This window comes from Anas platyrhynchos, chromosome 32 (genome assembly GCF_047663525.1).
Source record: "Anas platyrhynchos isolate ZD024472 breed Pekin duck chromosome 32, IASCAAS_PekinDuck_T2T, whole genome shotgun sequence".
In the NCBI taxonomy this organism is placed as follows: domain Eukaryota; kingdom Metazoa; phylum Chordata; class Aves; order Anseriformes; family Anatidae; genus Anas; species Anas platyrhynchos.
Window position 1 is genome coordinate 1,222,503 of NC_092619.1, and position 141,902 is coordinate 1,364,404.

At 50.7% G+C, this 141,902-nt stretch overlaps 5 protein-coding genes and 1 pseudogene across 5 annotated transcripts; 4 read left to right on the forward strand and 2 right to left on the reverse strand.

Moving 5' to 3' along the window:
* The first annotated feature begins 22,035 nt into the window (after nucleotides 1–22,035).
* LOC119715440 (scavenger receptor cysteine-rich domain-containing protein SCART1-like) lies at nucleotides 22,036–42,807 on the forward strand (annotated as a pseudogene).
* A 3,794-nt stretch (nucleotides 42,808–46,601) lies between these two features.
* LOC140000440 (olfactory receptor 6E1-like) lies at nucleotides 46,602–53,799 on the forward strand. The gene is made up of 2 exons (XM_072030324.1): nucleotides 46,602–47,164; nucleotides 53,742–53,799. Exons 1-2 carry the CDS (start codon nucleotides 46,602–46,604, stop codon nucleotides 53,797–53,799), a joined length of 621 nt encoding a protein of 206 aa, XP_071886425.1.
* Nucleotides 53,800–58,225: 4,426 nt separating this feature from the next.
* Nucleotides 58,226–76,318, forward strand: LOC113841327 (scavenger receptor cysteine-rich type 1 protein M130-like). The gene is made up of 12 exons (XM_072030325.1): nucleotides 58,226–58,604; nucleotides 58,834–59,148; nucleotides 59,257–59,583; nucleotides 59,664–59,978; nucleotides 60,102–60,442; nucleotides 60,914–60,947; nucleotides 61,035–61,343; nucleotides 61,691–61,726; nucleotides 61,995–62,135; nucleotides 62,785–62,880; nucleotides 63,588–63,740; nucleotides 76,152–76,318. Exons 1-12 carry the CDS (start codon nucleotides 58,226–58,228, stop codon nucleotides 76,316–76,318), a joined length of 2,613 nt encoding a protein of 870 aa, XP_071886426.1.
* Nucleotides 76,319–82,676: 6,358 nt separating this feature from the next.
* On the reverse strand, nucleotides 82,677–83,678 carry LOC140000494 (olfactory receptor 6E1-like). The gene has a single exon (XM_072030391.1). The coding sequence runs from the start codon at nucleotides 83,676–83,678 to the stop codon at nucleotides 82,677–82,679; it is 1,002 nt and encodes a 333-aa protein (XP_071886492.1).
* A 9,612-nt stretch (nucleotides 83,679–93,290) lies between these two features.
* Nucleotides 93,291–94,268, reverse strand: LOC140000441 (olfactory receptor 14J1-like). The gene has a single exon (XM_072030326.1). The coding sequence runs from the start codon at nucleotides 94,266–94,268 to the stop codon at nucleotides 93,291–93,293; it is 978 nt and encodes a 325-aa protein (XP_071886427.1).
* An 8,170-nt stretch (nucleotides 94,269–102,438) lies between these two features.
* LOC140000442 (olfactory receptor 14A16-like) lies at nucleotides 102,439–103,395 on the forward strand. The gene is made up of 2 exons (XM_072030327.1): nucleotides 102,439–102,666; nucleotides 102,811–103,395. Exons 1-2 carry the CDS (start codon nucleotides 102,439–102,441, stop codon nucleotides 103,393–103,395), a joined length of 813 nt encoding a protein of 270 aa, XP_071886428.1.
* Nucleotides 103,396–141,902: the final 38,507 nt, after the last annotated feature.

Consider the following 141,902-nt stretch of genomic DNA (forward strand, 5'->3'; position numbering starts at 1 on the left):
ATGGGATGAGTTTTCTTCTGATAAGTCAGTTGTACGTTATTACTGTTCTTTCTCTTCTTTGTGCAGGACCACCTCCCCAGAAAAGCAGATGTCCAATAGAAGCTCCATAACTGAGTTTCTCCTGCTGCCATTTGCAGACACACATGAGCTGCAGCTCCTGTATTTCGGGCTCTTTCTTGTCATCTACCTGGCTGCCCTCCTGGGCAACGGCTTCATCCTCACAGCTGTAGCCTGTGACCACCACCTCCACACCCCCATGTACTTCTTCCTCCTCAACCTTGCCCTCCTTGACCTTGGATCCATCTCCACCACTGTTCCCAAAGCCATGGTGAATTCCCTGTGGGACACCAGGGCCATCTCCTATCAAGCGTGTGCTGCACAGGTCTTCTTTTTTGTCTTCTTGGTTGGAGCAGAATATTGTTTTCTCACCATCATGGCCTATGACCGCTATGTTGCCATCTGCAAACCCCTACACTACGGGAGCCTCCTGGACAGCAGAGGTTGTGCCCAAATGGCAGCAGCTACCTGGGGCAGTGGCTGTCTTAATGCTGTCCAGCACACGGCCACTACATTTTTACTGTCCCTCTGCCAAGGCAATGCTGTGGACCAGTTCTTCTGTGAAATTTCCCAGATCCTTAAGCTCTCCTGCTCAAATGCCTACCTCACAGAAGTTGGGGCACTTGTATTTAGTTTTTCTTTAGCATTTGGCTGTTTTTTCTTCCTTGTGTTGTCCAACGTTGTCCTGGTTTCAGTTAGCACAGAATTAATTTTCTTCCTAGTAGCTGGTGGAATGCTGTGTTTTGGCTTAGGATGAGAAGAGTGTTGATAACACCCCGATGCTTTAATTGTTGCAGAGCAGTGCTTATACTAAGCCAAGGACATCTCAGCCTTTTGCTCTGTCCTGCCAACGGGCAGGCTGGGGGTGCAGTAAGAGCTGGGAGGGGACAGACCCAGGACAGGTGACCCAAACTAGCCAAAGGGGTATTCCATACCATCTGACGTCATGCTAAACAATATATAGGGGTGGCTAGCCGGGGGGAGGGGGCCGGACTGCTCAGGGTTTGGCTGGGCATCGGTCAGCGGGTGGTGAGCAATTGCATTGTGCATCACTTGTTTGTACATACTATTATTACTTTCGTATTATCACCATTGTATCATTATTGTTATTATTGTTATTATTATTTTGTTATTATTATTTTCCTGTCTTATTAAACTGTCTTTATCTCAACTCACGGGCTTCACTTTCCATTTCTCTCCCCCGTCCCAGAGAGGGAGGGGGGAGGGTGAGCGAACGGCTGCGTGGTGTTTAGCTGCCGGCCGGGTTAAACCACGACAAACGTGCAGATCTTCAAGGCCGTGCTGAAGATTCCCTCTGAGCAGGGTCAGCACAAAGTCTTTTCTACGTGCATCCCTCACCTGGCCGTGGTCTCCCTGTTTGTCAGCACCATCATGTTTGCCTACCTGAAGCCCCTCTCCATCTCTTCCCCATCCCTGGACCTGATGGTGGCAGTTCTCTACTCGGTGCTGCCTCCAGTAGGGAACCCTTTCATCTACAGCATGCGGAACAAGGAACTCAAGCAAGCTCTATGGAAACTGATGACTTGATGTGTTTCAGAAGAAATTAATTTTCAATCTACTTCTGCAAATGATTTAAAATGTCATTTACTAAAAGAACAGACTATATTCTCTTTCTTTTTTCTTTGTGTGTGTCTGTGTGTATACGAGCATGTGTTTTTAGTATTGGTATTTTTTAGTTTCAATTCATCTATGGATTTCCAATAAACTGTCATTATTTGTCCCACTTCCATTTCAGTATGTACGTGTTGAATGTATATACTGAAACTCTATACATGAGGAGCCTATCTCCCTGTGGGAGAAGAAAGGATCCTGTAGTGCCTTCTTTGTCTGACGTCCTTCCTCTGAGACCTGGTCTGGATCTGCAGGGGCAGTACCCGTGTGCAGGGGTGCAGAGGAAAAAAGTCCCATCCCAGCAGCATGGCCAGGGAGCACCAGCGCTTGGTGCATGCAGAGTTGCTCTCTTGCCACTGCCACTCTCTCCTAGTGAGCCCTCCTGGTGGAGTCAGGCCCGGCTGCTCCTGTAGCTTGGTGCCAGTGCTGCTGTGGGGTTGTGCTGGGACTGCAGGTAGGGACAGGAAGTGGGCACGGCAGTGGCACAGCTGGTCTCCAGAGAAGTGTTTCAGTACTCAGGAAAGATCTTCTCATGGCACTGCTTGAAGGCTGATGTCTTCTTAAAATCTGTGGTCAAGAACATTTTCAAGGAATAGACAGCAAAGATCGTTGCCTTTCGTGTTTCTCCATTAGCTCAGTGTGTTGAAGTCAGGATCACAGCATGGGGACTGTGGGCTCAGCAAGGACTCATCTGCTGTTGGTTGCACCTGGCAGACAGGGAAAAACCATAGAGCCGTTAGCTCACTGCCACCATATGAATCAAAAAACAGAAAAAGTGCAAGAACTCTTCACTTGAGGTAAAGTCAATCTAATAAGAAAACAAATAACAACAACAAAAGAATAAAAATAAAATATAAAAATATAAATATTAAAAAAATAAATAAAAAAAGAATAATAAAATAATAAAAAATAAAAAGAAATCCACCTGTAGCCCATGGAGAGGAGCCCACGCAGGAGAAGCTGACCTGGCAGGAGCTGCTGCCCATGGGGGCCCCAGGTTGGAGCAGTTTGCTCCTGATTGATGGACCCTGTGGTACAGAGCCATGTCTGGAGCAGTTCTTGAAGAGCTGCTGCCTGTGGGAAGCCCATGCAGGATCATTTTGGGAAGGACAGTATCCCATGGGAGGGACCTCACAGCACAGGGGAAGAGAGCAACCGAGAAGGAGTGGTGAAGACAAAGTGCTATAGACTGACCACAGCCCCCATTCCCCCATTCCCCTGTACCGCTTGGGGGGACGAGGTGGAAGAGGGTGGATCGGGGTAAGGCGTTTTTGGTTTCTTTCCTTTGTTTCTCACTTCTCTAGCTTGTTAGTAATAGGCAATAAATTTTACTGTCTCCCTACTCTGAATCTATTTTACCCATCATGATAATTGATGAGTCATCTCCCCATCCTCATCTAAACCCTTGAGCCTTTCGTGTCATATTTTCTCCTCCTTTCCCTTTGAGGAGGGGGAGTAAGAGCAAGGTCGTGGTGGAACTCGGCTGCCAACTGGAGTAAAACCACGACTGTGGCAAACTCATAAAGCTCAACAAGGCCAAGCAGAAGGTCCTGCACCTGGTCAGGGCACTCCAAGCACAAATACAGTCTGGGTGGAGAATGGATGAGGTGATTCTCCCCCTTTATTCTGCTCTCATGAGACCCTACCTAGAGTAGTGTGTTAAGTTCTGGGGTTCTCAGTATGAGAAGGATATGAAGCTATTAGAGTGAGTCCAGACAAGGATGCAAGGATGATCAAGAGGTTGTAACACCTCTCATGCATGGCATCGCTAGTCAATTGAGGGAATCACAGAATCACAGAATTTCTAGGTTGGAAGAGACCTCAAGATCATCGAGTCCAACCTCTAACCTAACACTAACAGTCCCCACTAAACCATATCCCTAAGCTCTACATCTAAACGTCTTTTGAAGACTTCCAGGGATGGTGACTCCACCACCTCCCTGGGCAGCCTGTTCCAATGCCTCACAACCCTTTCAGTAAAAAAGCTCTTCCTAACATCTAACCTAAAACTTCCCTGGCGCAACTTTAGCCCGTTCCCCCTCGTCCTGTCACCAGGCACGTGGGAGAACAGGCCAACCCCCACCTCGCTACAGCCTCCTTTAAGGTATCTGTAGAGAGCGATAAGGTCGCCCCTGAGCCTCCTCTTCTCCAGGCTGAACAAGCCCAGCTCTCTCAGCCGCTCCTCGTAGGACTTGTTCTCCAGACCCCTCACCAGCTTCGTCGCCCTTCTTTGGACCCGCTCAAGCACCTCGATGTCCTTCTTGTAGCGAGGGGCCCAAAACTGAACACAGTACTCGAAGTGCGGCCTGTGAAGTGATTGTCCTGCTCTACTATGCGCTGGTGCAGCCTCACCCTGAGTACTGTGTGCAGTTCTGGGCACCACAGTACAAAAAGGATGTAAAACTGTTGGAGGGTGTCCAGAGGAAGGTTATGAAAATGGTGAAGGGTCTAGAGGGGAAGATGTATGAGGAGTGGCAGAAGGCACTGGGCCTGTTAAGCCTGCAAAATAGGAGGCTGAGAGGAGACCTCATCACGGTCTACAGATTCCTTGCAAGGGGGAGTGGAGGGGCAGGCACCAATCTATTCTCCTTAATCACCAGTAATAGCACCTGAGGGAATGATGTCAAGCTGAGAAGGGGGGGTTTAGGCTAGACATCAGGAAGAGGTTCTTCTCTGAGAGGGTGGTCGCACACTGGAACAGGCTCCCAAGGGAAGTAGTCACTGCACCAAGCCTGGTGGATTTTAAGAAGTGTTTGGACTGTGCACTTAGTCACATGGTCTAAAATTTGGGGTAAATGTGTGTGGTGCCAGGAGTTGGACTTAATGATCCTTATGTGTCCCTTCCAACTTGAGATATTCTATGATTCTATGATTCCTATTAAAACTTGCTGAGGGAGCTGAGGTTGTTCAGCCTGGAGAAGAAAAGGTTCTGAGGAGGCCTTATTGCGTCCATCCAGTACTTAAATGGGGCTACAGAAAAGCTGGGGAGAGACTTTCTCTCAGGGTGTGCAGTGAAAGGACAAGGGGAATGGTTTTAAACTGAAAGAGGGTAGATTTAGAGTAGATACTCAGATGAAATTCTTGACTTGAAGGTGAGGCTCTGGCACTGGTACTGTGGGTCCAGAGTTCACCCAGAGAAAGTTTGGATCAGGTCATGCCCTTGTGTTTGAAGGAACAGCTGGCAAGAATGGAGAGGCATCAGTGAAATCATGGGAATAGCAGAGTGACAGCCAGGTGGGGAAGAGAAGTGGCTGTCTGCAGCCTTCAGAGAGAAGTGGGACAGCATAGGAAAGCCTGTGGAGGAGAAGGCAGAGGGCTCTGACAAGAACAGAAGGCTTCAGCAGCACTGACATCTTTGTCCCTTTGGCCATGGCTAATGAGGAGACATGTTATGGCATTGGGACCATGTATTCTCCCTTCAGCCATGTGAAAACACTGGAAGGAATCATAACATTGTCCTTTACATGATATTGTGGGCATTAAACCCTACCCCACAGACTCCAGGAAGAGTCCTGAGTGAGACATGGGGGTGCTGGGGGTACAGGATCTCCCCTCCCAGTGGCTCAGTGGGTCAGGCTTTGGCCTTCCGCTTCACCAAAACAAACCAAGACTTTTCTCAGCACAGTGCCTTTGGCTATCTGTAATCATAGCTTCCAATTATCTGCCTTAACAGTTCCCATGGGAGGCTTTCATAGTAACAGACTTGAATAGCCAACAGAGTATAGAGTATAGAGTACTCTAATACTATGGAATAGAGTAGTCAGCAGAGGTGAGACAGGTGCTCTGATGTTATGAAAGCCATCAGAAGGCTGATCACAGTTAGATGACTGATACGGGAAGGTCAGAAGTAGCCTGACCAGGACAAATTTGGGGGAGGGAAGAGGAAAGGAAAAGGAGTTTGGAAGCTTACCTTTGTAGAGGTAAGACAGTTCATGTAATGTTGATGCTGCTGTAACACTGACTTAAAACTTGTCACATATGGCCCTTACACTATTTTCAACAGTAACAATAATCCCTCAACCTACACATTAGTCCAACACCCTGACAGGAATCCACTACTATAAGGCAGACCTCAAAGTATCACTTGAAGCAAAACTCAGCCCATAGTCCCTTTCCCTTACCTTTACTCTCTTGCAGTGTCACTGCCCTTACCACTAACATTAAAATGTTCTATTTAACCCTAGACTTCTTGACAGACCTAAACAAAACCCTTAACCATAATGCATGCCCATACCCTAACCAGAGACCTGACACCACAAGCAGAACACCAAACACTCCATCTAAAACTTTGTTTAATCTCTAACCCAGAAAGGTAAAATCTAGTCCCTAGGAGACTAGAGAGAAGTCAGCTCTGCCTCAGGATATCCTGCCCCAGCAGGAGGAATGTGACTGTGGAAGGGACTGTGAGGCCACTTCTGTCTGTAGGTGACAGGTCACCCTTGACTTCTCCCTGGGATTGGTACGTTTTGGCTGACATCTGCCAGTGGTCCTGGTAGGCCAGCAGAAGGCACCTGCTTGGCATGCTTACTATGGGATACTCTCTGCCTACAAACCCAGGAGGACCCAGACAGAAAAAAGGCCCCCAGATGGGTTGTCCTGTCCCGTCTACTTGAGTCCATGACTGGACAGCAGGAGGCACAAGGCTTGGCTGTGTCTAGCCAAGAAGCTGCAAGGCCAGCAGCAGGCCCATGGCTTGGAAGATGCTGGTGAGGTGACTTGTGTCTGCTTGGCTGACAGGCTGCGAGGAGCCTGATGAGTTGGGATGCCTACTTTAGGAGTGGTTTCCGCTGAGATGGAGCTTTCTTGGGTGGTAGGAAAGAGCAGGAGAAAGAACTTCCACAGAGTGCACCTTAGAAGGTTGGCTCTGGCCATGAGGAGGAAGAAATGTCCCTCAAATGGTCATGTTGTGGTGCCAGAGGTCACCCAAAGAGTGTGTTTAATCAGACCCTAGCTTTGTGTTTCAAGGACCAAGTGGTGAGGGTTGATGAGACATCGGTGAAATGATGGAAATGCTGGGAGGAGAGTAGGGTGGTGAACAGAGATAGGTGTCTGAAGACTTCAAGGAAATAAGACAAAGTGTTGGACAGAATGGGAAAGCCTGCAGAGGAGAAGCAGAGGGTGCTTTTAAAAATGAAAGACCCCAGCAAGGGTCCCCTTTGCTAGAACTTATGAGGAGATATTTTATATTCACTGTGATGAGGCTTCATTGATTCCTTTCAACCCTATGAAGCACCTCAGAGCTGTCATACCACTGTTCTTGTGGCATCACACTGCCCACCACATGCCCCAGACCCCAGGAAGAGCCTTGAGCTGGATGTGGGAATGCAGGATCTCCCCTCCCAGTGGCTGGGGTCAGGCCTTGGCTCTTCTGCTTCACCAAAACCAACCAAGACTTTTCTCAGCACATTGCTTTGCCTGTCTGCAATCATGGCCTCCAATTGTCTGCCCTAACAAGTCCCTGAGGAGAATCTCTTGGTAAAGGCCCTCAGTGGGGCCCATTAACACTCCAAGTCACTTCAACTTTTCCTTCTGACTTTACTTGATCAAGCGGTTACATATTGGGTGCTGCCATGTTCCGCCTGATGCTGTGCCCGGGCCCACTGCCCTGCGGGCCTCTGCTCACCCACTGCCACCACTGCTTTCCTCCCCGCCAACCTCCACCCCTGGGCGGCCCCCCCTCAGCCCACCGGCCCCTCTGCTGGTGCTGCGGGCCACTGCCAGCAGCTCGGCCAAGGATGTGGGTGGATCCCCTGAAAAGGCAGACACAGATCTCAGCAGTGAAAACAAGAAACTCAATAAATCCCAGCAGCTGAAAAAAGTTTTCAAAGAGTGTGGTGTTGTAGGGGTCTCATTCCATGTAGGAATTTCATTAGTATTTCTAGGAATCTTTTACCTGACTGTATCAAGTGGTGTGACGTAATTATTTGCCATTATATCACAGAATAAAAACAGAATGGATGACATTCTGTTTTGTAGGCCAGAATGCTTCCAGGATTCAGATCTAAAGTTTATTCAGAATATGCTAGAAGCAAAAAGGTTGAAGTTAGCCCCAGAAAAGGTTCAACGGAAACAGCCATGGCTATACTTAGGATGGAAAATAGCAGACAATACCATTCGTCCACAGAAAGTTGATATATCTACAGTGTTACTTAATTTGACAGATGCACAAACGTTCCTGGATAACGTTCCTGGAAAATAAAAAGGTTTTTTTTAGATATGTGAATGGAAAAAGGAGAACTAAAGAATACATAGGGCCGCTCCTTGAGCTGCAGCTGAGCAAACCAAGGTACCAGGACGACTACGAGAAGTTGCCATAACGATATTCTTCTATCGCCTGATTGAGGAATTAAAAAAATTGTTGCAAGCAGCTGGCACTTCTTCAAGGACAAGATCTACGTGACTGCTAATCACAAAGGGGGTTGTTTTCATGCAGGTGGGGTTGTTTTCTTGTAGTTGTATGTCTGAGTGATTTAACCATATGATTTCACCACATTGGTGTATGTCATGTCTTCGGCCATCCTTCCTGCAACACTTCTGTTGGTGTCTGACAGCAGCAGCGGTGGGTATGCCTGTGGGAGGTGTGCACAGTCTGAAGAATTGCTCAGCCCAGTGGCAAAGCTTTGGGAGGAGGTGAACAGGCTGAGGAGCATCAGGGAGGCAGAGAGGGAAGTTGACTGGTGGAAGCATACTCTACCTTCCTCGAGACAGACTGATGAGCCAACCACAACACAAGTAACAAAGGTTCCTCTATCCCACCAGGCAGCCACCACACAAAAGACAAAAGTTCCCCCATCTTGCCAGGCAAGGAGGGGACCTAGGCCAAGGAGGGGGATGGAAGCAGGTTCCTGCTCGGGGTGGTAGGTGAGCCCTCTCCCTGCCCACCTTTCCTTCCTGACTACCCCTCTGTAACAGCTATGAGGCTCTAGAACATGGCAGTCAAAACAACGATGTAGACAAAAGCCCATCCCAGCTGGAAGGGGTGCCTAAGGGAAGGCAACCTACCCCTTGCAGGACTACATCTTCTGTCAAGAAAGAAAGAAGGGTTATCATCATGGGGACTCCCTTCTGAAAGGGACAGAGGGCCTGATATGCCATCTAGACCCAACCCACAGGGAAGTCTGCTGCCTCCCTGTGGTTTAGGTAAAAGGTATTGCCAGGAAAATCACTCACCTGGTACAGCTGTCTGACTACTACCCACTACTGCTTTTTTTTCAGGCTGGTAATGACAATGTAGCAAGGAGAAGTCTGAGATCAATCCAAAGGGACTTTAGGGCTTTAGAGAGACTGGTTAAAGGATATGGTGCACAGGTCATATTTGCCTCTTCCTTCCAATAGGAAGAAGACATGTTGACAGGCAGACTCGGCTCATCAATACATGGCTCCAAGACTGGTGCCACCAGCAGAACTTTGGGTTTGTTCATCATGGGAAGGTCTATGAGACACCAAGCCTCCTGGCATGAGACGGGATGCACCTTTCTCAGAGGGGGAAAAGGATTTTTGCCCAGGAATTATTAGGGCTGATAGACAGGGCTTTAAACTAGAGTTGTAAGGGGAAAGGGATAAAACCAGGCATGTCAGTGATAAAATAAGGGATGGAATGCCAGAATTAGAAGGACTGTGTGCTAGTGAGGTCTTTCAGGCTTCTCCACTAAGTGCTGCGTGCAATGAGGTGCATTTGAAGTGCTTCTAAACAAATGCACACAATATGCGGAATAAACTGGATGATCTAGAATTCTTGGCCCAATTCTGGAGCAATGATATCATCAGCATAAGCGAAACCTGGTGGGATGAGTCCTGTGAATGGTGTGTTGCAATAGATGGTTACAGGCTCCTCAGTAGGGACAGGCAGGGCAGGCAAGGTGGTGGGGTGGTGCTGTATGTAAAGGAAAGGCTGGACTGCATGGAGCTTGCAGTTGATGATGGCAATGTTGAGATCCTCTGGGTTAGGATTAAGGGAAAAACAAATAAAGCCGACGTCATTGTGGGAGTCTATTACAGATAACCCAGCCAGGATGACAACACTAATTATTCTTTGAGGAATTAATACATTGAGATTGACTGCCCTTGTCCTTATAAAGGACTTCAACTTGCTTTGTTTTCTCCCTTTCTTCATAGGGAAGGTGCTCCAGGCCCCATATTATCTTTGTGGCCCTCCGCTGGATTCTTTCCAGGAGATCCCTGTCTTTTTTTTTTGTACCGTGGAACCCAGAACTGGACACAGGATATCAGAAGTCAATAAGAAGCACAGAATCACAGAATTTCTAGGTTGGAAGAGACCTCAAGATCATCGAGTCCAACCTCTGACCTATCGCTAACAGTCCCCACTAAACCATATCCCTAAGCTCTACATCTAAACGTCTTTTAAAGACAGCCAGAGATGGTGACTCCACCACTTCCCTGGGCAGCCTGGCTCACCAGCTCGAGGTGCTCGCATAACCCTCACCTGGAGACATGAAGAGAAATCTGAGGTCACGGGTTCGAGACGCAGCATGGGGGTGCAACGTCCCTCCTTACTGAAAGGACTGTGGTGGTTTTACTCAGGTGGGCAGCCGAGCTCCACCACAACCGCTCTCTCACTCCCCCTCTCCTCAAAGAGGAAGGGGGAGAAAATACAACACAGAGAACTCGAGGTTTGAGATGAGACAGGTTTAATTAAAGGGAAAGGGAATGGGGAGGAAAAACAGAAACAAAAGAAACAATCAGTCCGTGCGGAAGCACAGAGAGAGAGAAAAAAATTATTCTCTACTTCCCATCAACGAGTGGTGTTCGGCCATGTCCTGGGAAGCAGAGCCTCAAAACACGTAGTGGTTGTTCAGGAGGAACAGCCCCCTCCCCCACGAGAGCCCCGCTTTTTATTGCTGAGTGTGACATCAGGTGTTATGGAATATCCCTTTGGTTGGTTTAGGTCAGCTGCCCCGGCAATGTCCCCTCCCCATCACTTGCCCACCCCCAGCCTGCTGGCTCTTGTGGGCTTGGAAGGAGTCGTGATGCTGTGCCAGCACTACGCAGCAATAGACACAACACTGGAGTGATATCAGTGCTGTTCCAGCTACGAGTGCAGAGTACAGCACTGTGCGGGCTGCTGCAGGGAAAAGGTGACTCCAGCTCAGACAGACCCAACACAAGTGTCTAACAACCCTTTCGGTAAAGAAGTTATTCCTAAGATTCAGCCTAAAACTCCCCTGGCGCAACTTAAGCCCATTCCCCCTCGTCCTGTCACCAGGCATGTGGGAGAACAGACCAACCCCCACCTCGCTACAGCCTCCTTTGAGGTACCTGTAGAGAGCAATAAGGTCCAAGCTCCTCTTTCCTCCCCCAAATCTCACATCTCTCCTGGCCAGGCTCCTCCTGCCTTCCCCGTAAAGAAGTTTTTGCCAATATCCAACCTAATCCTTCTCTGGTGCAACTTTAGCCTATTCCCCCTTGTCCTATAAAAGGGCACATGGGAGAATACACCAATGCCCACCTTGTCACAGCCTCCGTTAAAATACCTATAGAGGGAGATATGGTCGCCCCTGAGCCTCCTATTCTCCAGGCTGAACAAACCCAGCTCCTTCAGCCGCTCCTCATAGGACTTGTTCTCGAGACCCCTCACCAGCTTCGTCACCCTTCTGTGGACTCCTTCGAGCACCTCCATGTCCTTCTTGTAGTGAGGGGCCCAAAACTGAACACAGTACTCGAGGTGCAGCCTCACCAGAGCCGAGTACAGGGGGACGATCACCTCCCGAGCCCTGCTGGTCACACTGGTTCTGATACAAGCCAGGATGTTGATGGCTTTCTTGGCCACCTGAGCACACTGCTGGCTCATATTCAGCCGACTGTCCACCAATACTCTCAGGTCCTTCTCTGCCTGGCAGCTCTCCAACCACTCATCTCCCAGCCTGTAGCTCTGCTTGGGGTTATTGCGCCCGAGGTGCAGGGCCCGGCACTTGGCCTTGTTAAACTTCATGCAGTTGACCTCAGCACATCAGTGCAGCCTATCCAGATACTCCTGCAGAGCTTTCCTACCCTTAAGCAGATCGACACACGCGCATAGCTTGGTGTCATCTGCAAACTTACTGAGGGTGCACTCAATCCCCTCATCCAGATCATTGATGAAGATATTAAGGAGGACCGGCCCCAGCACTGAGCCCTGGGGAAAGCCACTAGTGACTGGCCTCCAACTGGATTTGACTCCATTTACCACTACTCTTTGGGCCTGTCTATCCAGCCAGTTTCTAACCCAACGAAGCGTGTGCCAGTCGAAGTCAAGAGCAGCCAGTTTCTTGAGGAGAATGCTGTGGGAAACAATGTCAAAAGCCTTGCTGAAGTCAAGGTAGACCACATCCACAGCCTTTCCCTCACCCACCCAGCGTGTCACTTTGTCATAGAAGGAGATCAGGTTCGTCAAGCAGGATCTGCCTTTCATAAACCCATGCTGACTGGGCCTGATCGCCTGCCTGCCCTGCAAGTGCTGCGTGATGACTCTCAAGAGAATCTGCTCCATGAGCTTCCCTGGCACTGAGGTCAAACTGACAGGCCTGTAGTTTCCCGGGTCTGCCCTCCGGTCCTTCTTGTAGATGGGCATCAGGTTTGCTAGCCGCCAGTCCACTGGAACCTCCCCTGTTAGCCAGGACTGCTGATAAATGATGGATAGTGGCTTGGCCAGCTCCTCTGCCAGTTCTCTCAGTACCCTTGGGTGGATCCCATCCGGCCCCATCGACTTGTGCACATCCAAGTGCTGTACCAGGTCTCCAACCAGTTCTTTGTGGATGGTGAGGGCCACATCCTGCTCCCCATCCCCTTCCACCAGCTCAGGGTACTGGGTATCCAGAGAACAACCGGTATTGCCGCTAAAGACTGAGGCAAAGAAGGCATTGAGTACCTCCGCCTTTTCCTCATCTCTTGTAACTAAGTTTCCCCCTGCATCCAGTAAAGGATGGAGATTCTCCTTAGTCCTCCTTTTTGTGTTGATGTATTTATAGAAACTTTTTTTGTTATCTTTAACGTCAGTAGCCAGATTGAGCTCCAGATGAGCTTTGGCCTTCCTAATTTTGTCCCTGCACAGCCTCACTACATCCTTATAGACCTCCATAGTGGTCTGCCCTCTTTTCCAAAGATTATAAACCCTCTTTTTTCTCCTAAGCTCAAGCCACAATTCTCTGTTGAGCCAGGCTGGTCTTCTTCCCCACCAGCTCGTCTTTGGGCACATGGGGATAGACCGCTCCTGCCCCATTAAGATTTCCCTCTTGAAGAGCGCCCAGCCTTCCTGGACCCCTCTGCCCTTCAGAACCGCCTCCCAAGGGACTCCACCAACTAGTGTCCTGAGCAGCCCAAAGTCAGCTCTCCGAAAGTCCAATACAGTGGTTTTACTGGTTCCCTTCCTGGCCCCGCCAAGAATAGTGAACTCCACCATTTCGTGGTCACTCTGCCCAAGACAGCTCCTGACAATCACATCCTCCACCAGTCCTTCTCTGTTTGTGAAGAGAAGGTCTAGCGGGGCACCACCCCTGGTAGGTTCACTAACCAGCTGTGTCAGGAAGCTATCTTCCACTCTCTCCAGAAACCTCCTAGACTGCTTCCTCTGGGCTGTGTTGTGCTTCCAGGATATGTCAGGGAAGTTGAAGTCCCCCACGAGTACAAGCGCTGACGATTTCGCAACTTCTGTCAGCTGCCTGTAGAACTCCTCATCCGTCTCCTCATCCTGGTTCGGCAGTCTATAGCAGACCCCGACCAGGACGCTAGCCTTGTTGTCCCTGCCGATCCTAACCCAAAGGGACTCAACCTTGTCATTCCTAGCCTCGAGTTCTACAACATCGAAAGACTCTCTAATATAGAGAGCCACACCGCCACCCCTTCTGTGCTGCCTGTCCCTTCTGAAGAGCCTATAGCCAGGCATAGCAGCACTCCAGTCATGAGACTGGTCCCACCACGTCTCCGTGATGGCAACCACATCGTAGCCTGCCCGCTGCACAATGGCTTCCAGCTCCTCCTGTTTGTTACCCATGCTGCATGCATTGGTGTAGATGCACTTCAGCTGGGCCTTTACCTTATCCTCCGGCCTTGCCATTGTTCCCCCTGGCACAGCCCCAACAGTCCTTGCTTCAGCCCCATCCCCCTTCTTACCTAGTTTAAAGCCCTATCAATGAGCCCCGCCAGCTCCTGGCCCAGGATCCTTTTTCCCCTAAAGGATAGGGACCCGTCTACGGCCATCAGGCCGGGTGCTTTGTAAAGTGCCCCATGGTCGAAAAACCCAAGATTTCTGCGTTGGAACCAGCCCCGGAGCCACGTGTTTAACAGGTGGGCTTTCCGTGTCCACTCTGTACCCCTCCCTGCCACCGTAGGGATGGATGAAAACACCACCATGAAGTCCCCATTAGGGACTTTCTTCTGAGGAGAAACTTATATCAGCCATTTGACAGATGCTGCACAGGCAAGGACACGACTCAGGATGGCATCACCCTTTAAGAAGGAATTACCTTTGGGATTCCCTCAAAGGATAGAATTCTATCCCACCTTGACCGAGGTCCCAAGATGACCGATGCAACCTCATGCTTCCCTGCAGCCACCCCTCCAGTATTCCTGAACTACCATTGACAATGCAGACTCAAGCAGAGACACAAGGGAATGCAAGAATGCCAGTGCTGTACAAACTCAACAACAATGATACATGCTAGCAAGTAACTGCAACATGAGCTGAGAACCAGCTCATCACTAGCACCAAATTCATGCTTACTTGGTTTGAAAGGACTGAGCACAGGGCATCCCAAAAAGCCTAATAGAAGGAGGTACATCTTCTCAGTGTGGACTCAGTAGCAGCAGCCCTGCAGAATGACAACCCATCCATCTGCTCATGGCTTGGACAGGTGTACAGTTTGCTGGCTGAAGAATTATCTGGATGGCCATGCTCAAAGATTCTGCATGAAGAGAGATCGATCCAGTTGGTGGATGGTCGTGGGTGGCATTCCCCAGGCCTCTGTACTGGGTCCAGCTTTGTTTACTATTTTGATGGATGATCTGACTGAGAGGATCAAGTACACCCTTAGTACATTTGCAGATGATAACAAGTTAGTTGGGACAGTTGGTCTTCTTGAGGAAGGAAAGCTTTTCAGAGGCATCTGGAAAGGCTAGATTGATGGACTGAGTCCAATCACATGACATTCAACAATGATTAAGTGCCGGCTCCTGCATTTGGACCATAACAATCCCATGCAGCATAGGCTTGGGGAAGAGTGGCTGGACAGATGCCAACAGAAAAGCACCTGGGGATGTTGGTCAACAGCCAGCTGAGCATGAGCACCCACCCCCTGTCATGGGCAGGGACTCTGACATCTTCCAATAGATCATCTGTGCTTATGAGGTCACTGTCAGCTGAAGATCTGATAGGCCACGAGCAGGCCCATGGCAGGTGAATATTCCTGCGATGCCAGTGGTGCCTGAGTAGCTGACAGGCCGAGAGCAAACATGGCCTGTGCTAGATGCTGGGAGGACCCTGGTGCCTGAGAAGCCAGGAGGCCAGGAATAAGCACATGGCTTGTGTGGGTCTGTGGGTAGGTCATCGGTGATCAAGTAACTGACAGGTCAGGGAGAGGCCCATGCATTGTACCTGTGAGGCAACCGGTGCCCGAGGAGATGGCAGACCAAGAATTGTGTAGGTGTTTGTGAGGTCATTGCTGTCTGAATGCAGGCCAGGAACAGGGCCATGGCAAGTGAAGATGCTATGGCATCACCTGGAGCTGGGTTGAACTGAATTTTGAAATATCCTGCTCTGGAAATAATTGAAGATCAGTGAGACCAACTTCAGCCATCAGAATAAAATTAAATTATATGTATCTAAAAAACTATAAAAGATTTATATCAAAAATGTAAAAAATATATGTATATATTTATAAATATACATATATTGAACACTATATGTATGATATTTATAAAAACTCATAACATAATATTTAATACAATATAATATATATTATTTAAATAAAAAAAAAATAAAACCAAAAAAAATTATATATATTATATATTATATAATAAAATAATATATAATTTATATAATTATTTTAATTATATATAATTATATAATATATAATTATATATAATATATATATATAATACAATTATATATAATATAATATAACATATTATATTATATATTATATATTGCATTATACATCATACTACATGTAATAATAGTATATATAATATTATATTATAATATATAATAATGTGTGTATATAATATATAATGTAATGTAATGTAATGTAATGTCATATAATATAATATATCATATTATATATTATATATTTTATTACATTATATATACTATATACTATATAGTATATAATATATACTATATATATATATACTATATAGTATATAGTATATATACTATATACTATACATATATAGTATATATTATATATTATATTCTATATAATATAAATTATATAGTATATAATATATAATAACATAGCAGAACATAACAATAAATATAATGTATTATAATACAATATGATATGATATGATATGATATGATATTGATATAATATATTAGTAAAATATATATTTTTACATGTATTTATTATATATTTTTATTTATTTAAAATTATATATATATACTTATATATACATATATATGAAACTGTACATCTGAAAGTATTGTTGGGGGATAGTATCAGTGGCATTCCCCATGCCTCTGTACTGGATCCAGTTTGTTTACTATTTTGATGGATGATCTGAACGAGAAGAACAAGTGCACCCTCAGTACATTTGCAGATGATAACAAGTTAGCTGGGACAGTTGATCTTCTGGAGAATAGGAAAGCTTTGCAGAGGGATCTGGAAAGACTAGATTGATGGACTGAGTCCAATCACATGACATTCAACAATGGTTATTGTTGGGTCCTTCCCTTGAGTCATAACAACCCCATGCAGCAGCATAGGCTTGGGGAAGAATGACTGGAAAGCTGTCCAGCAGAAAAGCACCTGGGAGTGCTGGTTTACAGTCAGCTGAACATGAGCCAGTGGTGTAACCAGGTGGCCAAGGAGGCCAATGGCATCCTGGCTTGCATCAGAACCAGGGTGGCCAACAGGACCAGGGAAGTGTCTGTTCCCTTTGTACGTGGCACAGAATTACAGAATGTTGGAAGGGACTTTATCAATCATGTAGTTCCACCACAGCCCCACACACAACCCCATCATAGGCAGGGACATGTTCCAATAGATCATATGTGCTTCCGAGTTCACTGTCAGCTGAAGATCTGATAGGCCATGAGCAGACCCATGGCAGGTGAATATTCCTGTGATAACAGTGGTGCCTGCATAGCTGACAGGCCGAGAGCAAGGATGGCCTGTGCTAGACGCTGTGAGGACCCTGGTGCCTGAGAAGCTTGCGGGCCAGGAATAAGCACATGGCTAGTGTGGGTCTTTGGGAGCTTATGACGTCATGTCAGATATGGCACCCCATGCTTGATTTCTCCTGAAATCCAACAGAAACCCCAGGCACCTGCCTACTGGTGCATCACACTACTTCATAGGGGAGTAGAAACCAAATAGGTGTCTATGTGGTGCTCAGGTCAGTGGTGCCTGTGGAGCTGACAGACCAGCAGCAGGCCCACAGCTCTTGTAAGAGCTTATGACTTCACTGGTGCCTGAGAAGATGACAGGCAGGAAGGAGACCCATGCCTGGGGAATGTACTTGTGATACCACTCTTGGCTGAGAAGCCGACAGGGCAGGAGCAAGTGCATGGCCAGATAAGTTCTTGGGAGGTCACTGGAGCCTGACTACTTCCATGGCGAGTATGAATCAGCTGCACGGATATCAGAGAATCACAGAGTCATAGAATGGTTTGGATTGTAGGAATTCTAGTGACCATGTAGTCCACATCCCTCTGCTACAGGCAGGGACACCTTCATTAGGCAACATGTGCTTATGAGGTCATGGTCAGCTGAGGAGTTGATAGGCCAGGAGCAGTCCCCTGGCCTATGGATGTCATTTGGATGCCAGTGGTGCCTGTGTAACTAACTGGCTGAGAGCAAACATGGCCTGTGCTAGATGCTGGGAGGACCCTGGTGCCTGAGAAGCCAGGAGGCCAGGAATAAGCACATGGCTTGTGTGGGTCTGTGGGGAGGTCACTGGTGATCAAGTAGCTGATAGGTCAGGGCAAGGCCCACGGATTGTACAGTACCTGTGAGGTCACTGGTGCCTGAGGAGGTGGCAGGGCTGGAACAGGCCAAGAACTTGTGTAGGTGTTGGTGAGGTCATTGCTGCCTGACTACAGGCCAGGAGCAGGCCCATGGCAGGTGAAGATGCTGTGGCATCACCTGGAGCTGTGTTGGGCAGAATCATGAAATAGCACGAGTTGGACAGAATCAAGGATCAGTGAGTCCAACTCCAGCCACCAGAAAATAAAATAAATTATATATGTATCTAAAAAACTATAAAAACTGTAAATATATATTAAAAATATTAAAATATATAATGTATATATTTATAAAAAATAAACCTTTTACATATGTATAATACATGTAAAATTAATGTAATGAAAAATAAAAAAAAAATAAATAAAATAAAATAAAATAAAATAAAATATATAATATAATTAATATAATATATTATACTGTATAATATAACATAATACTGTATAATATACTGGAATACTTTATGTAATATAAATACATATCAAATAAAAATATAATATAATCTATAATATAATATCGGTAATTTTGTATTACATAATATGAACTATATAATAAGACATTCAATAAATAATAATAATATTTAATCTAATAAAATATATAAAAATATAATATAATAATGTATAAGTAATATATATATATTGTATATATTCATAAAAAAGTGTGTTATATTAAAAATATAAACTATATATATATATGTGTGTATTTATATTTGTATATATATATATATATATATATATATATATAATAAACTATATGTCTAAGAGCATTGTCCAACACTTCTTGGACTCTGCCAGGCTTGGAGCTGTGAGGAAGCTGGGAGGCACCGCAGGGCCATGCCTGGGCACGGGGCCAGGAGGAAACCACCGTCTTCCTGCCCGGGCACCATGTCACGTGGGCTGCGGTTTGTGCACCTGCAGTGGCAGGCAGGCTCCAGCTCCCGACCCGCCGCGGGGAATAACGGCCCCTGGGTGACACGCTGAGAGCCAGGGAGACGCCTGAGGCTCTGGGCTGCAGCTCTGCTGCCAGGGCAGGCCCTGGACCAGCTCTGGCTGCTGCCGGGACCCCACAGGAGGCTCCCTGGGGAGGGACGGGACAGCCAGCACCCCCATCATGGGGCTCTGGCCCTGCCCAAGGGCCTTTCCCAGCTGCTGCTGCCAGCACAGCAGGGGCTGTAGCAGGGGCAGGGGCTGGTCCCTTCCCAGCCTGACACAGCCCTGCTGCAGGACCATTCCCATGGATCCCATGGCACAGGGACAGCCGGACAATCGCATCTTGGGCTCTTGGATGCTACAGCTCAGGAGATGCTCCGTGCTCCCACAGCAGGCTGCAAGGGGTGTCAGAGCCATCTGCCCCCACACCCAGCCCTACCCCACGATGATGTCCCACCGCAGTGACGTGAGAGCCGCAGCAGCACCGTCCCTCATATATGGTCATGAAGAGCGCTGGAGAAGTTCATTGGAGAGCTGGGCTGCGTCGGAGGGGAGATAAGTGCCGATAACGTCTAAAAAGGTGCCTGCTGCTTCGATTGGCTCCTCCTGCAGCTGGGACTGCATCTGCACAGATATATTTCCCTCCCATCATCTCCATTTCACTTTGGGTCCCCAGGAGCTCCAGCAGCAGGGCCGTGCTGTCAGGACAGGAGCCTCAGGATGGGGACAGAGGGACTCCTGACCCCTTGGGTGCTGTGGCTGTTCCTCTGGGTGCAGCCATGCAGAGGTAAGTGCCAGCTTCTCTGTTCCGTAGCCTGGGGCCAGTGGGCAGCAGTGGGTTCATTGGGATCCCTCTGCGAGTGGGGTTGCTTTGCAGGTACCACTGAAATGAGGGGTAGAATGTTCTCAGTCCCTCAGCCTGTGCCTGTCATGGATGGGAGAGTGTAATCCATTTCCACAGCTCCCATGTTTTTGGCAGCCCATGTCCAGTTGCATTTCTAGACACCTTGTCCTCAGGTACCCTTTTGGGACCCCTTGTTCCCCAGCACCAAACCTCTGGAGCTGGAGGAGGCCCAGGTGCTGACAGCCAATGCCTGGGGTGTCCTGGAGATGTTGCGTGCTGCTCCCTGGCCCTGGGTTCTGGGTAGACCCTGATCCTAGGAGGGGAGGTTGTACCCCCAGACAAAAGGTGACTGGGGCTTCTGCACCAAAGGTGGCAGAGAGGTATCCTTCCTGGGAGGCCTGGCCAAGGTTAGAAGCTGGGCAGACAGCAGGAATGAGGAGAGGACTCAGGCTGGGGGGTACCTTGAGATTGACTCGGTGCACCCTGTACAGACAGGGAGCCCTAGGTGTTTTGGTGCATTTTGGAGGAGCCTGGGGCAGTTGGGCCAGGGGAAAGTATTGGTCAAGGAACATGGGGTTGTTCAAGGGGTGCTGGACTGGGGAGGAACAGGAGCCTTGTGCAGGGCTGGGGGAGGTATGCAAGTGGGCATGGGCAGGGGCAGGGAGCCACTGGGGTGGGAGAAGGTGCTGAGGGCTGTGGGGCAGCAGATGGCTGAGGAGGACTGGAGCTGGGCACTCCCAGCCCAGCGCAGCACATGGGGACATCCCACTGCCCCAGGGACAGCCCATGGGAGCAGGGTTCCCACCTTGGGGTCTGTGACTGTGCCTGATCCAGGGACAATCTGAGACGCTCACTGTGGGGATCAAAGCTCTCCTGATCGTTCCCCTGTTGATGTTTGAAGGGGCTGCAGAGGTGAGGCTGGCGGATGGCGGCAGTCGCTGTGCTGGAAGAGTGGAGGTGAAACAACAGGGCCAGTGGGGGACCGTGTGTGATATCTTCTGGGACATGTCTGATGCTGCAGTTGTTTGTAGGCAGCTGGGCTGTGGGGTTGCTCTTGGAGCTCCTCAGTATGGACACTTTGGGCCAGGATCTGGGCCCATTTGGATGGTTGGTGTTGATTGTCGTGGCACCGAGTCTGCCCTGTCTGACTGCAGTCACATAGGACGCGGTGAATCCTACTGTTCTCACGATTTGGATGCTGGAGTGATATGTTCAGGTAACCGCTCAGCCCATTCCCCATGTTTTGGGGATGGGAAAGGGGAAAAGGGTAACACCTCATAGGTCAGGGCACTGATAAGCTTGGTCTGTCACTGTTGTTGTCCCACATCCCAAGGCAAAGCCCAGTGGAGCCCAGCCCAGATACCCAAACCCAGACCTGTCCTTGAGCTGGAGCAGTCAACCCTGGGGAGGTGCCTGGGGCTGGGAGAGGAAAGCCCCCACCCTTCCCCACTGTGCTGCCTGGTTCCCATCTTTCTCCTCCATTCCCCCAGGCCCTGTCTGGCAGGCTGGTCCCTATGCCAGGGGAATCTAGAGCAGCTCCCCCAGCCACCAGCAGCCTCAGGGAAGGGCGTGCAATGGCCCAGGACTTTTGGGTTGTACCCCCAGCAGACAAGAGAACCTCAGCCAAAGCAGAGGGGCTGCTCAGAGGGCAGGAGCACTGGGCTTGGGCAGAGGAGCAGGGTGGCAAGTGGCACCTTGTTCCTGTCCTGGGGTCACCCTATGAGAGCCAGCCCCCAGGGACACGGCCCCTCCAGGCCGTGCTGACCCACTGCTCAGCCTCTCCTGCCTGCCCTGTGCCCCAGGGGCTGTGCCAGCACCTCCTGGCTCTCCTCGGTGCCTGCCCTCATACCGGGAGCTTGTGTCAACCCACGGCTGCTCTCTGCCTGCTCTCCTGCCCTCTGTCTGGCTGGTGGCTGGGGACGTGCATGCCTGGCACCACACTATCCCTCCCTGAGGACATCCCCCCCTTTACCTGCTCCCCAGATGTGCCCCATGTAACAGCAGCTCCCCAAGAGCCCCAGCAGCCCCTGGGAAAAAGGGGCTTTTTGGCAGCTCCAAGGATTTCTTCTAACTGGCCTGAGACCAGAACCTGGCCTGGGGCAGAGCAGGCTACAGCAGCCCCCAGTGCCTGGGCCCATTTCCGTGGGTCCACGTGCTGCAGGTGTTGCAGTGCTGGGTCTGGGGCCGGGCAGCCCAGGTGCTCTGAGCAGCAGCAGTTTGTCTGAGTGCTGCCTGCTACTGGGGGCTGGGAGAGAAGGCAGCCCAGAGAGAAGGGTGCTGGGCTGGATTCTGAGGAGCAGCAGGGGGGGCCTGACCTCTTTGTGCCATCAGCATCCACTGAGAGCTGCTGGGCTGGCCATGGGGCTCTGCATGTGGCTGCCTTAGGGATGAGGTGGGCATGGAAGTGCCGGAGGGCACTGGGAACTCACAGGTCTCCTTGGTTGCTCCAGGATTTGTCCGGCTGGTTGGAGGGGACAGCCCCTGCTCAGGAAGTCTGGAGGTCCACGACAGGAACCAGTGGAAAGCTGTCTGTCACTCCAATTTTGATGACAAAGCTGCCAAGGTGGTCTGCAGGGAGCTGCAGTGTGGCACAGCCCTGTCTGTCCATGGGGCGGCTCAGCTGGGAGAAGGGGCCAGTCCTGTCTGGGACAGAGAGCTGCAGTGTGTGGGGAATGAATCCACCATCCACTTCTGTCCCTGGGGCGCCCCGAAGGACAAGGCCTGAACCCACAGCAATGGCACTCATGTCACCTGCACACGTAAGGAATAGGGGAGGGATGATGCCCACGGGGGCTGTGGTGGGGGCATGAGAGCAGGGTGGGCACTGGGCTGTGCTGGGTCGGGGACAGGTGGGGTGAGGTGGTGGTCTGCAACCCTAAAATGAGAGTGCTGCAGGAGGAGAAAGGCACGCTGTCCCTTTGGCCCCTCCTGCAGCTCCTGTGGGAGCAAGAGCACAAATGTGGCCTCTCTCACCCTCCTTTGTCCTTGAATACACAGGGTTCAGGCTGGTGAACGGCAGCACAGCGTGTGAGGGCAGGGTGGAGGTCAACGTGCTGGGGACGTGGGGGATCCTCTGTGCCTCCCGCTGGGACCTCTCGGATGCCCACGTTCTGTGTCGGCACCTCGGCTGTGGCTTTGCTGAGTCCATTCCTGGAGGAGGGCATTTTGGGAGAGGAACCGGCCCCGTCTGGAGAGACTCGTTCCACTGTGACGGGACTGAAGCCCACCTGGGGCAGTGCCCGGTGACTGCCCTGGGGGCCTCTCCATGTTCCCAGGAGAACGCTGCTGCTGTCATTTGCTCAGGTGAGTGCTGGGCAGTGCTGCAAAGTCCATTTGCCCCTGGTGTGTGACACGGCCACACAAATTTGGGGAGCTCATGGCAGAGCCTGGCTGAATGTCTCCTCTCACCAGGCCTAACTCACCCCATGCCCCTGCGGTTGGTGGGTGGAGGGAGCCAGTGCGACGGGCGCGTGGAGGTCTTCCAGCACGGGACGTGGGGCAGAGTCCTGGATGAGCAGTGGGACATGCAGGAGGCCAGCGTGGTGTGCCGGCAGCTGCAGTGCGGAGAGGCAGAGACAGCCTACACCCCCGTGAGGGCCGAGCGAGGACGAGGACCTGTGGGGCTGCGTGGGGTGCGGTGTGCAGGGCACGAGGCTGACCTGAGCCTCTGCAACACCTCCCTGCCCGAGAGCATGCCAACAGAAGGGATCGTGGAGGACGTGGGGGTCGTGTGCCAGGGTGAGTGGTGCTGCACGTCCCCCAGTTGAAGGTCCAGGAGGGCAGCCAGCCCCTGAGGGTCGGGGTTCTCCCCGCTGCAGGGAGCCGGCGGGTCCGGCTGGTGGATGGGGCCGGGCGCTGTGCCGGGAGAGTGGAGATCTACTACCAGGGGCGCTGGGGCACCGTCTGCGACGACGCCTGGGACCTGGCCGACGCCGCCGTCGTTTGCCACCAGCTGGGCTGCGGAGGGGCCCTGGAGGCAGCCGGCTCTGCTCGGTTTGGGGAGGGCTCTGGGCAGATCTGGCTGGATGGCGTCAACTGCTCCGGGGCCGAAGCTGCTCTCTGGGACTGCCCTGCCGAGGCCTGGGGGCAGCACAACTGCAGGCACAAGGAGGACGCGGGAGTCGTCTGTTCAGGTCTGTGCTGGGAGTGGGGCTGGGAGCTGGGGCCAGTGAAGCCGGGGTGAGGGCAGAGCCAGGTAGGGTTAAAGCTATCAGTGACTGACATCCAAGGACGTCCCTGGGGCCTTTCCTACTTCCAGAGTTCATGGCCTTGAGGCTGGAGAACAGCGACGGCTGCTCCGGACGCCTGCAGGTTTTCTACAACGGGACGTGGGGCAGCGTTTGCTCCAACTCCATGACCATTGAGACGGTGTCACTGGTGTGCAAGGAGCTGGGCTGCGGGAATGAAGGAGATCTGGAAACAGATTCTAACTATGCCGAGCTCTCTGGCATCACGTGGCTGGATCATGTGGAGTGTGGGAAGAGCAGCAGCTCCTTCTGGCAGTGTCCCTCTGCTTCCTGGGATCCGCAGTCGTGTACGGACCGCCGAGAAGAGACTAATATCACCTGCAAAGGTAAATCTGAACCATCACAACACCAGGTCCTGTTCCCCACTGGGTATGGTGAAATGTAGAGAAGGAACCCAGAGGGGCTTTGACTTCCTGCATTAGACCCTGTTGCTGCTGGTGGCACAAAGGTGACTTCAGCTATTGGAGCCACCCATGTCCACCAGCAGCAGTCAACAGCCGGGCTGCCAGCACCTCCCTGGGGGATGCAGAGGCAACTCCATGCAAGGTCTCAGAGGAGACCATGCAGGGCTTTCAGGAGTCCCCCCTCCTGGGACAGCCTCCTGCTGCTCTATGAACCAGGGACCTTGTGGGGCCAAGAACTCAGGTCCCCCCTGCAGTACCGTGTGTGTCCCCTGAGTGAACAGGGTTCTGCTGCTGCCCTGACCCAGGCAGCATGGGGACGTGTGAGCAGAGGTCAGCTCTGTGCTCTTCTGCACGACCCCCAGAACAACCCTTTTCAGCCCAACTTCTCTTTCCTTTGGGACATGGACAGAAAGGCCGCAGGTGGCTGCATGCCCCAACTCCACCAGCTGCACAGGTAGGGAGCTGCCCCTGCGCGTGCCCCCTCACCTGGCAGGGCTGTCCCAGCTGTCCGGATGCCACGGGAGATCTCTGCCTCCCCAGACAGGGAGAAGATCCGTGCTGTGGGAGGCAAGGACGGCTGCTCGGGCAGAGTGGAGATCTGGCACCGCGGCACCTGGGGGACGCTGTGTGACAATGCCTGGGACATGCGGGATGCCGAGGTGGCGTGCAGGCAGCTGGGCTGTGGCCCCGCGCTCTATGCCCTGGGCCAGGCTGCTGCTGGAGAGGGGATGGGCCCCATGTGGCTGATGGAGTGCAGGGGGACGGAGCTGTCTCTGCAGGACTGCTGGGCCCAGCCAGGGGACAGCGGTGCCTGCCAGCATAAGGCAGATGCGGCTGTGCATTGCTCAGGTGAGCAGTGGGGCTGGGAGACATGGCTGGGGGCTTGGCAAGGAGCTGGCTTGGGCGTCTGCCCTGCTGGATCCTGGCATGGCCCCAATGCGGGACGAAGCAAGGGTGTTCCTGCAGAGTGGGAGGCTGGTGGTGGGTGGGGAGCAGCCTCTGTGTGGCTGGATGTGCCAGCACATCCCCTGGGCTGCCTGCACTGTCCTGTGAGCAGCCCAGAGCAGTGGTGCTGGGTCCTGTCCATTCCACCCTGCCCAGCCCCACAGGAGGGACAATTCAGGTGGCACATGTTGGGGTCATCTGCTAGGGAGGCTGCCTGGTGCCACAGCCCCAGCCTCTTAGCCCAGCTCTCCTTCTGCTCCCCTGCAGCTGCACCCAGGACAGCAACACCCCCCCCACAAGCAGGTAAGCTGTCCTTCCCCTGGGCTGAGTCTGCCCACGGACAGGCTGTGACCCACATCCAGGGGAAGGGGCTCCCTGTTGGGCTGTGAGACTCCCAGGAAATTGAGAGAGCTGGCGGAAGTCTGTGATGTACCCAGCAGGGTGGGAGCTGCCCCATCACCCAGCCTTGTCCCCCCCAGCCCCTGCTGCCTTGTGTGGTCAGGAGTGGTATGTCCTGCCTCCAACCTCTCCCTTGCTGCCCCTGCCGTGTTCCTGCCCATGCAGATTCCCCACGGGGCCGTCCGACCACCAGCAGCGAGGGACTCTCAGTGCCTGTCATCATCTGCATCATCCTGGGGGCCCTCCTCTGCGTGCTCCTGGCCCTCCTGGCTGGGCAGGTGCGAAGCGCCAGGGCTCGGCGCAGAGGTGGGTTCTTCCCCAGTGGTCCTGGGGGGGAGATGCCTCCAGGCAGGGCTGGGGGTGCTGGGGGTGTTGGTGTCCTGGGACACAGAAACAGAGCCGTGTGCTGCCTCCTGCCCCATGTGCTGCCCCACTGACTGACAGACCATGGGGCACCAACATCAAGGGGTGGAGAGAGCCCAGAGCCTGAGGCATCCGTTCTGGGGTGAGAAGAGAAATGTGAGATCTGGGCTGGGTGAGACGGGGAGGATGCACTGCTGGCAGTGCTCTTGGCAGTACTGGCAGGAGGAGCATGGGGCAGCGGAGTCCATCACCGTGGTGTCAGCCACCTCCCAGCAGGGCACAGGCTGTGCTATTGCTGTGTGGGGCAGAGATGGAGCAGATCCATGGGGAGGGGAAATGATGGAATTGGTGCAGGGTCTGCACTGGGACATAACCCAGGGACGAAAGGGGCACAAGGGCTGTCTCCAAAGGGATGGTGTGAGGCTGACTGTGCCCCAGACCATCTCCATGGGGATGCTGCCGTCCCTGGGGATGTGGCTGCAGTGCCAACACAACACAGTGGGGCTGTGCTGTGGGGACAGCCCTGTGCTGGCCCCGATAATGGGGCTGCGGGAGCCCAGTGGGGTCCTCTCTGCCCATTCCCAGACCAGCCCTGCCTCTGTCCCCAGGCTCCGGGAGAGCTGGGGAGCCCTTCCCTGAGGCCGTGTACGAGGAGATCGCTTACAGCCTGGCGTGGGAGAAGCAGGCGAGGTTCAGTCTCTCAGGTGGGTGCAGGTAACCTGTGGGGGCACATCTGCTGTGTCCATTCTCCCTGTCTCAGACCAGGGCTGGGCCCTGCAGCTCCTGCCCATGGTTCCTGAAATGGTTGGACCATGGGGTCTGTGGGAGAGCATCCAGGTGTTGGCCCCAAAAAGGAGCTTCCTCCACACCAGCTCTGCCCATCCCAGACGGGACAGCCCCTCTCTGCTTGTCCCTGAACCAAGGACTACGTGAAGGGCTTTCCCAGGGCATCTGTTGGAGTCCCTCTGAGAATTGTCTCTTTCCAAGGAACTGGTCTCCTCCCCATGCACCCCCAGCTCTGTGGGTGCCCATCCCCAGCAGTGCTGACCACCAGTCAGGGCAGCAGGGCTCATCCCACAGCACCCACTGCAGCTCTCTGCAGCCTCCTTTTCAGAGGGGTCCCTGACGCAGCTGCAGCCCTACCCCAGGCACATGAGCAGGAGGATGGTCTGGGGCCACACCCAGGGATAAGATGTGGGGGGGGGGGGGTGGAAGGGCTCCATTTCTGCTCCCTGCAGACAGACCAGACAGACAGCAGTGCCACCGAGTGTTATCATCAGAGCTGGAAGCATGAAGGCTCTGCTGTGACCCTGACACCAGCAGCATGTCAGCCCTGTGTCCCCACACACCCTCCCATCCTCTGCTCTGCAGGACATCTCTTCTCATTGCCACCACCTTCCCTCTCCTTTCAGATGTCCCTGTCCTGCCCGGAGGTTACCCAGCAGATGGCTATGATGATGCTGGGGATGTTTCTGACCCTGGGGAGGATCCTGTCCCCGGACAGGGGGACTGGGAAGTGCCCAGGACACCAGAGGAAGGAGATGGGCGCAGGGATGCAGCCACAGGTGAGAGGGCAATGCAGCACTGCCACTTCCTAGGTGCCAACCCCAGGCCTAGGAGAATCCATGCCATATTGAAGACCTGACCATCCATGGAGAACCTGTCCTGGGATATTTTGTGGGGGCTGGGAGAATGGGCTGAGTGTCTCAGGCTGGTGAGGATGAGGAAGGTGATAAACAGCCCCGAGGGGCACCCCACAAGCCCAACCACAGCAGCCTGCCTTGATGCTTACAGGGGGAAGCCTGCACTCCTGGAGAAGTGCTGGGGTCCCTGGAGCTGAGGGACACACCTCGTCACCTTTCCTGGGGAGCACAGGCTATGACGATGTTGAAGAGGTGTCTCTGGCATGTCCCCATGAGGACACCGAGGCTGTGACACCAGAGCTCCATGCACAAGAGTTGCAGAGCCCCAGGCCAGCAGAGCCCAGCCCTGATGAGCAGCTGGGTGCAGCCGGGAGGGAGGAGAGCTCAGTGCCACTGGGAGAGCCGTGAGTGCCAGGGAACGGTCTCCCTTTTCCAGCAGTCAGCAGACACACATGGGTATTTCCCCTCTTGATATTCCCCTGTTTTTATGCTGTGTGTTGGTATTTCCTCATATTAAAACCCTCTGGGGGCTTTGTCCCAGATCCTGTACTTCCCTGAACATGTATCCGGGTGTCTTCCTGAGGCTGATGGAGGGGAGCAGAGCTGAGAAACACAGCAGTTGGGGAGCGTCCTGTCATAGGGTCAGCAGGATCAGTGTCTGGTTGTGGGGCTGACAGAGCCCCTGGTCCCTTGACACTATTCCTACTGACAGAGACATTTCCGTCCTGCCAGCCACAGGCAGTTTCCAGACAAAGTGGATCTCTGGGAAGCCCCGTGAGGCACTCACTAGCAGTGCCCACCCTCTGCTGCCTTGGGCCCCCATCACCCTGCCCAGCACCCACGGGCAGGGATACCTCTCTTGCAGGAGTTGAATAGGTAGAAAGGTGGGACCCTTGTGCAGGGCTTGGAACCCAGACTGCCCTCCCAGCTCCTGCTGGTGCGTCCCACAGCCTTCCAGCTCTTTCCCAGTGGGCTTCTCTGCTGCAGGCTGGGAGGTGCTTTTGGTAGTGGGATGGTGGGCTGGAACACCTATTGGAGCATCTATTTAATCCCTTTGGGTCAGCTGTCCTGGCTGTGTGCCATGGCATTGTCCTGCATACCCCCAACCTACATGTTGTGGGGACAGTATGAGAGATGGAGAACCCATTGGTATGGTTCAGCAGTAAGTGAAACACTGGTCTGTTAACAACACTGCTTTGATCTCAAATGCAAAACTCAGCTCCATATGAGCTTCTCTAAATAGAACCATAGAGATTGAAAGAGTTTCAAGGGGGAAATGAATCCTAGCACAGGAGCTAGCAGGACTCATCGAGAGAGCATTAACTATGACAGAGGAAGGGGATAAAACTCTTTTTCCGGCATCGAGCCGACTTCAGGGAGCCGCCAGGAGCCGGCAGCCCTCGTGAGGGAGGCTGACGAGGCGAAGGCGGAGCCAGCAGCGTCAGCGGCGGGCTATTTAAACCGGGCGCCACCGCCATTTCACTGCCATTTGCCAAGGCGATCGGCTCTGGGGCAGACGCGTTCTGCAGCAGAGCGGGGGATCGGGCCAGGCAGGGCTCTTTTTCCGGCATCGAGCCGACTTCAGGGAGCCGCCAGGAGCCGGCAGCCCTCGTGAGGGAGGCTGACGAGGCGAAGGCGGAGCCAGCAGCGTCAGCGGCGGGCTATTTAAACCGTGCGCCACCGCCATTTCACTGCCATTTGCCAAGGCGATCGGCTCCGGGTTCAGACGCGTTCTGCAGCGGAGCGGGGGATCGGGCCAGGCAGGGCTAACTTTCCGGCACCGAGCCGACTTCAGGGAGCCGCCAGGACCCGGCAGCCCTTGTGAGGGAGGCTGATGAGGCGAAGGCGGAGCCAGCAGCGCCCCCTGCCCGGCCTTTCAAAAGCAGCCCCTAGGGAGCGCGAGCGACCAGGAGCGCGGCGAACAGGACGGGCAAACAGGGAGTGGCGCATCAGAAGGGAGTGGCGCGGCAGTTAGCGCGGCAGTTCGTGCAGGCAGGGCGAGCAGGAAGGGCGGAGAGCTACCCCCTCCCATACGAACACCTGTTAACGACGGTCTTTAGCTAGGCGATAATGGTCTCCACAAGGCACGGAGCGCTCTGCAGGAGGTCGGTACACACCCAGACAAAAGACGCCCGTCAAAGAATGCAGCGGTTCAGGTCACTGGATGCAGGGAGTGTCAGAGCCTACTGCTGCCGTCCGTGGGAGGCAGAGACGCTGCGTGCGTGAGATGTGAGCAAGTGGATGACCTGATCCGCATGGTGGCGGAGCTCAAGGAGGAGGTGGAGAGGCTGAGGGCCATCAGGGAGTGTGAGCGGGAGATAGACTTCTGGAGCAACTCCCTGCAGGGCCTCAAGGAGACGTACCGGGGTGAGACACCCCAAACAGGGGTGGACCCCCTGCCCTGTCGCCGTCGGACAGAGGGAGGGGATCTGGGAGTTGAGGAGGAGTGGAGACAGGTCCCTGTGCAACATGGCAGGCGATGCCCTCCCATTCCGGCCCCACCTTCCCAGGTGCCCTTACAAAACAGGTTTGAGGCCCTGGAGATTGAGAGACCAGCAACTGAGGAAGAGATAGAAAGTGTTCCCAGGAGGATGCCTAGGGCGAGGAGGTCAACTCCACGCATCATGACTGCCTCCACCAAGAAAGAAAGAAGGGTGATTGTCGTGGGAGACTCTATCCTTAGGGGGACAGAGGGCCCTATTTGTCGGCCTGACCCTACCCGTAGGGAAGTCTGCTGCCTCCCTGGGGCCAGGGTCAGGGACGTTGCCAGGAAGCTCCCCAACCTGGTACGCCCCTCAGACTATTATCCTCTTGTGATAGTCCAGGCAGGTAGTGACGACATTGATGACAGAAGCCTGAAGGCTATCAAAAGAGACTTTAGGGGGCTGGGACGGTTAGTGGACGGAGCAGGAGTGCAGGTAGTATTTTCGTCCATCCCTACGTTGACAGGGAGGGGTACGGAGAGGACAAGGAAAGCCCACCTGTTAAACACGTGGCTCCGGGGCTGGTGCCAACGCAGAAATCTTGGGTTTTTCGACCATGGGGCAGTTTACTCAGCACCTGGTCTGATGGCCGTAGACGGGTCCCTATCCTTTAGGGGAAAAAGGATCCTGGGCCAGGAGCTGGCGGGGCTCATTGATAGGGCTTTAAACTAGGTGAGAAGGGGGATGGGGCTGAAGCAAGGACTGTTGGGGCTGTGCCAGGGGGAGCAATGGCAAGGCCGGAGGATAAGGTAAAGGCCCAGCTGAAGTGCATCTACACCAATGCACGCAGCATGGGTAACAAACAGGAGGAGCTGGAAGCCATCGTGCAGCGGGCAGGCTACGACTTGGTTGCCATCACAGAAACGTGGTGGGACCAGTCTCATGACTGGAGTGCTGCGATGCCTGGCTATAGGCTCTTCAGAAGGGACAGGCAGCACAGAAGGGGTGGCGGTGTGGCTCTCTATATTAGAGAGTCTTTCGATGTTGTAGAACTCGAGGCTAGGAATGACAAGATCGAGTCCCTTTGGGTTAGGATCGGCAGGGACAACAAGGCTAGCGTCCTGGTCGGGGTCTGCTATAGACCGCCAAACCAGGATGAGGAGACGGATGAGGAGTTCTACAGGCAGCTGACAGAAGTTGCGAAATCATCAGCGCTTGTACTCGTGGGGGACTTCAACTTCCCTGACATATCCTGGAAGCACAACACAGCCCAGAGGAAGCAGTCTAGGAGGTTTCTGGAGAGCGTGGAAGATAGCTTCCTGACGCAGCTGGTTAGTGAACCTACCAGGGGTGGTGCCCCGCTAGACCTTCTCTTCACAAACAGAGAAGGACTGGTGGAGGATGTGATTGTCGGGAACAGTCTTGGGCAGAGTGACCACGAAATGGTGGAGTTCACTATTCTTGGCGGGGCCAGGAAGGGAACCAGTAAAACCACTGTATTGGACTTTCGGAGGGCTGACTTTGGGCTGCTCAGGACACTAGTTGGTGGAGTCCCATGGGAGGCGGTTCTGAAGGGCAGAGGGGTCCAGAAAGGCTGGGTGCTCTTTAAGAGGCAAATCCTAATGGCGCAGGAGCGGTCTATTCCCATGCGCCCAAAGATGAGCCAGCGGGGAAGAAGACCAGCCTGGCTCAACAGAGAATTGTGGCTTGAGCTTAGAAGAAAAAAGAGGGTTTATAATCTTTGGAAAATTGGGCAGGGCACTAAGGAGGACTATAAGGATGTAGCGAGGCTGTGCAGGGACAAGATTAGGAAGGCCAAAGCTCTTCTGGAGCTCAATCTGGCTACTGCCGTTAAAGATAACAAAAAACGCTTTTATAAATACATCAACACAAAAAGGAGGACTAGGGAGAATCTCCATCCTTTACTGGATGCAGGGGGAAACTTAGTTACAAGAGATGAGGAAAAGGCGGAGGTGTTAATGCCTTTATTGCCTCAGTCTTTAGCGGCAAAACCAGTTGTTCTCTGGATACCCAGTACCCAGAACTGGTGGAAGGGGACGGGGAGCAGGATGTGGCCCTCACCATCCACGAAGAACTGGTTGGTGACCTGCTACGGCACTTGGATGTGCACAAGTCGATGGGGCCGGATGGGATCCACCCTAGGGTACTGAGAGAACTGGCAGAGGAGCTGGCCAAACCCCTATCCATCATTTATCAGCAGTCCTGGCTATCGGGGGAGGTCCCAGCTGACTGGCGACTAGCAAATGTGACGCCCATCTACAAGAAGGGCCGGAGGGCAGACCCGGGGAACTACAGGCCTGTCAGTTTGACCTCAGTACCAGGGAAGCTCATGGAGCAGATCCTCTTGGGAGTCACCATGCGGCACTTGAAGGGCAAGCAGGCGATCAGGCCCAGCCAGCATGGGTTTATGGAAGGCAGGTCCTGCTTGACGAACCTGATCTCCTTCTATGACAAAGTGACGCGCTGGGTGGATGAGGGAAAGGCTGTGGATGTGGTCTACCTTGACTTCAGCAAGGCTTTTGACACCGTCTCCCACAACATTCTCCTCAAGAAACTGGCTGCTCTTGTCTTGGACTGGCGCACGCTTCGTTGGTTTAGATACTGGCTGGATAGCCGGGCCCAAAGAGTTGTGGTAAATGGAGCCAAGTCCAGTTGGAGGCCAGTCACTAGTGGCGTCCCCCAGGGCTCGGTGCTGGGGCCGGTCCTCTTTAACATCTTCATCAATGATCTGGATGACGGCATTGAGTGCACCCTCAGTAAGTTCGCAGATGACACCAAGCTAGGTGCGTGTGTCGATCTGCTCGAGGGTAGGAAGGCTCTGCAGGAGGATCTGGATAGGCTGCACCGATGGGCTGAGGTCAACTGTATGAAGTTCAACAAGGCCAAGTGCCGGGTCCTGCACCTGGGGCGCAATAACCCCAAGCAGAGCTACAGGCTGGGAGAGGAATGGTTGGAGAGCTGCCAGGCAGAGAAGGACCTGGGAGTGATGGTGGACAGTCGGCTGAATATGAGCCAGCAGTGTGCTCAGGTGGCCAAGAAGGCCAACGGCATCCTGGCTTGTATCAGAAACACTGTGACCAGCAGGGCTAGGGAGGTGATCGTCCCCCTGTACTCGGCTCTGGTGAGGCCGCACCTCGAGTACTGTGTTCAGTTTTGGGCCCCTCGCTACAAGAAGGACATCGAGGTGCTTGAGCGGGTCCAAAGAAGGGCGACGAAGCTGGTGAGGGGCCTGGAGAGCAAGTCCTATGAGGAGCGGCTGAAGGAGCTGGGCTTGTTCAGCCTAGAGAAGAGGAGGCTCAGGGGTGACCTTATTGCTCTGTATAAGTACATTAAAGGAGGCTGTAGCGAGGTGGGGGTTGGCCTGTTCTCCCATGTGCCTGGTGACAGGACGAGGGGGAATGGGCTAAAGTTGCGCCAGGGGAGTTTTAGGTTAGATGTTAGGAAGAATTTCTTTACTGAAAGGGTTGTGAGGCACTGGAACGGGCTGCCCAGGGAGGTGGTGGAGTCACCATCCCTGGAAGTCTTCAAAAGACGTTTAGATGTAGAGCTTAGGGATATGGTTTAGTGGGGACTGTTAGTGTTAGGTCAGAGGTTGGACTCGATGATCTTGAGGTCTCTTCCAACCTAGAAATTCTGTAATTCTGTGATTCTGTGAAAACAGGGATCACCAGAGAAGTGCCTTGGGGAACAATGCTGAAGCTGAGGGGGGGGCAGATATCTCATCTGAAGTGCATCTACACCAATGAATGCAGCATGGCCAACAAACAGGAGCAGCTGGAAGCGATTGTACAACAGGCTAACTCTGACCTAGTTGCTGTAAGGAAGCATGGTGGGATCACTCCCACTACTGGAGTACTGTGATGGATGGCTACAAGCTCTTGAGAAGGGATTGACAAGGAGGGAAGGGTGGTGGTGTGGCGGCTCTTTATATTAAAGAGTGTTTTGATGTTGAAGAGCTTGGGGTTGGGAATGGTAGAGTGTCTATGGATAGGAATCAGGGGAAAGGCCTGTTGGGGTGACGTCTTGGTGGGGGTCTGTTATATGATCGTATGACCAGACTGGTAGATGAGGTTTAGGTGTTCTTTTTGCTTTCCATGTTTAGAGATAGGACAGAGTCTTAGAGGGAGGTTTTCATGTTCTGCTTTGGGGAGCCAGTCAGAGTTTAGTGTAAGGGCTAGATTTTTGGTTAGGTTTTTGTTTGTTTATTTGTTTTTATGGTGTTTTACTGGGTGAGGGCTGGTGTTAAGGCTGGCAATCTAATGCTAATGATTAAAAGCTAGGCTTTCTTGAGAGTTAAGACTAATGCTAAAAGGTAACATGTCTGGGGTTTGACTTCAATGTAGGATTTGAGGATGGGGATTAGAGCAATGAATTCCTTCCAGGGTGCAGGATTTAGAGTAGCTGTAGGTGTTAAGGTTACTGGTTAGAAATATTACCAGGACATAACATGAATATTTGTCAAGTGAGCATTGCAGAAGCATCAGCCTTACCTGAACCCCTATCACTGCCTCCTAATCCTTCCTTTCTCTTAGCCAAACCCCTCTTCTTTCCCCTAAATCTCCCACCTTTATTCTCCCAGCTTTCCCCTGGCCTCATCAAATGTGTCACCCTGTTGGGGGCAGCTTTCTGAAGGCCTTTATGACCTCAGAGGCTCTGCCTCCCTGCTGTTGGCCAGCCAGGTGCTGGGACACAAGTGACCTCACAGCCAGGATCCACAGGGCTACAAGGAGCTGTTGTGGTCAGGAGGCCTCTTCTCAGCCCACCCAGGAGCACGGGTTGCAGGGGATGCCCTGCACAATCCCTCAGATACTCTGCCTGCCAACCAGCTCATGCTTCAGAAGGCCTCCCACATGTCCAGAGTAATTTTTCCTCAGGTAGCCTTTATCAGCTCCAGGGCATCCTGAAGAAAATAGACGCCTCTCTGTAGAAAAGTGATCCAAGAACTTCTTTCTCAATTTCTTCTGCACAGCTAAAATGACACACGTTTACACCAGCCATCAGCCTGAAGGTGGCACATCAGGTCCTCAGGCAGAAGTGTTCCGACACCCCCCTGCACAGCCATGGGCCTCCTGCTGCCTCCTGATGTCCTGAGGCACAGCCGACCTCAGCAGAGCATCTCCGCCCAACTCTTCATTGATTCCTGTGACCTGACCAGACCTATGTCACCCCAGACCTATGTCACCTCCCCTGCCTCCTCCAAGACCAAGTGATTGCTGCAGAACCTCTCAAGCCCTGCCCAGCCTCCTGGGGCCAAATCCCTTCATTTACATCATAAGAGTGCAGGAATGAGGGATTTGAGGTTTGGTTGTTCAGTTTAGAGTTTAGGGATTGTGTTTTACCTTCCAAGTTTAGGAACTGGGCAAGGTCTTAAAGGGAGGCTTGTGAGTTCTGCTTTGGGTAGACAGTCAGTGTTTAGGGTATAAGCTAGATTTTTGGTTAGGATTTTATTATGTACCTTGTTACGGGATGATATCTGGCAAAATAATTCAAGGAATTAAGAACTAGGGCTTAGCAAGAGCAATATGTTAAGACTAAAGGTAAAAAGTAATTTGTTTGGGGTTTGACTTCAAGGTAGGAAATGAGGTTGGGGTTTAGAGCAGTGGATTCCTTTCAGGGTGAGGGATAGCATTTAGTACTAGGTTAGCACTAGGTTTTCAGGTTGCTGGTTAGAAATTTTGCCAAGGCCTAACACGAATGCTTTGCCAGTGAGTGTTGCAGAAGCATCAGCGTTACCTGAACCCCTATCACCTCTTTGAAATCTTTCCTTTCTCTTAGCCAAGTCCCTCTTCTCTCACCAAGGTCTTGCACCTTTACTCTCCCAGATTTCCCTTGGCCTCCCATACGTGTCACCGTCTTGGGGGCAGCTTTCTGAAGGTCTTTGTGACTTCAGAGGCTCTGCCTCCTTGCTGTTGGCCAGCCAGGTGCTGGGACAGACGTGACCTCACAGCCAGCATCCACAGGGCTACAAGGAGCTGTTGTGCTCAGGAGGCCTCTTTCCAGGTCCCCCAGGAGCAGTGGGTGCAGGGGATGCCCTGCACAATCCTTTGGGTACTCTGCCTGCCAACCAGTTCCTGCTTCAGAAGACCTCGCACAAATCCAGACTCACATTTCCCCATGTAGCCTTTGCAAGTCCAGAGCATCCTGAAGGAAATGGCCACCTCTCTGTAGGAAAGTGATTCAAGAACTGACTATATATTTTAGAAAAATGTTGAGAACTCTTCCGAGGAGTTGCTGTGAAAGTCATGATGACTAGCATTGGTCATATCCATATGCAGTGAACAAAGGCCCAGCCCAGACTGCTCTGCGGTTCCCCCCTCTCTTCCAGGAGGCCAGCACAGCCCAGACCCTCCCCAGCTCTCCACACCTGCCTCTCCTCTCCCCAACCCAGCCCAGCAGAGCAGCCCAGGCTGGGCTGGCCCCAAAGCTGCAAATGAAGCAGGGGAGGTCACAGGCAGTGTCTCTGCTGCTGCAATCTGCAGGAAATAAACCCTACCGATCCACCTTCACAGACAGCCTGCAGTCCCCCAGGCCAGTGCCACTTCTCAGCACAGCACAGCACCACACTGCTGGCCCTGGGGTTCCTCAGGCACCACCACTGCACACACACAGCACCCTGCTCTTCTCCCAGGACACTCCATGTTCCACACAGAATTACCCCAGCCCAGCACCTCTGGGCTGGCCTGAGCAACCATTCCTGCAGCCCCTGCCCATGCTGCCCACAGCCCCCCAGCTGGCAGTTCTGCTCTGCAGAGCGAGGTGGCTGTGGTGCACAGGGCCGTGGGGGCACTCTGCAGGGCCGTGCTGGTCAGGCTGGGAAGGCAGAGCCAGCTGGTGGAAGGCACTTCCACTGACTGCCTCCCACACAAGTGGTTCTTTGGCCATGGAGGGTGCGCACAGATAGCTGGCCTTCTTCAGAGTCAGAGATTCATTGAATAGCCTGAGCTGGAAGGGACCCACAAGCATTATCAAGTCCAACTCATTTCCAATGTCAGGAGAAGTTTTGGGGTGATTCACTCCCTCCAGACTATGAAATTTCACTGGTTGAATAATTAATAATTTTCCCAGCCCCTTTCCCATTGCTTCATGTTGCAGAGCTCTGCTTTGTCTGTGGAACACAAATAATGATCGTATTTCTCTCTGGACTACCTTATCATCAGTAAAGCAAAGTAAAAGTAAAAATAAAAGGAAAACAAAATGAAAACTGTGTCTTGGTCTGTAATGAGTTGCATTATCAGTGATATGCAGAGGACAGTAACTATATTGCTTCTGAAATACACCCAGACATCACTTTCCACACAGCATCCTTCAGCATCTGATTCCTCATGCTGTAGATGAGGGGGTTCACTGCTGGAGTCAACACTGAGTGCAGAACTGCCAGTAAAATATTCAGGGATGATGAGGACATGGATGGGGGTCTCAAGTAGGCAAATGTGCCAGTGCTGATGTACAGGGAGACTATGACAAGGTGAGGAAGGCAAGTGGAAAAGGCTTTGTGCCGTCCAGGCTCAGAGGATATCCTCAGCACAACCCTGAAGATCTGCATGTAGGAGTAAAGAATAAAAAGAAAACACACTAAAAGTGAACATGCAGTGAAAACAATAAGCCCAACTTCTCTGAGGTAGGCATCTGAGCAGGAGAGCTTGAGGATCTGGGGAATTTCACAGAAGAACTGGTCCACAGCATTGCCTTGGCAGAATGGTAGTGAAAATGTATTGGCAGTGTGCAGCACAGCATGGAGAAAGCCACAACCCCAGGCAGCTGCTATCATGTTGACACAAGTTTTACCACATATGATGGTCCTGTAGTGCAGGGGTTTGCAGATGGCAACATAGCGGTCATAGGCCATGATGGTGAGAAGATAAAACTCTGCTGGAATAAAAACAGCAAACATAAAGACCTGTGCAGCACATCCCGGTAAGGAGATGGTCCTGGTGTCCCAGAGGGAGTTGGCCATGGATTTGGGGGCAGTGGTAGAGATGCAGCCCAGGTCAAGGAGGGCGAGGTTGAGAAGGAAGAAGTACATGGGGGTGTGGAGGTGGTGGTCGCAGGCTATGGCTGTGAGGATGAGGCCGTTGCCCAGGAGGGCAGCCAGGTAGATGCCCAGGAAGAGCCTGAAGTGAAGGAGCTGCAGCTCGCGCATGTCTGTGAAAGCCAGGAGGAGGAACTCTGTGGGGAAGCTGTTGTTGGACATTTGTTGCATCTGGGCATGGTTGCCTGTCCATGGAGGAATAGACAGTGACAAGTTAGAGAGACTTTTCTGAGCAAAAACTAAACCTTATTTCATAGAAATCCTCCTCACCAAGTCTGCATTCTCACTGCATCTTCATCTCAAGAAGACTTGCTCCTGCCTAGAGCTCTACATCTCTCGACCTAAGGCTGCCACAGAGACCATGCAGATCCTCTTTAGACTCAGCAAGGGTTAGTACTGCCAAACAGTATATGGTAAAGAGCACCAGGAATGGATCTCAGGCATCCGCTGGCCAGAGGCATCTCCCTCTTTACAAGTGCTGAGAAGGAGTTCCAACAATCCCACAAAAAACAAGGAAGGTTGTGTTGGTGCTCTCTGTAAGCTAAAGAGGGTGGAGTGAAATTGTGAGGTTCCTCAGACCTAAAGGTCCCTTTCAGTATAATGCTCTATGAATTTCAGTCCCTTCTATAATCCTGACAACAGCATTGTCATCCCCCTGACTGCCCTCCAAAGCAGGAAGTTGAAAGCAGAGACCTCAGAGAGTGCCTTTCCTTCAGGTATGGCAGGTATTGTTCTTCCCTTTCAAGAATCTCCCCTGAAGATGTCCTGTGGGTGCTGTGGAGCTCTGAGCAGCCTGCTCCAGACAGCAGCCTCTGGGCACCAGCAGGACCCTGACCTGTTCTGCCCTGCCTTGGGGGTTCCTTCCACCCACAGCTTCTCCCCGCAGCACCCTGGGTAGTTCCCCGGGCAGGCTGAGTGCTGAGGCTGGCAGGTGGCAGAGACTCTGCCCCAGCACACAGTCCCTGGGGCACAGCAGGGACCCTGCTCTGCTCCACAGCTCTGGACACCCCTGCCTGCACCCTGGCTGCATAGCCTGCAGGCAGCCCTGTGAGAAGGACCCCTCATGCCCTGCCCCTCTGACAGTTTAGGGAGGTAATCCCTGCTCTGAAGGTTTTCACTCCCCTCTTACACAAAGAAACTCTGAGAGACCTTCTTAAAGCTCCCATAGGCTGTGGGATTTGACAGCAAATCTGGAGATGGCACCAGGAACAACAGCTGTGCTGCCTTGCAGCCAGAGACTTACCCTGTTCAGGGCTCTGAAGATTTCTCTCACAGTGAGCTCTCAGCATCCCCCCTCCACACTGCCTTTAACATCTCCCTCCCTTCTCTCAGCCTCCCTTGTCCCCTGCAGACAGTGCCCCCAGTCCTGCTGCACTGTGCAGTGGAGCTGCTCCTGGGCAGAGCTGTCTCTCCGCAGCACAGGGAGCTCTTGACAAGTCCCTGGGCCTCCGGGGGAATCAACTTGGAAACACACTGAAGTAAACATTTACGTTGCTTCCCTCCAGTGGAGACGGACCACTGTCCTTCTTCATTTCAGAAGAGGTATGATGTCCAAGAATCACTTTTCCATACCCTGGTTTTAGGCAGAACACCCAGGCAAGGACAGGGAGTTATCTGCCTTCCCCCTGTTGAGGAAAAGGTTTCAGCTGAGTCAAACCAAGCAACTCATACCTTGTTTGCAGTTCAGAGGCTAGAAGGGGGCTTAGCTGACTCTCCCATGCCTTACAGAAGACCACAGGAGTCTCTCTGTCTCTCTGCAGTGCTGCCCGCTTGCCAGGAGCTCCCCTTGGGCCCAGGAGCCCAGCCCAGCTCAGCAGCACAGAACCCAACCATGGCACCACTTGCACTGTGCCATTGGGCTCCCTTGAAGTGTTCCCAAGGCCTCAGGGCTGACAGCTCCTGAAGGCAGCAGAGTCTCTGCTGGGGTGTGGTGTTCGAAGCAGACTGAAGTCATCACCGACTGCTCTTTGCTGAACATGGGAGAGACAGATTTTACAAGTGTGATTTCTGCTGTTAGAGTGCTATCAACATACTGCTGGTGTTCAGGAGCTTCCCCCTGCTCCAGGGCAGTTTGAATCAGTCCATGGCAAATGATAGGGCTGTGTTTCCATCCCTGGGGCAGTTGATTCCAGGTGAAGTGGACGCCACTCCAAATTAAAGCAAACTGTGTCCTGCATGCTGCTGGCAAAGGAATTGAGAAAAATGCTTTAGGGATATCAATCGTGGCATAGCAGTAGGCTGCCTTTGACTCCAGTTTGTATCGACGGAGGAGGGAGATATCATTTGGGATGCTGGGGATAAGGTAAAGGATGACATATCATCTCACTCACCCCAGCTGAACATCAGAGCTGACAAAAGATGCCCAGAGCCTAGAGAGAGAACAGAGCTTAACAGGAGAGCTACTGTACGCCCACATGGACGAGTTAAAGTTGCTCCATCCAGAAAGGCAGATGCATTGGGAGCCCAACTCAAATATTTCTGTGTAAGTGCACACAGCATGGGAAATAAGGGGAACTGGAGGTGTGTGTGCAGTGCAGTTGCAGGGTTATGATCCCGCTGCAGTGACTGAGAGATTGCGGGACATCTTCCATGACCAGAATGTGGCCATGGACAGCTCTGTGATTTTAATAAGGGCAGGCCAGGAAGGTAAGATGGTGTAGTTGCTCTTTTTGTGAGTGAGCAACTTAATCTATGCAGCCCTGCCTAGGAGGGGATGAAGTGCAAGTCGAGAGCCTATGGGTGAGGATTAAAGGGCAGGCCAACTGGGGTGATGGTGTGGTGGGTGTTTATTACAGGCTTCCAGGTCAGGAAGAGGAAGTGGATGAGGCCTTCTACAGGCAGCTGCAAGTTGCCTCACTTTCCCAGGCCCTGCTTCTTATGGGGGACTTTATCCACCCAGATATTTGCTGGGGAGACAACACAGTTCAGAACAAATGGTCCAGGTGGTTGCTACAGACCACTGCAGATAACTTCTTGATGCAGGAAGAAAGTAAGCCAACAAGGAGAAGGGTGCTGTTGGACCTGGTGCTAACAAAAAGAGATGGTCTAATTGGAAACACGAAGGTTGAGGTCAGTCTTGGCTGCAGTGATTATGAGATGTTGGATTTCAAGATCCTGTGAGGAGGGATCAGGGCAAAAGAAGGACTGCAAGCTTGGATTTCAAGAGAGTTAACTTTGACCTCTTCAGGGACCTAATTGGAAGAATCCCCTGGGCCGGGGCCTGAGAGGGAAAGGGGGTCCAGGAGAGCTGGCTGATATTCAAGCACCACTTCCTCCAAGCTCAGGGTTGGTGCATCCTTACAAGAAAGAAAAGCAAGGGGGGACAGGAGACCTGTGTGGATGGGCAAGGAGCTCTTGGGAAAACTTAAACAGGAGAAGAAACCGTACATGATGTGGAAGAAGGCACAGACGACTTGGGTGGAATTTAGGAACATTGTCAGAGAATGCAGGGATGCAATGAGGAAGGCCAAGGCCCAGTTAGAATGAAATTTAATGACAGACATCAGGGATAACAAGAATGGATTCTTCAAATACATCAGCAGCAAAAAGAAGACTGAGGGAAATGTGAGTGCTCAGCTAAAGGAGGTGGGTACCTTGGTGATGGTGGATACAGAGAAGGCAGAGTTACTGAATGCCTTCATTGCTTTGGTCTTCACTGCTAAGGCTGGAACCCAAGCACTACTGAGCCTGGAAACAACAGGGAAAACCTGGAGGGTAGAAGACTTTCCCCAAGTTGAAGGGGATTGGGTTAGGATTATTCAGGCAAGTTGGACACCCAGAAATCTATGGGCCCCAATGGGATGCAACCAAGGGTGCTGAGGGAACTGTCAAACATTATTGCTAAGTCTCTCTCTGTCATCTTCAAAAGGTCTTGGATAAGCACATGGAGGAAAAGAAGGTGATCAGAAGCAGTCAACATGAATTCATCAAGGGGAAGTTGTGTTTGACCAACCTTATAGCCTTCTACATTGAGACTAATGGCTGGCTGGATGAGGGGAGAGTGGTGGATGTTGTCTACCTCGACTTCAGCAAGACTTTAGACACTCTTTTCCATAACATCCTCCTGGGCAAGCTCTTGGATTGTGGGATCCATGAGCGCACAGTGGGGTGGATCGAGAACTGGCTGAACGGCAGAGCTCTGTGTTGTGCTCAACAGTGCCTCCAGGGGTCAGTACTGGGTCCAGTGCTATTCAACTTAATAATTAGTGACCTAGATGAAAGGGCAGAGTGTGCACCCTCAGCAAGTTGGTGGGCAATACAAAGCTTGTCAAAGTGGCTGGCGCATCAGAGGCCTGTGAGGCCACTCAGAGGGACCTGGACAGGCTGGAGAGCTGGGCACAGAGGAACCTCACTGAGGTTCAACAGGAGCTAGTGCTGGGTCCTGCACCTGGGGAGGAACAACCTCAGGCACCAGTACAGGTTGGGGGCTGACCTGCTGGAGTGCAGCTTTGTGGAGAGGGACATGGGAGTCGTGGTGGAGAAGTTAACCGTGAGCCAGCAATGTTCCCTTGTGGCCAAGAAGGCCAATGAGTTCCTAGCTTGCATCAAGAGGAGTGTGGACAGCAGGTCGAGGGAGGTGGGAGGTGATCCTCCCCCTCTGCTCAACCCTGTTGAGGCCACAAGTGGAGTATTGTGTCCAGTTCTGGGCTCCCCAGTACAAGAGGAATATAGAACTTCTAGACAGGGTCCAGTGTAGAACCACGAAGATGATTAAGGTATTGAAGCATCTGTCCTGTGAGGAAAGTCTAAATAAGCTTGGTCATTTTAGCCTAGAGAAGAGAAGATTGAGAAGGGATCTTATCAACCTTTAGAAATACTTGATGGGACAAGGTAAAGTGGATGGGGCCAAGCTCTTCTCAGTGGTGGTGAGTGATAGGACAAGGGGTAATGGGTGTAAATTGAATGACAGGAGATTTCATTGTCATATGAGGAAGAACTTCTTTACAGTTTGGGTGAGAGAGCACTGCAACAGACTTCCTGAAGAGGCTGTGGAGTCTCCTTCTTTGGAGATATTCAAAATCCACCTGGATGTGATCCTGTGTAACATGCTGTAGGTGAGCCTGCTGGAGTGGGGGCGTTGGAATAGATGATCTCTGGAGGGCCCTTCAACAATTCAGTAAGTCTGTGAAATAAATAAAAACATGTTGTGTTGTTGTTCTTCTCGGTGTGTAAGAAGTCTTCATTTTTAGAATTTTGTAGATTGTCTAGAAGATCTCATGATTGTTTTCATAGGTCTGGGACATGTCCCAGCAAGATGAGGACACTCCCTCTATGCAAATATAAATTTATATAGATATTTCCAAAAATGCATGTCCTCCCAATAACTTAAATGGAGATATCGTATCTCCCAAACATATTGGCATATTTCACGTCTACATTTCATATCTAAATGGATTTGGGAGCAATAAAGTCTTTAGAGGTTGAATAGATCCTGCCTTTACTTCTTTGCCATTGGGCTACAGCTGGTAGCAGTTTCCTCATACCACCTCTGTTTATGACCCAGAGAAATCTGACACCACAAATGTCACTCAAATGTCACTCTGGTACCTCCAATGTCACCAGGGATCTGCATCTGAACAGATCCTTCCTGCCCTCCACCTCTATTCGATGTGCTGGGAGCTGAGACAAGCAACTGACATGCAGATGTCTGGTGTGCGCCCATCTAAACCACCATCAGCACAGAGGAGAACTGAAACACAGGACTGCTTTAGCCCACCAGAGATCACAATTCCAGGACTGTCTGCTTCTCAACTTCCAGCAAACACAACCCACACAGATCCTTGCTTGATGAACACTTTGATTGATGAGGATATTTCTCTGGAGTTTCACAGAGAGACAAAATTTTTCCTGAGGCTTGTAGCTCATCAGCTGAGATTTCTTCCAGATGAGAAAGACAGGTGTGAGACAAGAAGAGGAAAGGAAATTCTCTTAACCTCCACCATGGGCAATAGTCAAGATGCAACATGACCAACCAAGTTTCCAAAGTACTAAGGTGATGCAGCCCACTGGGGGCTCCTTGAAAAAGGAATTAGATGTGAAGAGAGGGGTCCAGCTGGAGAAGAGATACCATGCAGATGAGAGTCTGTGAATAAAACTAGGTGGAATAACTTGGACATTGGTTTCTGGGGCCATTTCTGATGCCTTTGGGTATCTGAAAATTCTGCATGGATCAGAAAATATGACATAGGCCTTTAAGGTGACTGTCCCCCATTTCAGTAGCTGCAGGAGGTAGAAAAGACATGGACTGGGACAGCTTCTGTTCTCTTCTCTGCTGGGTGCTTGCAAAACAGTGTTCCTCTTCCTTGACCATCTTCACCAGAATGAGGAGGTCATATATCAGGCTTGGACGTGAACCCCGTGCACCTACATTTCAATGTGAGGCTCCTGAGACAATTTGGGATCCATAGTTCTTGTCCTTAGCAGCACCAGCACAAACAACTGTGCCCACTGGGTCTCCTCATCCTGCATTTCCATTCAGAAGAGAGGTAGCTTTTAAACTAGAAGAGAGTAGATTTAGATTGGATATTCAGAGGAAATTGTATTCTCTGAGAGTGAGGCACTGGAACAGGTTGACCAGAGGAGCTGTGGGTGTCCCATCCCTGGAAGTATTCAAGGCCAGGCTTAATGGGGCTTTGAGCAACCCGGTCTAGTGGAAGGTGCCCCTGCCTATGGCAGGGCAGTTGGAAATGGTTGATCTTTAAGGTGCCTTTGAAACTAAATCTTTCTATGTTCTTGTGATCTTATGATTAATGTGACTGACCAGACTTGTTTCCCGTCACTGCCTCCCATTCTTATTTTTCCTCATTACATGGGAAAAAGTCTTGGATCAGATCCCCTCAGTGCTTAGCTGATCGTCAGGGCTAAACCACAACATATTGCTGTTGGTGACTGGGCTTGAGCTTCTGCTAAAACTATTACAGCTAATGGGTTAATCTCAACAAGTTTTCCAGATGAAGCCAGTGCACAGATTCCTCTTTGCCAGTGTAGAGGCAAAGAGCAAGGCAGGGCACTTGGGGTCTAAGACCAACCCAAGCCCCATGTTAAAAGTCCTTAAAACTCCCCACTTCTGAGCTTCCCATTTTCCTGCCTAAGTGCACCCATTCTGTCCTGGGACAGGTCCTGAGGGGACAACACAGCCCACGGAGAAACTACTTCACTGCTTCAAACCCATCATCTCCTCCCCCACCCTTGTGTTTTGAGGTGGTCGCTTTTTGCAGTCATCTGTTCTGATCCTTTCTATGTCTAAACACATAGGGAAAGGTGAAGGAGAAAATGTATGTCTTTGCTGAACAAGTTTCTCTTGTGGTTTTTGTTTTAGTTTTGTTTGTTTTCCTGTTAGAGGAGTAGTTTGATTTACAGAAGAGAGTAATTTACTACAATCATCAGAGACTTGAGTAATGAGTTTAACCTACTTCACTCCTGGTGCCTGTGAGAACTTGTTCTCCTGAGGATCCCTCAACAATCAATGAAGGCAAGAAAAAGTGCTCTTGTCTGGGTCATCCCAGACTAGAACTGTCATGCAAAATAAAGGTGAGGGATCTCTTTCAGATGCTCTTCTCTCTCTCAGCATTGATGGGATGGGAGTAAGTCAAATAGCTCAACCTGAAGGATGTGACTTTTAGACAAGTGAAACATAAACCCACACAGTAGTACTTGGCACTTTGCTTTTTTTAGGCACTTCCTCTTTGTACTACAAGGACTATCCTTAAGCTTTTGAAGAGGACAAGATTTTTCCACCTCTCAGAAAACTAAGACATTTAATTGAGAATGTCTGATAGTAAGAACAAAGAGCAATTCTGGATATATCTGCTTTTCAGTGCAGAATGAAGTCAGATGAGATTGTGACAGATCTGTTTCTACTGACCTGGTGGGACCATAATGAATTTTGGCCTTACTTTACAGTACTGAAAAAGGCAAGCTACGCTTGGTCCCCATTTTCCTTCTTTCCTCAAGAAATAAGGGAAGATGACAAAGAAGAAATCACAGCACTATAAAAGAAAGACCTGAAATTTCTTTTTCTTGAAATAAACCAGTGGATCCTCAGCTGCTGGTAGTCCAAAAAGGCAAGTACTGAAGAGGAGAGAGAATAACTTTCAATATACATCTTTGAATTCATGGTTTAGCATCTACATAATAGAAATTATTTGTGCAGAAGATGAGATTTCCTTTTGAAACGTTGTTACAATGGGTGTTTGCAATTGTTCTGAGTAAATGAGGACCTTCCCAGGAACAGGGTGCAATCGCTAACAACCCCTTATTAGTCCTGTGCTCTTGAGAAAGAATCATTTGTGGCTGATGGACAAGGTTAGAAAGAAGACAAGAAATTCCCTCTTGACTCTGCATGATATGTGAAATGGAAAGGTCAGAGTGTGAGGAAGGTCCAACAGAGTCTCCTCTCTCTGTTGTATAGGAAGCCTGCAAGCAAGGAAAGAGAGAAGGAAGGAGATAACCTTGCATCCAGACCATGAAATTATTTTACTTGTTTTTGCCATGTTCCTGCCTCAGCAGGATGAATGGAAATTGGGCATGGGAGTAGGCAATGGAACTGTCATTTCTGAATTCATCCTCTCAGGCTTCACAAAGCTCGAACAAAGGCTACAGCTATTTTTCTGCATGGTCCTTCTACTCATGTACCTGACAACGGTGATGGGGAATGCAGCCATCATTTTCCTGGTGTGTGTGGATAACCGCCTACAAACCCCCATGTACTTTTTCATTGGCAATCTGGCATTCCTGGAAATCTGGTTTACGTCTTCCACAAGCACCAAACTGTTGGTAATTCTGAGCTCTGGCAGGAGAACAATCTCAGTAGGCGGCTGCTTTGCCCAGTCCTCCTTCTATTTTGCTCTGGGTGCTGCAGAGTTTGTTCTCCTTGTTGTCATGTCCTTTGACCGTTACATTGCCATCTGCCAGCCTTTGCGCTATGCTGCCATCATGAAGCATCAGATCTGTATCCACCTGGTTGCTGCTGTTTGGGTCATGGGCTTCACATTCTCGATTTACCGCCTGGTGCTGCACTCCAAGCTCACTTCACAGAATCACAGAATTTCTAGGTTGGAAGAGACCTCAAGATCATCGAGTCCAACCTCTAACCTAACACTAACAGTCCCCACTAAACCATATCCCTAAGCTCTACATCTAAACGTCTTTTGAAGACTTCCAGGGATGGTGACTCCACCACCTCCCTGGGCAGCCTGTTCCAATGCCTCACAACCCTTTCAGTAAAGAAATTCTTCCTAACATCTAACCTAAAACTCCCCTGGCGCAACTTTAGCCCGTTCCCCCTCGTCCTGTCACCAGGCACGTGGGAGAGCAGGCCAACCCCCACCTCTCTACAGCCTCCTTTAAGGTATCTGTAGAGAGCGATAAGGTCACCCCTGAGCCTCCTCTTCTCCAGGCTGAACAAGCCCAGCTCCCTCAGCCGCTCCTCGTAGGACTTGTTCTCCAGGCCCCTCACCAGCTTCGTCGCCCTTCTTTGGACCCGCTCAAGCACCTCGATGTCCTTCTTGTAGCGAGGGGCCCAAAACTGAACACAGTACTCGAGGTGCGGCCTCACCAGAGCCGAGTACAGGGGGACGATCACCTCCCTAGCCCTGCTGGTCACGCTGTTTCTGATACAAGCCAGGATGCCGTTGGCCTTCTTGGCCACCTGAGCACACTGCTGGCTCATATTCAGCCGACTGTCCACCATCACTCCCAGGTCCTTCTCTGCCTGGCAGCTCTCCAACCACTCATCTCCCAGCCTGTAGCTCTGCTTGGGGTTATTGCATCACAGGTGCAGGACCCAGCACTTGGCCTTGTTAAACTTCATGCAGTTGACCTCAGCCCATCGGTGCAGCCTATCCAGATCCTCCTGCAGAGCCTTTCTACCCTCGAGCAGATCGACACATGCACCTAACTTGGTGTCATCTTCAAACTTACTGAGGGTGCACTCAATGCCCTCGTCCAGATCATTGATGAAGATATTAAAGAGGACCGGCCCCAGCACCGAGCCCTGGGGGACGCCACTAGTGACTGGCCTCCAACTGGACTTGACTCCATTTACCACGACTCTTTGGGCCCGGCTATCCAGCCAGTTTTTAACCCAATGAAGCGTGCGCCAGTCCAAGCCAAGAGCAGCCAGTTTCTTGAGGAGAACGCTGTGGGAGACGGTGTCAAAAGCCTTGCTGAAGTCAAGGTAGACCACATCCACAGCCTTTCCCTCGTCCACCCAGCGCGTCACTTTGTCGTAGAAGGAGATCAGGTTCGTCAAGCAGGATCTGCCTTCCATAAACCCATGCTGGCTGGGCCTGATCGCCTGCTCGCCCTTCAAGTGCCGTATGATGACTCCCAAGAGGATCTGCTCCATGAGCTTCCCTGGCACTGAGGTCAAACTGACAGGTCTGTAGTTCCCCGGGTCAGCCCTCCGGCCCTTCTTGTAGATGGGCGTCACATTCGCTAGCCGCCAGTCAGCTGGGACCTCACCCGATAGCCAGGACTGCTGACAAATGATGGATAGGGGTTTGGCCAGCACCTCTGCCAGTTCTTTCAGTACCCTTGGGTGTATCCCATCCGGCCCCATCGACTTGTGCACATCCAAGTGCCGTAGCAGGTCACCAACCAGTTCTTCGTGGATGGTGAGGGCCACATCCTGCTCCCCATCCCCTTCCACCAGCTCAGGGTACTGGGTATCCAGAGAACAACCGGTATTGCCGCTAAAGACTGAGGCAAAGAAGGCATTGAGTACCTCCACCTTTTCCTCATCTCTTGTAACTAAGTTTCCCCCTGCATCCAGTAAAGGATGGAGATTCTCCTTTGTCCTCCTTTTTGTGTTGATGTATTTATAAAAGCGTTTTTTGTTATCTTTAACGGCAGTAGCCAGATTGAGCTCCAGATGAGCTTTGGCCTTCCTAATTTTGTCCCTGCACTGCCTCGCTACATCCTTATAGTCCTCCCTAGTGGCCTGTCCACTTTTCCAAAGATTATAAACCCTCTTTTTTCTCCTAAGCTCAAGCCACAGTTCTGTGTTGAGCCAGGCTGGTCTTCTTCCCCGCTGGCTCATCTTTGGGCACATGGGAACAGACCGCTCCTGCGCCATTAGGATTTCCCTCTTGAAGAGCGCCCAGCCTTCCTGGACCCCTCTGCCCTTCAGAACCGCCTCCCAAGGGATTCCACCAACTAGTGTCCTGAGCAGCCCAAAGTCAGCTCTCCAAAAGTCCAATACAGTGGTTTTACTGGTTCCCTTCCTGGCCTCGCCAAGAATAGTGAACTCTACCATTTCGTGGTCACTCTGCCCAAGACTGTTCCCGACAATCTCATCCTCCACCAGTCCTTCTCTGTTTGTGAAGAGAAGGTCTAGCGGGGCACCACCCCTGGTAGGTTCACTAATCAGCTGTGTCAGGAAGCTATCTTCCACTGTCTCCAGTAACCTCCTAGACTGCTTTCTCTGGGCTGTGTTGTGCTTCCAGGATATGTCAGGGAAGTTGAAGTCCCCCACGAGTACAAGTGCTGAAGATTTCGCAACTTCTGTCAGCTGCCTTTAGTGTGGGTAGTTAGGGTCTGGCGGCCGGAAGATGCCGCGCTGTACGGAAAGGTGGAGCCCCTCCCTTGATGGACAGTAGCGTGTGGCCTGTGATGTAAGCAAGCGGAAATGACGCTATGGGCCTCGGGTATATAAGCCCTTGTGACTCGACAATAAACGCCATTTGCCATCCACCACGTTGGTGTCTGTGAGCCGATGGACCGAGCGGCCTGGGGTTGGTCGCCGTGCCGTTCCTGAACCAGGTTGCCACTGCCTCCCGAAGGCAACAAGTGGTGCCGAAACCCGGGAAAACTCCTGGATTCAGGTGAACGGCGGCCGGAGCGGCGGGACCAGCCCGGCGGGGAGGACGCTCCCGGACCAACAAGGAAGATGGAAACCCTTGTGAAGGTCGTATCAAAGTTGTGGAAGCTGTGGGGTGGCTCAGCTGAGGAAGCCAGGGGTGCCGGTGGGGAACCAGAGCCTGGGGAAATCTGGGAGAGACCACGGCCATGTGCGCCCCAGAACGGTGCTGAACTAGAAAACGAAGAATCGGGTGAAGAAGCCTCCGGAGGGAACGGGGATGAAGCGTTAGGTTTTACTAACGAGTGGAAATGCAAAAAAGAGAACGGTTGCGGGGACGACCGGGGAGGAGGTAGAAACGTGAGAGAGGGGCAGAGAGCCGATCGGAGCGGCCATCTGAAAACACGCTCCTGTGGCGCAAACGCCTCGCTGAGAAGGCAGCGGGGCGAGCCACGAGGCAGGGAGCGGCCCAACCGCAGGGGTGGGGGGCGGGGCCGGAACTCGATGGGAGGGTACTGGAACTCGGAGGTGAGCAGTCAGTCAAGCTCTGACTCCGGATCAGATAGCGATTCAAATTCGGAGGAGGAAATGGGGACAGATTGCAAAAATATCCCCATCCGAAATAAAGCTGCACCGCGAGGCAGAGAAATTCCTCTCATGGATTGGAGGAAAATTAAGATTGCGTGCGCTGTCTGGGCTTTATCGGCCATGCTAGCGTTCCCGGTCTGGGTGACAGACAGGGGGCAGAGGGTTCACTCACCAACAAACCCTAAAGATGTGCAAGCGATAGTTAAAGCCATTGTGGATAAAGGGCTTCATTCTGCAATGGTCTCCACCCTCATAGATGGTGTTTTCAGGGGAGACGACATGCTCCCGTTTGATATAAAACAAACTTGTAGACTGATCTTTGACGGGGGTGGGATGATCATTTTTAAACGAGAATGGGGGGACAACTGTAAGAGACAACTGGCCCAAGTAACTGGGACGGATCACACACTGTATGGCTCTAGCCTGCAGCGGCGAATGGGTACGGACCCAACAGTGATCACCCTCCAGGCGCAAGTCCAGGGCCTGAGGGCCCACGAAGGTATGGCAACTCGTGCGGCCAGAGAAGCTCCAAACAGCCGACGCCCCAACTTCAGAACAAAACTAATGAAAACTGAGTTTCTGTTCACAGGAACGGATCATCAGGCACCCCTGTAATCTGTATACCCCGGCGATATGAGAAGACAATAAGTCAGCAAGCGTCCTGTTTAAGCCTGAGAGTTCCACACTGGCAGAATCCAGACACCAGCGAAGCGGCCTCCGTGGGTGGGGGGCTGCAATGTGTTTGTGTGATCTTATCTTTGGACCTTGTATACTAAATATGCTTGTGTTGTTTGTTAAAAGTTGGTTAGAGAAAGTTAACATTATGTTGGTAGAACACCAACAACTACTTTAAGAGTGTATTTACTCAGGGTTACCAGTTACCTCCTAGTTTTCTCCTGGTTATTGTGCCTTATGTTTTTCAGTTAAGTTATGATGTCTATGTCTTAAGATTGTTATATTTTAGCTAATTTGGTTGTGCATAGGGAGGGGGGAGATGTGGGTAGTTAGGGTCTGGCGGCCGGAAGATGTCGCGATGTACGGAAAGGTGGAGCCCCTCCCTTGATGGACAGTAGCGTGTGGCCTGTGATGTAAGCAAGCGGAAGTGACGCTATGGGCCTCGGGTATATAAGCCCATGTGACTCGACAATAAACGCCATTTGCCATCCACCACGTTGGTGTCTGTGAGCCGATGGACCGAGCGGCCTGGGGTTGGTCGCCGTGCCGTTCCTGAACCAGGTCGCCACTGCCCCCTGAAGGCAACACTGTAGAATTCCTCATCCGTCTCCTCATCCTGGTTCGGCGGTCTATAGCAGACCCCGACCAGGACGCTAGCCTTGTTGTCCCTGCCGATCCTAACCCAAAGGGACTCGACCTTGTCATTCCTAGCCTCGAGTTCTACAACATCGAAAGACTCTCTAATATAGAGAGCCACACCACCACCCCTTCTGTGCTGCCTGTCCCTTCTGAAGAGCTTATAGCCAGGCATAGCAGCACTCCAGTCATGAGACTGGTCCCACCACGTTTCCGTGATGGCAACCAAGTCGTAGCCTGCCCGCTGCACAATGGCTTCCAGCTCCTCCTGTTTGTTACCCATGCTGCATGCATTGGTGTAGATGCACTTCAGCTGGGCCTTTACCTTATCCTCCGGCCTTGCCATTGTTCCCCCTGGCACAGCCCCAACAATCGTTGCTTCAGCCCCATCCCCTTTCTTACCTAGTTTAAAGCCCTATTAATGAGCCCCGCCAGCTCCTGGCCCAGGATCCTTTTTCCCCTAAAGGATAGGGACCCGTCTATGGCCATCAGGCCGGGTGCTTTGTAAAGTGCCCCATGGTCGAAAAACCCAAGATTTCTGCGTTGGAACCAGCCCCGGAGCCACGTGTTTAACAGGTGGGCTTTCCGTGTCCACTCTGTACCCCTCCCTGCCACCGTAGAGATGGATGAAAACACCACCATGAAGTCCCCATTAGGGACTTTCTTCTTAGGAGAAACTTATATCAGCCATTTGACAGATGCTGCACAGGCAAGGACACGACTCAGGATGGCATCACCCTTTAAGAAGGAATTACCTTTGGGATTCCCTCAAAGGATAGAATTCTATCCCACCTTGACCGAGGTCCCACCATGACAGATGCAACTTCATGCTTCCCCGCAGCCACCCCTCCAGTATTCCTGAACTACCATCGACAATGCAGACTCAAGCAAACAGAGACAAAAGGGAATGCAAGAATGCCAGTGCTGTACAAACTCAAGAACAATGATACATGCTAGCCAGTAACTGGAACATGAGCTGAGAACCAGCTCATCAAAAGCACCAGCTTCATGCTTAGTTGGTTTGAAAGGACTGAGCACAGGGCATCCCAAAAAGCCTAATAGAAGGAGTTACATCTTCTCAGTGTGGACTCAGTAGCAGCAGCCCTGCAGAAAGACAACCCATCCGTCTGCTCATGGCTTGGACAGGTGTACAGTTTGCTGGCTGAAGAACTGTCTGGATGGCCATGCTCAAAGAGTCTCAGTGAAGAGAGATCAATCCAGTTGGTGGATGGTCGTGGGTGGCATTCCCCAGGCCTCTGTACTGGGTCCATCTTTGTTTACTATTTTGATGGATGATCTGACAGAGAGGATCAAGTACACCCTTAGTACATTTGCAGATGATAACAAGTTAGTTGGGACAACTGACAGGTAGGAAAGCTTTTCAGAGGCATCTGGAAAGGCTAGGTTGATGGACTGAGTCCAATCACATGACATTCAACAGTGCTTCTGGACTTGGGTCATAACAAGCCCATGCAGTAGCATAGGCTTGGGGAAGAGTGGCTGGAAAGCTGTCCAGAAGAAAAGCCCCTGAGGATGTTGGTCAACAGCCAGCTGAACATGAGCAGCCACCCCCTGTCATGGGCAGGGACTCTGACATCTTCCAATAGATCATCTGTGCTTATGAGGTCACTGTCAGCTGAAGATCTGATAGGCCACGAGCAGGCCCATGGCAGGTGATTGTTCCTGCAATGCCAGTGGTGCCTGAGTAGCTGACAGGCCGACGGCAAACATGGCCTGTGATAGATACTGGGAGGACCCTGGTGCCTGAGGCACGTGGCTTATGTAGATCTGAGGGGAGGTCGTTGGTGATCTAGTAGATAATAGGTCAGGGCAAGGTCCATGCATTGTACCTGTGAGACCACTGGTGCCCGAGGAGCTGGCAGACCAAGAATTGTGTAGGTGTTTGTGAGGTCATTGCTGTCTGAATACAGGCCAGGAACAGGCCCGTGGCAAGTGAAGATGCTATGGCATCACCTGGAGCTGGGTTGAACCGAATTTTGAAATGTCCCGCTCTGGAAATAATTGAAGATCAGTGAGACCAACTTCAGCCATGAGAATAAAATTAAATTATATGTATCTAAAAAACTATAAAAGATTTAAAACAAAAATATAAAAAAATATATGTTTATATTTATAAATATACATATATTAAACAATATATGTATGATATTTTTAAAAACTCATAACGTAATATTTAATACAATATAATATATATTATTTAAATAAAATAAAAATAAAAATAAAAACAAAAACAAAAAATAATTACATATTATATATTATATATTATATATTATATATTATATATTATATATTATATATTATATATTATATATTATATATTATATATATAATATTATTATATATAATATAATATAATATAAAATATGTATATATATATAATATATATATAATTATAATTATATATATATATAATTATATATATTATATATTTATTATATATTCTATATATTATTTATTATATATTATTTATTATATATTATATAATATATATAATTATAATATATATAATATATAATTATATAATATATATTATATATTATTTATTATATATTATTATTATTTATTATATATTATATATATTATTATATATATATAATTATATATTATATATAATTATAATTATATATATATATAATTATATTTATATTATATATATATACATAGATTATATTATATTATATTATATTATATTATATTATATTATATTATATTATATTATATATTATATATTTTATTATTAAAATATATGCTATATAATATATAGTATATAATATAAAGTATATAGTATATAGTATATAGTATATAATATATAATAACATAGCACAACATAACAATAAATATAATGTATGATAATACAATATGATATGATATGATATGATATAATATATTAGTAAAATATATATTTTTATATGTATTTATTATATATATTATATATATATATATTTTAAATATATATATTTATTATATATTTATTAATATATATTATATTAATATATTGATATATATATATTAAATATATTTATTTACTTAAAATTATATGTATATATACACATACATATATATATACATATATATGAAACTGTACATATGAGAGCATTGTCCAACACTTCCTGAACCCTTCCATGCTTGGAGCTGTGGGGAGGCTGGGAGGCACCGCAGGGCCATGCCTGGGCATGGGGCCAGGAGGAAACCACCGTCTTCCTGCCCGGGCGCCATGTCACGTGGGCTGCGGTTTGTGCACCTGCAGTGGCAGGCAGGCTCCAGCTCCCGACCCGCCGTGGGGAATAACGGCCCCTGGGTGACACGCTGAGAGCCAGGGAGACGCCTGAGGCTCTGGGCTGCAGCTCTGCTGCCAGGGCAGGCCCTGGACCAGCTCTGGCTGCTGCCGGGACCCCACAGGAGGCTCCCTGGGGAGGGACGGGACAGCCAGCACCCCCATCATGGGGCTCGGGCCCTGCCCAAGGGCCTTTCCCAGCTGCTGCTGCCAGCACAGCAGGGGCTGTAGCAGGGGCAGGGGCTGGTCCCTTCCCAGCCTGACACAGCCCCGCTGCAGGACCAGTCCCCTGGATCCCATGTCACAAGGACGGCCGGACAATCGCACCTTGGGCTTTTGGATGCTACAGCTCAGGAGATGCTCCATGTTCCCACAGCAGGCTGCAAGGGGTGTCAGAGGCATCTGCCCCCACACCCAGCCCTACCCCACGATGATGTCCCACCGCAGTGACGTGAGACCCGCAGCGGAGCCGTCCCTCATATATGGTCATGAAGAGTGCTGGAGAAGTTCATTGGAGAGCTGGGCTGCGTCGGAGGGGAGATAAGTGCCGATAACGTCTAAAAAGGTGCCTGCTGCTTCGATTGGCTCCTCCTGCAGCTGGGACAGCATCTGCACAGATATATTGCCCTCCCATCATATCATTGCCATTTCACCGTGGGTCCCCAGAAGCTCCAGCAGCAGGGCCGTGCTGTCAGGACAGGAGCCTCAGGATGGGGACAGAGGGACTCCTGTCCCCTTGGGTGCTGTGGCTGTTCCTCTGGGTGCAGCCTTGCAGAGGTAAGTGCCAGCTTCTCTGTTCCACAGCCTTGGGACAATGGGCAGCAGTGGGGTCATTGGGATCTCTCTGGGAGTGGGGTTGTTTTCAGGCACCACTGAAATGAGAGGCAGAAGGTGCTCAGTCTCTCAGCTCTGTTCTTTAATCTGTGCCTGTCTGGGTGGGAGGGAGTAATCCATTTTCACATCTCCCATGTTTTTGGCAGCCCAAGCCTGACTTCATTTCTAGACACCTTGTCCTTGGGTACCTTTCTGGGACCCCTTGATCCCCAGCACTGTGCCTCTGGATCTAGAGGAGTCCCAGACAGTGAGGGTGGCCCTCAGTGAGCTCCAGGACACAACCAATATCTGGGGTGCCCCAGAGGGGTTGTGTGCTGTTCGCTGCCCCTGAGATCTGGGGAAACACAGACTCCAGGAGGGCAGGTTGTGTCCCATTAACAGAAGGGGACTGGGACATCTGCACCAAGAGGTGCTCTTCTTGGTGGCCCTGGTCAAGCACAGGGGCCAGTCTGACAGCAGGGATGGGGAAGGGACGTGAGCTGTTGGTATCCTTGTGGTCAACCCAGACAGTGGGTTTGGGAGGTGCCTGTGGCAGACAATGGGCAATGGAAGCTGCTCAAGGAGCATTGGTCTGTTTGGGGGACACTGGGATGGGGAGGAGTGGGAGCCCTGTGCAGGGCTGGGGGCTGCGTGGGGTGGGAGGAGGTGGTGAGGGCTGTGGTGCAGCAAATGGCCCAGGAGAGCTAGAGCTGGGTACCCCCAGCCCAGCATAGCCCATGGGGAGAAGAGGAACCCCCCACTGTCCCTGAGACAGCCTATGGGGACAGGGATCCACCCTGGGAACTGGGAGTCTGCCTGGGGAGGGGGTCCTCACGGACACACAATGTGGGGCTCAAAACTCTCCTGACCCTTCCTGTGTTGGTGTTTGAAGGGGCTGCAGAGGTGAGGCTGGTGGATGGCGGCAGTCGCTGTGCTGGGAGAGTGGAGGTGAAACACCAGGACCAGTGGGGGACCGTGTGTGATGACGACTGGGACATGTCTGATGCTGCAGTGGTTTGTAGGCAGCTGGGCTGTGGGGGTGCTCTCAAAGCTTTTGAGGAGGCACACTTTGGGCCAGGATCCGGACGCATTTGGATGGATGAAGTTAATTGTCATGGCACTGAGTCTGCCCTGTCTGACTGCACACACAGTGGGTGGGGTCAAACAGACTGCGACCACAGTGAGGATGCTGGAGTGACATGCTCAGGTAAGGACTGAATTTGGTCCCTTCCTCTGGGTCCAGGAATGTTGTAAAGGACCTGTAAAGGACTATTGTAAAGGATCTCAGGAAGCAACAAGTGCACGCCAGAACATGGCTCTGTGTGTCAAGTTGCACTCTGAGCTGGGTCTGTCACTACTGGTGTCCCTTGTCCCTGGTGACAGCCCAGTGGGAGCACACTGAGCCTGGCCCTGAAGCTGGAGCAGCCAAGCCTGGGGAGGTGCCTGGGGCTGGGAGAGGAAAGCCCCCACCCTCCAGCTCTGCCATCCACCAGCAGCCTCAGGGAAGGGTGTGCAATGGCCCAGGACTTATGGGTTGTACCCCCAGCAGCCAAGAGAACCTCGGCCAAAGCAAGGGGGCTGTTCAGAGGGCAGGAGCACTGGGCTGGAACAGAGGAGCAGGGTGCCAAATGGCACCTTGTTCCTGTCCCACGGTCACCCCATGAGAGCCAGTCCTTGGAGATACAGCCCCGCCAGGTAGTGCTGACCCACTGCTCAGCCTCTCCTGCCTGCCCTGTGCCCCAGGGGCTGTGCCAGCACCTCCTGGCTCTCCTTGGTGCCTGCCCTCATACTGGGAGCTCGTGTCAGCCCAGGGCTGCTCTCTGCCTGCTCTCCTGCCCTCTACTCGGTTGGTGGCTGGGCACGTGCCTGTCCACAACACACTTTGTCCCTGCCTGAGGAACCCCGTTTTCCTGCTCCCCAGATGTGCCCCATGTAACAGCATCTTCCCAAGAGCCCCAGCAGCCCCAGGGAACAGGCAGCTTCTCTGGCAACTCCAAGGGGTTCCTCAACCTCACCTGAGCCTAGTGGGGCAGACCCAGCTACAGCAGCCACCATTGCCTGGGCCCATTTCTCTGGGCCCACATGCTGCGGCTGCTGAAGTGCTGGGTCTGGGGCCGGGCAGCCCAGGGGCTCCGGGCAGCAGCAGTTTGAGCGGTGCCTGTGGCTGGGGGCTGGGAGAGAGGGCAGCCCATGGGTGCTCGGCAGTTTTCTGAGGAGCAGCAGGGGAGCCCTGACCTGTTTGTGCCATCAGCACCCACGGAGAGCTGCTGGGCTGGCCATAGGGATCTGCATGTGGCCACCTTAGGGATGAGGTGGGAGGTGGGCACAGAAGTGCCAGAGGGCTCTGGGAACTCACAGGTCTCCTTGGTTGCTCCAGGATTTGTGCGGCTGGTAGGAGGGGACAGCCCCTGCTCAGGACGTCTGGAGGTCCACGACAGGGACCAGTGGAAAGCTGTCTGTCACACCCACTTTGGTGCCAAAGCTGCCGAGGTGGTGTGCAGGGAGCTGCAGTGTGGCACAGCCCTGTCTGTCCATGGGGCACCTCAGCTGGGAGAAGGGGCCGGTCCTGTCTGGGACAGAGAGCTGCAGTGTGTGGGGAATGAATCCACCATCCTCTTCTGCCCCTGGGGGGCCTCCAAGGACAAGGCCGGCACCCACAGCAATGGCACTCATGTCACCTGCACACGTAAGAACTTGGGGTGGGATGGTGCCCACGGGGGATGTGGTGGGGGCAGGAGAGCAGTGTGGGAACTGGACTGTGCTGGGTGGGGGACAGGTGGGGTGAGGTGGTGGTCTGAGGCCCTAAAATTAGAGTGCTGCAGGAGGAGAAAGGCACGCTGTCCCTTTGGCCTCTCCTGCAGCTCCTGTGGGAGCAAGAGCACAAATGTGGCCTCTCTCACCATCCTTTGTCCTTGAGTACACAGGGTTCAGGCTGGTGAATGGCAGCACAGCGTGTGATGGCAGGGTGGAGGTCGCGGTGCTGGGGACGTGGGGGACCCTCTGTGCCTCCCGCTGGGACCTCTCGGACGCCCACGTTCTGTGTCGGCACCTTGGCTGTGGCTTTGCTGAGTCCATTCCTGGAGGAGGGCATTTTGGGAGAGGAACCGGCCCCGTCTGGAGAGACTCGTTCCACTGTGACGGGACTGAAGCCCACCTGGGGCAGTGCCCGGTGACTGCCCTGGGGGCCTCGCCATGCTCCCAGGAGAACGCTGCTGCTGTCATTTGCTCAGGTGAGTGCTGGGCAGTGCTGCAAAGTCCATTTGCCCCTGGTGTGTGACACGGCCACCCACAGCTGGGGACCCCACGGCAGCACAAAGCTGAATTTCTCCTCTCACCAGGCCCGGCTCGCCACATGTCTGTACGGTTGGTGGGCGGAGGGAGCCGGTGCGACGGGCGCGTGGAGGTCTTCCAGCACGGGACGTGGGGCAGAGTCCTGGATGAGCAGTGGGACATGCAGGAGGCCAGCGTGGTGTGCCGGCAGCTGCAGTGCGGAGAGGCAGAGGCAGCCTACACCCCCGTGAGGGCCGAGCGAGGACGAGGCCCTGTGGGGCTGCGTGGGGTGCGGTGTGCAGGGCACGAGGCTGACCTGAGCCTCTGCAACACCTCCCTGCCCGAGAGCATGCCAACAGAAGGGATCATGGAGGACGTGGGGGTCGTGTGCCAGGGTGAGTGGTGCTGCACGTCCCACAGGTGCTGGTCCGGGAGGGCAGCCAGCCCCTGATGGCCGGGGTTCTCCCTGCTGCAGGGAGCCGGCGGGTCCGGCTGGTGGACGGGGCCGGGCGCTGTGCCGGGAGAGTGGAGATCTACTACCAGGGGCGCTGGGGCACCGTCTGTGACGACACCTGGGACCTGGCTGACGCCGCCGTCGTTTGCCGCCAGCTGGGCTGCGGAGGGGCCCTGGAGGCAGCCGGCTCTGCTCGGTTTGGGGAGGGCTCTGGGCAGATCTGGCTGGATGGCGTCAACTGCTCCGGGGCTGAAGCTGCTCTCTGGGACTGCCCTGCCAAGGCCTGGGGGCAGCACAACTGCAGGCACAAGGAGGACGCGGGAGTCATCTGCTCAGGTCTGTGCTGGGAATGGGGCTTGGAGCTGGGGACAGAGGCCGGGGTGAGGGCACAGCCAGGTAGGGCCAAGGCCATCAGTGACTGACATCCAAGGACGTCCCTGGGGCCTTTCCTCCTTCCAGAGTTCATGGCCCTGAGGCTGGAGAACAGCGACGGCTGCTCCGGGCGCCTGCAGGTTTTCTACAACGGGACGTGGGGTAGCGTTTGCTCCAACTCCATGACCACCGAGACGGTGTCACTGGTGTGCAAGGAGCTGGGCTGCGGGAATGAAGGAGATCTGGAAACAGATTCTAACTATGCCGAGCTGTCTGGCACCGCGTGGCTGGATCACGTGGAGTGTGGGAAGAGCAACAGCTCCTTCTGGCATTGTCCCTCTGCTTCCTGGAATCCGCAGTCGTGTACGGACCGCCGAGAAGAGACCAATATCACCTGCAATGGTAAATCTGAGCCATCACAATACCAGGTCCTGTTCCCCACTGGGTATGGTGAAATGCAGAGAAGGAACCCAGACGGGGTTTGACTTCCTGCATTAGACCCTGTTGCTGCTGGTGGTACAAAGGTGACTTCAGCTCTTGGAGCCACCCATGTCCACCAGCAGCAGTCAACAGCTGGGATGCCAGCAGCCCCTGGGGGATGCAGAGGCATCTCCACTCAAGGTCTGAGAGTAAACTATGTAGGGCTTTCAGGAATCCCCCCTCCTGGGACAGCCTCCTGCTGCTCTGTGAACCAGGGACCCTGTGGGGCCGAGCACTTGGGTACCCCCTGCAGTGCCGTGTGTGTCCCCTGAATGAGCAGGGTTCTGCTGCTGCCCTGACCCAGGCAGCATGGGGACGTGTGAGCAGAGGTCAGCTCAGCTCTCTTCTGCACGACCCCCAGAACAACCCTTTTCAGCCCAACTTCTCTTTCCTTTGGGACATGGACAGAAAGGCCACAGGTGGCTGCATGCCCCAACTCCACCAGCTGCACAGGTAGGGAGCTGCCCCTACGCGTGCCCCCCTCACCTGGCAGGGCTGTCCCAGCTGTCCCAGTGCCATGGGAGGTCTCTGCCTCCCCAGACAGGGAGAAGATCCGCGCTGTGGGAGGCAAGGACGGCTGCTCGGGCAGAGTGGAGATCTGGCACCGTGGTGCCTGGGGGACACTGTGTGACAATGCCTGGGACATGCGGGATGCCGAGGTGGCGTGCAGGCAGCTGGGCTGTGGCTCTGCGGTCTATGCCCTGGGCCAGGCTGAAGCTGGAGAGGGGACGGGCCCCATGTGGCTGATGGAGTGCAGGGGGACGGAGCTGTCTCTGCAGGACTGCTGGGCCCAGCCAGGGGACAGCGGTGCCTGCCAGCATAAGGCAGATGCGGCTGTGCATTGCTCAGGTGAGCAGTGGGGCTGGGAGACATGGCTGGGGGCGTGGCAAGGAGCTGGCTTGGGCATCTGCCCTGCTGGATCCTGCTGCTGGCCTGAGCAAGGGTGTCCCTGCAGAGTGGGAGGCTGGTGGTGGGTGGGAAGCAGCCTCTGTGGGGCTGGATGTGCCAGCACATCCCCTGGGCTGCCTGCACTGTCCTGTGAACAGCCCAGAGCAGTGGTGCTGGGCCCTGTCTTTGCCACCCTGCCCCAAAGGAGGGACAATTCAGGTGGCACATGCTGGGGTCATTTGCCAGGGAGGCTGCCTGGTGCCACAGCCCCAGCCTCTCAGCCCAGCTCTCCTTCTGCTCCCCTGCAGCTGCACCCAGGACAGCAACATCCTCCCCACAAGCAGGTAAGCTGTCCTTCCCCTGGGCTGGGTCTGAACATGGCCACTCTCTGACACACAGCCAAGAGAAGGGGCTCCCTGTTGGGCTGTGAGATTCCCAGAAAACCAAAGCAGCTGGGAGAAGTCTGTGATTTACCCAGCAGGGTGGGAGCTGCCCCATCACCCAGCCCTGTTCCCCCCAGCCCCTGCTGCCTTGTGGGGTCACCAGTGGCATGTCCTGCCCCCAGCCTCTCCCTTGTCTGATGCTGCCCCTGCCATGTTCTTGCCCATGCAGATCCCCCACGGGGCCGTCCGACTACCACCAGAGAGGGACTCTCAGTGCCTGTCATCATCTGCATCATCCTGGGGGCCCTCCTCTGCCTGCTCCTGGCCCTCCTGGCTGGGCAGGTGCGAAGCGCCAGGGCTCGGCGCAGAGGTGGGTCTTTCCCCAGTGGTCCTGGGGCGGAGAAGCCTCCTGGCAGGGCTGGGGGTGTTGGTGTCCTGGGGCACAGAAACAGAGCCGTGTGCTGCCTCCTGCCCCATGTGCTGCCCCACTGACTGACAGACCATGGGGCACCAACATCAAGGGGTGGAGAGAGCCCAGAGCCTGAGGCATCAGTTCTGGGGTGAGAAGAGAAATGTGAGATCTGGGCTGGGTGAGACGGGGAGGATGCACTGCTGGCAGTGCTCTTGGCAGTACTGGCAGGAGGAGCATGGGGCAGTGGAGTCCATCACCGTGGTGTCAGCCACCTCCCAGCAGGGCACAGGCTGTGCTATTGCTGTGTGGGGCAGAGATGGAGCAGATCCATGGGGAGGGGAAATGATGGAATTGGTGCAGGGTCTGCACTGGGACATGACCCAGGGACGAAAGGGGCACAAGGGCTGTCTCCAAATGCGAGACTGACTCTGTCCCAGACCATCTCCATGGGGATGCTGCCCTCCCTGGGGATGTGGCTGCAGTGCCAACACAACACAGTGGGGCTGTGCTGTGCGGACAGCCCTGTGCTGGCCCCGATAATGGGGCTGCGGGAGCCCAGTGGGGTCCTCTCTGCCCATTCCCAGACCAGCCCTGCCTCTGTCCCCAGGCTCCGGGAGAGCTGGGGAGCCCTTCCCTGAGGCCGTGTACGAGGAGATCGCTTACAGCCTGGCGTGGGAGAAGCAGGCGAGGTTCAGTCTCTCAGGTGGGTGCAGGTAACCTGTGGGGGCACATCTGCTGTGTCCATTCTCCCTGTCTCAGACCAGGGCTGTGCCCTGCAGCTCATGCCCATGGTCCCTGAAATGGTTGGGCCATGGGGTCTGTGGGAGAGCATCCAGGTGTTGGCCCCCACAGAGGAGCTTCCTCCACACCAGCTCTGCCCATCCCAGATGGGACAGCCCCTCTCTGCTTCTCCCTGAACGAAGAACTAAGTGAAGGGCTTTCCCAGGGCATCTGTTGGAGTCCCTCTGAGAACTGTCTCTTTCCAAGGAACTGGTCTCCTCCCCATGCACCCCCAGCTCTGTGGGTGCCCATCCCCAGCAGTGCTGACCACCAGTCAGGGCAGCAGGGCTCATCCCACAGCACCCACTGCAGCTCTCTGCAGCCTCCTTTTCAGAGGGGTCCCTGACCCAGCTGCAGCCCTACCCCAGGCACAGAGAGGAGGAGGATGGTCTGGGGCCAGACCCAAGGATCAGAGGCGGAGGGGGGGAGAAAGGTCTCAATTTCTGCTCCCTGCAGACAGACCAGACAGACAGCAGTTCCACCGAGTGTTATCATCAGAGCTGGAAGCATGAAGGCTCTGCTGTGACCCTGACACCAGCAGCATGTCCGCCCTGTGTCCCCACACACCCTCCCATCCTCTGCTCTACAGAATATCTCTTCTCATTGCCACCACCTTCCCCCTCCTTTCAGATGTCCCTGTCGTGCCTGGACGTGACCCAGCAGATGGCTATGATGATGCTGGGGAGGTTTCTGACCCTGGGGAGGATCCTGTCCCTGGGCAGGGGGACTGGGAATTGCCCAGGACACCAGAGGAAGGAGCTGGGCTGAGGCATGTAGCCACAGGTGAGAGGGCAATGCAGCACTGCCACTTCCTAGGTGCCAACCCCAGGCCTAGGAGAATCCATGCCATATTGAAAGCCTGACCATCCATGGAGAACCTGTCCTGGGATATTTTGTGGGGGCTGGGAGAATGGGCCGAATGTCTCAGGCTGGTGAGGACAAGGAAGGTGATAAACAGCCCCGAGGGACACCCCACAGGCCCAACCACAGCAGCCTGCCTTGATGCTTACAGGGGGAAGCCTGCACTCCCGGAGAAGTGCTGGGGTCCTTGGAGCTGAGGGAGACATCTCGTCACCTTTCCTGGGGACCACGGGCTATGACGATGTTGAAGAGGTGTCTCTGGCATGTTCCCTTGAGGACACCGAGGGTGTGACACCACAGACCCATGCACAAGAATTCCAGAGCTCCAGGCCAGCAGAGCCCAGCTCTGCTGAGCAGCTGGGTGCAGCCAGGAGGGAGGAGAGCTCAGTGCCACTGGGAGAGCCGTGAGTGCCAGGGAATGGTCTCCATTTTCCAGCAGTCAGCAGACACACATGGGTATTTCCCCTCTTGGTATTCCCCTGTTTTTATGCTGTGTGTTGGTATTTCCTCATATTAAAACCCTCTTCCAGTCTTCCCTGCCCAGGTGTCAGGGTGTCTCCCTGAGGCGGATGGAGGGGAGAAGACCTCAAAGATGCAGCAGTTGGGAAGGGACACATCTTAGAGCCAGCAGGATCGGGGTCTGGCTTTGGGGCTGACAGAGCCCCTGGTCCCTGGACACTATTCCTACTGACAGAGACATTTCCGTCCTGCCAGCCACAGGCAGTTTCCAGACAAAGTGGATCTCTGGGAAGCCCCATGAGACACTCCCTTGCAGTGCCCACCTTCTGCTGCCTTGGGCCCCCACGGAGCCTAAGGATGCCTGCCCAGCACCCATGGGCAGAGATACTTCAGTTGCAAGAGGTGAACGTGGAGACGTCTTGGACCCTTGGGCAGGACTTGGCACCAGCTCCTGCTGGTGTGTCCCCACAGCCCTCTAGCTCTTCCCCAGCAGGCTCCTCTGCTGCAGGCTGGGAGGTGCTTTTGGTAGTGGGAGGTGGGCTGGAACACCTATTGGAGCATCTATTTAATCCCTTTGGGTCATCGCTCCTGGCTGTGTATAGTCTTCTCTGGGTGAAGAACTGTCTGGAGGGCCATGTCCAGCAGGTTGTGGTTAATGGAGTTAACCCCAGTTGGCGTCTGTTACAAGTGGCGTCGCCCAGGGGTTGGTACTGGGGCCTATCTTGTTTAATACCTTTATTGATGACCTAGATGAGGGGTTGAATGTACCCTCAGTAAGTTTGCAGACGATACCAATTTGGGAGGTAATGTTGATCTGCCTGAGGCTAAGGTGGTCCTTCAGAGGGATCGGGATAGGCTGGGCTGAGGCTAATGGGATGGGGTTTAACAAGGCTAAGCACCAGATCCTGCACTTTGGCCACAACAACCCCATGCAATGCTATAGGCTTGGGACAGAGTGGCTAGAAGGCTGTGAAGAGGAAAGGGACGTGGGAGTGATGATCGATGTTTGGCTGAACATGAGCCGGCAGCGTGCCCAGGTGGGAAGAAGGCCAATGGTATCCTGGCCTGTGTTAGAAATAGTGCAGCCAGCAGGAGCAGCGAGGTGATCATCCCCCTGTACTCAGCTCTGGTGAAGCCACACCTGGAGTACTGTGTTCAGTTTTGGGCCCCTCACTACAAGACAGACATCGATGTGCTGGAGCATGTCCAGAGAAGGTCAACAAAACTGGTGAGGGGTCTGGAGCATAAGTCCTATGATGAGAAGCTGAGGGAGCTGGGGTCATTTAGTCTGCAGAAGAGGAGGCTCAGGGGAAACCTCATTGAACTCTACAACTTCCTGAAGTGAGGCTGTGATGAGGACGGTTTGGGCCTCTTCTCTCAGATAACTGAGGCCAACTGGATCACTTTTCCATGTCCTGGTTTTGGGCAGAACACCCACCCAAGGATCTCCTTCCCCCTGCATAGGGAAGGGTTTCAGCTGAGTCAAACCAGGCATCTCATACTTTGTTTGCAGTTCAGAGGCTAGAAAGGGGCTTAGCTGCTTCTCCCATGCCTCACAGAAGCCCACAGGAGCTGGGATTCTTTTTGCCTTGGTTCAGGTGGGCACAAACCAGGCAGCATGTAAGCTGCTTGTCTCATTGCAATTGGATTACTTTGAATGTAGACAGAGGCTGGAGGGAGCAGTTCAGAGGCAGACACGAAGTGATATTGGAGTTTGCAGAGTGACATCTGAGTGACATTTGAAGTGCCAGTTTAGGTTGGATATTAGGAAGAACTTCTTTACCAAAAGAGTTGTTAGGCATTGGGATGGGCTGCCCAGGGAAGTGGTTGAGTCACCATTCCTGGAGGTCTTTTAAGGTCGTTCAGAGGTAGAGCTTAGTGATATGGTTTAGTGGAGGACTTGTCAGTGTTAGGTCAGAGGTAGGACTCGTTGATCTTGGAGGTCTCTTCCAACCTAAATGAGTCTGTGATTCTGTGATCATCTGGTCCAACCATCATCTGGTCCCGCACCTGGGTCAGGGCAATCCCAAGCACAAAGACAGGCTGGGAGAAGAATGGGTGAGGTGATTCTCCCCCTCAACTCTGCTCTCCCAAGACCTCACCTGGAGTTCTGCGTTCATCTCTGGGTCTCCCAGTATAAGACTGACATGAAGCTATTAGAGCGAGTCCATACGAGGACCGCAAAGATGATCAAGGGGCTAGAGCACCTCTCTTATTAAAACAGGCTGAGGAATTGGGGTTGTTCAGCCTGGAGAAGAGAAGGCTCTGAGGAGACCATCCACTACATAAAGTGGGCCAACAGAAAAGATGGGGAGAGATTTGTTCTCAGAGTGTGAAGTTTTAGGACAAGGGGAATGCTTTTAAACTGAAAGAGGGTAGATTTAGATTACATGTTCATATGAAGTTCTTGACTTGGAGGTGAGGCACTGGAACTGGTGTTGTGGGTCCAGAGATCACCCACAGGGATTTTGGATCAGGCCATACCCTTGTGTTTGAAGGAACAACTGGTAAGAGTGGAGAGGCATCAGTGAAATCATGGGAATAGCAGAGTGAGAGCAAGGTGGGGAAGAGAAGTGGCTGTCTGCAGCTTTCAGAGAGCAGTAGGACAGCATAGGAAAGCCTGCAGAGGAGAAGGCAGATGGCTCTGACAAGAATGAAAGGCTTCAGCAGCACTGACATTTTTTTTCCCGCAGCCATGGCTTATGAGGAGACAAGTTATACTCATGGCATTGGGACCATGTATTCTCCATTCAACTGTGTGCAAATGCTGGGAGGTGTCATACTATTGTCCTTCACATGATATTATGGGAATCACCCCCTACCCCACAGACTCCAGAAAGAGCCCTGAGTGAGATATGGGGGTGCAGGATTTCTCCTCCAGTCTGAGGTAAGGCCTTGGCCTTTCTGCTTTTGTGTGACCAAAACAAACCCAGACTTTTCTCAGCACAGTGCTTTGCCAATCTGTAATCATGGCCTCCAATTATCTGCCCTAACAAGTCCCTGAGGAGAATCTCTTGGTAATGGCCCTCAGTGGGGCCCATTAATACTCCAAATCACTTCAACTTTTCCTTCTGACTTTACTTGCTCAAGCAATTGCATCATTCTCCTCTCATTACCTCAGGTTCACAGACTGAGCACCAAAATCCACCAAGGAACTCATTACAATCCAGAAACACCTAAGGAACCATATGTCTTCCATAGTTTTATTCAAGTCTTCAAGACTTGGACAGATAATTGGAGAGCTTTCATCGTGTAGTTAAGGAGGAAGATTTCAAAAAGCACCTAAATCGGGCGCCACTACCATTTCGAAACCACTTGCCGAGGTGATTGGCTCCGAGGCAGAAATGTTCTGCAGCGGAACGTGGGATCAGACAGGCAGGGCTAATTATTCCGGCATTGAGCCCACTTGAGGGAACTGTCAGGACCCGGCAGCCCTCACGAGGGAGGTGAAAGAGGCGAGAACAAGGCATAGGCGGAGCCAGCAGCGCCTCCTCCCTACATGTTCAGAAGCTGCCCCTAGGGAGTGCAAGTGACCAGGGCGTGGCACGTCAGAAGGGAGTGGCGTGGCAGTCAGTGCGGCAGTTCGTGTGGCAGGCAGGGTGAGCAGGGAAGGCAGAGTGTTCCCCCCCACCCATAGGAACACCTCCTCTAACGGCAGTCTACCGCTAGCTAGGCTGCAATAGTCTCCACCAGGCACCGTGATCTCTCTGGGAAGTCGGTACACATCCAGACTTACTACCCACTCAAAAATGCAGCAGTTCAGGTCTCTGGATGCAGGGAGTGTCTAAGCCTTTTGCTACCATCTGACCTGATCTGCCTGGTGGCAGAACTCAAGGAGGAGGTGGAGAGGTTGAGGGATATCAGGGAGTGTGGGCAGGAGATAGACTTGTGGAGCAACGCCGAACAGGGCCTGAAGAACAGGTAGTGGGGTTAGACACTCCAAATGGGGGTGGACTCCCTGCCCTGTTGCTGTTGGGCAGAGGGAGGAGTTGAGGAGGAATGGAAACAGGTCCCTGCTCGACATCGCAGGTGATGCCCCCCACTATGGGCCCCACCTTCCCAGGTGCCCTTACGCAACAGGTTTGAGGCCCTGGAGCCTGAGAGACCAGTAGGTGAGGAAGAGGTAGAAAGTCTACCCATGAGGATGCCTAAGACGAGGAAGTCGACTCCACGCCTCAGGACTGCCTCCACCAAGAAAGAAAGAAGGGTGATTGCTGTGGGCGACTCCCTTCTCAGGGGAACAGAGGACCCTATTTGTCAGCCTGACCCTACCTGTAGGGAAGTCTGCTGCCTCCCTGGGGCCAGGGTCAGGGACATTGCCAGAAAACTTCCCAACCTGGTTTGCCCCTCTGACTATTATCTTCTTTTGATAGTCCAGGCTGGCAGTGATGACATTGAAGAAAGAAGCCTGAAGACCATCAAATGGGACTTTAGGGGGCTGAGACGATTAGTGGATGGAGCGGGTGTACAGGTGGTGTTTTCGTCTATCCCTACAGTGGCAGGGAGGGATACAGAGAGGACAGGGAAAGCCCACCTGATAAACACGTGGCTCAGAGGCTGGTGCCAACACTGAAATTTTGGTGTTTTTTTGAACATGGGGCGCTTTACTTGGCACCCAGCCTGATGGCTGCAGACAGGTCCCTATCTTTTAGGGGAAAATGGATCCTGGGCCAGGAGCTGGCGAGGCTCATTGAGAGGGCTTTAAACTAGGTAAGAAGGGGGATGGGGCTTAAACAAGGCTTGTTGGAGCTGTGCCAGGGGGAACAATGGCAAGGCTGGGAGAGAAGGCAATGGCCCAAATGAAGTGCATCTACACTAATGCATGCAGCATGGGTAACAAACAGAAGGAGCTGGAAGCCATCGTGCGGCAGGTAGGCTATGACTTGGTTGCCATCATGGAAATGTGATGGAACCACTCTCATGACTGGAGTGCTGCAATGTCTGGCTATAGGCTCTTCAGAAGGGAGAGGCAGCATGGAAGGGGTGGTGGTATGGCTCTCTATATCAGAGAGAGTTTTGATGTTGTGAAACTTGAGGCTGGGAATGATAAGGTTGAGTCCCTATGGGTTAGGATCAGTGGGAAGGCCAACAAGGGAAGCATCCTGGTCGGGGTCTGTTATAGACCGCCAAACCAGGATGAGGAGACTGATGAAGAGTCTACAGGCAGCTGGCAGAAGTTGCGAAATCGACAGTGCTTGTTCTTGTGGGGGACTTCAACTTCCCAGATATATCCTGGAAGTGCAATACAGCCCAGAGAAAGCAGTCTAGGAGGTTTCTGGAGAGCGTGGAAGATAGCTTCCTGACGCAGCTGGTTAGGGAGCCTACCAGGGGTGGTGCCCCGCTAGACTTTCTGTTCACAAACAGAGAAGAACTGGTGGGAGATGTGGTGTTTGGAAACTGTCTTGGGCAGAGTGACCATGAGATGGTAGAGTTCTTCATTCTCAAAAGAGCCAGGAAGGGGACCAGTAAAACTGCTGTATTGGACTTCCAGAGGGCTGACCTTGAGCTGTTCAGGACACTGGTTGTCAGAGTCCCTTGGGAGGCAGTTCTGAAGGGCAGAGGAGTCCAGGAAGGCTGGGTGCTCTTCAAGAAGGAAATCTTAATGGCACAGGAGCGGTCTGTCCCCATGTGCCCAAAGACGAGCCAGCATGGAAGAAGACCAGCCTGGCTCAACAGAGAATTGTGGCTTGATTTTAGGAGAAAAAAAGGTTTATAATCTTTGGGATTATATAAAGGGAATGGGGAGCAGAATGTGGTCCTCACTATCCATGAGAAAGTGGTTGGTGACCTGCTATTGTACTTGGATGTACATGAGTCGATGGGGCCAGATGGGATTCACCTGGGGATACTTAGAGAACTGGCAGAGGTGCTGGCCAAGCCACTTTCCATCATTTATCAACAGTCCTGGCTATCGGGGGAGGTCCCAGTCAACTTGCGGCTAGCAAATGTGACACCCATCTACAAGAAGGGCCGAAGGGTCGACCCGGGGAATTATAGGCCTGTCAGTTTGACACTTTTGTTGCTCTCTCTCATACTGAGGCACAAGAGACCTGACAATCCACAGCCAAGGCTGATACTGCATGGGCCTTTCAGGTACTTGGGCAGAGGACATCACACAAGAACCTTGCCAGACAGGTGCCTTCTGATGGCCTGTGAGAGACGCCGGCAGATGTGAGCCTAAAAGCCCACCTGCCAGCCAGGAGGCAAGGGTTGTTGACCTGGCAGCTACTTCTGAAAGATGGGACCTCCCAGTCCCTTGCCCAGCCATGCTCCTGCTGCTGGCCTCTCAACTCCAGAGACAGAAGCTAGCTCACAGTCCCCACCAAAACCAATTGCTTCCTGCTGGATTCAGAGTTTCTAAGGCACAAATGACACCCTCTAAGAACATCCACTTTCTTTGAGGCCCAGCACCTAGCAAGATAAAAGCAAGGTCATTGTCATCCTCCAAGGCCATACATATCCAGATGGCCTTTCAGCTTCTCTGATGGACAGGAGACAACTATGTGAAAGCTCTGTTAGGTACTACGGCAGGACTGACCTTGAAATAAGTATTTATGCTATCTGCATGTCAGTGGCTCCTCAGTTTCTCATGACAGCTAAAATGACACCCTCATAGACCAGCCATGTGCCTGAAGGTGGCACATCAGGCCCTCAGGCAGAAGTGCCCTGACAGCCACCTGCACAGCCATGGGCCTCCTGCTGCCTCCTGAGATCCTGAGGCACAGCTGACCTCAGCAGAGCATCCCCACCTATCTACTCCATGCATTTTATGACCTTACCAAGATCCATGTCACCTCACCTGCCTCCTCCAAGGTCTTTCTCTTAGACAGGCCACTCTTCTCTGCCCCAGTTCTACCACCCTTATTCTTCTCCCAACTTTCCCCTGACTTCCCCAAATGTGTCACCCTGTTGGGGGCAGCTTTCTGAAGTCCTTTATGACCTCAGAGGCTCTGCCTCCCTGCTGTGGGCCGGCCAGGTTCTGGGACAGAATTGACCTCACAACCAGCATCCACAGTGTTACAAGGAGCTGTTGTGCTTGGGAGGCCTCTTCCCAGCCCACCCAGGAGCAGTGTGTGCAGGGGATGCCCTGCACAATCTCTCAGGTACTGTGCAGGCCAACCAGCTCATGCTTCAGAAGGCCTGCCACACATCTAGACTCACATTTCCTCATGCAGCCTTTAGAGAACAAGGGCCCAGCCCAGCCCCTGCTCTGCAGCTCCTCCCTGTCTCTCCCAGGAGGCCAGCCCAGCCCAGACCCTCCCTAGCTCTCCACACCTCTCTCTCCTCTCCCCAGTCTAACCCAGCCCAGCCCAGAAGAGCAGCCCAGGCTGGGCTGGCCCCAAGGCAGCAAATGCAGAAGCAGAGGGCAGTGTCAGTGTCTCCGCTGCTACCATCTTCAGGAGATCCCATACCCTTCCAAGGTGAAACCATTTAAAAAAATATAATAGAGAAAATTTACATGAAATCTAAAGCAGGAAACCTTCACTTTGAGATTGGTGAGGCACTGGAAAAAGTTCTTCTGAGAAGTAGTACCCTGCTCAATAGTAGTGTTCAAGGCCAGGGAGGATGGGACCTGTAGCAACCTGGTCATGTGGAAGGTGCCCCTGACCATGGCAGTGGGGCTGGAACAAGATGGTCTTTAAGGTCCCCTCCAATTTATGCCATTCTATATTTCTATGACACTGAAGACCCCAAACTGGTTGTGTAGCTTGTATAGAGAGAAAGATTTCAATTTCTGTGAAAAATTTCCCTCCCCCCGAATAACAAGTGCTTGGAAGGGATGGGATGCTGCCTGTCTGTCACTTTGTGGGTTTTCTGTCTCAAAATAGGACAGGAAAAGATAATTCTCAAGTCAACCTCTTCTTTTGAATTAGGAAAAAGAGGGCACTGGAAGTGTCCATCCCCAGGTGACAGAAGGAAAAGCAGTGATTACATCAGTATGATTCAAAGTCAATTCCCCTGGTGAGGGTATGATTCAAAGGTGATTCCCCTGGTGGCCCAGGGACTTGTCAAGAGCTTCCTGTGCTGCTGAGCTCGGCTGGGCTCCTGGGTCCAAGGGGAGCTCCTGGCAAGCGGGCAGCACTGCAGAGAGACAGCTCTGCCCAGGAGCAGCTCCTCTGCACTGCACAGCAGGGCTGGGAGCGCTGCCTGCAGGGGACAAGGGCAGTGAGAGAAGGGAGGGAGATGTTAAAGGCAGAGTGGAGGGGGGATGCTGAGAGCTCACTGCAGGAGAAATCTTCACAGTCCTGAACAGGGTAAGTCTCTGGCTGCAGGGCAGCACAGCTGTTGTTCCTGGTGCCACCTCCAGATTTGCTGGCAATCCGGTAGCTTATGGGAGCTTTCCGAAGGACTCTCAGAGTTTGGGTAAGAGGAGAACAACTAGCTCTGGAACAGTGATTATCTGCCATAAATAACTGAAGGACAGGACATGATGGTTCTTTCTCACAGGGCTGGCAGCAGGTGCAGGCAGGGTGTAGGCAGGGGTGTCCAGGGCTGTGGTGCAGAGCAGGGTCCCTGCTGTGCCCCAGGGGCTGTGTGTCAGGGCAGGGCCTCTGCTGCCTGCCAGGATCAGCACTCAGCCTGCCTGGAGAGCTGCCCAGGGTGTTGCAGGGAGAAGCTGTGGGTGGAAGGACCCCCTGGCAGTGCAGGGCAGGGTCCTGCGGGTGCCCAGAGGCTGATGCCTGGGGCAGGCAGCTCACAGCTGCTCAGCACCCACAGGGTATCTCTGGTGATGATTTTAAACAAGGTAGACTGACTCATGCACTACCTGCAGGGAAAGTACTTCTGAGAGGCTGTGCTTTAACTTTTCTGCCCTAAAGAGCAGTCAGGGAAATGGTAATGGAATCATCAGGTTGTGTCAATGAGGCTGTTTGAGCATTACACTCAAAGAGATCTTTAGGTTTGTTTGGAACCTCACAGTTTTCCCCTACACTCTTTAACCTACATACTGCATTGTTTCCTGACGGATTGCTGGATGTCCTGCTCAGCACCTAAAATACAGAGACACCTCTGGCCACGGGGCATCTGAGATCCATCCCCACTGGTTTTCAGCAGACGCAGTAGGGCAGTACTGACTCTGGCTGAGCCCACAGAAAACCTGTCTGGTCCCTCTGCACTCTTAGGAAGAAAACTGAGAGCTTGAGGCAGGAGCACATCTTCCTCAAAGGCAAGTAGCAGTTTCTCTTCCTGGGGAGGTTTCAGAAAACAATATATATGTTATACAATATAATATTCTTACAAAATATTCTTATATTCTTACAAAATATAAGAGTATATAGGTTTGGGTTTTGCTCAGAGAAATCTCTCTAACTTGTTCTGTGTCTTTTCCACCATTGACAGCCTACCATTCCCTGAGGCAGAAAATGTCCAACAGCAGCTTCTCTAATGAGTTCCTCCTCCTGGTATTCGCAGACACACGCGAGCTGCAGCTCCTGCACTTTGGGCTCTTCCTGGACATCTACCTGGCTGCCCTCCTGGGCAACGGCCTCATCCTCACAGCCGTAGCCTGCGACCACCGCCTCCACACCCCCATATACATCTTCCTCTTCAACCTCGCCTTCCTAGACCTGGGCACTATTACCACCACTGTCCCCAAAGCCATGGCCAATTCCCTGTGGGACACCAGGGCCTGCCTCTACTCAGGATGTGCTGCTCTTTTTTTTTTTTCTTTTTATTTTTCATCTCAGCAGAGTTTTATATTCTCACCATTATGGCCTATGACCGCTACGTTGCCATCTGCAAACCCCTGCACTACAGGACAATAATGACCAGCAGAACTTGTGTCAAAATGGCAGCAGCTGCCTGGGGTAGTGGGTTTCTCTATGCTGTGCTGCACACTGCCAATAGCTTTTCCCTCCCCCTCTGCCAAGGCAGTGCCCTTGACCAGTTCTTCTGTGAAATTTCCCAGATCCTCAAGCTCTCCTGCTCAGATGTCTACGTCAGAGAAGTTGGGCTTCTTATGTTTAGTGTCACTGTAGCATCTGGGTATTTTGTTTTCCTTCTGATGTCCTATGTGCAGATCTTCAGGGTTGTGCTGAAGATGGCAACACATCAGGGCATGTACAAAGCCTTTTCCACTTGTCTCCCTCACCTGGCCGTGGTCTCTTTGTTTCTCAGCACTGCCTTTTTTGCCTACCTGAAGCCCCCCTCCTGGTTCTCCGCATCCCTGAACCTTTTGCTGGCTGTTCTATACTCAGTAATGCCCCCAGCCATGAACCCCCTCATCTACAGTATGAGGAACAAGGAGCTCGAGGATGCAATTTGGAAACTATTTTGGGGGATGTTTTTCAGTACTAATAAAGACCCCTTCCATCGCCACTAATGAATCCCAGTGCTTCCCATTCTAGGCTTGTGTCTTTGTTGTTCTCATTATATTTTCCCATTGTCAATTTGACTGCTTGTGCTTCTTGTGTTCCTACATAAATATTTGGATTCCCCCTCTGCTATGAATGAATAAACCTGTTCTGTCCCATATGGAAGCTGTATAAATGTGCATCTAACACTGTGAGTGAGTCTGTAAAAACGCTCTCATAGCATCTCTGTAATAACATAGAATCACCCCAGTACAATGCCTCAAGCTTGGGCTTTCCTTTCCAAACCAGTGTCAAGAATAGGCTCAAAGAATTATTTGCTCCCCACAAGGGTCTGTTCCTACTTAGGTTCAGGAGAGAATGTCTAATTGTTGCATTCTGACTCAGGGGTCAAGGGGCTGGACTGTGGAATTAGTGTGCGTGACAATCCAGTGTTCTGCGTCCTTGCTGGTGTTTATAATCCCTGCTCCTCAAGGTTATCTGATGAGTGATCTACCTGTAAAGCTATCACTGCTCAGAGAAGATGATGGTAGTGAACACCTCCAGAGGTCCCTTCTGACTCAGGGAAGAAAGGGCTAGACTGTGGAGTTAGAGTGCATGACAATGCTGTGTTTTGAGGCCTCACTGCTGATTGTAATCCCTGCTCCTCAAGGTTACACAGTGAGTGGTGTCATTCTCAAAATGAGTCTCTGTCCTTAGGAACCTGGAGTACAGCTGGTGCAATGATACTACAGAAAAGTTCTCAGAGACATTGCAAGACATTCCAGAATGACTGAATCACAAATTGGTTGGAGTTGGAAAAAGTCTTTCCCCATATTATTTGTTCCCTTTAAGTACTGGAAGGCAAGAAAAAGATTCCCCCCAGAGTCTGCTCTTCTCTAGGCTCAACAAACCCATCTGGCTCAGCCTACCTTCACAGGAGAGGTGTTCCACTCCACTGATTATTGCTGTGGCTCTGCTCTGGTCCCACTCTTTAAGTCCTTTGTCCAAAATCTTATGTGTCTCTTGTGCTGGGGCCCCAGAGCTGGATGCAAAACTCTAGGTGGGATCTCACAAGAGCAGAGTAGAGAGGGAGAATCACCTCCCTCAACCTGCTGGTCACCCTGCTTTAGATGCAGCCCAGGATACTGTAGGCTTTTGGGGTTGCAAGTGGACATTCCTGACTCATGCTGAGCTTCTCTTCAACCAGAACCCTCAGGTCCTTCTCATCAGGGCTACTCCTCAACAAGGCAGTGGTTTTCTCAAAGCCATGGTGCACACTGCCTGTACATTTTCCATTCCCCTTTGCCAAGGCAATGCCCTGGACCAGTTCTTCTGTGAAATCCCCCAGATCCTCAAGCTCTCCTGCTCAGATGTCTACCTCAAGGAAGTTGGGCTTGTTCTGATTATTCTCTCTTTAGCTTTATAGGGTTTTATTTTTATTCTTTTCTCCTACGTGCAGATCATCAGATCAGTGCTGAGGATACCATCCAAGCAGGGACAGCACAAAGCTTTTTCCACGTGCTTCCCTCACCTGGCTGTGGTCTCCATCTTTTCCAGCACTGCCTTATTTCCCTACCTGAAGCATCCTTCCATCTCCTCCCCATCCCTGAACCTGGTGGTGACAGTGCTGTACTCAGTGGTGCCTACAGCGTCCAGTGGTGCGTCCCCGTCATCTACAGCATGAGGAACCAGGAGCTCAAGGATGCACTGAAGAAGCTGAGTCAATCAGTAGTCCTTCAGCAGCAGTAAGCTGCCCATGTCTCTTCACAAGGGATTTCCAGTTCATCTCAGGAAACTGCTGGTCTTTGTGCTTTTTCTCTGTGTTAATCTTGTTTTTCTTCCTTCACTCCACTTCTGCAGAGTGGCCTAAACCCACTCGTTTTTACCCAGAGACCCTTGTATCTGTATCTCTTGTTAAGGTATAGCTGGCTACCCCTGTCACGTCTGTTTAATAAAAGAGTATTTCCTCAGTGCTGGTGCCTGGACCAGCTGGTTTTCAGTGCTGGTGCTGGTTCTTCTTCCAATGTTGTGGTCAGGAACAGGATGAAGGAATTGTTTTATTATCAGGTGGAGGTCATTGCTCTATGAAATTGCTATCCATTGCCCTATGTCCAGGTGGAGGCTGGTGAGGAGTAGTGTCCTTCAGGGCCTGTCTTGGGACCAGACATATTATTATCAGAAGATAATATTTCATATTATTATCAGAAGATGTAGACATAATATAATAATATTATTATTAAAATAATATTTCATATTATTATCAGAAGATGTAGACAGTGGGATCAAGTGCACCCTCAGCAACTTTGCCAATGACACCAAGCCGAGTGGTGCTGTTGATACAACAAAAGGAAGGGATGATATCTGTTTGGACCTGAGCAAGCTTGAGAAGTGGGCCCATGTGAATCTAAACAGGTTCAACAAGTCCAAGTGCAAGGCGCTACAGCTGGGCCAGGTCAATCCCAGACATGAGGACAGACTGGGAGAAGAAGTCCTTGAGAGCAGCCCTGCTGAGAAGGACTTGTGGGTTCTATTGGACAAAAAGTTTGACATGAGCCAGCAGTGCATACTTGCAGCCCAGAAGCCAACTGCATCCCAGGCTCCATTAACAGAGGAGTGTCCAGCAGGATGAGGGAGGTGATTGTTCCCCTCTGCTCTGCCCTTGTGAGGCCTCATTTGGAGTGTAGGGTCCCCAACACGAAAAGGAAGTTGATCTGTTAGAGTGGGTCCAGAGGAGGTCCACATAGCTGATCAGAGGACTGGAGCACATCACCTGTGAAGAAAGGCTGAGAGAGCTGGGGCTTTTCAGCCTGAAGAAAAGAAGGGTTCTGGGAGACCTCAATGCAGCTTTTCAGTGTTTAAAGGAATCTTATAAATAAGATAGAGTAACTTTTTCTTGGGCCAATAATGACAGGACAATGGAGAATGGCTTTAAACCAGGCCCCTCACTCTGCAGAGCATCACCACCAGCTCTGGGCACCTCAGGGACCACAGGAAGGGGACAGGAGTGGCAGGTCCTGTCCTGCCAGAGGAAAACTCAGATGTTGTCTGAGTTGTGTGGCCATGCTGGGTGAGGACTCACAGCAGGGGATTTGTGGTGCAGAGCCAGAGCTCGTGGACAGGAGTAACATGCAAGTGCAGGAGGCAGGTGGCCACTCTGGGCCATTGGTGGAATGATTAGCATGGGAAGGTGGCCCAGGACATTCATCATCCCCAGCCTCTAGCGATAGCTGTTCCTAGTACTGGCTGCTCACTCCAATTTATGGCTGGGGTTTGCTGCCAGGCCAGCCCTGTCCTCACCTTCAGCTTCCTGCCTGTGTGGGGGAATGGCCAACCCTGTCCAACGTCTTCCCTGGACCAGACACTTTCAGATCCCAGAGCAGGGATGTCTGTGAAACCCCCCATGGGACATGGTCAGGGTAAGGCAGGCATCAGGCGTAGGGGGAAGGGGAGAGCTATAGAGAAAGGGAAGCAAGGGCTGCAGCGAGGATCATGCTTGGGGACCATTGCCCACCCTGACCACACCCTTCCGTGTGCTGTGCCTGAACAGTGGGGCCATGGGACCATGTGTGGGACAGAAGGGACAGGCTGGTGCAGGGATAGAGCCCAGACAGGGGCCATGAAACCTCTGCCAGGAGATGACAGCAAGGAAGGAATTAACAAGGAATTAGTGGACGATTCCTTTGTTATGAAGGTATGATCAGGGGAAAGGCAGTGCTCACCTGATACTTGTAGCTGCAAGGAATGTCAAGAGTAAAAATCCAAGTTTCAGTGACTGCATTAGAACCCAAGGCTGGACAAGACAAAAGCAGGGCTGCTGTTGAAAGGGGAGAGTGACTGCATAAGAGCAGACATTGATGGGGCTGGAGGCACTCAGTGCCTTCTTTGCCTTAGTCTTCTTCAGGGTGGTGATTAGAAGAGCAGAGTCTGGCTGGAGGCCTGTGACTAGCGGTGTTCCTCAGGGGTCGGTGCTGGGTCCGGTCTTGTTCAACATCTTCATCGATGACCTTGATGAGGGAATAGTGTCTGCCCTCAGCAAGTACGCCGATGACACAAAGCTGGGAGGAGTGGCTGACACACCAGAAGGCTGTGCTGCCATTCAGCAAGACCTGGACTGGCTGGAGAGATGGGCAGGAAGAAACCAAATGAAGTTTAACAAGAGCAAGTGTAGAGCCCTGCACCTGGGAAGGAACAACCCGAAGTATCAGTACAGGCTGGGGGATAACCTGCTGGAGAGGAGCTCTGAGGAGAAGGACCTGGGGGTCCTGGTGGACGACAGGTTGACCATGAGCCTGCACTGTGCCCTTGTGGCCAAGAGGGCTAATGGGATCCTGGCGTGCATTAAAAAAAGCTCTAGGCCTGAAAGATGTCAATTGATGTCAATTAATATCAATTAAAATGAAACAAAAAACTGAAAGGTTAAAATCTAAGAAAATGTGTCCATGCACTTTTCAGCTTCTAGAATTCTTTGGGGGTTTGTTTTCTTTTGGTTTAATACAATAGTCATTGAGGAGAGTCTGAGTCTATTAGCATTTTGTTTGTTCATTTGTTTCTTTCTTGTTAAAGGTCAGTGTTTCCCAGAACTGGGGTTCTATGTAGAAGACAATTGTCTTCAGCTACAGGATCACAGACACCTGGGGAACTCCAGGCCTGCCAGCCTGACTTCAGTGCCAGGAAAGGTGAGGGAAGAGGCCATCTTGAAGGCAATCGCAGCATATGTGGGACAACCAGGGGATCAGGCCCAGTCAACATGAGTTCATGAAAGGCATGAATCTGCCTGACCAACCTCATTTCCTACTATGAACGAGTGACCCACCTGGTAGATGAGGGAAAGGCTGTTGACATAGTTTATCTACACTTCAGTAAGGCCTTTAACACAGTCTCCCACAACATTCTCCTGGAGAAGCTGGCAGCACAATGGCTTGGACAGGTACACTCTTTGCTGGGTTAAAAACTGGCTGGACAGATGGGCCCAGAGTGTAATAGTGAATGGAGTAAAATCCAGCTGGCAACCTGTCACCAGTGGTGTTCCCCAGGGGTCAGTGTTGGAGCCTATCCTATATGATATCTTTACTGATGATTTGGATGAGGGAATTGAGTGCACCCTCAGTAGGTTTGTAGGTGACACCAAGTTGGGGAGAAGTGTTGATCTGCCAGAGGGTATGAAGGCCCCTCAGAGTGACCTGGACAGGATGGATCAATGGGCAGAGGCCAATGGGATGAGGTTCAACTTGGCTAAGTGCATCCTCATGCAAAACTACAGGCTTGTGACAGAGTGTCTGGAAAGCTGTGCAGAGGAAAAAGTTCTGGGGGTGTTTGTTGATGCTCACCTGACCATGAGCCAGCAGTCTGCCCAGGTGGCCAAGAAGGCCAATGGCATCCTGCCTTGTGTCAGGAATAGTGCAGCCAGCAGGACCAGGGAGGTGATCATCCCCCTGTACTCTGCTCTGCTGAGGCTGCACCTTGAGTACTGTGTTTTGTTTTGGGCCCCTCACTACAAGAAGGACATCGAGGCCCTGCAACATATCCAGAGAAGGGCTACAAAGCTGGTGAAGGGTCTGAAACAAATTCTAATGAGGAGCAGCTGAGGGAACTGGGGTTGTTTTGTCTGCAGAAGAGGAGGCTCAGGGGAGACCTAATTGCTCTCTCCAGCTACCAAAAGGAAGTTGTGGGGAGCTGGGGATCAGCCTCTTCTTGCAGATAACTACTGATAGGATTAGATGGAATGGCCTCAGGTTGCTCCATTAGTTTTAGTTTGGAAATTAGAAGACATTTTTTCTCAGAAAGAGTAGTCAGGCATTGGAATGGGTTGCCTAGGGAAGCAGTAGTGTCACCGTCCTTGAGGGGTTTTTAAGGAGGGGTAGGACCTGGCACTTAGGGACATGATTTAGTGGGTGACATTGGTAGTAGGGGCATGGTTGGACCAGATGACCTTGGAGGTCTCTCCCACCCTAATGATTCTATGATTCTATTTTGCCCAGTTGCTGTATGAGTTTCAGGGAGTTAGAAACTTGCCCAATCTCCCAGAACTGTCATGAACTCCTATACAGTATTTATCTTTCTATGGTCTGTTTTTCAAAGACTTTTCTTGTGCAGAGAGCCCTAAGGGAAAGTAGATCCCCTTAGATGCAGCACCGTCATGGCAGGCATTTCTTCTGCACTATGGGCCTGTGTCTTGGTTGTGGAGAAACTTTCCCAAGAGGTCCACCAACTCAAAGAGCATATACCTTCCCTCTACGTGTATGAACCAGTACCTCAGCTATTAGGAGTAAACATGCCTCTGCTCAAGAAAGGGGATATGGTGGGTCCACACAACATACCACTCTGTGGTTTTACCCACGTGACCATGGAGGGGATATGAGAAAATGGGATGGGAAATCTACCTCAACCCTAGAGGCATGGGTATGTAAGTTAAAAGGAAAAAACAATTGCAAAAGGGGAGGGGGGGGGGGTGGGGGGTGGGAAGGAACCTTCCAGAAAAATTGCTGCTCCAATTTCCATGAATACTCTGACCAGAACTAGAGGTGCTCTGCCTCCAATCGGGTGGAGGGACAACTGAGTTTATTGGACTGTCTGGGTTCGATGGCCTGACACATCAGACCCACAGAAGTATGAGGCTCTAGTGGACACCAGCGCACAGTGTACTGTAATGCCATCCAGCTATAAAGGAGCAGAACTCATTTTTATCTCTGGAGGGACAGAGGAATCCTGACAGTTAACTGTATTGGAGGCTGAAGTGCAGCCTCTTTAAGACAGTGAGATTAAACAGCTGTTTGCCTTGCCCGGTCTCTTGGAGGACCCTTCTGTTGTGGGGTTGCTGAGGGTCAAAGAGCAGCAGATGCTGATCACTACCCCAGTGGTGCACAGGGAGCAATATTGCACTAACTGAGACTCCCTGATTCACATTCATGAGCTAATTTATTGACTGGAGAGACAAGAAGTGATCAGCAAGACTTGCTCACACTTTATTAGTCAAATATGGCTAGTGTGAATTCTTGACAAAAAGTGGAGACTAACAGTGGACTATCATGGCCTGAATGAAATCATGCCACTACTGAGTGCTGCAGCGTTGGATGTGGTAGAACTCCAATATGAACTAGAATGAAAGCGAGACAAGAGGCATGCCACGACTGATATCACTAATGTGTTTTTCTCAATCCCTTTAGCAGCAGAGTGCAGTCCACAATGACACAGGACATGGGTGAATGCAGGCAGGCACACTCAGCATTCACACAGCTACAAACAGCAGCAGCAGCAGCATTCTCCTGATTGCCTCTCTGGCTGAGCAAGACGGAGGACCATTATTGGGAAATATAAAGTGCTTGTGTGCACAAATGCACGTTCATGTGCGTGTGTGCAAGGTAGAACCCTCCAGCAGCTGGGATCAGATAGTCAGCCTGCCTGGGACAAGTTCCTGGTTCCCAGTCTGCTCTGCTGAAGCCATTTGGACATATGAGCCCCCGTGGGTGCAGCCCCACTGTAGCTGCTGGCACACACCACCCCAATCTCACACACACTCCCAAAGACACAGGCACACACACATTAAGTCCACACACTCCCATCTCTCCTGTTGCTGACTACAATGACACATGGGTCCTCTGATGCCTGGTTCTAGTCCAGCTGCTGCACCTACCCCTATGTACAACCACCAGGTGACCTACAGCCCTTGGCAGCAATCCCATTAGTCCAAATGGTGATGCGGAGAGCTGCTGCCAGTGATGCATCAGGATGGGTTTCCACCTGGACACTGGGGTGATAGCCCTCCCAAGGCCGTCCTGGAAGGAGCTGGGACAAGATCTTGGTTCCATAGGAGCCAGTGACTTGGATTCCCACCTGCCATTGTGCTTTGTGCTCTTCTGGGCTCATGGAGATGGGTCCTTGATGAGTGGAGGGCTCTTCTGTGATGGGCCTGGAAGCAGCCAAAGCAGGGCATGAACTGAATTACTCATCCTGCCATCACTTCCTTGGCCCTTCATTTTGTGTGCAGATGAACACAGCTTAACACAATCCAGCAAGAACATTATCCTCTGGAGGCATCTGCATGTGGAGGTCACATACATACGGAGGTGGTATTACATAAGATATGACAGCAGAGAACTCAAATTGCTCTTCAGATATACATCACGATTAGGGGGAAAAGCTGTGCTGTTGCACGGGCCATGGATTCCTTCAGGGCCAGCATCACAGCCTTGTTTCTAAGACTGTAGATGAATGGGTTTAAGAATGGGTACAGGACAGTGTTCAGCAAAGCTACAATGCTGTTGGTGTCCAAAGAAACATGATCTGAGGAGGGTGCGTAAAGAGCAATGCAGCTTCCATAGGCAATGGCCAAGGTGGTGAGATGGGAGGAACATGTAGCAAAAGCTTTTCTCCTCGCAGAGGCTGCTGGCATTTGTAGAATACAGAAGAAGATGCTTGTGTAAGATGCCACAGTTAAACACAAAGAAGACAGCACAATAAACAGTATGAAAACCGATTCTGTTTTCCAAAGCAGGGAGACATCAGAGCAGGACAGTTGGAATAAGGGGGTGGTGTCACAAAAAAAATGCTGGATCTTGTTCAAACCACAGAAAGTGAGCTTGGAGAGCAGCACCAGGCGGTAACTCAAGAATGTGAAGCCCATGACCCAAACAGCAGCAACCAGCTGGATGCAGAGCTGATGCTTCATGATGGCAGCATAGCGCAAAGGCTGGCAGATGGCAACGTAACGGTCAAAGGACATGACAACAAGGAGAACAAACTCTGCAGCACCCAGGGCAAAATAGAAGGAAGACTGGGCAAAGCAGCTGCCTACTGAGATTGTTCTCCTGCCAGAGCTCAGAATCACCAACAGTTTGGTGCTTGTGGAAGACGTAAACCAGATTTCCAGGAATGCCAGATTGCCAATGAAATAGTACATGGGAGTTTGCAGACGGTTATCCACACACACCAGGAAAATGATGGCTGCATTCCCCATCACTGTTGTCAGGTACATGAGGAGAAGGACCAGGCAGAGAAATAACTGTAGCTTCTGATCAAGCCCTGAGAAGCCTTTGAGGATGAATTCAGTAACGACAGTTCCATTGCCTACTCTCATGCCCAATTTCCATTCATCCTGCTGAGGCAGGAACATGGCAAATGTACAAGAACAATAATTTAATGGCCTGGACAGAAGGCTTTCTCCTTCATTCTCTATTTTCTTCTTGCTGGCTTCCTATACAATAGAGAGAGACTGACTTTTCTGTTTCACATATCAGGCAGAATCCTCTGAGAATTTCTTGTCTTCTTTCCAACTTTGTCCATCAGCCACAAATGATTCTCAAGAACACAAGACTAACAAGGTGTTGTTAGCGATTGCACCCTGGTCCTGGAAAAGTCCATTTTCACTCAGAACAATTGCAAACATCCATCATAACAATGTTTTAAAAGGAAATCTAATGTCCTGAACAAATACTTTCTATTACATAGGTGCTAAACCATCAGTTCAAATATGTACATTGAAATTTATTCTCTCTCCTCTTCAGTACTTGCCTTTTTGGACTAGCAGCAGCTGAAGATCCCTTGATTTCAAATTAAGAGAATTTCAAGTACCTCTTTTGTAATGCCCTGCTTTCTTCTACATCATCTTCCATTGCTTCTTTAGGAAAGAGGGAATACCAGTAGTAAGTGTAGTTTGCCTTTTTCGGTACTGCAAATTAAGGCCAGAATTCATTATGGTCCCACCAGATCAGTGGAAACAGATCTGTCACTTAGGGATATGGTTTAGTGGGGACTGTTAGCGTTAGGTCAGAGGTTGGACTCGATGATCTTGAGGTCTCTTCCAACCTAGCAATTCTGTGATTCTGTGATTCTGTGTGATTCTGTCACACAATCTCATCTGACCTCATTCTGTGTGGAAATGCAGTTGTTTCTACAGTTGGTCTTCTCTCTTACCATCAAACGTCCTCACATAAATGCCTTATGTTTCCAAGAGGTGTAAAAATCTTGTCATCTTTAAAAGTTTAAGGACAGTCCTTGTTGTATGAAGAAGAAATGCCTAAAAAAAGCAAAGTGCCAAGTACTGCTGTGTAGGTTTATATTTCAGTTGTCTAAAAGTCACATCCTTCAGGTTGAGAAATTTAACTTACTCCCATCCTGTTAACACTGAGAGAGAGGGAGAGTCTGAAAGAAATTCCTCACCTTTGTTTGTCATGACAGTTCTAGCCTGGGACGACCCAGCCATGAGCACTTTCTGTTGTCTCCACTGACTGTTGGGGGAGCCTCGGGAGAACAAGTTCTCACAGGCACCAGGAGTGAAGTAGGTGAAACTCATTACTCAAGTCTCTGATGATTTTAGTAAATTACTCTCTTCTGTAAATCAAACTACTCCTCTAACAGGAAAATAAGCAAAACTAAAACAAAAACCACAAGAGAAACTTGTTCAGCAAAGACAGACATTTTCTCCTTCACCTTTCCCTATGTATTTAGACATAGAAAGGATCAGAGCAGATGACTGCAAAAAGAGAACAACTCCTCAAAATACAAAGGTGGGGGAGGAGATGATGGATTCAAGGCAGTGAAGTAGTTTCTCTGTGGGCTGTATTGTCCCCTCAGGACATGTCCCAGAGCAGAATGGGTGCGCTTAGGCAGTAAAATGGGAAACTCAGAAGTGGGGAGTACAACCATGTTTGCACGGACGTTTCAGTCTGGGGTTTGGGCTGGTCTTAGACTCCAAATGCCCTGCCTTGCTCTTTGCCTCTAGACTGGAAAAGGGGAATCTGTGCACTGGCTTCCTCTGGAAAACTTGTTCAGATTAATCCATTGGCTGTAATTGTTTTAGCTGAAGATTGGCCCAGTCACCAACAGCAATATGTTGTGGTTTAGACCTGACAGGCAGCTAAGCACTGAGGGGATCTGGTCAAGGACCATTTCCCCTGCAACAAGGGTAAATAATCATGGGAGGCAGTGACGGGAAACAAGTCTGGTCAGTCACATTAATCATAAGATCACAAAAACATAGAAAGATTTGGTTTCAAAGGCACCTTAAACATCACCTAGTTCCAACTGCCCTGCCATAGCCAGGGGCACCTTCCATCAGACCAGGTTGCTCAAAGCCTGGCCTTGAACACTTCCAGGGATGGGGCACCCACAACTTCTCTGGTCAATCTGTTACAGTGCCTCACCACCCTCAGAGAAATCAATTTCTTCTGAATATCCAGTCTAAAACTACCCTCTTCTAGTTTAAAAGCTACCTCTGTTCTGAATGGAAATGCAGAAAGGGAAGACACACCGGGCACAGTTGTTTGTGCTGCTTCTTCTGCTGCTAAGGACAAGAGTTATGCATCCCAGTCTGTCTCAGGAGCCTCACACTGAAATGTAGGTGCACGGGGTTCACATCCAATCCTGATATATGACCTCCTCATCCTGGTGGAGATGGTCAAAGAAGAGGAGCAGTCATTTGTAAGCACCCAGCAAAGAAGTGCACAGCATCTGTCCCAGTCCGTGTCTTTTATACTTCCTGCAGCTACGGAAATGGGGGACAGTCACCTTAGAGGCCTATATCGTGCTTTTCTGATCCATGCATAATTTTCAGATAACCAAGGGCATCAGAAATGGCCCCAGAAACTAATGTCTGGGTTATCCCATTTATTTTGATTCACAGGCTCTCATCTGCATGGTATCTCTCCTCCAGCTGGACCCCTCTCTTCACATCTAATTCCTTTTCCAAGGAGCCCCCAGTGGGCTGTATCAGCTCAGTACTTTGGCAACTTGGTTGTCCATGTTGCACCTGGACTATTGCCCATGGTGGGGATTGGGAGAATTTCCTTTCCTCTTCTTGTCTCACACCTGGCTTTCTCATCTGGAAGAAATCTCAGCTGATGGCTTCAGAAGAATTTTGTCTCTCTGTGAAACTCCGGAGAAATATCCTCATCAATTAAAGTGTTCATCGAGCAAGGATCTGTGTGGGTTGTGTTTGTCTAAAGTTGAGTAGCAGACAGTCCTGGAATTGTGATCACTGGTGGGCTAAAGAAGCCCTGTGTTTCAGTTCTCCTCTGTGCTGAGGAAGGACGCTGCCAGCTGACACTGAGCAAACCAGAACCTTGGTAAGGAAGCCTCTGAGACATGGGTAGAGAAAGGAGTAAAGGTTTTATTTAGTCACACCTGGAATTTGATTGAAGGCACTTGATTTAATTAAGGTACTCATTAAAGGTGCTGTTTATATTTTTTGTGTGTTTTTGGGGTATTGTTTGATATGTTACAAGAAAGATGCATGATATTGTTCAATATACAAGAAAAACATGTTAATATATATATGCTAATATATATAGGGTAAACATGGTAATATATATATTATGATTACTCCTTGATCTTATAGGACGTTCTAAGGAAAGTAAGAGGGATTTGGGACAAGGGAACTACAAGATGCAATGACAGACTTCAGTGGAGAAGTCTGATGTCAGGAGAAGTAATGCAAGTCCTAGGAGATCAATGAGAGAAATGGTGCAAGATTGGGAGTTGATGGTCAAGATTGTCTGTACAGTGTCAAACTTCTACCTCTCCAGACCTCCTTAAGAGACTCCTAGGCCATTCTGTGTCTTAATAAGCCCAAGGTATAGTTGCTGACAAGTTTATCAGCTTCAGCCCCTTAGAGCAGACTGATGAGATCTCTCAGAAAGCCAAAGTCAGAAGCCAAACCCCAAAGTCCTTCAAAGCACTGATTGGTCCCAATGAGGGCCATTTCTGAAAAAGCCCCATGGACACCTTAGAGCAGGCAAATGGAGGCCATAATTACAGGTAGGCCAAGGCCCTGTGCAGGTGGCCCTGAACCTGAGAAAATCCTGGCTTTGTTTCATCAGGCAGAAAGGCCAAGGCCTGCTGCCAGCCCTGGGCAGAGAGGTCCTGTCCCTCACGTGTTTCTCCGGTCACTTCCTTGGGCAGTGGGTTGCGGGGTATGCAGTGCCAAGTGACACACATTGGTGTGACACCTCCTGGCCTCCTTCAGGAGGTGCAAAGAGGAGATAAGGATCCAGTTGTATTGTCTTCTCACAGTACAGCATCTCCTCCAGGACCTTGGTGGCAGAGAAACCTGCCGTAGCCAAGGGGACAAGAACTTGGCTTTATTTCATAGAATGATAGAATATCCCGAGTTGGAAGGGACCCGTAAGGATCATCAAGTCCCACTCCTGGCACTGCACAGGTCTAACCAACAGTTTAGACCATGTGAGTAAGTACACAGTCCAATCTCTTCTTAAATTCAGACAGGCTCGGTGCAGTGACCACTTCCCTGGGGAGCCTGTTCCAGTGTGCAACCACCTTCTCTGTGAAGAACCCCCTCCTGATGTCAAGCCTAAATTTCCCCTGCCTCAGCTTAACCCCGTTCCCGCGGGTCCTGTCACTGGTGTTAATGGAGAAAAGGTCTCCTGCCTCTCGACACCCCCTTACGAGGAAGTTGTAGACTGCGATGAGGTCTCCCCTCAGCCTCCTCTTCTCCAGGCTGAACAGGCCCAGTGCCCTCAGCCGTTCCTCGTACGTCTTCCCCTCCAGGCCTTTCACCATCTTCGTAGCCCTAATATCCTCATCAATCAAAGTGTTCATCAAGCAAAGATCAGTGTGGGTTGTGTTTGTTGAAAGTTGAGTAGCAGACAGTCCTGGAATTGTGATCACTGGTGGGCTAAAGCAGCCCTGTGTTTCAGTTCTCCTCTGTGCTGAGGAAGGACGCTGCCAGCTGACACTGAGCAAACCAGAACCTTGGTAAGGATGCCTCTGAGACATGGAGTAGAGAAAGGAGTAAAGGTTTTATTTAATCACACCCGGAATTTGATTGAAGGCACTTGATTTGATTAAGGTACGCATTAAAGGTGCTGTTTATATTTTTTGTGTGTGAGAGTGTATTGTTTGATATTGTACAACAAAGATGCATGATATTGTTCAATATACAAAAAAAACCATGTTAATATATATATGCTAATATATATAGGGTAAACATGGTAATATATATGTTTATTATGTTTACTCCTTGATCTTATAGGACGTTCTAAGGAAAGTAAGAGGGATTTGGGACAAGGGAACTACAAGATGCAACTACAGACTTCAGTGGAGAAGTCTGATGTCAGGAGAAGTAATGCAAGTCCTAGGAGATCAATGAGAGAAATGGTGCAAGATTGGGAGTTGATGGTCAAGATTGTCTGTACAGTGTCAAACTTCTACCTCTCCAGACCTCCTTAAGAGACTCTTAGGCCTTTCTGTGTCTTAATAAGCCCAAGGTATAGTTGCTGACAAGTTTATCAGCTTCAGCCCCTTAGAGCAGACTGATGAGATCTCTCAGAAAGACAAAGTCAGAAGCCAAACCCCAAAGTCCTTCAAAGCACTGATTGGTCCCAATGAGGGCCATTTCTGAAAAAGCCCCATGGACACCTTAGAGCAGGCAAATGGAGGCCATAATTACAGGAAGGCCAAGGCCCTGTGCAGGTGGCTCTGAACCTGAGAAAATCCTGGCTTTGTTTCATCAGGCAGAAAGGCCAAGGCCTGCTGCCAGCCCTGGGCAGAGAGGTCCTGTCCCTCACGTGTTTCTCCGGTCACTTCCTTGGGCAGTGGGTTGCGGGGTATGCAGTGCCAAGTGACACACATTGGTGTGACACCTCCTGGCCTCCTTCAGGAGGTGCAAAGAGGAGATAAGGATCCAGTTGTATTGTCTTCTCACAGTACAGCATCTCCTCCAGGACCTTGGTGGCAGAGAAACCTGCCGTAGCCAAGGGGACAAGAACTTGGCTTTATTTCATAGAATGATAGAATATCCCGAGTTGGAAGGGACCCGTAAGGATCATCAAGTCCCACTCCTGGCACTGCACAGGTCTAACCAACAGTTTAGACCATGTGAGTAAGTACACAGTACAATCTCTTCTTAAATTCAGACAGGCTTGGTGCAGTGACTACTTCACTGTGGAGCCTGTTCCAGTGTGCAACCACCCTCTTGGTAAAGAACCTCTTTCTGATGTCTAGCCTAAACTTCCCCTGCCTCAGCTTACCACCATTCCTGCGGGTCCCATCACTGGTGTTTACAGATAATAGGTCACCTGCCTCTCCACTCCCCCTTGTGAGGAAGGTGTAGACAGCAATGAGGTCCCCCCTCAGCCTCCTCCTCTCCAGGCTGAACAGGCCCAGTGACCTCAGCTGCTCCTCATATGTCTTCCCTCTAGGCCCTTCACCATGTTTGTCGCCCTCCTCTGGACACTCTCCAACAGTTTAATGTCCTTCTTGTACTGTGATGCAAAAACTGCACACAGTACTTGAGGTGAGGCCGCACCAGCACAGAGTAGTATGGAATTTGCAAGGTCTAGCCTTGCCTGTGCCCACTGTCCATCTCCACCACTGTCTTTCCTATGCTGTCCCACACCTGTCCCTGTTTCCCTTCAGGGAAATAGATTCTCTTTGAGTTGGTGGAACTCTTCAGAAGGTTTCTCCACAGCTGAGACGCAGGCCTGTAAGGAAGAGGAGAGACTTTCTTCATACTGCCGGAGTTGTTTAACTACTTCATCCACTGTGGGTTCCTCATCATCTTTCCAGGCCATTATTGCCAATGAGCTGGCATATGATGATGGTGCACTCCGTACAAACTTCCGCCACATGGGTCGTGTACACTTGACTTCATCTGGAGCTTTGGATGTTTGTCTGAGGTCTGGATCCTCATAAATCACTTCCCATAGGGCTAATTCCCTCAGGTACTGGATTTCCTTCTCCATAGTGGTCCACTTGCCTGGTAGACATAAAAGTTCTTCCTTGAAGGGATACCTTTCCCTCACAGCTGAGAGGAGACACCTCCAGAGGCTGGTGGATTGTGCTCCATCTGCAATTGCTTTGTCAATGCCTGCGTCTCTAGCAAGGGATGCCAGTCATCTGGCTTCCCTGCCGTCTAATTCCACACAATTGGCTCCAATGTCCCAGCACCGGAGCAGCCAGGTGACAAGCTGCTCACCTATACAACAACCAAAATCTTTTCGCACATCTCGTAGCTCAAGCTTGTATAGGTTTTGGGTAGTTACTGTTGATTTTTCGGCATCCTCATCTTCCTCCTCCCTGAATGCAAACATTCATCTGGCTTTCCCATGTTGCTCCCATGTTGACATTTCCGTGCCTTCATTGATGTCTGTACCTGCTCCAATTGTGTCCTAAAAAACAAATCCCTGGACTCATAACAGATTCCCTTCAGGTAACTTCTGACAACATAGCACATCCCTTCCACTACCTTATCTTCCCTCTCTTCCCCACCCCACCCCGCAAAGCTTCCCTTTGAGGCAGGTTTTTTCTCAGATGTTTTTTCACATGACCAAGGAAAGTTCCAACAACTCAGAAACCATCCTTCACACAGGCATCCACACCCATCGGCCTTCCTGGGGCCTGTCAGCTGACCAGACACAAGAAACCTCACCATGATCTTCCAGGCTACGTGGCCTTCCTGATGGTCTTTCAGCTCCTCAGATAGACACAACTAAGCTGCATGCCTGCTGCACCCCAGTCATGTACTTAGGCACAAGACATTTGACAACCCACAGCCAAGGCAGTTTCTGCATGGGCCTTTCAGGTATTTGGGCAGAGGGCATCACACAAGCACCATGCCAGCCAGGTGCCTTCTGCTGGCCTGTGAGAGATGCTGGCAGATGTGAGCCAAAAAGCCCATTTGGAGCCAGGAGATAAGGGTTTACCTGGTAGCTACTTCAGAAAGATGGGACCTCCCAGTCCCTTGCCCAGCCATCCTCCTGCTGCTTATGAATTAGATCTTGCCTTCTAGGTTAGGGGTTGAGCAGTGTCTTAGAGGGAGGCTTCGGTGTAGTGCTTTGGGCAGACAGTCAGTGTTTAGGGTATGAGCTAGATCTCTGGTTAGGGTTACATTATGTGCTTTGTTACAGGACAAGGGTTGGTGTTAAGGATGGCAATTTAATGCTAGAGATTAAGGGCTAGGGATGAGGGTAATCAATTGGTTAACACTAATGGTAGCGGGTGATGTGCTTGGGGCTCTTTGATAAAGGTAGGATTTGAAGTTGGGGATTAGAGCAGTGGATTCCTTCCATGGTGAAGAATAGTAATTAGGGTAACACTAGGCTTTAATGTTCCTGGTTAGAAATATTACCAAGGTATAACCTGAATATTTTCCCAATGAGTACTGCAGAACCATCAGCCTTACCTGAACAATAGTCACTTCTTCAAAATCTTTCCTTTCTGTTAGCCAAGCCAATTTTCTCTCCCCCAAATCTCCCACGTTTATTCTTCCAGATTTCCCCTGACCTCCCCAAATGCATCACCCTGTTGGAGGCAGCTTTTTGATGGCCTTTATGACCTCGGAGTCTCTGCCTCCCTGCTGTTGGCCAGACAGGTATGGGACAGAATTGACATCACAGCCAGCATCCACAGGGCTGCAAGGAGCTGTTGTGCTCAGGAGGCCTCTTCCCAGCCCCTCTCCTCCTCCTCAGATGTAGTCATTTAGTGTCAATAGCTGGAGGAACAATAAACTCTGTGAGGTGGGAGGAGAGCCCAGTGCTGGGAGCACTGGTTGTGAGGGGCAGCTCTGGGACTATTGTACTGAGGCAGGATCTCCCAGGGTGTCCAGAGAAAAAGGGCCCAGACAAGCCCCTGCTCTGCTGGTCCTCCCTGACTCTTGTAGGAGGCCAACCTAGCCCAGCCCCTCCCTAGCTCTCCACACCTCCCTGTGCATCAAATGGAAGAGTGGAGGTCAGTGACAGTGTCTCTGCTGTTGCCATCTGCAGGAGATTCCCCTCCCACAGGCATCCTGCAGACCCCCAGGCCAGCCCCACTCCCCAGCACAGCACCACACTGCTGCCCCTGGGGCTCCTCAAGCAGCACCACTGCACACACACAGTGCCAGCTCTGCTCCCAGGACACCCCATGTCCCACACAGCCTTGCCCCAGCCCAGCACCTCTGGGCTGGCCTGAGCAGCCATTCCTGCAGCTCCTGCCCATTCTGCCCACAGCCCGACAGCTGGCGGTGCTGCTCTGCAGAGCGAGGGGGCTGTGGTGTGCGGGGCCATGGGGGAACTCTGCAGGGCCATGCTGGTCAGGCTGGGGAGGCAGAGCCAGCTGGTGGGGGGCACTGCCACTGACTGTCTCCCACACAAGTGGTTCTTTGACCATGGAGGGTGCACACAGATAGCCAGACTTCTTCAGAGTCAGAGACATAGAAGAGAAATAAACAAAGCAAGGAGTCTCCTTTGAGTCTGTCCCTTTGCAATATCCATGAGAGCAGGTCTGGGAGAAGTGCTGATCCTTCAGGCACTGCTCTCGGCATATCCCCTTTTATGCTGGAGATGCTGGTACGGAGTCAGCTGTGTTAGAGAAGTGCCCCTGGCCTGCCCTGCCTGTGGACACAGGACAGCCACACAGACAGCCGCACAGCAGCACGTTGAGCAAGCGACAAGAGCAATCAGTCCTCACAGCAACACGAGATTTCAGAAGGAGAATGTCGAAGGTTAAAGAGAGTATCTCAGGAAAGACCAAACCCTGGAACAACCTGACAGTGCTGCTGTGCCAGAACTCTTTTTCCCTTCATCTCTGCACACAGTCAAGTGCCAGTGCAGCTTTCACATGGGTCTCCAAGAAAGGATCCCAGGCAAGCAAGACACTTCAGAATCTATTTCTTTATTTAAAGACTCAGAGATCCTGGATCCTCATTTAACCAGAGGCTGAAATCATAGGAGAAAGGTAGATAATGAAATGGAAGGGGATGAAAAATCAAATTTCTTCATATTGTATTGTGTTAAATTATGAGTGAGATGCAGAAGAAGACAGGCAGTCTGTTGCTTGTCTTAGCAAAAAAATACTCAGTGATCAGTTTCCACACTGCATCCTTCAGCTCCTGGTTCCTCATGCTGTAGATGAAGGGGTTCACTGCTGCAGGCACCACTGAGTACAGAACTGCCAGCAAAAGATTCAGGGATGAGGAAGACATACTGAGTGGTTTCAGGTAGGAAAATATAGCAGCGCTGATGAACAGGGAAACCACAACCAAGTGAGGGAGGCATGTGGAAAAGGCTTTGTGTCGGCCCTGCTGTGAAGGGATACTCAGCACTGCTCTGAAGATCTGCACATAAGACAGCACAATGGAAATGAAACAAACAAATAATAAACAAGCACTAACCACAATAAGTTTAGCCTCTTTGATGTAAGCATCTGAACAGGAGAGCTTGAGGATCTGGGGAATTTCACAGAAGAACTGGTCCAGGGCATTTCCCTGGCAGAGGGGCAGTGAAAATGTATTGGCAGTGTGCAGCAGAGCATAAAGAAAAGCACTGCCCCAGGCAGCTGCTGTCATGTTGACACAAGTTCTGCTATCCATTATTGTCCCGTAGTGCAGGGGTTTGCAGATGGCAATGTAGCGGTCATAGGCCATGATGGTGAGGAGAGAAACCTCTGCTGTGACAAAAGCAACAAACATAAAGACCTGAATAGCACAGCCTGCATAGGTAATGGTTGTTGTGTCCCACACAGAATTGGCCATGGCTTTGGGAACAGTGGTGGAGATGCAGCCCAGGTCGAGGAGGGCGAGGTTGAAGAGGAAGAAGTACATGGGGGTGTGGAGGCGGTGGTCGCAGGCTACGGCTGTGAGGATGAGACCGTTGCCCAGGAGGGCAGCCAGGTAGATGCCCAGGAAGAGCCCAAAGTGCAGGAGCTGCAGTTTGCGTGTGTCTGCAAACGGCAGGAGGAGGAACTCTGTGGGGAAGGTGTTGTTCGACATTTAATGCCTCGGGATTTGCAGACCTGCTCTAGGAGAAAAAAAAAGTGACAAGTTAAGAAGACATCTCTGAGCAAAACCCAGTCCTCCTCTCACAGAAATTACCCTTCTCTGATCTGAATGAGGAATGAGTCAGCTCATCTCCAACCCTCCCAAGTGGATGACAGGCGTGTCTGACAGTTTAAAATGAAGCTTGGGAACCTTGTTCTCAAAAAGATGCCCTCAGGGCAGGGCCCAGCATTCCATGTCAGAACAGAAGCTTACACCCACCTGCACCCCAGACAAGAGAGTAGGAGACCCACACACAGGTGGATAAATAAGAAAGAATATTACAATGCTCTGACCTGGTGACAGACAGAAAGGCAGATGGGTATGCAGGGAAGCCTTCAGCTTACAAACTTGCATGCCACCTTTGGAAGTGGCACTGCAGGGCAGGTACTCTTAGTCTCATTCTTGTGCATCACACTGCAGGACACTGGCTCCTCTCCTCTCTGGGAGGTACAGCTGAGGAGGAGGTGGCTCATGCCCTAAAGCCCCTGAGGGCAGAGACTGTGCTGGGTGGCAGAGGAGAGCAGGGGGTTGCTGCAGAGAAGGGGCCTGCACTGCAGGCCTGGCAGGGAGTGCCTGAATCCCCCCCTCTCTTGGTGTTTCAGGCAGCAGCTCCCTCTCGCTCCCTGCCAAGGTCTCTGATGCCTGGAGGTGTCCCTGCTGGCAGCTCCTTCCCTGTCCCCACATCTCCTCCCTGCTATTGCTCACAGACCCCATTCCACCTGCTGTGTGCTCAACTCTTCAGGCAGGCTGAGTGCTGAGCCTGGCAGGCAGCAGAGGCCCTGCCCCGGCACACAGCCCCTGTGGCACAGCAGGGACCCTGCTCTGCACCACAGCCCTGGACACCCCTGACTTCACCCTGTCTGCACACCCAGCAGCCAGCCCTGCAAGAAGGAACTCTCAGGTCCTGTCCTGATAGCTTTCACAGGTAAGCCGTGCTCTGTACCTTGTTCTTCTCCTCTTATCCAAAGAAGCTCTGAGAGTCCTCCTGAAAGATCCCATAGGCTGTGGGATTTGCCAGCAAATCTGGAGATGGCACCAGGAACGACAGTTGCGTTGCCCTGCAGCCAGAGACTTACCCTGTTCAGGCCTGTGAAGATTTCTCCCACTGTGAGCTCTCAGCGTCCCCCACCTTCACACTGCCTTTAACTCTCCCTCCCTTCTCTCAGCTGCCCTTGTCCCCTGCAGGCAGTGCTCCCAGCCCTGCTGCTGTGCTGTGCAGAGGAGCTCCTCCTGGGCAGAGCTGTCTCTCTGCACCACTGCCTGCTTGCCAGGAGCTTCCCTTGCTCCCAGGAGCCTGGCCCAGTTCAGCAGTTCTTGTCTCCCTTGAGATTTCCCTGAGGCTCCAAGGCTGACACCTCCTGCAAAGCAACAATCACTTTTGCAGAACATACTTTGAAGTCAACTGAAATAATGAAGTCATCTGAAATAATTACCAAATGTCCCTTTGAAACAGCAGAGAGAGGCTGAGTACAGAATTACGGTTAGCCCTAATAGAGTTTGATTGTCACTTAGAGGTGCAAATATTCCCTCTGGAAAAGTCTGTTAATGGCCAATAACAAATAGGACACACAGGCAGGGATGGGAAGGTGCTAGCTATGCTTGTGTGGGGCACTGATCCATATGAGGCATCTCATCTCCGGCTGGACACTCTTGATCCATGTGGTGATCCTTGTGTGATGAAGCTCCCCTCACACACCCCACAAACCCACGGGAGCTTGTTCAGTTGGTTCAGTTCAGTGTGGCCTCTATGTGTGTGAGCAGCTGGAGTGCATGGAGCTCTGCCTGGGGATGAGTGAGGATCTGACAGTGAGCTGATGGGTCAGGAGAAAGGGAGGGTAGGGACAGGGGACATTATAGTGGGAGTCTGCTGCAGGCCACCTGATCAGCAAGACCAGCAGGTGAGGCCCTCTATAAACACATAGAAGCAGCCTCACATTCAAAAGCCCTGGTCCTCAGAAGGGACTTCAACCATCCTGGTGTCTGCTGGAGGGACAGCACAGCAGGACATAGTCAATCCAGGAAGGTCCTGTTATGCATTAATGATACCTTCCTTCTTCCATTGATAGCGGAGAGAAGTGCTATGCTGGACGTCGTTCTCAGCAACAAGGAGGGGCTGGTGGGGAATGTGAAGCTCAAGGGCAGCCTGGGCTGCAGTGACCATGAAATGGTGCAGTTTAGGATGCTAAGTGCAGCAAGGAGGGAGCACAGAAGGCTCACTACCCTGGACTTCAGGAGAGCAGACTTTAGCCTCTTGGGGCATTTCCTTTGTAGAGTCCCATGGGACAAAGCCCTTCAGGGGAGAGGGGCCCAAGGAAGCTGCTTAGTCTTCATGGATCACCTCTTCCAAGCTGTGGTGGTTTTACTTGGGTGGGCAGCTGAGCTCTAACACAACCACTCTATCACTGTCCCTTCCTCAAAAGGAAAGGGGGAGAAAATATGATGCAAAGGGCTCAAAGGTTGAGAGAAGGACAGGGAGAGTGCTCAAAAACTATTGTGATGGGCAAAACAGACTCAGAGTAGGGAGATAGACTGTAAAATTTATTGCCTATTACTAGCAAGCTAAAGAGGTGAGAAACAAAGTGAAGAAAGCCCAGAACACTTTCCCCCATCTACCATCTTCCTCCTCCCAAGCAGCACAGGGGAACAGGGGAATGGGGTCTGTGGTCAGTCTATAGAATTTTGTTTCTGACCTTCTTGGTCACTCTTCCCCTGCTCCAACGTGGGATCCCTCCCATGGGATCACATCCTTCTCAAACTGATCCTGTGTGGGCTTCCTACAGGCAGCAACTCTTCCAGAACTGCTTCAGATATGGGTCCGTACCACGGAGTCCATCCCTCAGGTGCACACTGCTCCAACCTGGCTCCCCCACGGGCAGCAGCTCCTGCCAGGTCACCTGCTCCTGCATGGGCTCCTCTCCACGGGCTACAGCTCTGGGACAGAATCTACTCTGGTGGGGTTCCTCCACAGGCTGCAGCCTTCTTCAGTGCAGGTCCACCTGCTCCACCATGGTCTCCTTCATGGCCATTTCTCTAAGGAGGGAGCTGGTGCAAGGGATCTACAAGGTGCAACTGCAGGCTTCTGTGGAGAAGACCTTGTTTTTAATGGCTAAGTCTACTCTTGCCAGTTTCCTTGTCCATCTCCACCACTGGCTGCCCGATGATGTCCCACACCCGTCCCAGTTTCCCTGCAGGCTGAAAACATGCATCTTGTTTTCCTACCTTGCTTAGCACTGCTGTGCCTTCACTGATGATTCATGTACCCTCTCCAGCTGTGCCTTGAAACACAAAGGTATGGACGGAGAATAGATTCCCTCCAGATGACCTCTGACACTAAAGCCTTTTAGCGATGTATCTTCCCTTTCATGCCCTGTCTCCATCATCCAAGCCTCAATTTCTAGCAAGTTTTCTCTCACCGTGATCAGGGTAAGTTTTCTGTGACGAAGGGAATTTCCAACATCTCAGAAACCATCCTTCACACAGGCATCCCAACCTATCAGCTTTCCTGTGGCCAGTCAACTGACCAGACAAAAGGAACCTCTCCATGATCTTCCAAGCAATATAGCCTTCCTGCAGGCCTTTCTGCTCCTCAGATAGACACAACCAAGCCACATACCTCCTCTCTGTCCCTTGCCCAGCCACTCTCCTGCTGATAGTCTATCAGCTCCGGAGGCAAAAGTGACCCCAGCATCGCCTCCACAGCCAGACACTTCGCTTTCATCATTAAAGTCCAGAAATGAGGGATTTGAGGATTAGGTGTTCTGGTTTAGGTCTAGGGATTAGACCTTGCCTTCCAGGTTAGTGTTTGGAAAGAGGCTATGGGGAAGGCTTTGGTGTTCTGCTTTGTGAACCCATTCAGTATTTAGGCTATGGGCTGGATTTTTGGTTATGGTTTTACTTCTGCCTGGGTGAGGGCTAGGGTTAAGGCAATTTAATGCTAGGAATTAAGGGCTGTGGATTATGGTGAGCAATGGGGTAAAAAATGGTAAATGGTTATGTCTGAGTGGTTATGGGCTTTGTCTTCAGGGTAAGGTTCAAAGTTGGTGATTACTACAGAGGATTCATTTCAGGATGAGAGGTAGCACTTCAGGGTAGGCCTAGGATTTCTGGTTACTCGTTAGAAATATTGTCAGGATCTAACATGAATTTATTCCCACTATGTATTGCAGCAGCAGTAGCCTTACCTGAACCCCTCTCTCTTCTTCAGAATCGTTCCTTTCTCTTAGCCAACTCCCTCTTACCTCCCCCAAATCTCCCACCTTTATTCTCCCAGCATTTCCCCTGGCCTCCCCAGAGGAGTCACCCTACTGGGGGCAGTTTTCTGAAGGCCTTTATGACCTCAGAGGCTCTGCCTCCCTGCTGTTGGCCAGCCAGGGGCTGGGACACAAGTGACCTCACAGCCAGCATCCACAGGACTACAAGGAGCTGTTGTGATGAGGAGGCCTCTTTCCAGCACACCCAGGAGCAGTGTGTGCAGGGGATGCCCTGCACAATCCCTCAGGTTCTCTGCCTGCCAATCAGCTCATGCTTCAGAAGGCCGGCCACACATCCAGACTCATGTTTACACATGCAGCCTTTAGATGAAAAGGGCCCAGCCCAGCCCCTGCTCTGCTGGTCCTCCCTGACACTTGCAGAAGGCCAACCCAGCTCAGCCTCCCCAGCTATCCACACCTTCCTGTCCTCTTCCCAGCCCAGTCCAGTAAATTTTTTCTAAAATGTTAGTAAGTTATTGTATTGTCCTAACTCCCTCTCTCACTTCATTTTCACAGAATCACAGAATCACAGAATTTCTAGGTTGGAAGAGACCTCAAGATCATCGAGTCCAACCTCTAACTTAACACTAACAGTCCCCACTAAACCATATCCCTAAGCTCTACATCTAAACGTCTTTTGAAGACTTCCAGGGATGGTGACTCCACCACCTCCCTGGGCAGCCCGTTCCAATGTCTAACAACCCTTTTGGTAAAGAAGTTCTTCCTAACATCTAACCTAAAACTCCCCTGGTGCAACTTAAGCCCATTCCCCCTCGTCCTGTCACCAGGCACGTGGGAGAACAGGCCAACCCCCACCTCACTACAGCCTCCTTTAAGGTACCTGTAGAGAGTGATAAGGTCACCCCTGAGCCTCCTTTTTTCCAGGCTGAACAAGCCCAGCTCCTTCAGCCGCTCCTCGTAGGACTTGTTCTCCAGGCCCCTCACCAGCTTCGTCTCCCTTCTTTGGACCTGCTCAAGCACCTCGATGTCCTTCTTGTAGCGAGGGGCCCAAAACTGAACACAGTACTCGAGGTGCGGCCTCACCAGAGCCGAGTACAGGGGGAGAAGTTGTTTCAAAGTTGATTCCCCTGGAGGCCCAGGGACTTGTCAAGAGCTCCCTGTGGTGATGAGCTGGGCCAGGCTCCTGGGCCAAAGGGGAGCTCCTGGAAAGCGGGCAGCACTGCAGAGAGACAGCTCTGCCCAGGAGCAGCTCCTCTGCACAGCGCAGCAGGGCTGGGGGCTTTGCCTACAGGGGACAAGGGTGGCTGAGAGAAGGGAGGGAGATGTTAAAGGCAGTGTGGAGGAGGGATGCTGAGAGCTCACTGCGGGAACAAAATCTTCACAGGCCTGAACAGGGTAAGTCTCTGGCTTCAGGGCAACACCACTGTTGTTCCTGGTGCCATCTCCAGATTTGATGGCAAATCCCACAGCCTATGGGAGCTGTCAGGGGGACTCAGAGTTTCTTTGAATAAGAGGAGAATGACATGGTGCAGAGCAGGGACTACCTGCCAAAGCTGTCAGAGGGACAGGACATGAGGGTTCCTCCTTCAGAGGTCAGATGCTGGCTGTGCAGGCCGGGTTCAGGCAGGGGTTCTCAGCACTGTGGTGCAGAGCAGGGTCCCTGCTGTGCCTCAGGGGCTGTGTGCTGGGGCAGGGCCTCTGCCGCCTGCCAAGCTCAGCACTCAGCCTGCCTGGGCAGCTGCCCAGGACACTGCGGGGAGAAGCTGTGGGTGGAAGGAGCTCCCACAGCAGGGAAGGGCAGGGCAGGTTCCTGGTGGTGCCTGGAAACGTCTATCTGGGTCAGGCTGCTCACAGCTCCATGGCACCCACCAGACCATGTCAGAGGGGACACTTCAAAAGGAAGGTCAAGTCTGAGGCTTTCCTGAAGCTGTGCTTTCACCTCTGTTTGGTTCATCAGGATGGGAATGGAAACAGAGCTGTACAGAGTAGAGAAGATTTTATGTCAACCCAGATTTTATGAGGAACCGCAGAAAGTCCTTTCAGTACCCACAAGCCTTCATAACGCAGCAGCATCACCTTCCCAGTTTCATCAGGGCTTTTGTGACCTGCTGTTCAGCACTTGTACACACTGAGAGGGTGCAGGGCAGAGCTGAGCACAGCAGATGGGATGGGTTCTGGGAGCACTGGCAGGGCACAGACGTGACGACAGAGAAGCAGCTCCTGGCAGGGACGGTTGCAGGCAGCAGAGATCAGCAGGGAAAGAGGGAACTGAAAAGGGAAACCCTGCTGCAGAGGACATATAGGCACCTCCTGCCATCCCTTGCAATGCAGGATCCAACCCTGAGCTACCCCTCTCAGCTCTCCTCTCCCACCCAGCAGAGCCTCTGCCCTCTGGGCTGGAGGGTCCTGGGTAGCAGCTGCCTCCTGTGTAGCCAGAGCCCCAGAAGAAGGCAGATCTTCCTTTCCTGTTATGTGCCCTGTCCCAGTGCTCAGCAATGGGCTGAGAGCCACTGCTCTGCCATGGTGCTGCCTGGCAGGCAGCAGGCATGGCTTGGCAGGGTGACCCCTTTCTGCTTGCTCATCTGTCTCTCCCCTCCCCTCTTTCGGTCATGCTGCTTGTCCTCTTCCCTCCACCTGTTTCAGTCTTTCTCTTCAGCAGGGGCTCTTGGGTGTGTCAGCTCCTTGGAGTGGTGGGGAGGAGTTCAGCTGAGGATCAGACACTGGTGCTCAGGAGGTGTCTGCAGGGGAACAAGGTGCCAAAGGGCCCTTCTAACCTGTGGAGCTCCTGGCAGGGCAGTCAAAAGGACTAAGAAATGATCTGGCTCTGCCTTCGCAAGTACTGATCCTTAGGGCACTTCACATTGGCCTGAAGACAAGGATGGTTACCCCTTTGAGAACATTGCACAGGTGTAGTGGGAGAAGCTAAGCCCTATGAAATGGCATCAGTATGACTCCGTGTCACAGCCCATCTTCTGAAGAATGAGCATGAAGCTACTGCACAGCCCCTCTGTATGATGGGTACAATTCACCAAGGGCACACAGCACAGTGACAGTGTTGTTTCCTCCATCCTGCCCTCTCCAATTCTCATGCCTGGAGAGAAAGAGCAGGGGACAGGCTGAGGTGAGAACAGGTTTTGTCTCAGTGGTTACTGGCTCGGTCACTTGGTCACTGAAGAAGGTGAGGAGGAAGGACTCTACAACTACCTGAAAGGAAATTGTGAGGTGCTGAGAGTCAGCCTCTTCGCGCAGATAACCAGCAGTAGGACAAGGTGGAATTGCCTCAAGTTGCACCAGGGAGGTTCAGGTTGGAAATGAGGAGCAATGTTTTTCCCGGAAAGAATGGTCAGGCATTGGAATGGCTTGCCAGGGAGGTGTTGGAGTCACTGTCCCTGGGGGTGTTTAACAAAAGCTTGGACATAATAATTAAGGCCATAGTTTAGTGGGCGATATTGGTGATAGAAGAATGGTTGGCTTAGAATATGTTGGAGATTTTTTCCAACCTTAACGATTCTATGATTGTAAGCAGAAGAATCCCTCCCAGTGACCTTGTCTCAGGGGCAGATGGCCATGGGTGTCAACATAAATGCTGAATGCTGGCCTTGGAGTTTAGTCCCACATGGACAAAGCTACAAATTCCCTTCTCAAATCTCAGGCCATCCACAAACAGGAACCTCCCCAGAAGTGGGGGGCTCTCTTTGAAGAATCCTCCAGGTTCCTCATAGTGCACTCAACCAACAGAGAGCAGATTGCCATCTGTGTTACTGTAACTATACCAACCTGAGATGGGGAGAATGAAAGTGGGTGTGAAAAGGGTCTGTGAGAAATGAAGAGGGTTTTGATCAAAAACCCTGTCCTAATTGTCTATGTCTTTTCCAACACAGATAGCCAACCCTGCCCTGAGAGGACAGTAAATGTCCAACAGCAGCTTCCCCACAGAATTCCTCCTCCTGCCTTTCGCAGACACACGCGAGCTGCAGCTCCTGTACTTCGGACTCTTCCTGGGCATCTACCTGGCTGCCCTCCTGGGCAACGGCCTCATCCTCACAGCCATAGCCTGCGACCACCACCTCCACACCCCCATGTACTTCTTCCTCTTCAACCTCTCTCTCATTGACTTGGGCACTATTACCACCACTGTTCCCAAAGCCATGGCCAATTCCCTGTGGGATACCACGACCATTTCCAATGCAGCCTGTGCAACCCAAGTCTTTTTCTCTATTCTCTTTGTCTCAGCAGAGTTTTATCTTCTCACCATCATGGCCTATGACCGCTACATTGCCATCTGCAAACCCCTGCACTATGGTACAATAATGGCCAACAGAACTTGTGCCAACATGATAGCAGCTGTCTGGGGCAGTACTTTTCTCTATGCTGTGCTGCATACAGCCAATACATTTTCACTGCCCCTCTGCCAGGGAAATCTCCTGGACCAGTTCTTCTGTGAACTTCCCCAGATCCTCAAGCTCTCCTGCTCAGATGCGTACCTAAGAGAAGCTGGGCTTCTTGTGGTTAGTGTTGTTTTAGCATTTGGGTGTTTTGTTTTCCTTGTGCTGTCCTATGTGCCAATCTTCAGGGCTGTGCTGAGGATCCCCTCACAGCAGGGCCAGCACAAAGCTTTTTCCACATGCCTTCCTCACCTGGCTGTGGTCTCCCTGTTCATCAGCACTGGCATATTTGCCTACCTGAAGCCCCCCTCCATCTCTTCTCCATTCCTCAATCTTTTGCTGGCAGTTTTGTACTCCATGGTGCCCCCAGCTCTGAACCCCCTCATCTACAGCATGCAAAACAAGGAGCTCAAGTGTGCAGTTAGGAGACAGATTTGGGGAATGTTTTCCAGTACTTATAAAGATCCCTTCACTCTTCAGTAATGAATACAAGTGCATCCCCTTCCAAGCTTGTGTTGTCTTTGTACTCATTACTATTATTATTAATTATTATTTCTTTTAGGGGGTTGGGTCATTATTACTGCTTCTGTTCCTTGCATTTGTACATAAATATTTGGATTCCCCCCACTGCTGTGAATGAACAAGCTTGTTCTGTCCCATTAGCAGGCCATATAGATGTGCATCTAACACTGTGAGTCAGTGAAGACTCTCTCATGACATCTCAGTAATAAAACGGAATTACTCCAGTGCAATGCCTGAAGGCTGGGATTCCTTTCCCCAAAAAACTTGTCAAGAATAGGCCCAAAGAATTGCTCCCCACAAGGATCTGTTCTTGCTTCGGTTCAGGAGGGAATGGCTCATATTTGCATTGTGACCTGTCAGAGACCAAGGGCTAGATTTAAGACTCATCCATGGGTGTCTGCTCACAGCAGAGGCAGCAAATGGTCACTGCACTACATAGCCAGGGCTGTTCCTACATCTGAGCCATAGATGAAGTCCTTCAGAAGGGGAATCTGGAGCTTCATGCAGCACCCAGGGTACCTCCAAGGACATGGGAGCCTGGTGTGGGCAGTGACTGCAGCCCCTCTGAAAGTGAGAGATCTCCCACCGTGAGCTCGGCCACAGGGAAAGAACTAAAGCCAGGTATTTCAGGGAACCTGTGACTCCGCAATCTCAGGGAAGAGAGTGGGCACCCAGCAGGCAGAGGGTAGGGAAGGTGGGGAGTGATTCAATTCCCCCTTCGTGAAGTACCTTTGTCTGAAGTACCTCTGTGCAGCCTGTTTGTTCTGCATAGTAGTACCAACAGCTTGGGGACCACATGTGGGGAGTGTGGGGATGGCCATTCCCGACTACCCAAGGGGAGCTAATCTTTGAAATTTGACCAGCTCCATCCTCCTGCAGGCGTCAGTGTCTGTAATGGTGGAACAGCTACTGTGGATCAGCACTGGGCCATGGGCTCAGACATTTCAATACCCAGCTGCAGAAAGCACTGACTAACCTGATCTACCTGTGAACCTACCACTGCTCAGTAAGATGATGGTACTGAACACCTCCAGAGGTCCCTTCTGACTCAGGGAAGAAAGGGCTAGACTGTGGAGTTAGAGTGCATGATAATGCTGTGTTTTGAGGCCTCTCTGCTGTTTGTAATTCCTGCTCCTCAAGGTTACACAGTGAGTGTAATAACCCAGTTGCATCCCGTGGCACGCGCTGAGATTGTTTTAGAGAACGTCCATGTAACCATGCTAACCAGCCGGTGTAGGCAGTTCTCAGAAAGGTGGTAATGTGCAGCACTAGCTCTACCCTTTTTAGGGACCAACTAGGGTTAAAGAGAATTTGATGTTGAATTATGTAAGGGCCTGTATTGAAGATGGAGATAGACCAATGGGGGGCTGAGTCGGTTCATTTTCAAGTATCTGCGGAGGCAGAGGCTTCTTATCCTTTGTAGTCGATGATGTTTCTGTATTAACCATGAATTCAAATATTTCTGTGCCTCTGTAACCCCAAAGACAGTACACAATTATGGGTTTGGTGAAAGTAAAATTGTTTCAGTTATTTTGGAAACTGTCTTATTTTCAGTCGGCCGATTATAAGTGGACCGGTTAGTTATTTGGCAACCAATTTGTATTGTCTGTCCAGACATGGCTTGAAGTTCAGCCATTCTTAGAGAATTGTTCCAACTCCATTCATCTTTTGAAAATATTTTGTTTCCATGTAGAAATTTAAGTCCTTTTTCTTGGCAGAATCCTTTGAGAGACAGTCCTGAAGAGCAGAGGAGTCCAGGAAGGCTGAGCACTCCTCAAGAAGGAAATCTTAATGGCTCAGGAGCAGACTGTCCCCACACGCCCAAAGATGAGCCAGCATGGAAGAAGACTGGCCTGGCTGAACAGAGAATTGAGGCTAGAGCTTAGGAAGAAAAAGAGGGTTTAGGATATTTGAAAAAAGGGCAGGCCTCTCAGGAGGGCTATAAAGATGTCATGAGGCTGTGCAGAGACAAAATTAGAAAGACCAAAGCTCATCTGGAGCTCACTCTTGCTACTGCTGTTAAAGATAACAGAAAATGTTTTTATAAACACAGAAACACAAAAAGGAGGACTAAGGAGTATCTCCATCCTTTACCGGATACGGGAGGAAACTTAGGGACAAGAGATGAGGAAAAGCCTGAGGTGCTTAATGCCTTCTTTGCTTCAGACTTTAGCAGCAAGACCAGTTGTTCTCTAGATACCCATCCCCCTGATCTGGTGGAAGGGATGAGGAGCAGAATGGGGCAATCATAATCCATGAGGACATGGTTGGAGACCTGCTACGACACTTGGATGTACACAAGTCAGTGGGGTCAGATGGAATCCACCCGAGGGTACTGAGAGAACTGGTGGAAGAGCTGACCAAGACGCTTTCTATCGTTTATTAACAGTCCTGGCTATCAGGGGAGGTGCCAGTCAACTGGCGACTAGCAAATGTGATGCCCATCTACAATGAGGGTTGGAGGGTGGACTCAGGAAACGATGGGCCTGTTAGTTTGACTTCAGTACCAGGGAAGCTCATGGAACAGGTTATCTTGAGAGTCATCATGCGGCACTTGGAGGACAACCAGGCGATCAGGCCCAGTCAGCATGGGTTTATGAAAGGCAGATCCTGCTTGACGCACGTGATCTTCTTCTATAACAAAGTGACACACTTAGTGGATGACAGAAATGCTGTGGATGTGGTCTACCTTGACTTCAGCAAGGCTTTTGACATTGTTTCCCACAGCATTCTCCTCAAGAAACTGGCTGTTCATGGCTTAGACTAGTGTATACTTCATTGGATTAAAAACTGACTGGGTAGCTGGGCCCAAAGAGTTGTGGTGAATGGAGGACTCTGCTAGTGACCAGCAGTTGGAGGCCGGTCACTAGTGGAGTCCCCCAGGGCTCAGGACTAGGGCCAGTTGTCTTTAGTATCTTTATCAATGATTTGGATGAGGGGACTGAGTGAACCCTCAGTAAGTTTGCAGATGACACCAAGTTAGGTGCGTGTGTCGATCTGCTCGAGGGTAGGAAGGCTCTGCAGGAGGATCTGGATAGGCTGCACCAATGGGCTGAGGCCAACTGTATGACGTTCAACAAGGCCAAGTGCCGGGTCCTGCACCTGGGGCGCAATAACCCCAAGCAGCACTACAGGCTGGGAGATGAGTGGTTGGAAAGCTGCCAGGCAGAGAAGGACCTGGGAGTATTGGTGGACATTCGGCTGAATATGAGCCAGCAGTGTGCTCAGGTGGCCAGGAAGGCCAACAGCATCCTGGCTGGTATCAGAAGCTGTGTGGCCAGCAGGGCTAGGGAGGTGATCGTCCCCCTGTATTCGGCTCTGGTGAGGCCGCACCTCGAGTACTGTGTTCACTTTAGGGCCCTTTCCTACAAGAAGGACATCGAGGTGCTCAAGCGAGTCCAGAGAAGGGCGATGAAGCTGGTGAGGGGCCTGGAGAACAAGTCCTACGAGGAGCGGCTGAGGGAGCTGGGCTTGTTCAGTCTGGAGAAGAAGAGGCTCAGGGGCGACCATATCTCTCTCTATAGGTACCTGAAAGGAGGCTGTAGAAAGGTGGACATTGGTCTATTCTCCCACATGTCCTTTTATAGAACAAGGGGGAATAGGCTAAAGTTGCGCCAGTGGAGATTTAGGTTGGATATTGGAAAAACTTCTTTACTAGGAAGGCAGGAGGAGCCTGGCCAGGAGAGATGTGAGATTTGGGGGAGGAAAGAGGAGCTTGGACAGCAGAAGCTAACTATTTTGAAGAGGTAAGAATATTCAGGAAATGTTGATCCTACCATAAAGCTGACTTAAAGCAGCCATGTGAGGCCATTACCCTATTTTAACCTGTTACATTAATACCTAAATCTAAATGCCACTCCACACCCTGACAGAAATCCACTGCTCTAATTTTTACCACAATATCCCTTGAAGCCAATATTAGTCCATAACCTCTTTCAATTACCTTTCCTCTATTGCTCACCCTGATCCCTGCACTTCACTATAGCATTAAAATGCTCAATCTAATCCTGGTCTTCTTGCAGACCTAAACAAAACCCTCAAACAGCTTGCCCATACCCTAACCACAGACCTGACACCACAAGCAGAACACCAAACCCTCCCACTAAACAGCTGCTTGATCTCTCAACCAGCAAGGTTTGCCACAGTCTCTAATGCCATACATGAACAACTATAATCCAAAGCCTGTCTTCCTGTGCATTAACCTTCTCACCTTTAACCCTTTTCCTAACCCTTAACATTAGGTTCTTGTTCCCTTGAGGCAGGGCAGGAACTGTGAGATTGCTATGCAGTCACATGGCATTCAAAATGAATGTGAGCGGCCATGGATTTGATCAGCTTGTAGGCCACAAGGAGGAGATGGGTGGGAATGCTCTGATGAGCTCAGCTCTACCTCAGGATCTCCCGAACCAGCAGGAGGAATTGGCCTGTGAAAGGGACTGTGAGGTCATTTCCGTCTGAAGTAGTTGACAGCTCACACTCCTACCTGGGATCTGTACTTTTCAGCTGACATCTGCCAGTGGTCCTGGTAGACCAGAAGAAGGTACCTGGTTGGCATGCTGACTGTGGGATCCCCTCTGCCTACATACCCAGGAGGACCCAGTCAGAAAGAAGGCGCAGATATGGGTTGTCCTGTCCCTTCTACTTGAGTCCATGACTGGACAGCAGCAGGCACAAGGCTTGGCTGTGTCTACACAAGAAGCTGCAAGGCCAGTAGCAGGCCCCTGGCTTGGAAGATGCTGGTGAGGTGACTTGTGTCTAGTTGGCTGACAGGCTGAAGAAGGCCAATGGGTAGGGAAGCCTACTTCAGGACTGGTTTCCACCTAGATGGAACTTTCTTTGGTAGCAAGAAAGAGTAGGAGAGAAAAACCTGCCAGAAAATGCACCTTGGAAGGTTGGCACTGGCCATGAAGAGGAAGAAATGTCCCTCAAAGGGTTGTGCTGTGGTGCTAGAGGTCACCCAAAGAATGTCTTTGATCAGACACTTTGATCAGCTTTGTGTTTGAAGGAACAGCTGGTGAGGGTTGATGAGACATCGGGGAAACCACGGAAATGCCAGGAGCAAGGTGGGGAACAGAGATGGGTGTCTGCAGGTTTCCAGGAAATAGGGCAAAGTGTGGGGCAGCACAGGAAAGTCTGGAGAGGACAAAGAGGTGGGTGCTGTCAAGAAGGGAAGGCCCCAGCAGACCTGACTTTTTTGTCCCCTTGGATAGAGCTTATGAGGAGATGAAATATAGTCATTGCAAGGGGGCTCATTGCTTTCCTGAGACCCTGTGCAGAGGCAGGGAGGTGTCATACCATTGTTCTTCTTGAGGCATCACACTGCCCACCACATCCCACAGACACCAAGCAAGAGCACAGAGCCAGACATGGGAGTGCAGGACATTCCCTTCCAGTGGCTGGAGTCAGGACCTGGCCCTTTTACTTCAGCACAGCAAACCCAGACTTTTCTCAGCACAGTGCTTTGCGTATCTGTAATCATGGCCTCCAATTGTCTGCCCTAACAAGTCCCTGAGGAGAATCTCTTGGTAACGGCCCTCAGTGGGGCCCATTAATACTCCAAGTCATTTCAACCTTTCCTTCTGACTTTACTTGCTCAACCAATTGTGTCATTCTCCTCTCATTACCTCAGGTTCACAGACTGAGCACCAAAATCCACCATGGAACTCATTAAAATGCAGAAACACCTAAGGAACCATGTCTTCCATAGTTTTATTCAAGTCTTCAAGACTAGGACGACTAATTGGAGAGCTTTCATAGTGTAGTTAAGGAGGATGATTTCAGAAAGCACCTAATAAAAATCTTTTCTCATTTTAAAGGGTGAATTTTGTTTCATTTCAGTTTTGAGCATCTTTCTTCAATTGATATTAACCCAGGGCTTCTCCAGTGGAGACGTCCATAGGAAGGAAAATCAGACTCTTGAGGTCTGACAGTGCTTGGGTAATTTTGCTCCTCACCACCCCAACCCTGACATTTCTCTCACTGGCCACCTGGTGCTTGCATCACTTTTCCTTACACCACACTTCTGCACTGGTCTGCAGCTGGATGTTAGAACCCCTTTGCAACAGCTACCACCTGCTTTCCTCAGAGATCTGGCTGCACATAGGCACACAAGGGTTTTTCCTCATTTTAAAACAAACAACAAGAAAACATGCAGCAATTTTCCAAACAGCAAAGCAAGCTCCTCATCTTGTATGTCTCCAGTCAGGTTTACCTTCCCAAAAGGATGACTGTAAATTAAGTATTTTATACCAATTGATAGGAAATTATAAGTATTAAGATTAGTATTATTCCATATGATCTTAATTCAACGATAAATGATGAGGAGCTTGCTACAGAAACAATTAGGCAGACTGCTAATCAATGGGTAAGCTTGAACTCAATGAAGCTCAAAGCAGTATCTGGGTCAGCAAGAGCAGTCTGAATGATCAAAGAGTGATCAAAGCAGTCTGAATGAACAAAGATCAAAGAGGGGAGGGCAAAGCAGGAGAACCAGGGGAAGTGCATAGGTTCAGACAGGCAGCTAGAAAGGGGACATTCAACAGGGTTTGTTTATTCAGGATGGGTGGAAGTACGTGGAAGATGATGGAGTACACCTTGATGGAGAAAGCGATGACAATGCAAGTACAGGTGAACATAAGTACTCTCCTGTGATGAATAGAGATCCTGAAAATTCACCTGAAGAAGGATATAGGTCACTGGTGACGGAACTGTGTTTTTGTGCCATCACCAACGCGGATTACAAAAACACTTCCTCATGTATTGGTAGTACATCCCACCCCATATATACCTTCATGTGGGGAAGCAGAGAGGGAGATGACAGCCAAGGGACACATTTTGGTGACAAGGAGGAGACCCAGCAGAGACAAGGAGTCAAGGCAGTGGGGTGGGGGAGGCCAGGAGAAGCAGCCCATGGGGTGGTGCTGCTTGTGAGGACACATTTGTGCCAGCAGCCTGAGTGGGCAGCAGCTGTTTGGAGGCGAGGGGAGGCCAGGAAGCGCATGTTAAGAGGTCTCCTGCCAGTAGAGACAAGGTCAGGGCCGAGGCCAAGAGGAGAGGCAGGCCCAGGGCAGGGGGCTGCAAGGGCCATGCTGAGCTCCCTGCCGGGTTGGGGCCAGCCACGGCTCAGGAAATGGAGGACCCTGAGTGGTGCTGCTGTGCAGAGCCAGGGGGCTGTGGTTCCTGAGGACCCCCGGAGGATTCTGCCCTGCCTGTTGTGAGGAATGTTTTAACAATTCGTGTCCATAAAGAACAATTCTGTTTGAATCCTGTCTACCTCTGGGCCCTGCACTGGCAATTTAATTCTTGAACCACAGATGCAGTGTGTCCCAGTCTCCCCTCATTCTAGGCAATTTATCAAGTCTTCAGAAAATACTCCTTAAATTTATGAACCTGTTTGCTTTTGTTATTCCAGAGTTCTATTTCTAACAGTTACAGCCTTTTTTTTTTTCCTGTCTTCTTCGAGATTAACTTAACACTGCTATAGATGTGACTGTCTCTGTGAATGGCTGGGGAAGAATGTTTTAATTACTTGTGAAGTGTCAATAAGAAAGCTATTTGTGTTTGAGGTCTGGGAGTTTCAGAACAACTGATAACAACTAGTGACTGTTATGGGATACTATCCAGACCTCTGGTATCTGGCCAGGGGGCCAAGAGATTAAGAAGAAGAAAAAAGAAGCTGAAGGATGGGTGGGAGACAAGACCTGCAGAAAATGTTCTATAAACTTGGTATGGTGCCAAGTGAGTACAAAGGGGAGAGGAAGACTACGAGCCTTCAGCATGAAAGACCCCTAGAGATCCCCAGAGGAGACTGATGCGCATGCTCCAGTAGGAGGGACTGGATCCCGGAAGCTAATTATAATAATCTATTTTTTTAGAAGTAGTAATGAATATGTATTAGTCTAGGAGCATAAAAATCAGCTGCTTGATGTAACTGGTGTGCGTCCTGGTGGAGCGGAGACTCCTGGGGCACCCAGCGCTGTTTGCTTACCTCTATTCCTTTATATTCTTTTAATAAATCCTATTTTTCATTTAATCCTAATTTGAATCCTGAGCCATTTGTAACAGTAGACATAACTGGTTGATGTCCTCCATCTCCAAGGCAGCTATGCCAAAGTCCACCAATACTCTTGTGGATCTTTGACGTACCCTCTCCTGAAGTAGTCTATGTCAAGGTGGCACAGAGCCTCCAGGTCAGTCCCAATGGGTTGCATTTGCCACTCCTTCCCAGTTAGACTCACTTCAGCTTCCAATACAGGTAATTCTTGGGACTGATGTGCCAGGACATAGTCCTCAAAGTCCAATACACCCAATTGCCCCCTTCCTCCCCTCTGGCTGGAGGCAGGGCCCCTCTAGTCCTGCTCATAGTATTCATTACTCTGTTTGGAGGACTGCCCACTAGAAACAGGAGCAGCAATTTTCTCAGAAGAACCACTTTTTGTGAATGTTTTTCCTTGCGCTTCATGTATCCGTGCCTCTAGGCTGGAGGTAGATTTTCCATCCCACTTTCTCATGGCTTCTCCGTGGTCACACAGTTAAAACCATAGGGTTGCACGTGGTATGTACCCCCTATATCACCTTTCTTGAGTAGAGAGACACTTCCGCCTGACAGCTGAGGTATTGGTTCATACAGGTGGGGAGGAAGACGTAGTCTCTTGTAGCTCTTGGACCTATTCAGGCAGTTTCTCCATATATGAGGTACAGGGCCATAGGGAAGAAGCGAGACTTTCTTCATACTGCCAGAGTTGGATAACAAATTCATCCACTGTGTGTTTCTCATGGTATTTCCACCTCATTACTGCCAATGAGCTGGCATATGATGATGGTGCACTCCATACAAACTTCTGCCACATGGATCATGTGCACTTGACTTCATCTGGATCTGTGGACAGCTGTTTGTTGTCCACCTTCAGCATGGGTAATTTCCTCAGGTACTGGATACCTCTCTGCATAGTGGTCCACTTTCCTGGTTGACATACAGATCTGTCTTGAAGGTGTGAGATATGTTCATCTGTTTCGTGTCAGTATGGAACAGTGCTAGGGCCGCATGGTATGATGAATGTGACCTTCTGTCTTACATACCCTTGTATAACCACAAGTCTAAGAAAAACAGTATGGTTAATGTATAGAGTTCTTGTACCTTTCAAAGGAATGTTTTAACAATTCGTGTCGCTAGAGAGCAGTTCTGTCTGTCTCTGGGTCCTGCACTGGCAATTTAATTCTTCCACAGATGTGGTTTCTTCCCTTTCCTCCCCGTGTCCCAGTCTCCCCCTCATTATAGTCAATTTATCAAATCTTCAGAAATAGTCCTCAAATCCATGAGCCTATTTGCTTTTGTTACTGATTCCGAACTCTTATTCCTAACAGTTACAGCCTTCTTGCCTTCTTTGTGGTTGATTTAGCACTGCTATAGATGTGACTGGACTGTCCCTGTGAATGGCCTGTGAGGAATGTTTTAACAACTTGTGAAGTGTCAATAAGAGAGCTATTTGTATTTGTAGGTTCTTTCTTTGAAGTCTCTGATGTCTGGGGCTTTCAGAACAACTGCTAACAACTAGTGACTGTTATGGCTTCTGAATGGGACACTATGCAAGCCCCCGATATCTGGCCAGGTGGCCAGGATATTAAGGAGAAGAAAGAAGAAGATGAAGGATGGCTAGGAGACAAAACTTGCAGGGGACGCTGTGTAAGCTTTTGACATGCTGCCAAGGAATACAAAGGGGAATGACAAGACAAAAAAACTGAGAGGAAGATTACGAGCCTTCAGCATGAAAGGTCCCCAGAGACCCCCAGGGGGACCAGCGGAGACTGATGCGCATGCTCCAGTAGGAGGGACTGGATCCCGGAAGCTAATTATAATAATCCAGGTTTTTTTAGAAGTAGTAATGAATATGTATTAGTCTAGGAGCATAAAAATCAGCTACTTGATGTAACTGGTGTGCATCCTGGTGGAGCGGAGACTCCTGGGGCACCCAGCGCTGTTTGCTTACCTCTATTCCTTTAATAAATAAACTTTGTAGTTTAACTTTGTAAACTTTGATTATAATCCTAATTTGGGACTGAGCTATTTATAACACTTTGTTCTCTTGGCTAAGTCTAGCCTTGCCAGTGCACTTGTCCATCTCCACTGCTGGCTTTCCTATGATGTCCCACATCTGTCCCTGTTCCCCTTCAGGATGCAAACATCCATCTTGCTTTCTCACCTTGCTTTCTCCTTGACATTTAGGCACTTTCATTGATGTCTGTACCTGCTCCAGCTGTGCCCTGAAACACAAACTCATGGACTGATAACAGATTCCCTCCAGGTGACTTCTGACACTATAGCACACCCTTTCCAATCACTTATCTTCCCTCTCATGCCTTAACTCCATCACAAAAGCTTTCTTTTGAGACAGGTTTTCTCTCACATGCAGTATACCATGACCAACAAAACTTCCAACATCTCAGAAACCATTCGTCACACAGGCATCCACACCCATCAGCCTTCCTGGGGCCTGTCAGCCGATCAGACAGAAGGAACCTCACCGTGATCTTCCAGTCCATGTGGCCTTCCTGCTGGCCTTTCAGCTACTCAGAAAGATCCAACTAAGCCACATGCATGCTGTTCCCCAGTCATGTACACGGGCACAAGACACTTGACAACCCACAGCCAAGGCTGCTACTGCATGGGCCTTTCAGGTAATTGGGCAGAGGGCATCATACAAGCACCACACCAGACAGGTGTCTTCTGCTGGCCTGTGACAGACGCTGGGAGATGTGAGCCTAAAAGGCCCGTCTGCCAGCCAGGAGGCAAGGGTTGACCTGGCAGCTACTTCAGAAAGATGGGACCTCCCAATCCCTTGCCCAGCCATCCTCCTGCTGCTAGCCTCTCAGCTCCAGAGGCAGAAGTGACCTCACAGTCCGCACCAAAACCAACTGCTTCCGACTGGATTCAGTGTTTCTAAAGCACAATCGACACCCTCTAAGAACATCCAAACCTGGCACCCTCATTGACGCCTAGCACCTAATGCAATAAAAACAAGGTCGTTGTCATCTTCCAAGGCTATACATCTCCTGATGGCCTTTCAGCTTCTCTGATGCCCAGAATCATGCAGCCAAATTGCTTCAATTTTGTGATAAGAGTGCAGGAATGAGGGATTTGAGGATTAGGCGTTTAGGTTAGGGTCTAAGGATTAGGTATTTCCTTTCAGATTAGGGATTGAACAGAGTCTCAGAGCAAGCCTTGTGTATTCTGCATTGGATAGACAGTATTTAGGGTATGAGATAGATCTCTGGTTAGGGCTTTATTATGTACCTTGCTAAGGGATGATATCTAGCACTATAATTGTAGGGATTAAGAACTAGGGAATAGCAAGAGTAATATGTTAAGACTAATGGTAACAAGTAATGTGTATGGGGTTTGACTTCAAGGTAGGAAATGAGGTTGGGGTTTAGAGTGGTGGATTCCTTTTGGGGTGAGGGATAGCATTTAGCACTAGGTTAGCATTATGTTTTAAGGTTATTGGTTAGAAAACTTGCCATAACGTATATATTTTTGAAGTGAATGTTGCAGCAGCAGCGGCCTTACCTGGACCCCTCTCACCTCTTCCAAATCTTTCCTTTGTCATAGCCAAACCCCTCTTCTCTCCCCCAGATCTCCCTCCTTTATTCTCTCAGCTCTCCCTTGACCTTCCCGAATGTGTCACCCTGTTGGGGGCAGCTTTCTGAGGGCATTTATGACCTCAGGGGCTCTGCCTTCCTGCTGTTGGCCAGCCAGGTGCTTGGACAGAAGTGACCTCACAGCCAGCATCCACAGGGCTGCAAGGAGCTGTTGTGCTCAGGAGGCCTCTTCCCAGCTCCTCCAGGAGCACTGGGTGCAGGGGATGCCCTGCACAATCCCTCTGGTACTCTGCCTGAAGGGCACAACTTCTCTTCTACTTCAGAAGAGTTTTCCCGATGCCTCGTGTTTTCCTTGGAGTTCACAGACAGATTTAGTACTTTCTCTTTGGGCTGTTCCACCTTGGACATGCTTGTGCACTGTGGGTGGGCTCCATGCCTTGCTGACTCCCTGGCACATGCTGTCCCTGCAAATCCCCTGGGCTCTCCTGACAGCTCCTGCTTCCTTCCAGAAAGATGCCTGCCTGCCATCAGCCCTGTTGCATGTGGCGGATGCAGGCAGGTGAAGTCACCATTTATATGGGTGCTGGGTACTAGCAGGCAATTCCAGAATCAACCCCCTCCCTGACTAAATCCTGATCCTGGGACTCTAATCTCATCCCCATGAGCCCACAGATAAACAAGCAAAGAAAGGAGCCTCTTTGAGTCCATCCTTTAGTAATATCCAGGAGAGGAGCTGAGCCTTCAGGCACTGCCCTCAGCAGATCCCCTCTTATGCTGAAGATGCTGGTGCAGAGCCAGCTGTGCTAGAGAAGTGCCCCTGGCCTGTCCCTGCCTGTGGACACAGGACTGCCAAACAGCAGCACGGTGAGCAAACGACAAGAGCAATCATTCCTCACAGCAACACAAGGGCTCTGAAGGAGAGCACAGGAGGTGAAAGGGAGAGCAGCTTGGGAAAGACCAAGCTGTTTGGCTCCGTGGCAGTGCTGCTGTGCCAGGACTCTTTTTCCCTCAACCTGTGCACAAAACCAAGTGCCTCTGCAGCTCTACCACAGGTCTCTGGGGAAGGATCTCAGGCAAGCAAGTTACTGCAGGGTTCTTTCTTATATTTAAATAACAAGGAAAGACTGGTTCCTCATTTACACCAAGCCTTTGAGTCAAACAAAACAGGAAAATACTTAAATAGATGGGGATGAAGAATAAATATTCTTTGCAGAAGACACTATTAGAAGTACAGAAAATAAAGAAGAAACACAGACACACACCAAAAAAATAAAATAATAATAACAAAATCTGCACCTATAATGAGTTACATTATGAGTAATATGCAGAAGATAACATGCAATTTATTGGTTCTGAAAATCATCCAGTCATCAGTTTCCGCACTGAATCTTTTAGCTCCTGGTTCCTCATGCTGTAGATGAGGGGGTTCACTGCTGGAGGCACCACCGAGTACAGAACTGCCAGCAAAAGATTCAGGGAGGAGGAGGACATAGAGGGAGGCTTCAGGTAGGTAAATATGTCAGTGACGATGAACAGGGAGACCCCAGACAGGTGAGGGATGCATGTGGAAAAGGCTTTGTGCCGGCCCTGTTGTGAGGGGATCCTCAGCACAGCCCTGAAGATCTGCACATAGGACAGCACAAGGAAAACAAAAGAGCCAGATGCTAAAACAGCACTAACAAAAAGAAGCCCAACTTCTCTGAGGTAGGCATCTGAGCAGGAGAGCTTGAGGATCTGGGGAATTTCACAGAAGAACTGGTCCAGAGTATTTCCCTGGCAGAGGGGGAGGGAAAAGGTATTGGCTGTGTGCAGCACAGCATAGAGAAAAGTACAGCCCCAGACAGCTGCTGCCATGTTGACACAAGTCCTGCTGGTCATTATTGTCCCATAGTGCAGGGGTTTGCAGATAGCAATGTAGCGGTCATAAGCCATGATTATGAGAGTATAAAACTCTGCTGCTACAAACATAACAAAGAAAAAAACCTGGGTAGTGCAACCTGCATAGGAGATGGTCCTGGTGTCCCAGAGGGAACTCACCATAGCTTTAGGCACAGTGATAGAGATGGATCCCATGTCGATGAGGGCAAGGTTGAGGAGGAAGAAGTACATGGGGGTGTTGAGGCGGCGGTCGCAGGCTACGGCTGTGAGGATGAGGCCGTTGCCCAGGAGGGCAGCCAGGTAGATGCCCAGGAAGAGCCCAAAGTGCAGGAGCTGCAGCTCACGTGTGTCTGCGAATGGCAGGAGGAGGAACTCTGTGGGGAAGCTGCTGTTGGACATTTGCTGCCTCAGGGCATGGTTGTCTTCCAGTGGTGGAAAAGACAGAGAAAAGTTAGAGAGACATCTCTGAGCTAAACCTATGTATTCTGTTTTATCGAAACCTCCTCAGCAAGACAGACTGCTACTTTCCTTTGAGGAAGACATTCTTTTGCCTCTAGTTTTCAGGTTTACTTCCTAAGGGTACATAAGGACCAGACAGATCCTCTGCAAGCTCATCCAGAATCAGTACTGCCCTAGTCAATCTGCTAAATACCAATGGCCAAAGGCATTTCCCTATTTTAGGTGTTGAGCAGGACATCCAACAAACCCTTAGGAAACAATGAAGGTGTTGTTGGTGCTGTATATAGGCTAAAGAGTGTGGAGGAAAAACGTGAGGTTCCTCACAGACCTACAGATCCCTTTGAGTGTAATGGTCTAATATCCTCCGTGACTGACACAACCTTACAACTTCATTAGCATTCTTCTGACTGCTCTTCAGGGCAGGAAAGTGAAAGCAGAGTCCCCAGACACTGCCTTCCCTACAGGTAATGCAGGAGTTGGTCTTCTCTGTCAAGAATCACCCCCAGAGATATCTTGTGGGTGCTGCGAAGCTGTGAGCTGCCTGCATGAGGCAGCAGCCTCTGGGCACCAGCAGCACCCTGCCCTGTCCTGCCCTTGTTAGGGGGCTCCTTCCACCCACAGCTTCTCCCTGCAGCGCCCTGGGCCAATCCTCGGGCAGGCTGAGTGCTAAGCCTGGCAGGCAGCTAAGGCCCTACCCTGGCACACAGCCCCTGGGGCACAGCAGGGACCCTGCTCTGCACCACAGCCCTGGCCACCCGTGCCTGCACCCCAGATGTAGGCAGTCCCGTGAGAAGGAACCTTCATGTCCTGTCCCTCTGACAGCTTTGGCAGGTCATCATTGATCCATGGAATATCCCTGTCCTCCACACTAAAAAAGCCAGCACAGCCCTGTGACATGTCCTACCAGCCATAGAAGTGGCAGCTGTAGGAGAATCCTCTATGATACTGCACCTGCCTACCCTCACACAGACACTTACCCTGTTCAGGGCTGTGAAGATTTCTCCCACAGTGAGCTCTCAACATCTCCCTTTCACACTGCCTTTAACATCTCTGTCTCTTCTCTCAGCTGCCCTTGTCCCCTGCAGGGAGTGCCCCCAGCCCTGCTGCACTGTGCAGAGGAGCTGCTCCTGGGCAGAGCTGTCTCTCTGCAGTGCTGCCCGCTTGCCAGCAGATCCCCTTGGGCCCAGGAGCCCAGCCCAGCTCAGCAGCACAGCTCCAGCCCAAGGCCTCGTTGTCTCTGCCCTCTCTTGTGTTCCTTGAGATGTCCCTGGGTCTCCAGGGGAACCAGCTTTGAAACAGACTAAAACAATCACTGATGTTCCCTCCCATGGCTGGGGAAAGAAACTCATTTCCAGGATGATATTTTCCTCACATTAAAAAAAATACGATGTCTGGGAAATCACCTTCCAATGTCCTGGTTTCAGGCAGAACACTCATACAAGGACAGGGAGGGATCTCCCTAACCCTGCTGAGGGAAGGGTTTCAGTTGGTTTGGGGTGGCATAGAGTTAATTTTCTTTGTAGAGACTCATCTGATTCTTTACTTTGGATTTTTGATGAAAATAACACGAGTCTTTTGGCTTCTAATGAAATTAGGCTGGGAGGTGTGGAGGGTGTTATTTAAAAATCTTTATTTAATCAACCCTGGTATTTTCATTTCATCTATTTTCTTTGATTAAGGTACTCATTCATGCTGCCAGTTTATTCCTTCAATGTGAGGACATTGTTTGATATGATACACCAAGGGTATATGATAGTCTTCAGAAATATATAGAAATATGTAATATTCTTTGGAGGCCTTGACATGATAGCACAAAAAATATATATAAATACAAACATATATGTTTTTATACACATAAAGGAATTCCACTGTTATGTTCTATTCTTTGATATTCCTCATCACACAAGGGAAGAGCTATTAATGTCATCTACCTGGACTTCTATAAAGCCTTTGACATGGTCCCCTGAAACATTCCTACTGTGTCGTGGTTTAACCCGGCCGGCAGCTAAACACCACGCAGCCGTCCGCTCACCCTCCCCCCTCCCTCTCTGGGACGGGGGAGAGAAATGGAAAGTGAAGCCCGTGAGTTGAGATAAAGACAGTTTAATAAGACAGGAAAATAATAATAACAAAAATAATAATAATAATAATAATAATAATAATAATAATACAATGGTGATAATAGGAAAGTAATAATAATATGTACAAACAAGTGATGCACAATGCAATTGCTCACTACTCGCTGACCGATGCCCAGCCTAACCCCGAGCAGTCCGGCCCCCTTCCCCCGGCTAGCCACCCCTATATATTGTTTAGCATGACGTCAGATGGTATGGAATACCCCTTTGGCTAGTTTGGGTCACCTGTCCTGGGTCTGTCCCCTCCCAGCTCTTAGTGCACCCCCAGCCTGCCCGTTGGCAGGACAGAGCAAAAGGCTGAGATGTCCTTGGCTTAGTATAAGCACTGCTCTGCAACAATTAAAGCATCGGGGTGTTATCAGCACTCTTCTCATCCTAAGCCAAAACACAGCATTCCACCAGCTACTAGGAAGAAAATTAATTCTAACTGAAACCAGGACATCTATCCACCCCTTATTCCATACCATTTGTGTCATGCTCAGGTTACACTCTTTTCCATACATTCTAATTAGTCACCTATAGTAATCATGGTAGTGATAACATACAGTATAATATACTAATTAACACGGTACAATTCAGTTCATGGGCTATTCTCACCCAGTATTAAATCTCCTTGATGTATACAACGGACCTCTCCGTTCTTTTGCATCACCCACCAAGTGGATCCAGGTCCCTGAGCGAAAACAATTCCATGAATAGGTTTGCCTTTTCCTGAGGCAGGAGTAGCCCAGACTGTTTTACCCAGCATATTTTTTACATGCACTACAGGAACTTTATCCCCATCTACAGAACGTAACAGGTTTGATTGGGCAGGTCCAGCTCGGTTGGTAGATCCCCTAGTATTGACTAACCAGGTGGCCTTTGCCAAATGCGTATTCCAGTTTTTGAACGTCCCAGCGCCCATTGCTTTCAAGGTAGTCTTTAACAGGCCATTGTATCGTTCAACTTTCCCGGAGGCTGGTACATGATAGGGGATGTGATACACCCATTCAATACCATGTTCTTTGGCCCAAGTGTCTATAAGGTTGTTTCGGAAGTGAGTCCCATTGTCTGATTCTATTCTTTCTGGGGTGCCATGTCGCCATAGGACTTGCTTTTCAAGGCCCAGGATGGTGTTCCGGGAGGTGGCATGAGGCACAGGATATGTTTCCAGCCATCCGGTGGTTGCTTCCACCATTGTAAGTACGTGGCGCTTGCCATTGCGAGTTTGAGGGAGTGTGATGTAATCAATCTGCCAGGCCTCTCCATATTTATATTTCAGCCATCGTCCTCCATACCAAAGAGGCTTTGACCGTTTGGCTTGCTTGATTGCAGCACATGTTTCACAGTCATGAATAACCTGTGCTATAGCGTCCATGGTCAAGTCCACCCCTCGATCACGAGCCCATCTGTATGTTGCATCTCTACCTTGATGGCCTGAGGTGTCATGGGCCCATCGGGCTATAAATAATTCACCTTTATGCTGCCAATCCAGGTCCACCTGAGCTACTTCAATCTTAGCAGCCTGATCTACCTGCTGGTTGTTTTGATGTTCTTCAGTAGCCCGATTCTTGGGCACATGAGAATCTACGTGGCGTACTTTCACAGCCAGGTTCTCTACCCGAGCAGCAATATCTTGCCACAATGCAGCAGCTCAGATGGGTTTGCCCCTACGCTGCCAGTTGTTTTGCTTCCATTGCTGTAACCATCCCCACAGGGCATTTGCTACCATCCATGAATCGGTGTAGAGATAGAGAACTGGCCATTTTTCTCGTTCAGCAATGTCTAAAGCCAGCTGGATGCCCTTCACTTCTGCAGACTGACTCGATTCACCTTCTCCCTCAGCAGCTTCTGCAACTCGTCGCGTAGGACTCCATACAGCAGCCTTCCATCTCCGATGCTTCCCCACAATACGACAGGACCCATCAGTGAACAGGGCATATTTCTTTTCATTCTCTGGTAACTGGTTGCACAGTGGGGCTTCTTCAGCATGACCCACCTCCTCCTCTGATGATATCCATAAGTATTTGCCTTCTGGCTACTCCATGATCACTTCCAATATTCCTGGGTGACTGGGGTTTCCTATTCAAGCCCGCTGAGTAATCAGTGCAACCCACTTGCTCCATGTAGCATCAGTTGCATGATGCGTAGAGGGGACCCTTCCCTTGAACATCCAGCCTAGTACCGGCAATCGGGGTGCTAAGAGGAGCTGCGCTTCAGTACCGACCACCTCTGAAGTAGATCGAACTCCTTCATATGCTGCCAATATCTCCTTTTCAGTTGGAGTATAGCGGGCCTCGGATCCTCTGTATCCCCGACTCCAAAACCCCAGAGGCCGACCTCGAGTTTCCCCAGGTTCTTTCTGCCAGAGGCTCCAGGTGGGGCCGTTCTCCCCGGCTGCAGTGTAGAGCACATTCTTTACATCTGGTCCTGTTCGAACTGGCCCAAGGGCTACTGCATGGACTATTTCCTGCTTGATTTGTTCAAAGGCTTGTCGCTGTTCAGGGCCCCATTCAAACTCATTCTTCTTACGGGTTACTTGGTAGAGTGGGTTTACAATCAGACTGTAATTTGGGATGTGCATTCTCCAAAACCCCAAAACACCTAGGAAAGTCTGTGTTTCTTTTTTGTTAGTTGGTGGAGACATAGCTGTTATTTTGTTGATCACATCCATTGGGATTTGACGACGTCCATCTTGCTATTTTATTCCTAAAAACTGGATCTCTCGTGCAGGTCCTTTGACTTTATTTTGTTTTATGGCAAAACCGGCTTTCAGAAGGATTTGGACTATTTTCTTCCCTTTCTCGAAAACTTCCTCTGCTGTGTCACCCCACACAATAATGTCATCGATGTACTGCAGGTGTTCAGGAGCTTCCCCCTGCTCTAGCGCAGACTGGATCAGCCCATGGCAAATGGTAGGGCTGTGTTTCCACCCCTGGGGCAGTCGATTCCAAGTATATTGGACTCCCCTCCAAGTGAAGGCAAATTGTGGCCTGCACTCTGCTGCTAGAGGGATGGAGAAAAATGCATTAGCGATATCAATTGTGGCGTACCACTTGGCTGCCTTCGACTCAAGTTCGTACTGAAGTTCCAGCATGTCCGGCACTGCAGCACTCAGTGGTGGCGTGACTTCTTTCAGGCCACGATAGTCCACTGTTAGTCTCCACTCGCCATTAGACTTTCGCACTGGCCATATGGGACTATTGAAAGGTGAATGGGTCTTGCTGATCACTCCTTGGCTCTCCAGTTGACGAATTAGCTTATGGATGGGAATCAGGGAGTCTCGGTTAGTGCGATATTGCCGCCGGTGCACAGTTGTGGTAGCGATTGGCACTTGCTGTTCTTCGACCCTCAGCAACACCACAACAGAAGGGTCCTCTGAGAGACCAGGCAAGGTAGATAATTGTTTAATGCTCTCTGTCTCTAAGGCAGCTATACCAAAAGCCCACCGGAACCCTTTTGGGTCCTTGCAATATCCTCTTCTAAGATAGTCTATGCCAAGGATACATGGAGCATCCGGGCCAGTCACAATGCGGTGCTTTTCCCACTCATTCCCAGTCAGACTCACTTCAGCCTCCAATACAGTCAACTGCTGAGATCCTCCTGTCACTCCACAAATATAGATGGGCTCTGGTCCTTTATAGCTTGATGGCATTATAGTACATTGTGCGCCGGTGTCTACTAAAGCCTTATACTTCTGTGCGTTTGATGTGCCAGGCCATCGAATCCACACAGTCCAATAAACTCGATTGTCCCTTTCCTCCCCCTGGCTGGAGGCAGGGCCCCCCTAATCCTGGTCAGAATCTTCTTCGTTTCTGCGTTTGAAGGACTGTGTGCTGGAAGTTGGAGCAGCAAACTTTTCGGAGAATCCCTTTTTCCTGATTGTTTTCTTTTGCAACTCACGTACCCGTGCCTCTAGGGTCGCGGTAGATTTTCCATCCCATTTTCTCATGTCCTCTCCATGGTCTCGTAAGTAAAACCACAGGGTGGCACGGGGTGAGTACCCACCATATCGTCTTCCTTGTGTGGGTGAACGCCTACCCCTGACAGCTGAGACACTGCTTTGTACAGGTGCGGAGGAGAATAATCTCTCTTCAAGTTGGTGAAACTTTTCAGAAAGTTTCTCCCAGGTGTTCTCTTTTGGTCGATGGACACTGGTTGGTTCAGGTGGGGAGGACAATAGATTCTCTTCAAGTTGGTGAACCTTTTCAGAAAGTTTCTCCACAGCTGAGACGCAGGCCTGTAAGGAAGAGGAAAGACTTTCTTCGTACTGCCGGAGTTGTTTAGCCGCTTCATCCACTGTGGGTTCCTCATCATCTTTCCAGGCCATTATTGCCAATGAGCTGGCATATGATGATGGTGCACTCCGTACAAACTTCCGCCACATGGGTCGTGTACACCTGATTTCATCTGGGTCTTTGGATGTTTGTCTGAGGTCTGGATCCTCATAAATCACTTCCCATACGGCTAATTCCCTCAGGTACTGGATTCCCTTCTCCATAGTGGTCCACTTGCCTGGTAGACATAAAAGTTCTTCCTTGAAGGGATACCTTTCCCTCACAGCTGAGAGGAGACGCCTCCAGAGGCTGGTGGATTGTGCTCCATCTGCAATTGCTTTGTCAATGCCGGCGTCTCGAGCAAGGGATCCCAGCCGCTTGGCTTCCCTGCCATCTAATTCCACACAATTGGTTCCAGAGTCCCAGCACCGGAGCAGCCAGGTGACAAGCTGCTCACCTATACAGCGACCAAAATCTTTTCGCACATCTCGTAGCTCGTGCTCGTTTAGGCTTCGGGTAGTTACTGTTGATTTTTCGACATCCTCATCTTCCTCCTCCTGAATCCTTGATGGCCCAGCGTCGTCGTCGTCTCCATCGTCTCTATACCTAGATTTGGCAGAAGACTTTCTGCGTTCTAAACGACCTGAATCTCTATACCATTTCTTCACCTTCTCTACAGGGGCAGCTTGCACTGCTACTGCTCGTTTCTCTGACCTTGTTACAGGGTCTGCAACAGAGGTTGGAATACCCTCTGCAGGGTCAACTTGCACTGCTACAGCTCGTTTCTCTGACCTTGTTACAGGGTCTGCCACAGAGGTTGGAATACCCTCTGCAGGATTAACTTGCACTGCTACAGCTCGTTTCTCTGACCCTGTTACAGGGTTTGCCACAGGGGTTGTAATACCCTCTGCAGGATCAACTTGCACTGCTATAGCTCGTTTCTCTGACACAGCCACAGGAGCTGGAGCGGCTGCAGGAGCTGGAGCAGTTGCAGGAACCAGGGCTGGAGCGGCTGCAGGAACTGGAGTTGGAGCAGTTGCAGGAGCTGGGACTGGAGTAGCGGCAGGAGCTGGGACTGGAGCAGCTGCAGGAACCGGAGCTGGAGCGGCTGCAGGAGCTGGGACTGGAACGGCTGCAGGAGCTATAACAGGAGCGGCTGCAGGAGCTGGGACTAGAGCGGCTGCAGGAACCGGAGCTGGAGCAGCTGCAGAGTCCACCGTAGGGGTCACAGTGGCCGTTGGATCTGTCACAGGGTTTGGAGTGGCTGCAGGGTCTGTCACTAAGTTGATAGCAGTATCAATGGCAGCTCCATAGGCATGAGCCAGGCCCCAGCACGTTACAATGATTTGTGTTACTTTGGAACTGCCAGAATCATGACACCTTTTTTTCAAGCATTCTGCCAGTTTTTGAGGATTTTGCCATTGTTCAGGGGTGAATTTCCAAAACACTGGGGGTGCCAACTGCTCTAGATGCCTGCCCATATCCACCCATACTCCCTGCCACCCACAACTATACTGCCTCCAGGCAGATCTCCGGATGAGCTTCCTAAGTAATTGTTTAACTTTAAGCAGAATCTGAAGTGCATTCAGGAGGCAGAACAACAAGACTATTGTGGTCTGAGTATCCCAAGGATATTCAATATCTTGGAGAGCTATTGTGACAAGCTCAGGGGATAAGAGGGTGGTGAAGGAGGAAGGCAGAGTGATCCAGGAGGATACAAGGGTGGTGAAGGAGAAAGGGAGAGTAATCAAGTAAGAAAAAATATCTTCCCCTTTCCCCTCCACAGATTGACTCCCTAATGGAGAAAAACAATAGGTACAATTGCTAATAGTTCCCAAGATACTGTTTCCAAAGTACAGAGTCCACGATGTTACTGAGTATAAATACCAAGTTAGAGTCATGACCAGATATCTTATCGTCTCATAAGCCATTGCTATAACACTCAGTACCATAATGATCTGAAACCGGGGCCCGGAGAGGATAAACAACACGACAGAGAGCAAATACGGAAAATAATGTACTATAATACTCAATTTGGAAAACAGGCGCAGCAGAGTTGAGATTAAAGCAATCAGCATCATGACAGGTGACTATTAAGCAGGTCTAATCCTTACACCAATTTTAGTTTAACACACTCTGGTCAGATCTGCCGTTATCTCAACCTTTCGAGCCCCACGTTGGGCGCCAAAAAGACTGTTGTGGTTTAACCCGGCCGGCAGCTAAACACCACGCAGCCGTTCGCTCACCCTCCCCCCTCCCTCTTTGGGACGGGGGAGAGAAATGGAAAGTGAAGCCCGTGAGTTGAGATAAAGACAGTTTAATAAGACAGGAAAGTAATAATAACAAAAATAATAATAACAATAATAATAATAATAATACAATGGTGATAATATGAAAGTAATAATAGTATGTACAAACAAGTGATGCACAATGCAATTGCTCACCACTCGCTGACCGATGCCCAGCCTAACCCCGAGCAGTCCGGTCCCCTTCCCCCGGCTAGCCACCCCTATATATTGTTTAGCTTGACGTCAGATGGTATGGAATACCCCTTTGGCTAGTTTGGGTCACCTGTCCTGGGTCTGTCCCCTCCCAGCTCTTAGTGCACCCCCAGCCTGCTCGTTGGCAGGACAGAGCAAAAGGCCGAGATGTCCTTGGCTTAGTATAAGCACTGCTCTGCAACAATTAAAGCATTGGGGTGTTATCAGCACTCTTCTCATCCTAAGCCAAAACACAGCATTCCACCAGCTACTAGGAAGAAAATTAATTCTGTTATAACTGAAACCAGGACACTTTGTCAGGTAATCAGTATTCCAGGGAATACCCCTGTCCTCTGTACTAGAGAAGCCAGCAGTGGTAGAGAAGCCTGAATGGGAAGTGGCAGCTATAGAATAACCCTGTAGGATATTGCATTACCTGCCCTCACACAGACACTTACCATGTTAGAGTTGTGAAGATTTCTCCCACAGTGAGCTCTCAGCACTTTACACTGCCTTTTTTTTTTTTTTTTTTTTTTTTTTTTTTTTTTCTTTTTTTTACAGTGCCTCCACACTGCCTTTAACATCTCCCTCCCTTCTCTCACTGCCCTTGTCCCCTGCAGGCAGTGCCCCCAGCCCTGCTGTGCTGTGCAGAGGAGCTGCTCCTGGGCAGAGCTGTCTCTCTGCAGCGCTGCCTGCTTGCCAGGAGCTCCCCTTGGGCCCCCGAGCCTGGCCCAGCTCAGCAGCACAGCTCCATTCCAAGGCCTCCCTGTCTCTACCCCTTCAGCCTCCCTGGAGGTGTCCCTGGACCTCCAGGGGAATTGACTTTGAAAGTGAAGCAATCCCTGATGTTCCTTCCCTGCACTGGGCAAGGAAACTCATTTCCAGCACTGTCATTATGCATTGTCAGATGAACAATATGGGGAATGACACAGAATCACCTTTCCATGTCCTGGTTTCAGGCAGGTCACCCATGCAAGGACCTTTTCTTCCCCCTGGTGAGGAAAGGGCTTCAGCTTAGTCAACCAAGACGTCTCATTCTTTGCAGTCCAGAAGCTAGAAGGGGGTTCAGCTCCCTCCCATGCCTTACACAAGCCCACAGGATTCCTCTTGCCTGGGCACAAACCAGGCATCTGCATGTAATCTGCTTGCCTCAGCTCCCAGCATATTGAATGGAGACAGAGGCCAGGAGGGAGCTGATTTGCCAGAGGTGGCCAGAGACAGATGCAGGTATCTGTATGCTCTGATGGATTAATTGTGGAAGCCAGGGAGCATCCGGGAGCATCATTTTTAAGTGCAGGGAGATTTACTTGGGCTAACAGAAATGAGAGCAGATGCCTGCATTTAGCACCATTGAATCTTTTTAGTTTCTGTTAGCATTCTCTGAGCAACATACATTGCTTTCACTTGACGATATGGAGTCATGTAGCACAGGGAGAGTTAACTTTCTGTCTTCTCCATCAACTGTGTTTACAATATCTCCATTACTGACCATAATGGCAGTGGCCTCATGGACATCTCCACATTGCCTAAGCCAATTCAGGGAAGGTTCTTGATTTTGTTATGGCCAAATACTGGGCCTGTAGCGCTACATCAGATGTCAAGACTCTCACACAAAACTGCCTGTGGCTGGCAGGTCCAGCACTGGTCCTGGGAAGGAAAGCCATCCCCATCCAGAGCAAATGCATGGCAGAAAACCAAGGCAGCAATTGCAGACAGTTTGCTCCCTCCCTCCACTTTTACTCAGCCTCTTGATGTCATTGAACAAGCCAACAGTTTTCACAGAGTGCCTGTCAGCAGCACCTGGTTGTCAGCTTCACCTCTGCCAGAGGCCTTCAGGGGCTGCAGAGACACACCTGGCAGCAAATCTGTTTCCTGCCAGGCCTGCCCAGGGCATCCCAGCTCTGATTCTCTCTGTCCTTGGGGACAGCAGGGTTTGCTCTCTCTGTTGGCATCCCATTTCAACTGTACGTTCCCAACTGCTGTCCACTCCAGCATGTCTCTGGCTTCAAACAAAGTCTTTGCACACGTGGAGTTTTGGAAATTTGTTACCAGGCTTCCCAAAGGAAAAGAAACATCTTGGCCGGATGTCAGAGCTGAGGTACATAAGGAAGGAGATAGAGGACTTAGGTGCCAGACCTCAAAGCAGCATTTCTGGGCCTGTTCAGGAGGCTGTTAGTGGAGATCTCATTGTCAGTAGCCCTGAGAGGCAGAAAAGCTCATTGCCATAAAACATTCCTCTGCAAAAGTTGCATGCAGATTTCAAGAAGGTCCACAAGATGAGCTGGGGAGCTGAAGCTTGCTTAGTATTACTTTGGTTGAGGAATCTTTTCCAGAGCATGTCCTCTTGGATCTCATTGCTTGGAGTATTGATAAGAAGGTGACTGAAAGTGAGGGTAGACCATACCTGACCACCCGCAATATTTCCTAGGATGAAATGACCACATCTCTGTGTGAAAGGAGAGAAGTGGGTCTCATTTATCTGGATTCAATACAATCTCCCACAGTATTCCCTTTTCCAATAATAACAGTGTTGGAGGGATAGGCTAATTGAAACTCCGTGATGTCCAACAAGGACAAAACCCCATTTCTGCTTCTGAGGCGGACAACTGCCCTAACATGACACAGGCTAGGGGCTGTATAGATATATAGAATAGAATTTAAAAGGATCCAAACAAATTGAACCAAATGGAACAGAATAGTTCAGTCTGAAGGGACCTTCAAAACATATCCGGTAAAAGTGACCAATATATCACACAGAACTTCTAGAATTTTCTAGAATTTCTAGGTTGGAAGACACCTCAAGATCATCGAGTCCAACCTCTGACCTAACGCTAACAGTCCCCACTAAACCATATCCCTAAGCTCGACATCTAAACGTGTTTTAAAGACCTCCACGGATGGTGACTCCACCACTTCCCTGGGCAGCCTGTTCCAGTGTCTAACAACCCTTTAGGTAAAGAAGTTCTTCCTAACATCCAACCTAAAACTCCCCTGGCGCAACTTAAGCCCATTCCCCCTCGTCCTGTCACCAGGCACGTGGGAGAATAGACCAACCCCCACCTCGCTACAGCCTCCTTTAAGGTATCTGTAGAGAGCAATAAGGTCGCCCCTGAACCTCCTTTTTTTCCAGGCTGAACAAGCCCAGCTCCCCCAGCCGCTCCTCGTAGGACTTGATCTCCACACCCCCCACCTGATTCGTCACCCTTCTCTGGACCCGCTCAAGCACCTCGATGTCCTTCTTGTAGCGAGGGACCCAAAACTGAACACAGTACTCGAGGTGCGGCCTCACCAGAGCCGAATACAGGGGGACGATCAGCTCCCTAGCCCTGCTGGCCACACTGTTTCTGATACAAGCCAGGATGCCCTTGGCCTTCTTGGCCACCTGAGCACACTGCTGGCTCATATTCAGCTGACTATCCACCAATACTCCCAGGTCCTTCTCTGCCTGGCAGTTCTGCAACCACTCATCTCCCAGCCTGTAGCTCTGCTTGGGGTTGTTGTGCCCCAGGTGCAGGACCCGGCACTTGGCCTTGTTGAACTTCATGCAGTTGACCTCAGCCCATCGGTGCAGCCTATCCAGATCCTCCTGCAGAGCCTTCCTGCCCTCAAGCAGATCGACACACGCACCTAGCTTGGTGTCATCTGCAAACTTACTGAGGCTGCACTCAATGCCCTCGTCCAGATCATTGATGAAGATATTAAAGAGGACTGGCCCCAGCACTGAGCCCTGGGGAACGCCACTAGTGACTGGCCTCCAACTGGACTTGACTCCATTCACCACGACTCTTTGGGCCCAGCTATGCAGCCAGTTTCTAACCCAACGAAGCGTGCGCCAGTCCAAGTCAAGAGCAGCCAGTTTCTTGAGGAGAATGCTGTGGGAGATGGTGTCAAAAGCCTTGCTGAAGTCAAGGTAGACCACATCCACAGCTTTTCCCTCACCCACCCAGCGCGTCAATTTGTCATTGAAGGAGATCAGGTTCGTCAAGCAGGATCTGCCTTCCATAAACCCATGCTGACTGGGCCTGATCGCCTGCTTGCCCTGCAAGTGCCACATGATGACTCTCAAGAGGATCTGCTCCATGAGCTTCCCTGGCACTAAGGTCAAACTGACAGGCCTGTAGTTTCCTGGGTCTGCCCTCTGGCCTTTCTTGTAGATGGCCGTCATGTTTGCTAGCCGCCAGTGAACTGGGGCCTCGCCAGTAGCCAGAACTGTTGACAAATGATGGTAAGCGGCTTGGCCAGCTCCTCTGCCAGTTTTCTCAGTACCCTTGGGTGGATCCCATCCGGCCCCATCGACTTGTGCACATCCAAGTGCCGTAACAGGTCACCAAACAGTTCTTCATGGATAGTGAGGGCCACATCCTGCTCCCCATCCCCTTCCACCAGCTCGGGGTACTGGGTATCCAGAGAACAACCAGTAAATTGCTTTCTCTATCATGGCCATCATTGGCCATCTCCATCAACTCCATCATTGCTTTCTCCATCATGGTGTACTCCCTCATCTTCCAGGCACTTCCACCCGTCTTGAATAAACAATCCATATTGAATGTCCCCTTTCTAGCTGCCTGTCTGGACCTATGCACTTCCCATGGTTCTCCTGTTTTGCCCTCCCCTTACTCTTTGATCATTCAGACTACTCTCACTGATGCAGTTGCTGCTTTGAGCTTCATTGATTTCAAGCTTGCCCATTGATTAGCAGTCTGCCTAATTGTTTCTGTAGCAAGCTCCTCATCTTTTATCACTGAATTAACAACATAGAGAATAATACTAAACTTAATACCTAGAATTTCCTATCAGTCAGTATAAAATACTGACTAATACTTTACAGTCATGCTTTTGGGAAGGTAAATCTGACTGGAGACATATAAGATGAGGAGCTTGTTTTGCTGTTTAGAAAATTGCTCCTGGTTTATTCCTGCCTGTTATATAATAAGGAAAAATCCTTCTGTGTGCAGCCAGGTCTCTAAGGAAAGCAGGTGGGAGCTGGTGCAAAGGGGCTGTAACATCCAGCTGCAGACTTCAGACTTGTGGAGTAAGGAAAAGTGATGCAAGCTCCAGGTGGCCAGTGAGAGCAATGTCAGGGTTGGGGTGGTGAGGAGCAAGGTTGTCCATACATTGTCAGGCCTCTAAAGGCTGCTTTCCCTCTTTATGGATGTTTCCATTGGAGAAGCCCTGGATTAATATCAATTGAAGAAAGATGCTCAAAACTGAAATGCAAAATTCACCCTTTAAAAGGAGAGGAGACATTTATTAGGTGCTTTTTGAAATCTTCCTCCTTAACTACAGCATGAAAGCTCTCCAATTAGTTCTCCAAGTCTTGAAGACTTGAATAACTCTATGGAAGACATATCTTTGCTTAGGAGTTTCTGCATTTTAATGAGTTCCATGGTGGATTTTGGTGCTCTGTCTGTGAATGTCAGGTACTGAGAGGAGAATGATGCAATTGCTTGAGCAAGTAAAGTCAGAAGGAAAAATTGAAGTGACTTGGAGTGTTAATGGGCCCCACTGAGGGCCGTTACCAAGAGATTCTCCTCAGGGACTTGTTAGGGCAGATAATTGGAGGCCATGATTCCAGATAGGCAAAGCACTGTGCTGAGAAAAGTCTGGGTTTGCTGTGCTGAAGTAAAAGGGCCAGGTCCTGACTCCAGCCACTGGAAGGGAATGTCCTGCACCCCCATGTCTGTCTCTGTGCTCTTGCTGGGGGTCTGTGGGGTGTGGTGGGCAGTGTGATGCCTCAAGAAGAACAATGGTATGAAGAACAATGACACCTCCCTGCCTCTGCACAGGGTCTCAGGAAAGCAATAAACCCCCTTGCAATGACTTTCATCTCCTCATAAGCTCTATCCAAGGGGACAAAAATGTCAGGGCTACTGGGGCCTTCTCTTCTTGACAGCACCTACCTCTTAGTCCTCTCTAGACTTTCCTATGCTGCCCCACACTTTGCCCTTTTTTCATGGAAGGCTGCAGACACCCATCTTTGTTCACCACCTTGCTTTCATCCTGGCATTTCCGTGGTTTCACTGATGTCTCGTCAACCCTCACCAGCTGTTCCTTCAAACACAAAGCCATGGTCTGATCAAAGACACTCTTTGGGTGACCTCTAGCACCACAGCACAGCTCTTAGAGGGACATTTCTGCGGGTGTGGGACCCTCCGATTTCGGCGCGGGGAAGCAAGTGATCAACTCAATATGAGTGGTAATACAAGCTTCAACTTTATTGCACAGATGTCCATATATTTATACACAGCAATAATTATGCCTACTGGTCAATATCCTATTGGCTAAGCCTAGAAGTGTTGCAAAAAACACTGTTCCTCCTACTTGCAGTTACAACGCATAAACTACTTCCTTATCTTCCCGGGACTCAGATCCACCTGTTTACCTCTCTCTCAAGGACTGACTGCTTCTTGCATATTTCACAAGAATGCTTCTCATCTGGCCTCCTCCATGGCTATAAACTCTGAATTTTCATTGCCTTGCTTGTACAATTGCTCTAGGGACCCGTGCCCTTGCTCTTTGAGCCATTCTTCAACACATTTCTTCCTCTTCATGGCCAGTGCTAACCTTCAAATGTGCATTTTCTGGCAAGTTTTTCTCTCCTGTTCTTTCCTACTACCAAAGAAAGTTCCATCTAGGTGGAAACCCCTCCTAAAGTAGGCATCGCAACCCATGGTCTTCTTGCAGCTTGTCAGCCAACCAGACAGAAGTCGTCTCACCAGCATCTTCCAAACCATGGTCCTGCTGCTGGCCTTGCAGTTTCTTGTGTAGACACACCCAAGCCTTGTGCCTCCTGCTCTGTTTGAGTCATGGACTCAAGCAGAAGGGACAGGACAACCCATATCTGGGCCTTCTTTCTGTCTGGGTCCTCCTGGGTATGTAGGCAGAGGGGATCCCACAGTCAGCATGCCAACCAGGTTCCTTCTGCTGGCCTACCAGGACCACTGGCAGAAGTCAGCTGAAAAGTACTGATCCAGGGTGTAAGTGTGACCTGTCAGCTATTTCAGACAGAAGTGACCTCACGGTCCCTTTCTGTGACACGTTCCTGCTGCTCCCTATCAACTGCAGAGACAGAAGTGACTCACAGTCCCTTTCACAGGCCAATCCCTCCTGCTGGTTCGGGAGATCCTGAGGTAGAGCTGAGCTCATCAGAGCATTCCCACCCATCTCCTCCTTCTGGCCTAGAAGCTGATCAAATCCATGGCCCCTCACATTCATTTTGAATGCCATGTAACTGCACAGCAATCTCACAGTTCCTGCCCTGCCCCAAGAGAACAGGAACCTAAAGTTAATGGTTAGGAAAAGGGTTAAAGGTGAGAAGGTTAATGCACAGGAAGACAGGCTTTGGATGATAGTTGTTCATGTATGGCATTAGGGACTGTGGAAAACCTTTCTGGGTGAGAGATTAAGCAGATGTTTAGTGGGAGGGTTTGGTGTTCTGCTTGTGGTGTCAGGTCTGTGGTTAAGGTATGGGCAAGCTGTTTGCTTGAGGGTTTTGTTTAGGTCTGCAAGAAGGCTAGGGATAAATAGAGCATTTCAATGCTATTGTTAAGTGCAGGGATCAGTGTGAGCAAGAGTGGAAAGCTAATGGAAAGGGGTTATGGACTAGTTTCGGCTAATTTTGGAAAAATTAGACCAGTGAATTCCTGTAAGGGTGTAGAGTGGCACTGAGATTTGGATATTAATATAACAGATTAAAAAAGGGTAATGGCCTCACATGACTGCTTTAAGTCAGCTTTATGGTGGGATCAGCATTACCTGAATATTCTTACCTCTCCAAAATCGTTACCTTCTGCTATCCAAGCTCCTCTTTCTTCCCCCAAATCTCACACCTCTCCTGGCCAGGTTCCCCCTGCCCTCCCCATATCAGTCATTTTCTTAGGGGCAGCTTTCTGATGGCTTTCATGAACTCAGAGTATCTGTCTCACCTCTGTTGGCCACTCTGTTCCTGAGAAAGAAGCAGTACCTAAGGCAGCATGGAGAAGGACACAAAGGCTGTCGGAGCACCCTGCACGATGTGCCCAACAGCTCTGCAACACCACAAAGGTGCACTTCCTGCCTACATGTTTTGGTTCCAGAATGGTTCCTATGGACCCAGGATAACTTTTTCTCTTCACTCATGAAAGCTTTGTGATCCCCCAGACATCTCGGAGGCAGTGGCCCCCTCTGTGTCAAAAATTGAAAGCAGCCCTGAAGGATGAATGAGTCAAAAGCTGAAACCTCTGACACGACAACACCTCTTCAAGACCTCTTCCTCGATGGGGCCTATCAGGTACTTAGGAAGAGAGGATCTCAGAGACTATTTGTAAAGCAGGTGCATCTGCTGGCCTATCATGGAGACCAGCAGATGTGAGCCTAAAGGCACAGATCCCAGCCAGGAGTCAAGGGATGACCTGTCAGCTGCTTCAGAAAGAAGTCAACTCACAGGCTGTTTAACAGCCATTCACTTCCTACTGAACTTAGAGCTTCTGAGGTACCACTGCCCTCGTAATGCCACATGTACAAAACAGCCTGTTCCTGGATGAGAATCTGCCCAAGCTGAAGTGAGCTGGTTGTGATCCTTCAAGCCCATGGCATTGCTGCTGGACTCCCAGCCTCTCTGACGCACAGGATCCAGATCCATGCCAATCCTATGTGGTGCTAGGGCAGGAGGGACCTTGCAGGCAATGTTCCAGCACCCTGTCTGTTGGTGCTCTCTCAGCTCCTTGTGCAGAGTGAAGATCACGTTATTATTCAGAAGCCATGTGCCTGAAGCTGGCCTAGAAGACACTCAGGGGAAGTGCCCTCCCAGCCCCAGCCCCAGCTCCAGCCACAGCTGGGGGTGCTGCTCTGTAGAGCAAGGGGCCTGTAGTGCCCAGAGTATGGGGGCACTATGCAAGGTCATGCTGGGCAGTCTGGGAGGCAGACCCAGCTCAGGGGGTCACTGCCATTGCCCCAGGGCTGCAACAAGTCACTCACCAGACTCCTTTCGTGGGGCTGCTGTATGCCCTGAGGCTGCAGAGCTCTCCTCTGCCTGCTCACACCAGATTGAGCACTTGAGCTCTGGTCAGTCCACCTCGGACAGGCTCACGCTCTGCGGTTTTCTCCCAGCCTCATATTGTCCATGCAGATCACCTGGGCTCTCCTGGAGCTCCTGGATCCCTCCAGGAAAAAAAAAAATAATAAAAAAAATATTAAAAAAAAAGAAAAAAAAAATCATGTACCATCAGCACCATCATGTTCTGTGAAGCCTGAGTGTCTAGGAAATAGAAATATTCATCAGGTGCATGGCCACTAACAACTAACAGGGAACATGTGAACCAGCCCCAGATCCCTAAAAGTCCATGCTGGGACTCTGCTCTCACCACACCAAGCTCTTGTGGAAAGCAACAAGGCACGAAGCTTCTTTGGAGTCTCTTCCTTGGGCTTGTTCTTGACAGCAACTGTGCAGGAAGGCCTCAGCCTTCAGACAGTGCCCGGAGGAGATCCCTTCTTAGGAGGGAAGTGCTGCAGTGGGGGCTAGCTGTGCCACTGCTGTGCCCACTGCCTGTCCATGCCTGCAGTCTCAGCACAGCCCCCAGCAACACTGGCACCAAGCCACAGGAGCAGCCGGGCCTGACCGCACCAGCAGATTCTGTTGGAATCATTCTGTTACATTGGCTGATGATTAAATGTTGATTCAGTGCACTTAAAAACCTTACTATCTAACCTTGCTGTTTACCCCCAAAATATAAAATAAATCATAAATTTCCACTGCATTCAAGTTGTGTAAAGTCTAATTTGTGACACCTGCCCAGGAGCCAGAGAAAGCCCCTTGGGCACAGGCCTGGAGTGCTCCTTCTGCAAGCAGCACTCCATCCCCTGGGGGTTTGGCTGAGTAGAGGAAGTCACCCAAAGACGTACCTTCAGGAGGCCTTGCAGTACTCTCCTGCTTGGCACATCCCTTTCCAACAGGTTAGCAGCTGGTCCCAAGACAGCAGGAAACAGCCCTTCCTGCCTTGGTCATTTGCAGAGCCAGCTTCCCCAGAAATGGAAATTTAGCAAGTCTGTTGACAACACCAAGCTGTGTGGTGCCATTGACACACTGGAGGGAAGGGATGCCCTCCAGGGGGAACTTAACAGGCTTGAGAGGTCGGGCCTGTGCAAATGTCATGAAGTTCAACAAGGCCAAATGCAAGGTCATGATCCTGGCTCAGGGCAATCCCAGACATCAGTACTGAGTGGACAATGAGCAGATTGAGAGCAGCCCTGCAGAGAAGGATTTGAGAGTACTGGTGGATAAAAAGCTTGACATGAGCCATCAGTGTGCACTTACTTACAGCCCAGAAAGCCAACCAAATCCTGGGATGCATCAAAAGCAATGTGACCAGCAGGTTGAGGGGGTGATTCTCTCCCTCTACTCTGCTCTCAAGAGACCCCATCCGGAGTACTGCATCCAGTTCTGTGGCTCAAGCACAACAGATGCGTTAGACCTAGGACGGGACTTCTGGTGTGAGTCCATAGAACAGCCCCAGAAATGATCAGAGGGCTGGAACACCTCTGCCATGAAGACAAGCTGAGAGGGTCAGGCTTGTTTAGCCTAGAGAAGAGAAGACTCTGGGGGACACCTTCTTCAAGCCTTCCAATAAGGGGACTTATAAGAAACATGGGGAGACTCTACCAGGTTGTGCAGTGATAGAAGAAAGTGTAATAGTTTTCACCTGAAGGAGGGGAGGTTTAAATTAGAAATAAGAAAGGATTTCTTTACTCTCAGGGTAGTGAGGCACTGGAACAGGTTGCCCAGAGAAGTGGTGGATGTCCCATCCCTGGAAGTGTTCAAGGCCAGGTTGGATGGGGCTGCGAGCAACCTGATCTAGAGGGAGGCGTCCCTGCTCATGGCAGGGTAGTTGGAACTGGGTTATCTCTGAGGTCCCTTCCAACTCAAAGCACTCCATGATTCTATGATTTTGGAAGATTATGCACCTTGAATGAGTGTCCTAAGGCCTAAAAGAAAGCAAATCTTATTCTGATCTTAAAGGAAGACAAGAAGGAGAATCTATGTCACAGAGAAAGTGATGGAGTCCATAGTCCTGGAACTACTTCCCGACAAGGGATGGACAAGAATGTTATTGGGAGCATTCAGCAGAAATTTACAGAGAGGAAAATGCACTGAATGCGGCCTTCCACTGTCATCAGGTGGTAGAGGCTGCAGATGAAGGGAGAGTAGAGGATGTTGTCTGTCCTAACCTTAGGAAAGTTTCTGTCACTTTCATAACACCCATATAAACAAGATGATGAAGTAGTGAGCATATACATGTAGGTAGAAAGCAAGGTTGATTAGGATCAGGAGCTGGACTTGATGATCCTTATGGGTCCCTTCCAACTCGGGATATTCTATGGTTCTATGATTCTATGATTTCATGATTAAAAACTCACAGACTTCCTGACTTCAGACTTCCTGCAATATTTCTGAGAACTTTTCTGTAGTTTTCTTGCACCCATTTTACTCTAGGTTCCCATGGGTCAGATCCTCATTTTGGGAATTACCTCTCTCCCCAGGTAACCTTGAGGAGCAGAGATTACAAACACCAGAAAGGCCTCAAAACATGGGATGCTCATGCACACTAATTCCACAGTCCAGCCTCTTGTCCCCTGTGTCAGAAGGGACCTCTGGAGGTGTCCACTACCATCATCTTTTCTGATCAGTGATAGCTTCACAGGTAGATCAGGTTAGTCAATGTTTTCTACAGCTAGATATTGAAAATCTCAGGGCCCATGACCCAGTGCTGATCCACCGTCTTGGTTGCTGTTCCGCCAGTATAGACACTGATGCCAACAGAAGGATGGAGCTGGTCAAATTTCAAAGATCAGCTCCCCTTGGGCAGTGGGGAATGGCCATCTCCATGCTTCCCACATGTTTTCCTCAAGCTGTTGCTGCTGCTGTGCAGAACAAACGAGCTGTGGTTCTGTACCAGACGGAGGTACTTGACGAAGGGAGAAATGAATCACTCCTAAATTTCCCTTCCTTCTGCCCGCTGGCTGCCACTCTCTTCTGAGACTGCAGAGTCCCTGTGAATACTTGGCTTTAGTTTTTTCCCTGTGGCTGAGCCCATGGTGGGAGATCTCTCACTTTCAGAGGGGCTGCAGTCACTGCCCACTCCAGGCTCTGCTGTCCGTGGAGGTACCCTGGGCTCTGCAGGCAGCTCCAGATTCCCCTCCTGAAGGACATCACCTGTGGGTCACATGTGGGAACAGCCCTGGCTATGTAATACAATAATTTGCTGCCTCTGCTGTCAGCAGAGGTCCATGGGAAAGTTTAAATCTAGCCCTCTGACAGGTAGCATATATGACAATGAGCCACTCCTTCCTGAACTGAAACAGGAACAGATCCTTGTGGGGAGCAATTCTTTGGGCCTATTCTTGACATTGGTTTGAGAAGGAAGTCCTAGCCTTCAGTCAGTACACTCTGGTAATTCTGTTTTATTATGGAGATGTTAGGTGGGAGTCTTCACTGAGTCTTCACAGTGCTAGACACACACTTATACAGCCTCCATATGGGACAGAAGAGGTTCATAGTGGGGGGCGGGGGGGGAGGGGAAGAGAATCCAAACAAGAACAACAAGAAAAAGAAAAACACCACCACCACCACCAAAAAGGAATATTAAAAATAATGAGAACAACCAAAACACAAGCCTGGAAGGGGTTGTACTGGAATTCATTATGGGAAAGTGAAGGAATCTTTATGAGTATTGAAAAATATCCATGAAATCAGTTTCCTCAAGGCATCCTTGAGCTCCTGGTTCCTCATGCTGTAGATGAGGGGGTTCACTGCTGGAGGCACCACCGAGTACAGAACTGCCAGCAAAAGGTTGAGGGATGAGGAAGAGATGGACGGGGTCTTCAGGTAGGCAAATGTGGCAGTACTAAGAAACAGGGAGACCACAGCCAGGTGAGGGAGGCATGTGGAAAAGGCTTTGTGCCGTCCCTGATGTGAGGGGATCCTCAGCACAGCCCTGAAGATCTTCACATAAGACACCACAAGGAAAACAAAACACCCCAAAAAAAAACAGGCACTACCCACAAGAGGCCCAACTTCTCTGAGGTAGGCATCTGAGCAGGAGAGCTTGAGGATCTGGGGAATTTCACAGAAGAACTGGTCCAGGGCATTGCCTTGGCAGAGGGGAAGTGAAAAGGTATTGGCAGTGTGCAGCACAGCATAGAGAAAAGTACTGCCCCAGACAGCTGCTATCATGTTGACACAAGTTCTGCTGTCCATTATTGTTCCGTAGTGCAGGGGTTTGCAGATGGCAATGTAGCGGTCATAAGCCATGATGGTGAGGAGATAAAACTCTGCTGCGACAAAGACAACAAAGAAAAAAAACTGAGCAGCACAACCTGCATAGGAAATGGTCCTGGTGTCCCACAGGGAATTGACCATGGCTTTGGGAACAGTGGTGGAGATGGAACCCATGTTGAGGAGAGCGAGGTTGAAGAGGAAGAAGTACATGGGGGTGTGGAGGCGGTGGTTGCAGGCTACAGCGGTGAGGATGAGGCCGTTGCCCAGGAGGGAAGCCAGGTAGATGCCCAAGAAGAGCCCAAAGTGCAGGAGCTGCAGCTCACGTGTGGCTGCAAATGGCAGAAGGAGGAACTCAGTGGGTAAAGTGCTGTTGGACATTTGCTGCCTCTGGGCATGGTTGCCTGTCCATGGAGGAAAAGACAGAGACATCTTAGACAGTCTTCTCTCAAAGTTCAAAAATTCATGCCTTTTCTCAGAGAATTCACCCTTCCCTGAGCTGTATGAGTCTGCTTATTCTCCAGCTCTGTCAACCCAATGACACCATGCCTGAGAGTTTAAAATGAAGCTTGGGCATCTTGTTCCCAGGAAGAAACCCTGAGGGCAGCACCCAGTAGTCCTTGTCAGAAGAGAAGATTACACCCCCCTGTACCAAAGACAAAGAGAGTAGGAGGACCACACACAGGTGGAGAAATAAGAAAGAATACCAAAATGCTCCAACCCACTGCCACATAGAAAGGAAGGCAGCCATGCAGGGAAGCCTTCACCTTACCAAGCTTGCATGCCACCTATGGAAGTGACACTGCAGGGAAGGCATTCTTAGCCTCAACATTGTTAATCACACTGCAGGACACAGACTTCTCTCCTGTTCTGGAGGTCCAGTTGAGGAGGAGGTGGCTCATGCCCTAAAGCCCCTGAGGGCAGAGGCTGTGCTGGGTGTCAGAGGAGAGCAGGGGGTTGCTGCAGAGAAGGGGCCTGCACTGCAGGCCTGGCAGGGGGTGCCTGAATCCCCCTTCCCTTGGCATTTTGGGCAGCAGTTCCCTTTCCCTCCCTGCCGAGGTCTCTGCTGCCTGGAGCTGTCCCTGCTGGCAGCTCCTTCCCTGTCCCCACATCTCCTCCCTGCCATTGCTCACAGACCCTATCCCACCTGATGTGTGCTCAGCTTTGTTCTGCACACACCTCCTGTCCTAGAGAACTGTCCAGGGACATCTCTTCATGTTCAGCAGATGTACAGCAGCTCTGACCTGTCCTAAGAGCCCTCCAGTGCAGGAAATTGAAAGTAGAGACCCAGGAGAACGTCTTCCCTACTTCTAGTGCAGGCATTTCTTTTCCCTTTCAAGAATCTCCCTGAAAGATTCCCTGGGGATGTTGTGGAGCTGTAAGCAGCCTGCCCAGGCAGCTTCTGAGCACCAGCAGGACCCTGCCCTGCCCTTCCCTGCTGTGGGAGCTCCTTCCACCCACAGCTTCTCTCCACAGTGTCCTGGGCAGTTCCCCGGGCAGGCTGAGTGCTGAGCCTGGCAGGTGGCAGAGGCCCTGCCCCAGCACACAGCCCCTGGGGCACAGCAGGGACCCTGCTCTGCACCACAGCCCTGGACACCCCTGCCTGCACCCTGCCTGTGCAGCCAGCAGCTGAACCCTGAAGGAGGAACCCTCATGTCCTGTCCCTCTGACAGCTTTGGCAGGTAGTCCCTGACCTGGAACTTGTCATTCTCCTCTTATCCAAAGAAACTCTAAGAGTCCCCCTGAAAGCTCCCACAGGCTGTGGGATTTGCCAGCAAATCTGCAGATGGCAACAGGAACAACAGCTGCATTGCCCTGCAGCCACAGACTTACCCTGTTCAGGGCTGTGAAGATTTCTCCTGCAGTGAGCTCTCAGCATCCCCCTTCCACACTGCCTTTAACATCTCCCTCCCTTCTCTCACTGCCCTTGTCCCCTGCAGGCAGTGCCCCCAGCCCTGCTGTGCTGTGCAGAGGAGCTGCTCCTGGGCAGAGCTGTCTCTCTGCAGTGCTGCCCGCTTGCCAGGAGCTCCCCTTTGGCCCAGGAGCCCAGCCCAGCTCATCAGCACAGGGATATCTTCCCCTGGGCCTTCAGTGGAAGCGACTCTGAAACTGACTGATGCAATCACTGATGGTCCTTCTGTCAGCTAGAGAGGCACCTTCTTACAGTTTTATCTTTTCTTCTAGTTCAAAGAAGGAGTTTATTATGGGAATCATCTTTTTGATTTTGATTTGTGGTAACCCCCACAAATTGCCAGGCAGGTGCATCCCACCTCTTCCAGGCATTGGTCGATATGCAAGGGGAATGAAACATTTTCACAGCAAGTGAAATAATTTTCACAGCAACTGAAATCCTCCTGTCTATACCAACTGCATCATTTATTTTCTTTCCCACGTCCTTTCTTTATTTTCCTTA

Excerpts from the sequence above, each read along its gene's own strand:
- LOC140000442 (XM_072030327.1), top strand. The coding sequence starts at position 102,439 with ATGTCCAACAGCAGCTTCCCCACAGAATTCCTCCTCCTGCCTTTCGCA. Across the intron at positions 102,667-102,810 it reads GCACTATTACCACCACTGTT|TGCAAACCCCTGCACTATGG; the intron begins CCCAAAGCCATG and ends TACATTGCCATC.
- LOC113841327 (XM_072030325.1), top strand. The coding sequence starts at position 58,226 with ATGAGGTGGGAGGTGGGCACAGAAGTGCCAGAGGGCTCTGGGAACTCA. Across the intron at positions 59,584-59,663 it reads CGTGGGGGTCGTGTGCCAGG|GGAGCCGGCGGGTCCGGCTG; the intron begins GTGAGTGGTGCT and ends TCCCTGCTGCAG. Across the intron at positions 60,948-61,034 it reads CAACTCCACCAGCTGCACAG|ACAGGGAGAAGATCCGCGCT; the intron begins GTAGGGAGCTGC and ends CTGCCTCCCCAG.
- LOC140000440 (XM_072030324.1), top strand. The coding sequence starts at position 46,602 with ATGTTCCTGCCTCAGCAGGATGAATGGAAATTGGGCATGGGAGTAGGC. Across the intron at positions 47,165-53,741 it reads CAGAATCACAGAATTTCTAG|GCCAGGAACAGGCCCGTGGC; the intron begins GTTGGAAGAGAC and ends GTCTGAATACAG.
- LOC140000441 (XM_072030326.1), bottom strand. The coding sequence starts at position 94,268 with ATGTCGAACAACACCTTCCCCACAGAGTTCCTCCTCCTGCCGTTTGCA.
- LOC140000494 (XM_072030391.1), bottom strand. The coding sequence starts at position 83,678 with ATGTTCCTGCCTCAGCAGGATGAATGGAAATTGGGCATGAGAGTAGGC.